This window comes from Brugia malayi, assembly GCF_000002995.4.
Source record: "Brugia malayi strain FR3 genome assembly, contig: Bm_v4_ChrX_scaffold_001, whole genome shotgun sequence".
Taxonomy (NCBI): domain Eukaryota; kingdom Metazoa; phylum Nematoda; class Chromadorea; order Rhabditida; family Onchocercidae; genus Brugia; species Brugia malayi.
In genome coordinates this window covers 20,917,778-21,050,838 of record NW_025062479.1, presented here as the reverse complement: position 1 = coordinate 21,050,838, position 133,061 = coordinate 20,917,778, and the positions used below count along the sequence as shown (strand labels likewise).

Sequence of the window (133,061 nt, the reverse complement as noted above, 5' to 3'; positions counted from 1 at the left end):
ATATTAGCATAGCTGCCAATCCGATAATCAAAATATTGCAGTTTTCTGCCTTTTAATAGAAACGATAAGTTTAAAAAAAAATTTTAATAAACTTCTCTAATCAATTAGAAAAAATAGTTTTTATGCTAAATATCAAAATTAATCTGAGGAACTAAAAATTAAATTGAATTAAAAATTAGTGGTAGTAGTGAGTATAAGTATAAAATACAATCGTTATCACAATTAGAAACAGCTGTATTCAAGTAAATTAGTAAAAACAAGTGAAGTTTAGCTGCTGTTAAGTTCACAATTACTTCAAATTAAACTCAAAAAATTAAAGGGAAAATTAGAAATAATGAAAAAAAAAAGTGAAATTTTTAAAATTTTTTACAAATTATATGAAAACTGCTAAGTTTCAGATCTTTGTTAATGCATACTTTTTTTTTTGTTTCATAAATAGTAAATTAATAATCAAAAGTAAAAATAATTAAAGTGATTAAAAGTAAGCTATTAACGACGGATATATAACGATGTTAAGAACTTTTAACTTCATCGACAATAAATATGTTACAAACTTAATGGAATAATGGGAATATGCATAACAGTTCATAATTGCAAATTTACGACACAATCCCTGCTCCTTGATGAAGTATAAACCTGTGTCGTGATTTTGAAGTACCTGTTGATGAACAAAATGTTGATCGGTATAGGTACTTTGATGTTTGTTTGTTCTTTTTTAGACCAAACTCTTTCTTTTTCTCTCCTTCTCTTCCTTTCTCCCTCTCTCTCTTTCTGTCTCCCTCACTTTTTTTTTTTTTGTAAACACCTGAATACATTAGATCAGTATTAAGAAGTACTTACCCAGATGTTACCTGTAACCTTTGGTTATACCGACTTAATTCATTTCGATATGATTCAATTCTAACATACAATTAACCATTTTCTATAATAATATTCACTGATACTATCAAAAACAAAAAATCATATTATCATATCAGTGAAAAAATGGCAATGAAAATATTTTAATAAATGTTAAATTATTTCAAATTAGTATTTTATAATAATAATAATAACGAATCGGAATAATTTGATTTTAAATACAATTAAGCTATGTACAAAGTAAAATGTATTAAGGCCAAAAAGTATACGCCAGATGGATGACAACAGCAGGAGCAGAAGTAGGAGTACTGGTTCTGGCCTATATTATGCAGCTGTTAGTCTTCCAACAACGAAAGCTTTGGATTGAATTGGGGTCTGCTTATCATCATCTGCTCTATCCAACAAATAATGCAAACGGTACCTCATTTAAAATAAGTTAAATACATGGGATTTCATCGCTATCACTGCTCATTCTTTCAATAATTCCATTTTTCTATTTGATAAATTTAAAATATGTGCCATAAATGAATTAAGGCTAAAAAGAGATGAAAGCGATGCAGCTGATAAATATGATAATGATAACAACTTCTTCTTTCTAAGATTAATATTTCTTCAAACTATTTGAAAATATTTTTTGGATTGTAAATCAGCGCAAAACTATGCATCTAATTAATTACTTAGCAAAATATAATTTTCAATAAATTTTGCGAAAAAGAAAAGATGAATATTTTTAATTTAGCTTTTCATGGCTTACAATTAATTTGCTATGTCTGCAAAAAAAAAAAAAAAAAAAGCAAATAATATCAATTTGTTAATTTATTATTATCGTATTATTTAAGTGAATGAATAAAGCTAAGGGAATTCTATTTAAATTCAAAAATAAAATATTTTTGTGATATAATTTAGATGCAAAAACTGCATTTGTATTAATTGATTTGTTACATAAAAGTAATACTTTGATAAGAAATATTTCATTACTAAAATAGTTGCTAAATTCGATATTGATTAATTGATTTTATAAGGTATTTTTGTCAACATATGCCAGGAATATTTCAAGATATTTCTTTTATACAATGCTAAATTACAATTTTTTTAAAAAAATTCAAACAATGTAAAATCATAAGATTACTAATATATTATTATGCTTCCCTTTAATATTTTGCATGTCATCAAATGATTGCCAGTTCATTAAATGATTTTAAAAATTTTCAATAAATTAAAGTAAAAGAGAAAGGGGGCAAAAAAAAAAAAAGAATTAACAGTTAATTAAAAATTAACTGTTAAACCTTTAATTCATTTATGCAATCTTTTAATTGGATGCGGATGCAAATAAAAGTATCAAATAGTATTTATTAAATCAGCTGCTCTTCCTTTTCTGCTTTTTTCTCCTTTGCATGCTCGTTTCCGCACTATAACATACAAACATGTAAAAGTGGCTTTGTGGGTGTTATAATTAGCGCAGGTGTCCGATTAGGTTTTGATTTAAGAGAAAGGATTTCTTGTTTTCCAGGATGACGTCTTTTTGCGGCTTTCATTCAAATTGGACACCCATAAATGGCCAGGTGCTATCTGTCTAGTGCTTAATGCCTTAAGCATACTACTACAATATAAATGCGTATCACTTTGAGACCAGCTGTACCAGTTTGCGCATGCTTACAATGGCTTACACATTTTTACAATTTAGCAATTAAATTAGACAATAAAATAATAAACCTTTCAGAGAAATAAAATAAAGAAATAAATAGAAGGAAAGAAAACACTGTGATAATTGTGACAATATTAGCTTAAATTAACATGAATGTGACAATATTTTGTATATTTAATCAAAAAAAAAAAAAATTTTTTCTTTAAAATTTTCTCTGTTTTCTTTCTCTTACTATAAACCGTTGCAAGTTTAATAAATCTAATTGTTTACTTTTTTTCATCATTAACCAAAATTTTTGTCAATAAAAAGCTTATTAACGCATAAACAGCACTATTTTTATCAGTACAAATTAATAGGTACACAGGATGTATTTTCTTTTTCCTTTCTAATTTGACAATTTTTTAATTCCTAATTTGACGCCACTATTTATTTCATCTCTTCTATTGTGTACAGTTATTTAAAAGATAGTAGTAGCATATTAATGGATAATAGATAATAATGCAGTAATGACCGCCCGGCTTCTTTGTCATTTTTTGCTAACTGGTAAATCCACGTGAGATCTTTTGTGTTGATATACACTTTGTTGTCACACAATTATCAATATAATCTATGATTAACAACAGAAATGGATTAACCTTTTATTTATCTCTCTCTCTTTCTCTCTCTACTTCATATCCATCCCATTTTAGGTTTATTAATCATAGTTCCCTATTTAATATAGGTGTATTCAAAAGCCGCCTTTCCAATTTGGCTATATTCAAGGCCAACTTTAATATTCTATGTGACAATTAAACATATAATTAATAAATTAGAATTAGAAAAACTGAAAGCTTATATTGCTTCTTTTTTTTAACTTTCAAGTTGAAAAATGATTAATAATAATGAAAAAGTAAAATTTGGAAATTAAAGTTATATTTCATTGAGACCAAAAAAAGAAAGATTTCATTCACTTTTTCTTCTTATCCATTAAAAATGAAAATATATCTTATTTGAATGGTAACTGCTTCAGTTACCCGTAACAAATTAATTTTTTTTTTTTTTTTCAAATAATTCGTGAGCTAATTAAAATGAGACTATAATGATTCCGAAAAAGATAACCTTGGAATCTTTTTTGATTAAATTTGGTTTGATGCGGTACTCTTTTCCTTCTTACGGTATTGATAGAATTAAAATCGGAATATTTTTGAGGTATGTTGTTGAACCGGTTTCTTTGCGGGTACAACGGAGAAAGTATCACATCGTATGATCATTTTGTGTGTCCTTGAGTAATAGGCACATTTGTCTATCGGAATATACATATAAATGTTTATAATTAAAAGAGAAATAGATGATTATTTAATAGATTTAGAATAATTTCTTAAATATTTTAAACATAATGGCAATCGTCGATGTATTACAGTAAGTCTTTCATTCCTAATTCTGCTCAACGCGATTTTTTCAATACCTTTTTTTTAATAGATTAAAAAATAAAGTTAAGGAAGTATTTATGAAGTAACATTATTATTTTATTAAATTATTATTCATTACTGCTTCCCAAAAAGTAATAAACATTATTGACCAAATAGATTGTCCAGTGGATAATTAATTTGCAAGCATTTTTTACGAAAAATAAAATAATTTATACATTCATTAGGTATAACTTCAATCCGTTGCAAATTTAATATTTATCAATTAAATAATTTAATAATTGACCGTTAGATTATATTTCCACATGCATTAACTGATTCTAACGATTAAATTTAGAAAAAAAAGAAAAAGTTGTGACTTATAGAATCGTTTCAAGTTTGTTTCATCACATCAATGGCATTACAAATACTTTTATTAACCAATGTTAATTTTACTATATTATTAAAAGGTATGTCCCAAAGGGTGCAGAACACCTCCAATCAGCAGGTCTTGGCCGGGTTCGAACCGGCGACCTTCTGCGTGTGAAGCAGACGTGATAGCCACTACACCACAAGACCACGCACACAACTCTTTTACAAATTAGTTTAAAAAATTTCGATTAGTAATTTTGATTTCGTTGACCTTAATTGGAAAATATCAGAAAAAAGAAAACGGCTTTAAGCAAGGTCATTTACTGGCCGTAATAAATTATATGAGAAGAAGAATTGTCACACGTTATTCATCTTCACCTTGAACTTTTCCATTATTTTATTATGCAAATTTCTTTTTTTTCCTTATCTCATCAAAAAAAAGAGAAGAAAAAATTCTCAGATTTGTTTGCCTATACATTGCCTCATTTTTCACATACAACTATTATTGTGAGGGGTTCAATTGTTACAAATTTTATAAAATAACAGAAAATTTTTGAGAATGCAAACTGAATGAAAAAAATATTGCAAATGAATGTTTTTCGTTCAATTTGCGTTTTCATTAATTTTATTCACGCATTTCCGATTTTTGTTTTTTTTTATTTAATTGTGCAATATTGAAGAAAATTTAATTTTGACGGTACGAGAAAAGGAAAAGAATTCATTGTATGATAATAAATGATCAGAAAAGAAAAGTCAAATAATACTACTTGGTCGATATAGCGCACATATATGTGAATAATATGCTCAGTTCTGCTTTTATTCTAGATAAATAAAGAAGAAGAATCATAGTAATTAATAGTAATATTAATAATAGTAATATTGATAATAATAATAGTAACAGTAATAATATTGATAATAATAATAGTAACAATAACAGTAATAATAATGATAATAATAATAATAATAATAATAATAATAATAATAATAATAATAATAATAATAATAATAATAATAATAATAATAATAATAATAATAATAATAATAAATAAATAAATAAATAAATAATAAATAATGATAATGATAATGATGATTTGTTATAATAATAAAATAATAATAATAAAATAATCATTACAGAAATGATCATGGTGATGCAGAATAGAAGAAATAACGTATGGCCCAAAAAAGTGACAGATGCTATAGCAACTGAATAGCTTAAGTCCTCTTTACTTTACCGCACGCTCAAAACCGCCACCTATTAAAAAGTATTTTTTTTTTCTTTTGAAGTTACCTCGTTTATTCAAGAAAGATCCATGCAAAAACTACCAATTTCAGGTCACATTTACATTTATACTTCAAAAAGTATCTATCAAACATATAAATTATGCAGAAATTATACAAAATGAAAGGAAAGTCGCTGCGGTAAAGATGAAAAAAAAATAAAGAACATTTACTGTATCACATCCTTAATTTAAATTAACATTGGTGACATTTTTGGAGTAGTAAACTTCAAGTTTTAGAAAATGCATATGTGTTATACCACTTTATTATGATAATTTTTTTTTTTTTTTCAAAAATGACTTGAATTTTTTAAGTTAAAACGCAAATAAATGGAAATATTTGAAAACAATTTTTCCAGTACTTTCTTCTAGCAATTTTTTGTGTGAAACCGATGTAACTTAAAATTATCCTGAAATTTAACTATAAGATTCAAAATTAGATGAATCGTAATGGTTGTTGGTTTAGAACTTCTTTTTATGGCTCATTTATTTTCGCATGCAAATCAGAGTTGCTATAAGTAACAAAATCTTTATCAACACGATAAGCCGCACTTTTATTCCGTCCTTTCCAACATTCCGTTTCTTAAGAAACCGTTTTCCGCCTTTAATTTGTGTTATCTCAAATGCAATAAATGCATGCAATCCTCTTTGTGAATGAACCTCCGATGCCTTCCATAATTGTCCTAACTCGTTAATAGTTTACTGATCCGTTATCTCAAGCAAACATTTCCCTTTATCACTTCCATCCAGTTCCCACTTTCATCCCAAATATTTTATAATTTACAGTATTCTTTCAATCAAACATTTTCATTTGTAAAAATTAAAATAATGATAGTAATTAAGTAATTGATAATCTCTTGTATTACTTTAAAATATTCCTATCATAGTCCTCTTAATTAATTTAAGCAATTTATTGCAATTACTACTAATATTTATTTATTTGTAAGCCATTTGGAATTACTCAAATCCGTTTTTGTTGTTATATGAATTTGTACTTAAATCTGCTTTAAACATTTAAATGTGAGCAATTAAATTTGGATATGAATTTGTATTAGAATTCTAAAGTTTCTAATGCATATGTATGTTGAAAAATGAATGCTTCCAGAATATTTCCATTGGATTATTACTACATAGTTTCTGGGCCCTCTTTTGAAAAGCTTTCTATCCTGGACCTCTGATTAACTCTTGGCTTTTCCCGATACAACAACATTAGCAGTGTGTAACAACAGCAGGCTTCACGGATCTGGTGTCAGATGTATGTGTAGGCAAGAGGACATCTGGTTCTGCTTCAAAATCAATGGCCATATGAAATATATAAAGCCTACGACAGCTGCTCTTCCTTTTTGCTTCATCATATAGCTAACGAATTGACCCTCTTGGATATATACATTATATTGCATAGGCACTAGTTTTAGCCTAGTTACTAAAGGCCACAAATCAATTGCTATTTTAGGGTTAAATTAATTTAAATAGGGATAGGAATTTATGTAAGAGTTTAGAAAATTTAAATAATAATTGGTAATATTTGCCTTATTTGCAAAGCTTCTATAAAAACTATTTCAAATGAAATTCTCAATTATGAAATGATGAAAAAAAAAATTTTTTTTTGTTCCATTCACTGGGGAAATGGAATGCGCTAAAAGATTGAGGAAATCTAAAATTTGCATAAAAATTGTCTTAGCACATCAATTTATTTAACAGACATTTCGACCAAACATCGATGATAGAATTAATATTATTTTTATCAGTGCTATATTTCAGTCACAATAATGGTAAATTAAGTCTCCTCTAATTCTCCTCCTCTAATTGAATTCATGATAAGCAGAATCATTCCGGATAGTAATAATAGACAAGCAAATAATTCTTTTTATATCTTAACTGAAAAATTTCTTCAAATTCTAATTTTTTTAAATAAACTTTGCTAGTAATAGTAAGAATTGGTTTGAGAAATTCATAGCTTTATAATATTTTTCAAATTTTAGCATAAAACTATTCAGAAATATGCTTCAAATTCGATTTTTATAATTTTTCCTTTTTTTTTTTTGCTCTTTAAATTAAATTTGCATGCAATTAAGTAGGAAATCATTAAGTTAAGAACACTTCAAATATATCAATTCATGAATTGCTTAGAGCTTTACATCAGATGTCCAGCAGGTGTACACCAGGTGTCAATTCAATAGCATCATGCTAATTCACCAAATTTTCGCTTCCTTTTTTTTTGAAAACAATACATTCTGTTTTGTGTCATGATGAAAAAAATTAAAATGAAAAATTAAATTTATTAGGAAAATGAAGAAACAAAAAAAAAAAAACCCGCAAACAACAGCTTTTCAAGAATTCACAAATAACATTTCTCTGGCTTTTCAAGGTTTTGAGAAGAAAACAACAATTTACAAGCTTCTCATGAATCAAAAAGTGCGTACAATTAATTGTAAAGTTTTTAAGGCTTTAAGTTTTTTAAGGAATAGGGAAGTTTTAGTAATTTGAGAAATTTGAAACAAAAACGGAGGAAGTTGTTCAGTTTTTTTCCCACAGAAAAGGGAAAAACAAAAAAGAATTCGCACTAATTTAGAAGAAAAATTATTGTATCATTTATTTTCACAGCATTTAATTGTAATTTTTGAATTAAGATTTCATCTTAGCTTTGAATTAGGCGGAAATTACAACAAAGTTAAATTACGCATTTTATGAAAAGAAAAAATAATAAAAAAATATACACACAGTTACAATATAATGGACCAAAACTTTCTTAAAGTATTCACGTAAATAATTATCAACACTTCACGTACGTATGTTGCAAGAAATAAAACAGAGAGAAATTCATTTTGATATTAACTAGTTCAAATTATCAAATTAATAGAATTTTTCTTCCTCATTCATCATTCTTATTTTATTGCATGAAATGAAAGTAAAATTCAAAAAACATTTCGCCGTTAATTTCATACAATTTTACTGTGATCAATCAATTGATCGACCGATTGATCAAGAATATGACATAGGTAGTAGCATCAGAGGCGAATGTTAAATTTTTCATTATTTTTTACTGCAAAATCAGAATCATAAATTTAGGATTTTAAATGTGTGAAATATTTTACTGTTGATGAAATTCATGTCTGGTAGAATATTTCATTGAACTGATAGATGTGGTATTGATTGTAGTATTAATCTTGGAGAATAAAAGCGATAAATCAGTGATTGTTGGATTTTGCTTGAATGACATAGCAGCAGTTGATATCGCTCTATTATCAATACCACTATCATCATTATCATTAACATTATCATCATCGTTATCATTCACGATTTGCTGCAAATAAATAAAAATTTTGATATATATATATATATTTATTTATTTTAACAGCTTAACATGACAATACTTTGACAAGTCAACATATATGTAAAGTACAGACAGTATAATATGTAAAGTATTTAATTTATTATAACAATATATAACTTACTGATATAAATAAAAGCATATTTATAAACATCTCACATATTTAATTTTCATAATAAATTTTCTTCTCATCCTTTAATACCTCATTTCAATTTGCGGAATATTAAAATTTTGAGAGAGAGAATTCTTTCATTTCTCATTAATTTCCCTTCCTTTTTTTTCCACCTTATCATCTCTATATTCCCATTTTATTGTTAGAAAGTAAAAAATTTACAGAATGAATGGGTAAATGCAAATTGTTAACCTGTAAATCGGTAATATAGTCGATGATATACTGCAACAATTCAAGTTGTGTAGTAGCACTCCGAGCATTAGGTACCATTGTTCGTAGTCTCTTCATCAGCTGATATCGTTGACGCTGTTCATACGATGCCTTCTTAATTCGTCCAATACGAATTTGTCCACTGCTATCGGATTCGGAACCGGATGAAGCACTTGATGAGGATGCTGATATGAGTAGCCGCATTTTCGGTTAGTAATGCCGGAAGACTGAAGATGCACTCTGATCAAACAGAACTTGAAATGAAAGTTGGCGCCTGCTAGACTCTCTGAAAGTATTGTCGTCGATTAGGCATCTCATTGTGAGGAAGTGAACACACCCCTTCTACCCGGGAACCCTACCCGAATGCTAGGGTTAGGGCCACACCCGATGAACAGCTGGCATTGCGCCGCAGCACCTGCTTGCTTCGTTACTTCGTTTCGGTCATCGCTCTGGGAAAATAGTTGCTCAACACATGGACGAAGAACTTTTCCCAGGCTCAAATGCGCTATATGCAAATGCGCTCATATTATAGAGACAATTATGTGACACCTACCTATTCCATCCAAACAAAGTATCACACTAAACAACGGAACTAGTTTCCTTTCATGTTATATTTATTTAAAGCAAAAATAAATAAATAAAATAGGACGTGAGAAATGTCGTTTATAAAATGAAATGTCACATTGTGAACATGCATAATAACCGATGACCAGTAGTGACCTATTGTAGCCACTTATTCTTCTTCCTCTCAAATATTACGTATAATATTTTATTGTCAGGAAAGTTTTTTGATTTTTTTTTTTTTGAAATTTATCATAAACTATGCTTACTCTATGAATGAAAAGTTTATAATTGTAATCATTAATTACAGTAAAGATTTTCTTTCCCTGTCATTTTAACTCCGTAAGTTTTATTGTTAAAAGTTCAAATTAAAAATTTTTTAATTGTGATCAAAAAAATATACAATTACAAAATATCTTTGATCTATTTATCTATTATTCCTCTCATACTGCACTGCAATGTTTAGTAATAATATCAAGTTTTCATCTTCCGGATTTCAAATTTCTGATTTCTTTCAAGAGTTATACCTTTATTATCGGATATCATCATTTCTTATTCGTTGTTATTGAAATACTAAATATAGTTTATTCCGGATTAGCACGCTTAACAGCTGCTATATTCCAAAAAAGAGGACAACTGGGTAAAGGAAATTTTCTTTTTTTTTTTTTTTTTCTTTTTTGTCGGTATGTTAGGATTAAATGGGTAGTGAAACATTTTTTGACGTGGACAGATGTTATTCTCTTCTTCTTCTTCATCATCTCTTGGCTCCCAATGCGACATTATCGCATAACGGTGCACAAACAACACAGCTGTTACAATAATATACTTTTGCAAATGGTTGGTTGTGCCCAACTGTCGAAACACGTATCCTCCATAATACAATACATTCCATCTGTTTTTCATTTTTTTTTCCGGATCTATTGCTAAGTGAAGTGATTAAAGAGAGAGAGAGAGAGAGAGAGAGAGATTTCCCGAGTTGCTATTATTTTAAAGAGAAAAAACAAAAAGAAGGACAATGGATTGGTCAACTTGTTGATAGTAAAAATTAGTGATATCATATTCTTGTTTTTCCTTCACTTAATCCGATAAAGTTATCAGAACTTCTGTTGAAAATCCCTGAATTATTGTTAATAATAAAAATTAATAAATAATCTCGTATTATATTCTTGTTTTTGAAATATATGAAATGAACAGTTAGTTACATATATCAGTAATGCAATAATATATGAAACATATGGATGGAATGAAGAAAATAATCCGTAAGACTTGTTTTCGACAATATATATATTATCGTTAACCTTTAACCTGATACCTGATACAGAAGCAAAAAAATAATTTAAATTATAAATGTTCTGTTGATTACTTCTGTTAATCAAATATCTTTAATCTTATTAATTTATTATTGAAAATTAAGTATTTCTCGGAATTTTTTAAATATATCATTTTAATTTCCCGAAAAAAATGAAATAATAATAAAACCGCAAGTCCGTAATATTACGTAGCAGCAAATATGTTCTGTAATAAATGTAAGTAATAAATGATTAATAAACATTTCTGCTTACGATAAAATTAACAACAAATTTTTTTTTACGATTAATTTTCAGGAAAATATTCACTTGATGCATATTTGTATGTTTATTAAAAAGTTTTTGAGGTTTTTTTTTTTTTTGCAAAATTTATGAAAGTGTTAAAAAAAATTATCAGAATGGTCATATTGTAAGTAACAACAATAATAACAATAACAGCAACAACAATAACAACAAGAACAATAACTATGACAGCAGTATCATTAAGATGAAAGATGAGGCTTAGACATGTCACCTGAGAAGTTAGTCTCTCCTTTTTTTAACACCTGTTGTAGGTGAAACTACTTCAGGATCTACTTACTTCAGTGATTGTATTTCATGGAATAAAAATGAAAGAATGAAGAAAACCCCCTGCTGTTCATTCAAAATCACTTCTATGTATTTTATGTTTGATCATTATCAGGCTAAACACTTTAAGTATTTCATTTCCGTACAACAATAATTCCATATTGATTACGCCTATTCCGGACAGCCTTTTAATGAAGAATTAACGAATTTCTTTTATTAAAAAAGATTATATTTGAGTATTCAAAGCATGTAAGAAGAAAAAAAGTAGAGGTATTATTGCTAGGTACTATTTTTTTACTTTTATAACATAGTTAAAATTTTATGCTTGCAGAGTTTTAATTAATTGTTATAATGTAATTAAAGTTCATTTCATGTTTGCATGTAATAGCTAAACATATAAATTTGTAGCTAATAATTACTTAAATTAGCTTAATTATTACTGTTACTAATCAGACAATTACAAGCTCATACGTTCTATAGTAAATGATAATTTCCCGAATAACTAGTAAACCAGAATTGTAGACCATTCATTCTATCATTGAGAAAATAAATTTTCACTCAAACAAATATGAAATAGTTTAACACAATTTTCTTTAGTTTTAAAAAATTAAAAATGCTTAAATGTCATGCAACGAAGAGCTAATAAGCCAGGTGCAAGAAGAAAAAAAAAAAAATTTTTTTTTTTTGGCGCACTATACTGAAATCCTTGTAGAAGCATGCCAATAAGCTTCCTGAACATCACAAAGAGTGACCCTTTGTTCCGGGCGGTATGTATCTTTTAAGTTGAATTGAAAAAAGAAAAAAAAAGGATAAGCCGACAATAACAATAATAATAACAGTAATAACAAACGTAGCATACCGGCTCATGTATTCTGGATGATGTAACCTCGATGTTTGCGCCCCAAGGGAACTGCACTGTTACCCTTTGCCGCTTCTTCAATCATTGTTTACCAATTATCATTAATTTAAGCAGATGTTTTCATTCTTTTAATCCATCATTTTCCAAATGTTATTTGACAGAGAATATCTAACTTTTGAGTTATACATTATTTGAAGTATTTCTTAACATTTCTCTTATTTCTGTTGGATGAAGAAGTCATTGAAAGATGAATAAATAATTTTGATGCAGTCTAATATTGCTATCAAAAAAAGAAATTTCATTGTAATTTCCTTTCAAAACAAAACTTTTCAATAGTCTTAATTTTCCCTTCTCAATTATTCTTCATAATTTAGCAATGATATATGCTATTCTAGCTTACATTGATTAATTTAAAAAAAAAGAAATTAGATCTGTAATTAACAGTTATTTCTGATAAATTCCAAAGATGTATTTGTACCTTATCAGTCTATCAATATCATATCACATGATATGTTGTTGAAAGATAGAGCGAAATATTCATACCTTCATAATATACCAATTTGTCTCAGAAATTAACGTTAACTGTTGCTTTCTGATTGATAGCTTTGATCGCAGAGTACAGTTTTATGAGACGAAGAATTCATTTCATATTTTGTTTTCAATAATTTAAAATATTAAATTAATGAGAGAGAAAATATGTAAATAGAACTAGATGAATTGTTAAGGTAATAAATTAATAAATATCACTGTTAATTTAAATTTGTTTCATTTTAGCAATGGGCTAACAAAACTTTTGACTATTAGGCAATCTTGCTAACTTTCTTTTCGTTGCTAAACAATCTTTGCTAATAGCTTCCCAATTTAACAGTAATATATGCTATGGGAAAGTTCTTTCTAACTTATATTACATTCCTGGAATATTTATTTAACTAATTTAAAATAATTTTAATCTATAATTAGCAATCATTTCTGATAAATATTACCTGATCTTGGTAAAATAAGTAAGGATTAGATTAATTTAAAATTAAAATTTTCGCAGTGTTTTCTCTTTATTTTATTTTACTCATGTTTCAGTTATATTAACTTAAAGTTTCGGTATTATAATAAAGAATTATGTAGTCTTTACTGTATTTTACAATCGCTTGGTTGAATTAAGTAAGTAAGTAAGTTTACAATGTTATCGTATACTTACATCAAGCTTTGGCTATTAAATCAGTCATATATTTCCGCATTTCAGTTCTTACTAGTATTACCTTATGCTAAAACTGGAAGTAAAACATCAAAGGTAAGGCATTGAAAGAGAAACAAGAAAATAAAATAATTAATTTGAATGCTTATGGGATGTGTCTATAAAATAATAATAAGTACAACTAATGAATGAGCTACTACTTTTTGCAAGATTTTCTCTAAAATTAAAATAATAAATGTATGAATTTGAATAAAAAAATTCGATTAAACATTTGCTAATCATTAGAAATGAAAATATGAAAGGGAACATCAATTTTTAACTAATAACTTTAACTTTTCGTCATTTTTGATTCTTCAATAACAATTACATTTAATTGTTGGTTCATCGATATTTCAATATACATGAAATCAATATTTTGAGAATTTTATATCATTAATTCTGCATGATTAAAATATCGAACTAAGTTTAAAATTGAAAAGTAATGAAAATAAAATAAAATTTATCAAAATTGATTTAATCATACTATTTAATTAATCACTTCCAATATTGTTTTGCTATCTTATCAGCTTATCTTGCAATGACATTTGCTTTTTTTTCCATTTTGTAAACAAAAATTATTTGAAGTCATTGTAATTGATCACAGATTGACTTTTCAAACAATCTCTTTGTTTTCATCAGAAAAATTTCAATTTCTCCCACAGTTTTTTTTTTTTTTTTTTTTAACAATCTTTTAAAATCTTTCCGTCTATAATTTCTATAGCACTTCTTTTTTGCATTTAAAAATTAAGCAAACGTTTTCATTCGAAAGTAAATAACAAAGATGTGTATGGAACAATAACAGTTTACATCTTTTACATTTGTGAATATTTGCACCTCACAGATTGACTATAATTTACGTATATTTTTAGCTTTTCTTAGAAGCACACTCAATGAATTTCTCTTAATCATTTAAAATTTTATTTGAAAATTTTTTTAGAATTCTTAAAAGAAAATGAAATTTCATTTCACTTTTTTTTTTCTTCATTTGTTTGTTTGTTTCTTTTTTTTTAATTTCTATATAAAATTACTGTCATAGATAGCGATAATTAAACAGCGCTTTATCATGCATTTTTCCATTTTGTCTAAAATGCCGGTAGATCACCTGTTAGATGACAGCTGATATAAATATATACGACAAATGAAAACATCTGTCACACTTTCATTGTTAACATACTTCAACTTCGTCACTTCATTTAGCTTAAGCTTTCAGTCATATTTTTCTTTAAAAATTTCGACATTCGATTATCATTTAAAATTTTTAGCTATTTAGTTGTTGTTGTTGTTGAATGATTCAACTATTAATAATAATGATATCTTACTGATAAAGTAGTAGTAATCCTAAGAAGTGAAAACATTCAAAATAGTTAAAACTTTTAAGTAGCTGATTAACTTGAATTAATACGAAGTGTCATTTTGCAGCTGATAATAATGATTGTAAAAACCAAAAAAAGACGATGCAAAACATTGTTGTTGAAGTGATAATAATAACTGATAAGATTTGCAGCGAATGTTAAGAAGAATACTTTAATACTGTAAGAAGCGTTCAAAAAAGAAAAAAAGTGGAAAAAGCAATTTGAAGCTACAAATTACGTTAATATTTCTAAGAAAATAAATGCTAAAGTGACGGATAACACGTAAAATCACGTTTTGACTTAATATCCACTAATCACTTCACGGACTGATTTTTTTATCAATGTACAGGTCTTTAATCTAATTTATGAAGAAATTCATGCTATAATTTTGAAAGAAAATTGCTTAGTTATAGCTTTACCTGAATTATCATTATAAAGTTCATCACAGATATCATCAAACAATACATTGTTATCACTGACATCAGATATGACTACTTGTTTTAAAAATTATGGCTTAGTTTAAACATTTTTTGAGATAAACATATCACTGTTTTTTTTTTTCGAATTCAATTATAAGATATAATTAATAATTTTAATCTCTGATATTATCATCCTATAAATGTTATTGGGAACATATTATTGACAAATTTAGTAGTTAATTTTTTTTAACAGTCACAATATTGTTTGAGAATTTTTGTTTAAAACAAATGCTAGGATGATAATCATAAATAAGAAATTTTATTAGTAGTTAAGATAATTTCAGTAAAAAATTTTTTTTCCTATCAGTTTGATTTTTCTTTCGCATTTTCTATACTTGAAATTTTCTATTGTAAATTACAAATTATAGAAAAAAATAAAATTGTAGAAAGTAATAAAATGTGACAAATTTCCATCATTTGCTATCGTTTTCAGAAAATATTAATCTAAACTGATAAATAATTAATGCATATTTTTTCATTAATACAAAAATAATATATATTTAGTTATTTGCAAGCAAATGGAAACGTTTGATTTGTCAAAAGGAATTAATTAAATAAGTATTAAAATAGATTGAGCGAATACTCAACAAATTTGCCAACAAATTCAATTTATATACTTTTTTTAAAATCTAATTTAATTTCAACAATTTAACCCATTAACAAAAATCTCCTTTCACAGCTACTACAACAATATCATTGATAAGAAAACAAAAAATTAAGTGGATTAACTATTTCAAGGTTTGTATTAATTTTTTTATGGTACTTAAAATATAAAATAATAATTTCATTATATAATATTTATTAATATATTTAATTTATATTTTAAAATAGAATAAGGTTAAAATTTTTATCCTTTTGCAATAATTGAAATATTTATGCATACAATAAATAAAATTTTTTTTTAAACTTGAAAAATATCATGCATTTGAGATATTTGCATTGAAAAATAAAAGAACACCGATATGATTGACAAGGTAGAGGAGCTTAATGACCGGTTAATTGCTGATCACTTGATATTTTACCATTACGATTACTACTCCTTCCATTTGATCAGTGTTCTCTTTTACTTCTTTGCTGTCATATTATCTCATCTATTTACTCTTCATGTTGACAATATTTTTTGCTTCTAAATTTAATTTAGATGAAATTTTTTACATTTTGAATGGTCATTCAATTCTTTTCTTTTAATTTTTAATTTTAAATTTTAAAATTTTTTTTTCTTTGACTGTATTTATTGGAGTAAATTATTGTATGGAAATTGCAAAATTTTGTAAAAAATCAAAATTAAACGAACTATCTAATTAAATTTGACTGTATTATAAACTTTACTTATAGTGGTACTGTAATGATTAAAGTTATTACAGTTTGATTTAAAACTTGTCAATTATTAGACTGTCTGTGTAATTTTGTGAACAAATAAGTATTCAATTATCGATATAATCAAAATTTCATTACTAAATTTCAATTTTAAGTTTTGATTAAAAACCATAACAATCCTATATAATAATAAAGTCTCTTACGACTATAATAGTAAAATATTAAAGTATAAAAATCAAAGTTGGATTAATCGTTTGATAGATTCCCATTTCTGATGACGTAACAGCAATTAGTTGGAGGTCAATGAATGTGAATTATCGTTTGACTTGCTGCAAAATTGGCGGCAATTGTAATGTATAGGTAAGTTTAACTCATTGCCGCTTCATTTATCCAATGCATGCATTACATCATCCATGCATGCACATGCATGCATCTTGAAATATAATTAACTTTCATAAATTAGTGAAGTTTTTATCTGATGGATTTATTTTTGCAGATTAGATATCCGTCCAGCATGACAGGTAATAATAGATTTATATTATTAGATAAATAAACATATAAGTAAAGAATTTGAATTAAAAAAAAAGTTGAATAAATTAATTATAAATAGATAAATAAATAATAAATAAAATAATTAAGAGAAATATTTTCAAAAAAAAAAAGGACAATAATAGAATCGTTTAAATGGCCGAATTTTTTTCTTTTTTTTGATTTTTTAAAATTCATATTCTTTTATTTGTAATTTTGCAGAAATATTGCTGTAATCTATTTCGAATACTACTTTTTTTTTTTGAATAACCGCAATGATTTATTTTAAAATGAATCAAGCATTCTTGAACTATTATCTATTGCTTTACCTTAATATCTTTCTCTCCTTTCTCTCTTTTTTTTTTTTTTCTTTCAAAGAGAAACAGTTTAAATAATGCCTATGAAAATAATTTTCATTTCATTTTTCATTTTGAAAATTTCTGCAAGCAACAATTCTTGATTTGCTCATGTGATCGTAATATTGAAATAAGTGTAAATGATGAAAAAGAAAAGAAAGTGAAGAATAAAGATGTGAAAATGATAGTTGGTTGACCTGATATTTTATGTCTCATAAGTTTTGCTTTTTCTCATCTATAGATCAGTTCATCCTCATTTACGCGCTATTTCCGTAACACCTGCGAGTATGGGTAACGTCTGGTGAAACATTTGTTGAACAGTGGTGAGCGTTTTAGTTTTTAGCTTCCTCAACAGTTGCTTTCATTATCATTAGATCATCATTTGTGCATAAGATTTCAAAATTTTATAGACATATTGTATTCTTCTTTCTTTTCTGGAAGGTTTTTTTTTCCTTTTTTGAAAAGCATTTAATCATTTCAAAATGAAAAAGGAACATTTGCATATCATAAATTAAGCAAATAGTTTATATTTTTGTTTTGTAATTTTCAAAAATTCAATAATGCTGCATTTGACCTAATTTTCAAATTATTTTTTGCATTATTATTATTTCACTGTTAGTTTTAAATTAGCATTTGCTACTACAATTTATCAGTTGTGAAATGTGAAAAATTTTTTAAATTTAAGCATTCTGTTTTACTTTAATTATTATTACTTTAAAGTCATTCTTAATTCAGTAACAATTCAAATGTAATTGCATGCAGCATGCACTTAGCACTTAATTGAAGCATTTCAGCTATTGTGCAAAATTATGAGGTTATGCGTTCATAGATACATATCAAACTACAAAATATCCAACCTTCTTCACACCTTATCCATCCATTTAATTGTTGCTAATAATATAGTACGTTGCTTGTTTAAGGATCCAATTTCCAACTTGTTACATACATATGACACCCTACTGAGACATTTGCACATACTGAACTATTGCGCCAACAGTTCTTATAAATAAATCCAAGAACATCAAAATGCTACACGATAGTAATCATTAAATCACATTTTTTTCTTTCTTTTGTTTAAACACTTGCATTGAGGGTAAATTTTTAACAATAAATATAAATTAAGAAGAAAAGATCAAAGAAGCATTATCTTAATAATTACAAAAAATTAATCTCAATACATTAACTGTTTATTTATTTATTCCTTTTTTAAATGAAAAAGCAAAAAAAAAAAAAGAAAAAACGGGACAAATATTTTCAGAAAAATTTCCTTTTTTTCTTTTGAGTACAGTAAATTCATTGATCTTTTCTTTATCTTAATTTTTATTTAATTATTCATCTTGGAAATTTGTTACTCAAACAATATATTTAAAAAAAAAAAAAAAAAAAGTTCATCAGCTGCTTTAATGATAAATCAACAGTAACTTTATAGGGACAGCTGTGGCAAATTCAATCATAGTTATTTCAAATGTATGTGTATGTGTGTATTTATATGTATGTATGTGTATGTGGGTATATGAGTATATCAGCAACGGGTACACAAACATGTTTCTATTTTAATTTAAATTATTTTGAAACAGATGTGCATGTATATGAGTATGTACCTGTGCATGTATGTGTACGTGTACGCACAAATGTGTGTACACGTGTACGTACGTGTCTTTATCTGTGTTATTGAAAATTTTAAGGAAATATCTGATAATAATTTAAAGTTTTGACCATTTACAGATGTTTTCAAATAAATGTTTTTTGTTAAATTTTTCCTTTTTGTGATAAATAATTTTACTTTCGTTAATTTTTTATTTGTGTAATTTTATTATATATTTACAATATTAATGACAAAAAAGAATGAGAAAAAAATGGTAAATATACACTTATGAAATTTATAGAAATCAATATTTTGCGCCTTATTTAAATTCAAATATGATTTTTTGTTTTTGCTTCTTTTTTTTGATGGATATTTAAAAATATTCCAAATTTTAATCTAAAAAAAAAGTTATTTTTTATTTTTGCTTTGATCTTTTTTTAGCCTTTCTTTTTATTTAAATAAAATTCAAAAACGACTAACAAATAGATATTTCATGAAAAAAATAGAAAGTTCAGATCATAAAAGATGGATATTTAATCCAAGATTTGATTATATGATTAAGATTAAATTAAATTAAAATTCATTCTCTATAATTTTAATTAATTTTCTTCTTTATAATTTTTATGCCAGTTTCTTTTTTAAGTATTTAATTTATATGCAAAATATGGGAAATAATAAATCTGAAAAAGATGAAACATAAAAATCCATTTATTTCATAATGATATTATAATAGTTGGATGAAACTTTTATAAAACTAATACATTAAATTAATATATGATTTTGCATCTATTAAAAATTCATTTATTTCATACAATATTATCAAATTTTTTAAAGAAATATCCATGTAAAACTATTTCACTGATATATTGTGATGATTACGATGATAAGTAGTAATAATGATAATAATGATAGTGATAATAATAGTAATAATAATATTTTTGTTAAAGTTGCATCTGTTATGCAGATTGCGCACATCGTAAAATATTATTAGAATTCTTATAGGACGGATTATTCCTTCTGTCTTTTTGATAAATAAGGCACACATCTGTGATACAGATACAGATTTTAACTAGGTTTTTTTTTTTCTTTTTTTCCATCGAGCAATTTCTAGGACGAAAGTGGAACAGCTGAGGGTAAAACAGCTGTCATCAAATCTCTTTTCTAGTTTGTCCCTTAAGCCTTATATCTTTTATCCTTATCCTTAAAGTATCATTTCTGCTTTTGTACAATTAAAAAACTTTATAAATCTAGCATGAAAATTAAGATTTGCTATTTTTACAAAAAAAAAAGAAAAAGAAAGAAATTATCAGGCATTCATCTATCATTGATAAAAAATAAGTTTGATTTCATCTTTTAACACTTATCATTTCTATCAAGAATTATCAATAAAGTAGCGAAATTGTTTGTATAATTGAAATATCATAAGTTAGCTAATCTAAAAAAATCTAAGATTTTCAGATTAAAATGGTATTTAACTTCATTTATCCAACAATTGAAACGTTTCTTATTTATCTTTGAGATGTATTAAATGACAAAAGCGCAAAGGTTAAGAAGCTAACTGGACAGAATCATCTATACAATTCATATTATGCTTTTGAATACCAACTTTCTTAAGCTCATTTTTAAATTTAATTCTTATCTATTTATTTAATTTAGTGTAAAAGTACAGTTTTACTTTAGCAAGTCTGGTTGATCCAATTACTAATTAGATTTCATTAAGCAATTTATAATTATATAAATTGAAAGGGAAACTTTAATTCAATTGATACTAAAAATTAAATACATCAGTTACTTAAATAAAAATGAGCAAAATAAGAAATATTTGACCTTATGGATTCTTGTCCAATAAACTGGGTAATTCTACAAGCTTGATGCCTCAGAAAATAACCAAAATAATAAAGTTAATTCTTTGTAGCATTTGAATCATTGCATTTTGGCCTTCAAATCGATCATTGTTATATTATATTACACAATGAAATAAATTCTTTTTTCCTTTTATTTATGAGAGAATGTTTCAGCTGAAAGAGATAATACATTTTTGATTATCAAGCAATTATTTTGGTCACTTTAAATTAGCCAATATTTTTGGGCAAAGAAAATTCTTGCGCTGCTATCATCTATAAAACTTTTTTTGAATTACGGTATGTTTCAAGTGTGAAAGTTGACAATTGTTTAAACTGCACATAAAATTTTGTCTAAATTTGAAATTTCAATTTAAATCTTTTTATTATTAGAAAATCCATTAATAGAAATGAAGCACTATTATTATTATAGAAAAGGTTACAAATGTCACAATCTCGATAACAACTCTTACATTAGTAGCATCGGTATATTGATTTCAATAAACAATTTATCAAATAAATAATGGCAACAACAACAACAATTCAAACAGTTCGTTCGAGAGCTACAAAATCTGCTAGGTGCTCAAAAAAACGACGTGAACGAAAGCAAGTCCTCGAAATGCTTCGTAGAATGGTACCATTCGTTAATGAACATACACCGTTACTTGAATTACTACAAAAAGTTATTGATTACATTACCGAACTTCAGGTAATTTTTTTTTAGCTTACTATAAACATATTTAGTTTATTTATGAAAAATTTTTAATAAATTATTGAAATTATTTATGATTGATTATTCAGGAATAATTCTAACTTTTTAATATAAAATTTTAAAATAAGCAATTAAATTATAAATGTAACAGTGAGCAAGAAAGTAATACGAAATTTATAAAATAAAGTCTTCTTCTTTTCTAATCATTTATTTTCTCTTTTTTTTTCAGAGAATATTTCTGTAAATCTATAAGGATAAAGTGTAACAAAATTTTGAAATATTTTTTGTTTCTATTTTATTTTTTTTTTTATTTTTATTTTTTACAAAATAATAACTAAATAAATATATGAAAATTGATAATTTTTAAGTTTTCTCAACTTTCCTTCTTTTTTTTTCCAGGAACTTCTCAATAATCCGTCAACGAATGCAATCGAAAGTAAAGAAAATATATTACCACGGAGGTTAAATGAATCAGGTCACAAAATATATACCTATCATTGTACCTATCGCTCATCATCATTCGCTAAATCGTCTATTTAAATTAACAAAATTGTGCATCATCCATCTGCTTAGTGTATTGTTTTATGAAAAAATGACTGATGTTTTGGTTTATGAAAAAATTTTTTAATTTTAAATTCACTCATCTGTTTGTACCATATAATTATGGCCTAAGGTCTTGTTTCTTTCTTTCTTCATACTATGAGATTAAATTAATAAAGCAATTTTTCATTATCAATTGTAAAAAGAAAAAAATCAATAAAGATCGAGAAAACATTTGAAATAAATTTAAAAATAACTTTTAGCTAATTTAAATCCAAATATTTTAGGTTTTTTGGCAATTAAATTTCTGTTTTACTAAGACAAAATTAATGATTTAATGAATTTTTTAAAATCCATTCAATAATACTTTCATTATTTAATTAATTCTTCTTTTCTTTTTTCAAACAGATATTTTTGGTTTGTTCTAAAGTGTTGCAACTTTTTTATTTTCTTTTCATTCTTGATTTTGTACTTTTCTTTCATCGAATTTATACCTTATAGTTCAGATTTGAAGAAATCAGTCTATCTCGTTTCCTTTTGAACAAATATTTCTCAATGTTAAAGCAAATATCTCTTTCAGTGGTGGATAAATTAACGTATCTCATTTCAAATAACAACAAAAAAAAAAATTTAGAATTTTAGAATTAATCCAAACTTTTAAGAAAACATTTTCTTACATTATTTCCTTGCGCTTTTACATAAATTATAAATATTGTTGCAACAAATAATAAATATTCGCAATAGATTTTCACATCAAATAATTTTATTCCTTAAAAAAAAAAAAAACTTTCTCTAATGAAATTTGTCATTTAAGTGCAATTGAAGGGTAAAAAACAATTAAAATAAATAAATAAATAAACAAACAAACAAACAAACAAAAGGAAACTAAATAAATCTGCCAATAATCAAATTTTATCATCGCAATATAATGCAGAAAACATATGTCATCATTCTGATCCATAATTTGCTACAGTTACAATCCTAAAACAGATGTCCATCTATAAACGTGATTTTTTTTTTCAAAAAAAAAAATTTTATTGATAAAATTATTTTCAAATGTGATTAAAATTAGCCCAGTACATTTGCGCATTAAATATGACAACATATTAGCATAGCATATTGTAATATGAATTTTTTTTTTTTTTTTTTTTTGTTGTTAGAATTGACTTACGGATTAATTAAGTGCAAAATATTGGCTAAATATTTAAAGTTTTGATTGAATAATTTCACATATGCAAAAATTTTAAATAAACAACTTTTTATGCTTTGTAATTTATAAATGTATTTGCATCGATGTAAATTATTTTTATTGAAAAACTATTTCAACTTTTAATCATTTAAAATTAATTAGAGATTAATAGTATCGATTTTTTGAATGTAGTTTTTTAATTTCAAATGTTTCAAGTGTAATTAATTAATCAACTATCAAATATTAATCACTTAATTGATTTTTAAACACAAATTAATTAACATAAATCAGTAAGGGAAATTCATCAAAATACTAACACTTAAATTAAATTAATTGAATAAACACCAATTGAAGTAACAGTGAAAAATAATCTCTAACCTATGCTTTACAAACTAAATAACTTCTGATATCTGTTGGATAAACCAAATAACCTCTGACCTATGTTATGTTTGCTAACAATCTGGGAAGAATTGTGAAACGATGGAATTGTCAATAAATGGCGCCAACGAGGATAAATAAATTCCTTAAGTCAATATGAATAAACAAAAACTATCACATTTGGATCACTTCATGCTAACAGTGCTTGTGTATTTTTCCGGATCCGGAAAGATACACAAACATGCATATACAAATAACAAACATTGGTGGGATAAGAATGATTGAAAAATGATCAGTGAGGATAATAAATTAGGAAAATAAATTAAATTTTAAAAATTTTTTATTAAAAGTTTAAAATGAAATAATATTTCTTTTTAGCGAAAAGTATTATTCAAAGAAATTTCAACAAAAAAATTATGAATGGATTGACTGAATAAAATACATTGAATTATTTTATTTTTCTGATTTATTTTAAGAAAAAAAAATTAAAATTAACAATTCAATTGGAAGAATGAATTGTTTAGTTTTATTTTGTACTGTTAAAAAGTTTTATCATTTTCTCTGCAAAATAAGAATTATTGTTTCATTTGATTTGTATTATTAAGAAGTTTTAGCATTTTTTTTTTCTAAAAAATAAGAATTATTTTAAAAAATTTTCTCTTATTTTAGTTGTTTCGTAGTAATTATTATTATATTCATTTGATTTTTCGTTTTGCTTTTTGGTGGTATGAAAAATTTTAGAATTTTTTCACACTCTTTGTTTTTAGAAAAGAAAAATGGTAAAATTTTGAATTTGAACTAAAAATTTTTTGATATCGAACTGGAATTCAAATTACTGTAAATATATAACTTTCATTTAATCACTGCAAAAATAAACGAAAACAAAAGTAAATGGAATGAGAATAATCAATGAATAAATGAAATAAAAAAATTTGATGTAAAAAGTTGAAAGAAGAATTTGAAAAAGACAAAATAAAACAAAAAACAAAAAAAAAAAAAAGAGTAAATGAAAGAAAAGTTAAATTAGAGATATAAATAGGGAATAAGTTCAAAGGTTATGAATAATCATAACTTCGATTAATTCCACTTTTTTTTTCCTTTCTCTTTCTTTTTTTAACTTCATTATGATGTTTACTTCAATAATAACTTTAAATTGAAAGCGAATGCCACACGTAACCAAATTACGTACGCATCTGTTCTCATTATTTCAAATTTTAGTGTAAGCCATATGGTTAAATGACATTTGAATTACACGTCCAATTGATTTCATTGATATACCTGTTGAACACGTGTTCAGTACTTTCAACAAAACAACAAAGCTCATTTTCCTCCTTTTCCTTCTCTTCCTTTCTCCCTCTTCCTCTCCCTTTCTTCTTCTCCTTTCTCATACTGAAATGGAATTGATAATTTTTTCAAATGTTACCTTACTTTAAATAAAAATATTTCTCATTGATCGAAATTCAAACTAAAACTGAATATCACTTATTTTATTTACTTATTTATAGACTTTGAACATTAGCGTATTGTGTGCATTGTATTTCAAATCTTTGCAATGATAAGTTTGCATCAAATTTTTGAAACAAAAAAAAAAAAAAAAAAGAGAGAGAGAGAGAACAAAAAGTTGCTAAAATAAATATATTTTTCATATTAGAAATAAAAAAGAAAAAAAAAATTCTGCACATTTATAGATATGACTAATTCATAAAACACATATTGAAGTGAAAAAGTTAACACTATAAAAAATAAATTTATAAAGTATCAAAGACTGTCCTGGTTTTTCTCATTTTTAAAGATTATAACAAACAGATGAATCATTAAAAGTTTTTTTTTTTCCTTCTTTTTTTTTGTTATAATAATCATAGAAAAATGAGCTTTCTTTTGCTGCATTATTCATTTAAAAAGCTGATAGTGGAAATAATTAATAATATCATGAAAGAGTGTTAAAATCATTTCAATCATCTTATAAGCATAAAATACTACTTAAAAGGTAATGTCATCAAAAATGATGTCTCATAATAATTTTCGATAATATTTTAATGAGACATTGGTTAAATTAAGATTTTTTTAATATTGAAGAACTGAAATTTTACATATGTTTCATCTCAATTACATTTCTATTGAATTTCACATCATTATTTCGTTGCAAAATATTTGTTACACAAAAATTAGCATAATAAAGTTTATTCTAACAACGCCTTTTTACCTTTTTAAAATTAATAACTCAAAATATAGAATGATCAAATTCATTCTAATAGCAAATATAATATATTATAGCATAATAAAATGCTGAATTTTTGAGTATTTATTTCTGTTTTACTTGAGTAATCCCACCAATTACTCATTATTGAATAGAGTAACATATGAGAAATGAAGAACTTTGAGAAAAAAATCCGAAAAATTTATGATTTTAACAACGAAGATATATGCTTCAGTTTTCTTTTTAAATTTATTTACTAATTTTCGTAATATTTTCAATTTCATTTTGCTATTTCAGTCTATCAAATAGTAAAAAGAAAGGAATAAGAAATAGTAAAAAAAAATTGATAATTTCTCAAATCATTGAAATAAAATATACGACAATTTCGCATATCGATGTATTTCTTCCATTTTATTTCTCATATTCAATACAAAATGATTCTATAAATTAGGCCTAAGAATTTTATAAGGATAATAGACCTAAAATTGAGTGTAAAATTTGTTATTTGAATACCTTATTGTTAAGATATATGGAAGGACAAATCATTATTGCATTTTATCTATAAGAATTACGATGTCTCATTGAACCTTAAATTTGGATATTTGTAAGGAAAAATATATTTTGAATGAAAATTTTTTTGAATATAAAATAAGAAATGAAAATATTTCATATTCTCTTCTTTGATATTTTTCACTAAATTCAGTTTGTTGTGGTACTTCGGAAAAATGTTTGTTTACTTCTGATCGTACAGTACGAGAAATTGCAAAAATAGCAGCAATTGCGTTCTACTGTAATCAGTGTTAATTATATCAATGATAGTAGTAAGAAAATGGTTTAAGTTTAATTTTGAAAAAACAGAAGAAACAAAATAAATTGTATGATAAATAAAATTTTTGAGAAAAAAAAATTTTTTTTAATTACAATAAAAATATATTTAATTAACAAACTGTTGCAAATTATGTTTGCGTAATTATATCTTAACTTGATTATATCATAATTTTCATTTCTTCATTTAATATTGCAGCAAATAGATTTAAATTTTATTAACCAAAATATACGATATAATCAGCATTTTTTATTAATTAAGAATAAAAAGATGTCATTTTAATTGTTGCTTTTTTTAAATATTTGTTAGTTTTTTTTTTTTTTGTTTTACGGGCTTTCCTTTACCTACCTTTGCTATATCATTTAGAAATTTTCTGAAGCGGAAATGACGTGATAAGTGATAAATTCTGATCAAATTAATTACTGATACATTTGCACGAGGAAGAATCGTTTGTGATTTTTACGTGCTAAAAAGGATTAACTTTTCTTTTTGCGCAATGATTAATAGCACTTGAACGTCAAAAATAAAATTATCCACGTTGATTTTATTTATATTCAAATTATCTCTCTGTTAATGTGAAAGTTAATAAAATAATTTATAAAAGTTATATTCATTTTATATTTCTTTTTGGCGAAAAATGAACATTGATTACTATCAAAATTTTTGAAAATTTGCTTAATTTTCAATATCAATTAATGTAACCTAGAGATTTTGCAAAATTTTAATAAATATTATGCAAAGAAAAAATACAACAAATAATATTTGTCAATTAAAATTTGGTGATAAATTTGATCAATATGATCAATGAATTATTCTTCTCTAAAACATCTATGAATTTGTAAAAATAGAGTGTTAACAAATATCTCTTGCAGTATCACAGTCTGAAACATTAAATATTATCAGTATAATCAATGGATTATTCCTCTCCAAACTTTTTTTTCTTTTTTTTTTTTTTTTTAAGAAGTAGAATGATAACAAAATTCATATGCTTTTCAAACCATTCAAGTTATATTTGACGAGTAAAATTTGCGCCATAATTACTTAAATGGAACTTTTTGAAATGAAATAAATTTTAATAAGAAATCTTGCGTTTTAAAAATTAATATTATTTAGTTTTGATGGAATTTGATAACTTGATATGATAAAAAAATGATTACATCTCACAAGTTAAATCTTATTCATACTTGAAATTATTTTCCAATTATCACACTAATGTTTTTTTTTTTTCCTTTTTACAATATATAATCTCTATTTAAGAATGCGATTTAAATAAATTTTGACAAAAAAATAAAACGAAATCGTTTAGCATAAAAATTCAAATATCATTAAGCCAAATAATACAGATAGAAGTGTACAGTATCGGATTGTTGTTGCTTCATTGGGACACTGATCATTGCAGAGATCACCTTTACAGCAACATCCTAAACCATGCATACATCCTGCATCCTGCAATTGTACAAAGTAATTAAATATAAAATTAAAAAATTTAATTTAAAATGAATTAAATTTTCCATGTCTTTTATTAAAAAAATAAAACAAGGATTTTCCAATATTTTCCATTTCAAATAAATTTTTCAAATAAAATCTAGTTGTCTTTTTTTTTTTTTTTTTAATTTAGCAAACAATAAAGATGGAAATGAAGTGCATACAGAACAATTTAAGCTAAATTCATATGAGCCATAGTGAATAATTTCATAGGAGCATCCTCTGATACAAATTCCATCAGCTGCAATAACAATAAATTTGTACAGATTTTTTCTTTAAAAGAAAAAGAAACTGAAGAAAATAAAACAGAAAAGGTGTGTAAACATTTTTCAAAAATCGTTATCAAAAAATTGAGAAGCACTGAAAGTCAAATAATTCAGAAATTTAGAATTGATTCAAACTTCAACAAAACTTGAATGAATAAAACTTATTCAATTTATCGATTTATTACATATTATAAATTTGCATAAATGCTGAAAAGGAAAATTCATTAAAATTTATTTTATTTTTGAAAAAGTAATATATCTGTTAGCAGACCAAAGCTTTCTTTATGCTAATTGCAATGCGCAGAAATATTAATTGTAATTAATGAGAATTAATTACAAATAGAAATACCTCCAAATTTAGTCGCAAAACACATTTCATGCTTCTCTTGTTTTGGTGAACAAACTTTACGTGACACAGTTTTTCCAACACTTTCGTAGCATTGAAGACATTGTATAAAATGAAATAAATTAGCAAAAATAAGTGAATATGAAATGATTTGAAATTTCATTCTGAAATGAGCACAAAAATAGAATGTTACTTTATAAAAGTAATCTATTGATAGAAAGCAAGCATTGGGAGAATTTTGATTTAACTAACGATAAAATAAAGAGAAAAAAAAAACTACGAAATTTTTTCTTATTTTAATTCATCGATGAAATTTAATAATTAATGAAGCAAATTAATCTAGCATGAGTAATTCCTGTTTTCCGGGCTGTTTATTCCGGAAAGCATAGATTCTCATGCTATTCATTTCAATGTTTCTTTTCGTTTTTTAAAAACAAAACATTACTATAACTGACGATGATCATTGTGGTGTGTTTGTACCTGGCATGTTTGTATCAAAAGCTGAAAAATATTCCATTTTTAAACCATTCATAATCAACATGATTGTGAATCATCAAAACAAACAACACCTATACAGATTAAAGTAAAGAGAGAGAGGAAGAGAGAGGGAGACCTGGTGATATGGGATGTAACTGATACCAGTGTAGGAGTCATTTAGGTCTAGCATAGGAAATAAAATGAATTTAGTATCATTGTAAAAGTTATTGAGGCTTGGTAGAGGATATGAAATGTCAATTTGGCATTTACTGTAAAAGATTAGTTACAAATTTTTAGCAAGATATGCAAAGCAAATGCCTTAATAAATTAGGCTCTTTTTGATTTTCAATTGTTTACTTTTGTCAGATAAGGCTTTCCATTTACTTTTTTTTTTCTTTTAAATACAAATCACGTAGATAAAATCAAATTCTTAGCAAAGGTCATGAAAATGAATGAATTTTACTCAAATTTATCGGAATTACAAAGTTTTAAAATAACTGATAAAGAATGCTACCTCCTCGTAACTATAGCAACGGTAATTGGAATATGATTTATCCATTTGCTAGTTGTATCAAATAAAGCAATTATAAAAATTGATGATAAATTTTCGACCACCTATTATATATGTATGTGAACAACGATTCCAATTAATTTATTCCATTATTTAATTTCCACTTCCATTGCATATAAATTAAAGAATTTATCATTTATAAGAATAATATCTACATTGAAAATACGAGAAATTCTCACTTAATCAATGCAAAAATTCTTTAATTTAACAAAAAGTAAAAGAAAAAAAAAAAAAAAAAAAAAGAATTTTACGTTCAAGAATTTAAGATGTGAAAAATCAGAAAACAAAATAAATAAATAACATCAATTAATTTAAATATGTGGAAAAAATGTAAAACAAATCAGCTTTTAAGTTATTTCATGAAGAACTTTTTCCATTGATATTTGCTTTCTCCTTTTTTTCACTTTTTTTCACGTAAAACACATATTAAGATGAATGAGAGAGTGATACTTCACTTTATGGCTGCATCAATGAGCCCAATAATCTGTGGATAAAAGAAACCTTTTGGCTTGAATGATTGAATGTACACGTCACTTAGATGAAAGTTACACGTCACGTGCCGACAACTTTTATGAATACAACTAACTCACTTTGCATTTATCTCCGTGATTTATCTTCCGAGGCATATGGTATTTCACGGTCTATAACTACTTGGCCTTCATAGTGCCAAAATCATTGTATTTAATCTGTGGATGTGGACGTGGTGTTTACGTGTCATAGGAGCAGTGTTGGTTTAATAATTTACATGTTTATTTTCAATATGATAATAATTCTTCTTACGACAAATGAGTAATTGAGGTTTAATATGAAAACATTAACATTTTTATCAATTTTCAAAGACATCGATGTTATGGTGATGTAAAGTGACATTTATCTTATCATTTCAGGATAAAATATCAGTTCATTCAAAAAAATGATGCAGTTAACTGAAGTGATTTCAAATCTAACAAAAAGAAGAACTACAGGAAGTGATGACAGTACCACTGCTAATAATAATGGTTTGTGATTTATTTTCTTTTCATTTTTTTTTTTTTTTCATAAATATTATTTTTACTTTACATGCTTGAGACAGTTATTAAAATGTGTCGAAATCTTGTTGTTTTTTAATGTGTATTAACTATGTTTCAAATAAAACTCCTTTTATTTGATAGTTCATTTCATTTCAAATAAGATTTGCAAAAATGGTGTCATTTAATTCGTATAGTAATAGTGGTTAGTAGGGTTGTTGAAATGTATTATTAATATTAGATAAGATATAAGAATTATTTCATATCAGATATTATGTCGTTATTTTTTCAATTTACTTCGCATCATTCAAGTGGAAATTATATGTAATTAAATTAGAAACAAAACTAGAATGTTTTGAATATTTCAAGCTTTGCCCAAAAACAGAGTATGAAAGGATGTTTATCGAATTTATAATATATCAGTTTTCTTCTTCTGAACTGTATTTTGTAGCCTATACAATCTTTTTCTCCGGAAAGGAAACTTGAGTCATTTTCCTTTTTTTTTGTTCTTTTGTTAATCGGACAATTAATCGGACAGAACAAGAAGATATGGATGAATTTGTGGATGCAGTAGATGTGTTTTACGAAGAAAGCGAAAGTGATATCTATGATGATAATGTTCAGTGTATTGTTGCTGAAAATGATGATATGATCGAGAAGGATGAGATATTACATGAACTTGGATTGATGCTCAATTCTACATTAGCAAGCGATTATGATGGAGCTAATGTTGCACGTTTAAATGCTCATTTCTTGTGAGTGAATAATTTATTTTATTTTTTTACTTGGGTGCTATATTTTAATTATTATTATTTTTTTTGTAATTGAAAATGTTGGAAATTAATACATATCATTCCAAAATTACAAATTACATTACGGGAAGTATAGGTGAAAGGCATTCTATTGAATGAAAATTGGTAATGTAGTGATGGTTTCAGGTTTTTAAGTCGCTTGAATGTTCATTACATCACTTAATTTTCACTCTTTTTATATGAGTTTCTTCTCTATTGCTAGTCAACAACTCTACCATCGAATCGTTTTTATTTTAACCTTATGTGCTTGCATCTTTTCCACTTTAACCCTTTCTTTCCTTCATTTTAAATGAATTTTATCAAATATTTATCCTTCAAATGTATCTTTCTACGATTCTCTTGTTAGAACTAACATAATGTACAGCATCTCACTTTTTTAACTTATAGTAATGATTGGAAAATTTTGCTGGAAAGACAGGCAATTGAACTTGGTTTCCCTGGTCTTGAAGAACTACTCAAATCAGAATACATGAGAGATTACGTGGAACAAATATCGTCAGTTAATGGTGTTGCTATTTACGGAGCTGTCTCTAAACCTTCCAATGAACATATTCTTCGGAGAGTTGCTGATTGCAAATTAAGCGAGGCTCAGAGGTAAATTTTTACTATATTATAAAAGGTGTTCATTATGATGCTTCAGTTTATTGCTATTATATTGAAAATGAGGAATAATATTCAGTAAGATGTTCTTTTTGTTAAATCTAATATTTTTTTAACATTTGATAGTAATGCTTCAGAAGTCATAAGAAGATGGGTAGCACATTAAAAGGTTTTTTTATATTAATCAAGTAAGTAGTAATTGTCGAATTTTTCCTTTGAAATTTTCAGGGCTGAAAAACGACGAATACAGAGATTGCTGGAGCTGAAAAACCCTGAAAATTCACGAAATTTTCTAGAGGTTTATGCACATTTTATGTTGTACTTAGAGAAGTTTATAAGCTCGGTTTTTTCTTTTATGAATTGACAAGAGTCTAAAAAAAAAAAAAATGATGTGTTAAATTTTATCTGATATTTCTGTTCTGTATGATTCACTGCTAAAAGCAACAAGTAAATTTTTTATTACTACAAAATTGAACTTGATAAACTAGAGGTAAGTTTTCAAGTTTTTTACACAAATTTTTCTTTCTAAAAATTTGCATTATACTTTCATTTCTCATACATTTAGGGTAAACGTCGAATTCTGCAAATTTTGCTGGATTTGAAGGCATATGAAATGGAATTTGATTATCAAACTATCCGGGACGAATATATGAAACGTTACAGTACTAGTTTGAATGCTGCGGTTAATATTTGTTACATTTTTATTAAGTAGTGAATTTATTATACTTTTTTTCAGTTCCTTTATTACTGTTCTTCTTTAGGTATTCATTTCGAACAAACCTTATTTTAGGAGCACCAACGATTATTCATGAATAAATCGGCGTTGAAAAACTTTTTGAGAGTTTTTTATCGAGAAGTTATTTTAATTAATGACAGTCCCATTCGAATAAGACTCAGAAGTCCGGATATAAAAAGTAGGTATCTTCACTGCACTTCAGTAAATAATAATGAGTTATTTGTTATTTCTTGTACTTGTTTATCTAATTTATTGGTTAGTTTCTGCTTAGCTTCTAAGCATATGCCTGAAAAATTGCTCAAGAGCTATTCCGTTTTCTACTGTTGGCATTGAGAAAGTGATTAATAATGAATGCAAATGTCATCTATAATTGATATTTAATTATTTTATTTTGGCTCTACGACATTTTAAATTAAATTTAGCATTCCCATTTTTAGTACCGGAAGAAATAACAGAAGATCTTCGTTTGTTAGCAATTCCGTTTGTTAGCAATTTGGATCGATCATCTATATTGAACATTGTAGACAAAGGTTTATGCTTAATTTTTCCCTTTTCAAGTTTTTTGATACAGTCTGCTCAACTTTCTCCTTCTTCTGCTACTTGTTCGATGAAGTTTTTGCCATCATTAATCAACTGCACAAAGCTACCAGTCGAAGTAAAGACAGATAGCCAAAATGATGTAGCGATTTAAGCACTGTGATTCATGAACAGAAACCATATCTAGGTAAATTCAGGTTATTGTTTGTGAAGTAAGAAATAAAATAGTTTTGCATTAAATTCTGATATGATTCATTTACTTACGAAAGTTTTAATATTATGGATTTATTATGGAAATTGGCTTAAAATTATCCATCTTTGTAATAGTACAATGAAATTCCACACAACTTCTGTTAGTGAACTTACACTTAACCTTATTTAGGAACAGTAAAATATTCAGAAGATGTTATCGCCTCTGGTGAAAGTATTTCGAAGGTAATGAATCATTATTTAATTTTAAGCAGTTCAGTGGTCACCAGTTTTAATTTTTGCTGTTGATATGATTTTTTTTTTCTTTTTTAAAGTGTCTAGTCTGGTTTCGGATTTTATATACGCTTATGAATGTGTGATATGGTTTTTTTTTTTTTTTTTGATTGATGGATAGTTTTTTTTTTTTTTTCTTTTTATTATACATTAATTAGAAGATTCATTTCAAAAAGAGAGGTATTTTTACCGAATAATATATGCAAATTTTGATAGATCATGTAAGATACAAATGTTTTGAAATCTGCAACTTGTAAACGGATATCCGATATTCAAGATAATTTTTCGGCATAGTTTAATGCAGTAGAAAAGTCTTTTTTTTTCAAAAAAAAAGAAAAAGAAAAAAGAAGGGTGAACTCGAAATTGGACTATTAAATTGAAAACTATCTTGCACTTTTCTTTTATGCCTTTTTTTTTTGCTTATTTCATAAAATGAAATTTAACAAAGTATAGATAACCAAAATGTTTCTTTTGATAATGGAAATAAATTTAAATAAAAAAGCCTGCTGTTAAATGATGAATTATGGTTCTATTGAAATCATTCTAATTGTCTTTCTATTCGAATAATTAGAAAAGTGCAAGAAGTCTATTTGATCGTTTAGTTAAACTAAGATGTACACTATAATGTATATACTTTGTCGTGCATTATGTATCAGAATTTCTTTTTTTTAACTTCAGAAACAAACAATGGATAAAGAAACGAACAGTGAAGATAGACAAGTAAACAGTGCGAGGCATAATGGGAATGCTGATGAGATTAATAACGTGATGCTTCATCATATACCTAAAACGTGTATGCCAGCTGATACGAGTAAAATAATAAGTATTCAAAAAAATGATCATGATAAAACACATCGAAAATCATTGGTAAAATTTCACTTCAGAAATTTTTATTCTAATTTTCAGTCGCTCAAATGAAAAGTGCTGAGAATTTTATTTGTATATCTTTACAGTGATGCGAGCATAGCAAATGTTGATCACTAAAACTATTTTTTTTTTTTTTTCTTTCGATTTACCATCTGATTATACTAATATATTATTGATGCTAAAATCGTATACTTTATTGTTCTATTCTTATTTTAGCTACCCAATAAGTGATGTATTATTTTCTTTAAGCAAGCTTTCATGTTTTCGTATTTTCTAAGTAGTTTTATGCTGTCGATCAAAAAATTATGACAATATGTTTTTTGCACTTTGGATTATGATTTTAGAGATTTTTCCACTTGATTAATTGTGGTAATAAATTGAAAAGATTAGAGATTATTATATTTAGCTTATCTATGAAGGATTTTTTATAGGAATCAGTCAATTTGAGTGAGGATAAATATACGGGTGATGAAGAATCTCCTGATAGTAGTGATTCGGAAGTAAAAAGTTCTAAAAAGTACCAAAGAAAGAAATCTAGAAGGAACTTAAATACATTCAATATGCCTTCAATATCTTCAAAGGTGAATGAATCTTTGGCAAGGAGTTTTTATTTGTTTCAGTAAAACTCATTTGTCTATTAAATCCGTTTTAGTGATTAACAGCAATTATTACCGATTATTTACAAAATAATATGTGCTGAGTTTGTGCCATTACAAGTGTTTTCTCCCTTCAATTTTTTGCTTAATATAGCAAAAGAATATTATAACATTAAACTACTCGAAAATGAAGTCGTAGTCAAAGTTTTTAACATCATTTTGCTCCCCGCTGTTAACAAAGTTGTGTAAAAAATATTGTAATTATAACAGCAGAGAATGCAATAAACAGTAAATAAAATTGACGTTAAATTCCACATTAGCTTGCTTTAAATTTTTTTTTTTTTTTTTTTTTTGGTAAATAGCATATATAGATGGAGCTAAGGGTTGCTTAAGTTACTTAGAGAAAAATACTAATTGCTTGAAGAACAGTTTATGGGATTGATGGATAGTGGAGGAAACAAGATTAGTGTTAGTTTTCTTTTTTTTATTTATTTTATTTTAAACAGCATATTAATCTATAGCATGATAGAAATTAATCCAAATAAATGAAATTTTGCGTTCGGGTGCAACTGTTATATTCAAGGGCCCTTATTTGTGGATGAGATAGCTTTTCCAGCAAATTTCCTGAAAATTTTCAAGATTTTTTGAAACTATTATATACGGATTATTTAGTAGTCGTTATTTTTCGTTTACTTCTTGCAAAAAATGCTTTTTTTAATATTTTTTTAATGGTATTTTATTCTTTTTATTTTTGTTTTCATCAGCCAGTGCCTACTTAATTTTATTCTTTAATGAGTGATATAAATGAGTTTGATATTATGCAAAATTTTTCACTTATTTAAACTAAAAGTTCAGGATCTGATTTTGTTTCTGATCAATAAGACACATCTTTTCCTAAAACTAGTTCTCGGTTTTTCAGCAGTCAGTAAAACGTCTGCCGATTGGTGAACGTTCCTTGCATCAATCACTCAATTATTCCCATCTTCCAGAGCGTAATCCGTTCTCATCATCGTCTATTAGTTTTAGCAATAAAAGTTCAGCAGGATTGATTCAGGTCAGTTACATTGTTATTTTTTGGATAGTAGCAGAACAGAAACAAAAACATTCCCATATCAATCACTACATTCTTTTTTTATTACTTTAATAGTTCTTTCCAGTCAGATTTTATCATCAACTTAAGGGTTATTTACTGAAAACACCTGAGTGACTTACGTTCAGTCATTACCTTGCAAGAATATCGTCTAAATTCTGTTGCAAAATAGCTATTTTATGTATAGTTATTTTATTGCAGTCGTCCATTTCTGGGATTTAAATTTTACATTTGCAAATTATCACTGCAATATGTAGTAAATCTATCACATGGGATTCAGTTTTCACAAGGAAGGTTAAAACTTACTAAGCATGTTGCTTTTTGTTTAGATATGAGATAGGATAAAATATTTTAGAGGCAGTATTCTTCGCAGTTAGTTGCTAATAACAAACAATATAGTGAAGAATATCATGGAACACAGTCATCTGGATATCATGATTTTGTTCAATTTGATCGTACCCAAGAGGTAATTATTCAATTTCTTAATACATCTTTTGTTAAAAGCGGTTTAAATAAGGAATAAAATGGGCGATTGTATTCTTGTTTCACAGTCTTAAAGTATATATATTATTAGTATATATATATTATAAATATTATTAGCGAGTTTGTAAATTTTTAGTTGATAATTAAAAAAAATACGGTGAAGTTGCAGTGTGTTAGTGTAGATAGGGTAATGTTAAAATTTAGGATATTTTTAATTTATAAAATATAACTACAGTACTAGGTCTGTTAAAAAAAAAAAAAAACTAAGATCTCATATGAAAACATAAAATTAAGATCTATAAGCTTTTGAATTACAAAAGCGATTTTAGTCAGTCATTAGAATGACAATTTCATTTGATCATTCATTGATTTTGTTCCCTTAAACTTCTGTCACTTTTTTTTTCTCAATTGTCAAGAAGGATTCACTACTGATAATCCTTTGTGATGTATTAACAACCCGATGGTCTAATATTGAAACATTAATCACTGCTACAGTTCATACTAATTTCTACTGGTAAAATCATGAATTGGGATAAGAAAAAATCATGGGATAAGGAATAATTTTATAAGGTAACATGGAAAGGAGCAGTCGCATTCCAATTAAGCTTGTGAATTGGCGGAGTTTTACCATCTTGCACTGTTGTTCTGTCTATCTTCAAATGAATGAATCACTGCACACATTTCTGATTGGATAAGAGAGAGAGAGCGAGAGATGTGAGACGTTCTAATGTTCATTTATGCACGTGCAGTGATAACGTGGGAGGCGAGAGATGTTCTAATATTCATTTATGCACGTGTAGTGATAACGTGGGAGGCGAGAGATGTTCTAATATTCATTTATGCACGTGTAGTGATAACGTGGGAGGCGAGAGATGTTCTAATATTCATTTATGCACGTGTAGTGATAACGTGGGAGGCGAGAGATGTTCTAATATTCATTTATGCACGTGTAGTGATAACGTGGGAGGCGAGAGATGTTCTAATATTCATTTATGCACGTGTAGTGATAACGTGGGAGGCGAGAGATGTTCTAATATTCATTTATGCACGTGTAGTGATAACGTGGGAGGCGAGAGATGTTCTAATATTCATTTATGCACGTGTAGTGATAACGTGGGAGGCGAGAGATGTTCTAATATTCATTTATGCACGTGTAGTGATAACGTGGGAGGCGAGAGATGTTCTAATATTCATTTATGCACGTGTAGTGATAACGTGGGAGGCGAGAGATGTTCTAATATTCATTTATGCACGTGTAGTGATAACGTGGGAGGCGAGAGATGTTCTAATATTCATTTATGCACGTGCTCATTTTAATATCGCTAACGTTGGGGATAACAATTCACTGAGATACTCTTTTCCTGTAGGTGGGAAATACGTTCTTTTTGCAATGTATACTGACTTTTGTTTAGAAACGAAATCAAATCAATATTTTTGTGTTAAGGAAATTATTTAATGATTACAAATGATTCAACAGAATTATCAACATGGAACTAACATTTTTATTTATTTCTTTTGATACTTGGGTGCAAATTTCATTTGTAATCAATTTGTTTGTTTGTTTTTTTTTTTTTTCTTTCATGGACAAATTTTTCAGGAACATTTCCGTCATGATTTACTTTTTTGAACCAAAAATATTTTAACATAATCGATATAAATCACCATGATATTGACAAAAAAATATGGTTGTGCAAATAAATAAATGAATTAATTATATACATTAGCATGCATACTGAGAAAAAAATGTAAATTTTATAGATTCTGTAGAATTTATCATAAATTAACAAGATTTTCATATTATTAGAAGATGAGTGGGATGATTGTTGTTATAATGCAATTGCATCATTAATGCGTGTAGTTTGTGAGAAAACGTTACGTTTAAATTTATGTTTATATATTAGTTTCATAAATTTCAGAGTTGCATACCTGTAACTAGTATATATTTTATTCGCTCATCATGAGCAATCGCTTCTTTTCGTCTAATTTATGTCGAGTATGTGCAATCTTCACATTTCATAATTACATTCTATTTTAGTAAACCTATTTCTCTTCTTTCACTTCCTCAGTTTACTGCCCTTCCTTTATTAGTTTAAATTGGGATTTATTAAATTGAGTGATTATGACATATATAATTGTAACAGTATTTGAAGTTTATGTTGGCTGATAATTTAGAGGAGAGCGTTTCAATAGAATTTGTCATCTATACAAGTTTCATTGGAATACTGATGATTTTTTCCATGCTAAAGCATAGCATTTGATAATCAAAGAATAATCTGATAAAACCTTAGGTTTTCAATATTTTTTTCTGACATAAATTGTATAGGTATTCTAAAATTGATATATTATATTGTAGGAGGTGAGTAAACTACCGTATGGGTCATACAGTGTTCCTGATTCTACCAGTAGTCAATGCATTTCACGTCAAGGTAAATTTTTATTTTTTACAGAGCTTGCGAATAGAACTTTAATTTGGTTTGATTGTGATTGTGGTTTGTATTCATCAGTCAACTTTGCGTAATATGATTTAAATTTGACTCTTATTTAAGGCAGAAGTAATTTAAGTCTATGATTTACTTAATTTTGTCCAGTAATCCTTTAATAAAATTAATGGTGATGACCAAATTTTATGATTTTTAGTTTTTTTTTTTTCAAATATTCTTTTGATGTTCTGTTTATGATAACGATAGGAAGTACCGCTAGGAAAAAAGTGGTTGCACAAAAGTAGTCAGTAGTAAACTAGTAGATTACCAGTTAGTAACTGTCCTGGTGCAAACAAATTGCACCAAATTGAATAGCGTATTTTAATATTTCAGTAAATGACATTGGCAATCATCGCAATTCGAATGAGAATTTTGAAAAGCCATCTGCAAGTGAGTTTCCTGCAACAGTTTTATTTTTCGTCCTCATGGATTATATTCCGTTATTGGCTGCTATTATTTTTTACAATTTTTGCGGAAAAAAATGATCAAATGTCTCAAAGAATTTATGCAACTTTAAGACAGATTCGCTGATTAATCAGCGAATCTGTTTTATGGATATGGATTTGAAAAAATAATTGATTCTGAAAAAAAAAAAAAGTTTTCTATTCTTTCTACTATCTCTCTACTATTTGTGATATCCTTAGTTTGATTTATAGAAATAAATATGAGAGCCATAATGTTTCGTTTTATTTTAATCTTTATTAGAAGTTTTGTCTTTCGTTAGAAGTATTAATCATAAGTTTAATTATAAAACAGATCATTCGGACCAAAATAGTTGGACAACATCTGTGCAACAAATGCAGCCTCATACACAGAGTCGATTTCAGGAGTATGTTGTTTCATGTTTATTAAATATAAATTTAGCAAGAAAAGTGCATTCCAGATCATGCTCTAACTAATGGTTTAAAATATGATTTTTGGATGTGTTGATCTTTTAGCATGTTTTAAATTAAATTTGTATTTTTAGATATAATCGGGGTTATCCTGACGATTGTACAGTGTTGAGAAGCATTCCATCGAACAAGTTTTTTTCTCATCTTCCTAATAAAGAAGTTTCACAGGTCCACTTATTAACATGAACTTTTTTTTTCGTCCTGCTATAAATTAGTTACAAATTATTACTTAAATTATGCTTATTGATATCGTTCACCTCATCGGGATTAATTTCTAAATCTTCTTATTTTTATATTTAATTTCAGTTTCGTGATAAATCCTCAGATTATAATAAATCCCCTGTAATTTGCTAATTGATAATCAAATTGTTGTAGTTGTCAAAACAAACACAAACTGATGAAGACTGGTTGGAAAACTTATTTGATGAATTGGGATGCTATAATTCGGTAATAATTATTTCAACTTGTAGTTTATAAACTAAATCAATTAGAATTTGGCTTAGTATAATGTTTTCATTTTTGAAATAGATCTAGAACTGTTTAAGATTCTCAAAACTGTATTTTGAAGTTCAAAGTAATCTAATTACTGCGACCGCATAAATATATTTGCATGCAAACTTCACACAATTTTAAGGATGTTAGGCAGATTCATAAATTAATTTAGTGCTTTAACTCATTTATTATATACCAAAACATGGAATGGTCTTTTTTTTTTCTGACTCTAATGGATTTCCTTATTTTATTTCAATAATTTTTCTAACCGATTTGCAACTTCTTAATTTTTAATACTTTTCAGAGCAGGAACCCACTACAAAAACTAGTGAAAGTGATAAAATTACTGTTGGATATACGATCTCCAAATCCAGTTTTGGTTCGATTTTTTGTAATTTCTATAATCTTATTTTCTTTTAGTTGGTTGTACTTAATTGTTTCGAGTTTACAGAATTTCTAAGGGTTTTTTCTTTTTTTTTTTAAAGTTAAGTACATTAGTGCTGCGCTGTGTAAATTATTTTTATTATAGACTTTTTATTATAAAATTATTTTCATTATAACCTGTTTAACTTCTGAAGTTGTCTTATTACAAATCACAACGCTAGTGTTTAAATGTTTTGAGTGCTCGAAATATTGTATGATTGTGTAGGATGTAGAAAGGAAAAGAAAAAGAGAAGCTCTCACGTGTACTTCAGCTCTCAGCATTACCGCAGCTTGTTGGCTCATTTTACGGTACTCCGCTAAATCCAGCAGAAGATCAGAATTATCGGAAGACATGGCGAGAAATTGTGAGAGATTATTGTAGTGCAGAAATACTTATTGCACCGTTACCGAATGGTGAGGTTAGTAAAAGCACTAAAATATTAATTATACATGTGAAAAGATTGGTAATACTGAAACTTCCATACTAAAATAAAATATTTCATATTGTTAAACAAAGTTCTGAAAAGCACATTTGATAAATGACATTTATAAATTTTCTCTGATCTAATGTTTTGGACTTCTAAAGTTTTTGCAGTAATTTTTTTTTTTTTTTTTTTTAATCTTTATCTTAGAATAATCTCGAAATCATTTACAGGAAATATTGATTAAGAAATAATGTTATTGCTGATTGGTAAGAAATTTCATGGGATTTCAACTAAAGAATATATTAATTTTGCAAGTGCCCAGTGGTTCCAATATTCCCGAACCTTATTTTTGTGATATGTATTTGTTTTTAATTCTCGTCCAATGTTGTATTTTTAGGTTGTTAGTTGTGTCCAAAAAACCAACTAATAACTAAATGCTGTAAGTCGAAAAGCCTTTGCTTCCAATTATTTATTCCTAGGATAAATGTATGAGGTGTGAAGTATGAGTTTTCTTTTTTCCCTGAACCATTTTTTTTTTCAGTTTATAGGTGAAGATTTACGGTTATGGCTGAAAACAATAAAAGTTTTGAAAATTACTGTGTTTTCTCACTGTTGTATTGATATTTATTCGAAAAAATATAGTAATAAAACTTCTCGAAAGTGTGCTTTTAGAACTTTTTGTGTTTTTTCCCTATTTAAAAATTTTAATATGATTGAAAAAAGATGTTTATTTTTGCAAAAATATAAGCAGAATCTTGTAATGCTTCCCGTTCTTTATGTTCTTTTTTGCAACTTGTATTTTAATTTGGATTCTTTTTGGTAATTACGATGGGGTGTAAGTTTTTTTTCATTGGATTTAAATAAAAAGTATTACAATCATATGGTTTTCGAATAAAGCTCCCCAAAAAAAAAGAAAGACGGCATGTGGTGCGTTTTTATTTTACGTGACATATCTGGGTGACATAATTTATCAATAAAAATAGATATTAAAAGTTAATTTAACATCGAATGTTGACAGTAATGGCAAGTTGGGGAAAAGTTTTGTGTTTTAAAGAATGACTGGTATGTTTCTGTTGATCTTTGCATGTATATATATATATATATATTATATATATATGTGTGTTATGTATGTGTGTATATCTGTCACATTAGCATTACTCAAACCTGTCAAATCAAAAAAACTGTTAATTAGCTATAAACTCGGACTGATTTTGTTACACTAGGCAATTGTAAACTTAATTTCCCATTTTTATTATTATTTTTTTTTTAATACCAACGTTTGTTCCTTTTGTTAACACAAAAATAAACTTAAAAATGAACTTTTGTATTCATTGTATCTTCTACAAATTATTTTTTTTCGAAAATATCTTCGAACAGATTTTACTTCTGTTCCATAAATTGCATTTAAATCTGGATAAGAGAATTATGTTGAGTTTAAATGAACTGTTATGAATAAACAATTACAATGGAGCGAAGACATTTCGTAAGATTGTGACAGTTATCATTTTAATTCTTCCACCTTAAGAATATGACTGAAATTTTAACCGAAATATATAAGTAAAATTTGTAACTAAGATTTCCAGCAAACTATACTAGCTGAGAAAGTTGTTAAATTTCAAATAAATTTCAGTGATAAGTTGAGATGGTAAGATTTAAGCTTAAATGTTCAGCGCATAAGTTTAAGTGAATTACCTGTGAATAAAAGATGCATATTTATCATTGTTAAATAATTGATAATACTGATAAATATGCATATATGCTGTATTCCGATGATTGTTGAGTGTTTTTTTGTTTTTGAGTGGATTTACATTATCAAATAATCAATGGAATTGCATAACGAAAGAATCATTTAAAAATTATTTAAACAATTGGAGTAGTCTAAACTCAAAGAATTAATTTTTCTTTGCTTTTTAAAATTGTTTTAAATTCATTTTGTTGTTTTAGTTCAAATTTATACGCCCAGAAGTTTGTTTTGTTTTATTTTTTTGATATGAAGTAGAAAAATAATGTTTCGCACGGAATGAAAGTTTCTGCCAAAACAAAACAAAAAAACAAAAAAACGACAATTCATTTATGAAAAGAGAAATTGAGAAAGAAAATGGAAAAGAAAACATGATAAGAGAAATGAAAATAAAAAGAGAAATTTTAATGATTAATTGAAACTTTTTAAAATTTTTTTGATGATTAATTGAAATTTATAGCAATTAAACGATAAAGTTAAAAAACATTCTGCTGTTTCTATCATTTATTTTTACAATTAAATACTAAGGTTCCAGAAATAAAACAAAACAAAAAGAAGTGATATGATGTATTTTTTTAAAGAAAAAGACTTTTTAACTTTTTTTATGATTAAGTAATTTTCTGGTACATACGTATAGCTGCAAAAGTATTTCATTTAAATAAAAAGTTAAACTTTCGTTTTGCCTTCATTTTATCCCAAACAATTTGTGATTAATGAAATGAATGTTACGGTGGAACAAAAAAATTTTAAAAAAGTGAAGAAAAACAACTTTTTTTCATTTCAAATTTTTCATCTAAAATGAATTTAATACATAACTTTGTATACTGTTCATCACAAATATATAATGTTAATTAATTAATTAAATAATTAAGATATTAAGTTATATTTCAGGTGATTCTGCAGCTACACGTATGTACTAGAAATTATTTATTAAAAAAATCAAAAACTCTTTTTTTTAAACCTTTCAAAGAAACACTAAAATATTCCTTCTGTTTTTTTTTTTCATTTGATTACCTTATGGAATACCGGTATGAAATGAAAATTTTTTTTTTTATGCCTCTTTCTTCTTTCCTTTTATTGCACGAAATTTAATTTCCTCAACATAAATAGAAGATTTACCGAAGAATTAGCATTGGTATTTTACATTCCTAATAAAGTATCATTTGCGTGGTACTTTTTTTTTTCTATAATAATACTTCTTTCATACTTTTAAGTGATAATTAATTAATGAATAATAATAATATCATTTACTTATTAATAATTTATGATAACAATTTGATAATTGGTTGAAATGATTTCAATTCATTTCTTTTTCAATTCACATTTAGTTAGACAGAAAATTGAATATTTTTGAAACAACTCCTCGGAAAATAAATTTATTAAAGTGAAGTATGACAACTTTTTTCCTGTTCTTCACTCAATCAAATTTAATTTCCGAATTGAATTTGATTGACGTTTTTTCTTTTTCAAAAATATCGAAATAATGTATGCATTTAAATTTAATAAAATTGGACCTGAAATGAATTAAATTCAATCAATTTAATTTCCATTTCCGTTTCCATTAGTGATGCTTGTTTCATTGAGTATCATTATTGTTTTCAAAATAAAATAAGCACTAATAATTTAAAATATATTAGCTGATTAAAATTTGTATCAGTTGTTATATTATTTTATTACTTTTAAGTTTTTCCTTTTCTTTTGCATTCCGTAACATAATTGGGATTAAACTTTCAGCAAGCAAATTCCAAATTTCAACTTCAACTGCTTAACAACATATTTAAGAAAAAATGGCATGCAAATGCTAAAAATGCTTTAATTTTTTTTTCTTTTGTTTCTTTTTTTTAACTTCAATTTTTGTTATGTTAGGATAATTTTCCTGCAAAATGCCAAAAGATGCATCTTTTTAAATAGATAACAAACATGTAACAATATTTAGTGATAAATGTAGTTTCATTCGTTGATAAAAATATCAGCAAATTATCAGTTACTGTTTGGAATGGAAATATTAATAAATCATTAGTTACTTTTTGGAATAAAAATAATAATTTGTATGTCTGTCTAAAATACTTTCCTTACGTACTTGATATTTTTGAAATTTGTAATCAGTAAACATGATTGCAAAACAAGTGATGCAGTAACAAATGAAGTTAATAATACTTCCTTATCATAATTGAGATGAAAAAATCATTTATAAAATGAAAAATTAAGTAGTAATAAAGCAAAAGAGAGAGAAAAAGAAAGAGAGAAAAAAAGAAAGAAACGAGTTGTTGTTATCTATTATGTTTGCTTGTTCTTACCGTCAATTTTAATTAAAATTTGCAAATAAAAATTGCTTTTAAAAAGTTGAATTTGAAAAACTTTCAAAAGTTTTGCTCATTTTATTTTCCATTTTTTCGTTTTTTTTTTTTTTTTTTGTTGCTCTAATGATTATTATTATTTCTTTGTTCTGTTCAGAAAAAAAAAGAAAACGAAAAAAAGAATTAACTGTGTATAATTATTAAATTTATCTAATGCAGTAGAGAAAAACACAAAAAAGCAAAAAAAAAAAAAAAAAAAAAGAAAGAAATGCTTATTTAAAAGAGAAATTGAATTAGTTATTATTTGCGCATCATTTTTATCTTTGGTTTTGTTTTTCAGAAGCATTCATTAAAAGAAATGATGCTACTTTTGCGCTTCAGCAAACTTTCATGGCGCTATCAGCAACTGCTTCTTGCACTTCTTTTAGCAGTAGCAATATGTTATGCTACTCCAATGAAATATAAATATGATCCATTTGTGATGGATGTTAATACATTCCTTCATGCAAAACGAGAATCCGGTCTTCTTTCCGCTGACGCATTAATGAATGATGATGATGAGACTAGCATCAGGAATATTACCGCTTTAGTCCGTTCTAAACGGAGCTGTTGCGGTTGTTGTTGCTGTTGTTGTTGCTGGCATGTTTCATATTTAATTTTCATTAAATTTGATGAATGGAAATTTGCTTGAGAATCAATTTGACAATAATATCAAAAAGTACAATTTTTGAAAGTACAGAGAAGTCGTCAAAAGTCAACCTGGATTACAAATATATACTTTCAAAATTCATATATTCCAGGTTTAAACTTAATATCATCTTATCAATTAAATCATAAATTAAAAGTTAAGAATGATTGAGTTATTGCTACTAATCCTACTACTATTATTATCATTATTGCTAGTTATTATCATAGCTACTACTACTAATAATATAAAAATCTCAACCATACATATTAATAACGGAAAAATGTATGAACCAAAAAAAATTTTTTAATATTTTAACTTCTAATTATTGCTTATCCAAAGTTTTAATATTAAAATTCTTTCAAGTAAGTGGTATAAGAAAAAAATTGGAACGTATTTAATAAAATTTCAAAAAATTAATTAATATCAGTTATCTTAAGCTGCTGCTGTTGTGGTAAAAAGAGAAAGCGATCAGTTAATGGAACAGAAATAGGTCAAGGATCATTGTCAAGACGTCGTCGTGCACTTCATGATCTGGAAAGATGGAACTATATGCAAAATACGAAACAGAATATTCGTAGTGCTCTTCTGGAATTGATTTAAATATCAGAAAATTAATTGTAACTGTTGCAATTATGAGTGAAACTTACTTTAAAATATTCTTTTGATAAAAAACTAAATGTAACTTTGATATAATTTTATTTCAAATTATGATTTTAGTTCTTCAATTGAAGTACGAAAAAAAAAAAAAAAATCCTATAAAATTTGTCTTATACAACTTATCTTATTCACTAATATTATTTAAATCTCATTAAAGTTTTCCTATCAGTACTGTTCATTTCATAGAAACTTACCTGCCAATATTATCTTGTGATAATAATTATTAGTCATTTGATAATGAAATTAAAGATAATGAATTTGTCCAGTAAGTATTGTTTATTTTACAAAAACTTGAATGCTAACATTGTCTGCCTTATAAAAACTTACCTGCCAATATTTTAGGTTTTATGAAAACTTATCTGCCAATATTTTCTGCTTTATAAAAACTTATCTGCCAATATTTTCTGCTTTATAAAAACTTATCTGCCAATATTTTCTGTTTTATAAAAACTTATCTGCCAATATTATCCTGTGATGATAATTATTAATCATTTGATAATGAAGTCAAAGATAATGAATGTATTCAATACTTCATGATGTTATGATATGCAAAATTCAATTCAACATATATTGTATTCCCATTTAGCTTTTTTTTTAAATATAAATTTTTCCTATCCAATATGTCTTCTTGTCTTAAAAACATAATTCATGAATTTAATTTTTGAAAAGGTAAAATACTCTATAAAGGTCAGCAAACTGTAAATAAAGGTCAAGAGAAAAATAACGTATGAACAAACCTAACAAAATAGCTCGTTAATTTCAATTAATTAGTAAAGAGAAATTCTATGAGTGAAATTTAACTAAATGATTTTATATTACATATTTTTAAGCTTTTCGAATTGAAACTAAGCACTCTCTCTCCGAAACAATGTTAAATAAATGTTTGTTTTATAGTTTATTATTTAGCGAAAGAAATAGGATAAAAAATCGAATGAAGTTTTAATCGAATCTTTTGCATCTAAACTTTTGCTATTTTTGAAAATGATTTACTTATATATAATATTCTTTTTTATGAAATGCATATAAATTTTATATTTTTTAGTTCGAATTTCTGAAAAACTTCTATCGATTATATTTTATTGCTGAGGAAAAGAAATTCAATTATTTTTTTTGTCAGTTGAAATTTGAGCTAAATTTGAATCAATTTTATTATTGTAAAACAAATCTTATTTGCTTACTTATCAAGAAATAAATATAACTTACTAATCGCAATAGCATCAAATCTCTTTTACTAAGTTTTAAATTTTGGATACAAACTGAAACAAACGCATTTTTGGTTTTAAAATCAAACCATTAATGCAAAAGAATATAATAAAATGCATTAAAAAAAATTTCTCTTTTTTCATTAATTAAACTTTAGATTAATTTTAATTAACTAAAAACTACAATTAGTTCTGATTAACTTTAATCTAATTATTCCGTTACTTTATAATGATATTAATATAAAGTATAAAACCTTCAACAGAAGTTACTTCTTGCATATGGGTACTATTTTAATCTAAAAAACCACTAGTTAATTCTAATCTTCTAAAGCTGCTAATATATTTGATATTTGAAAAAATTTCAGCAACTTGAATCCTTTTAACAGGTAAAAATAGTGTAAAAAAGGAATTATAACAGATAATCAAAGAAAATTTCTTCACTCTTCTATTTTTAAAGGATTTACAATTATTTTTTCAGTATTTGAATTTTGTTTTAAAACTTTGATTTAAAAATAAACTGCATTTATTAATTATACATTAGTAATATTCTGAAATTAAAACATTTGAGAATAGATGAAAGAAAGAAATGTATTTAGTTAATGGACCATTGCCTTAATAATTGCATAATTCAATTTTATGAACTTGTTTATTTGTTTGTTTGTTTGTTGTTTGACTTACATATTTATTCATTTACTTATTCATTCATTTTTCCTCTTTTAATGATTAACATAACCTCTTCATCATTTATTCACCTCATTTGTAAAATAAATATTAAACAACCATAACAAAAATAACAAATGATAGGTAGGAAAGAATAACAATAATAATTAGCAATAATAACAATAATAATAATAATAACAACAACAACGACAATGACAATGATGAATACCAAATCCAGATTGGGATATTAACGATTATAGCATCGTTGATGCTTAAGTGTATGATAATTGAAAAGGTAAATGTAAAATTTTAAGACTGGCTTATTTCATCAAAACAACATTAAAATTGATAATGGTGAGAAGATGAAATAAGCTTCCATTATAATTAAAACATTCCATATAAAAGGAACCAACAAAAATTAGTGGAAGTCATTCAAGTTAATTGCAACTTTTATCCATCCACAAATCTTTCATATTTACTTCTTATTTTCCTACCTTTCAATTTTATTTAGAAATAATTTTACACATAAAAAAGTAAAGAAAAGCCCACTGATTACTAATTTTCAGAAAAAAAACAGCTGATAGAAGAATAAGTTCTGTTGTCCAGGATGCGGAATTGGTTTATCATTTTCCTGATCTTAAGTATTTCCATCAACACACATCTAACAAGAGCTAAAACGACAACTGCACCTAGACTGAAGAATGATCGCGCAATTGCTCCAAATCTAGAAATCGATGGTGAATTTGCAACTGTTCTAGATGATGCCATCAGATTAGCAGATGTGGAAACTGAAATTCAACGTGATTCTCTAATTCCAACTTCTGATTCGAAAATAAAACATGAGCTGGGGCATAATGCAGATGAAAGTGGACGAACAAGGCGCAGTTGCGGTGGTGGTGGAGCAGGTTGTGGTGGTAGTTGTGGGTGCGGATGCGGATGCGGATGTGGATGTGGTTGCTGCCAGCGATCATGTTGTAACTCATGTACCACTTGTACCACAGTTACAACGTTTGTTTTCTACCAGAATTACTAATAACAGTTTCTTTAATCTTTTTTATTATATAAAAACATAAAAACATATGTTTATAAGTATGACGAGAACCAATCAATCCAATTTGCAAAGTTTACGCAAATTCAAATAGCTAAGAATGTCTTACTCACAAAATGTCATTCCGTACTTTGATATTACTCCACTGTTTCAACATGTTATTTCTCGTTATTCTCCTGAAATTATTAAAGATATTATAAAGAGCTCATAATAAAAGTTAAGCATGAAAATCGCAAGGAAACATTTTTTTTTTTAGTTGTTGCAAAACATGTTGTCAACAGTGTAATCAATCGTGTTGCGGATGTGGTGGATGTGGCGGAGGAAGTTGCGGTAACGACGGATGCGGTAGTGGTCATAGGCGTAAAAAGCGAAATATCATGGAGCTTCTAGGAGGACATTTGCTACGTGACAAACGCTCACCGGTATGTATCACAAAAATAAATACGACAATAAATAATTCTATGTATATTTAGCATTGTATTTAATTACTTTTTAATAGCACTTTCAATAATTCCATAATTAATCAAAATTTTTTTCTTTTTGAAAATTTGATTTAGCATAAAGTGCAACAGTTTCAGAAGAATAACCGTAGGCGTGCTAATGATGGTGTACCAATCAAGAAAACATTTAAGGTATTAATTAATAGATATAATTAACTTTCGATAGCACTAAAATTTTATTTTCAAGATATTCCATAAAAAAAGAAAAAAAAACCATATAAAATCATTATTGATGCTTGTCTGAAACATTAGTATTATTTTGATTGGCTATTAGTATTATTTTGATTAGTATGTTATTCATTTACGGTTATACTTAAACACATCAAATCCAGGTACTTAAATTATTTTATATCGAATTTTACTAAAATTTACCATCATAAGTTATCAGATTGTATTGAAAAATTTAAAACTCGAATGCATTAATAATAATTTTATTTTAGCACTAATCTTTAATAACTAACTTGTAGAATTCAAATTACTACCAGATAATGCATTTTAGGATTGCTGTTGCTAAACTCAGGTTCACAGTCAATTATAATCAGTAGCAGAAGTCAACATTCGGAAAAAAAAATTATGATTCAGGAAATTTCTGATATAAATAGTGGAAAATGTTAAAATTGAAATTTCAGAATTTCAGCTTGACTTAATGCGTTTCAAGTATTACTATAAAAAAAGAAAAAAAGTGAAGTTCCAGTAAATTTATATTACAATTATTTAAAATATTAATAATTTGTAAAGAATAAATCATGCATGTTTCATTATTCATAACAAATTTTGCCATAAATTTTATAACCTGTCCATGATGTTTGAATAACGACCAAATAAACAAATCTGGTTTTAATTAAAATCAAACATAATGTCGGGCAAACTGTTCAGAAGAATAAATTACAATTAAAACTTATTAAGAGATTATTCAGTCAAATCGTTAACAGTATAACTGTACTGTCCCAATGATTTCAGTTCATTTTTTGTTTAAAACAAAAATGAAAACAGCATCTTGATCTTCTGAGAAAAATAGTTCTCTAAATAAAATCGCAAAAAAAGATTCATATAGAATACACTAAGTTAAAATGAGGTTAAGTTTAACATTAAAAACTAAAAACAGTGTACAGTATCCCGAAAGTACGCTAATTAATTTGCATTTCTTCAAATGTTCAAAATTTGTTTACAATTGTTCTGCGACAACTACAATTTTTTTTTTTTTCTTTATTAATGAAAGTAGAATCACATTTTACTAAATCAAACATTCATCCAGATGACAAGGAAAAAAAAGCGGAAGAAAAAATCGAATAATTCATCAATAAACTGGGCAGTAATTAGTCATCCATTTAAAGAGTTGGAGTGACGGCGCTAAGAGTCATTCATGAATCCACAACCAAGTACAAATACACTTTCCTTGCGGTTTCGTTATTAGGTAATCAACAAATCAGTGCGACTAAGAATTAGTGTAATAAAGAAACAGGAAAAAAAAGGGAAGAAATGTCTTAACAATTTTGTAAAAAGTAGCAACATATTTTAAAACCAGTATAGGTAAAGAAATAGATAAAGGTTTAAAACCTGTACAATCATCATGAATCATTAAAAGCATACCAATCAATTCAAAAGAGAAAATTGAAATATTTCATACTTTGCTCTGAACATTTTTTTTCTTAAAATTCTTATTATTTAATTTAAATCAAATTTCTGCATGAATTTATCGGAAAATAGACTTTAGTGGATAACAAAATTACAACTTACTGCCATTTATTTAAACTTGAGATAACAAATAGATATTCATACATCAGAATTGGCATTTATGATTAGAAAATCTGGATATTTTTATGAAATATATGTCGAATTCAATTGAAACCGATCCATATTATTAAATATTAACACTTTCCAAGAAAGAAATATATCTATATGTGTATAACATAAGCATACAAAAACCCACACTTAAACAAATTTCAAAAACATGCAACACAATTATTGAACATATCACCATTTCCATTAAAAAAATTTTATCCTAATCTTAGATTGGACTCGCAGGAGAATCAGTAGCAACTGATCGAACGCTCTCAGTTGGTTTTGTGGACGGTAGTGGATCTTCAGGGGGTGACCTACGCTGATCCGCATTTGTCACTGATTCCATGCCCTTCAGAGTCTCCATGTCACATTGTCGTTCTGTTGTAAGATGATGTTCCTGCAACTGTGGTTTGATATCAGTCAGTTGATTTTCAACACAGATAACATGCTGGTCATTTCGTTCTCGATCATCTCCTCTCAACCGTCTTTCGAAATGTTCCTCTTGCTCGCATTCATGCATTACACGTGGACTACCACGCCTACGACGATCAGGTGAATATGGTCGTCTTTCGAACGGACTCGCTGACCTTGACCTGAAAAAAAAAAAACCAACATTCGATAATCAGATATATATATATACAAATATTTTTTTCTAACACTTTGATTCTTTTAACAAATCTCAAGAAAGCATAATAGCAACACAAGGATTATCAACCTTGATCGACTTCTGCTTCTTGATCTCGACGAACTTCTCCTCCGTCTCCTTCCATAGCGATCATGTACACGACGATCATAGTCATATTCCCGTTCCCTGTCACGATCTCTTTCTCTGTCGCGATCATAAAATCCCCTACGACCCAATGAAGGTCCACCACGTCCACGTCTGAAACCGAGCCATATTAACCGATTTTTCTTAGCTCATCGTAACTTATATAATTGTTAAATAAGGCTTAAACAATTCGTTAGACAGCTTGTTCAGAAATGAAGCAATTGCTGTTAAGTTCTGCTAATTACTTTTAAACTTTGAAAATATTTTCCTTCTCATACAACTTATGACTATTTGAATACTTCAGTAATATACAATGTATGTCATACCTATATCCACCATCTGCTCCACCTCGACGTGAACCACCTCTAAACGGCTGACCACCGCGTCTAAAACTTCGTCCTCGTTCATCACTGTAACCGTACCCTTGGGTACCCACAGTTGGTTCATCACCATGCGCAAACCTGCATCTCGTACCGTAACTACACGTACCCGATTGATAAAATGTGCACTGTTTGACTGCTGTAAAAAAATGCTTATTAAAAACAACAACAATATACCTTAGTAATCTTTACAGTTCTGATTTTTCCTTCCACTGCTGCACAGTGTTGACGTCAATAATTGGAAGGATTCAGAAATTTCAAAAATACAAATAGGAAGCTTACCAGTACGGCCGTAAGCACCATAAGATGGTGCTTCAGATGTAGATGGACCACTTTGAGTAGTCAAATCTACACCTATTGTTGGTGTAACGCCAGCCGGAACTGGACCATTCAGAAGAGGTTGCTGTTGCTGAACCGGAAGTATATATTGACCTGCTGATAAAACAGGTGGCATTGGAAGTCTAAAAAGTACTAAAATGTTAGGTCAAAATTTTTGATAGTTTAAAATGGAATTTCAAAATGAACTATGTACATGAACTCCTAAAGAAAATATTTTTATAAATAATGAAACTTAAAAAAAAAAAATCTAATACCCATGAGCAAAACGAGGTGGCGGTAAAGACATATTCAGAATATTTGGAACGGCGGAATGTGTTGTTAACTGAGCATACGTTGGAGTTGTGGTCACAGGGAGTTGTGATGCAGAAGGAACTGATGTTGCTATTGTACCAGTAACAGCAGAAGTAGTTGAAGATACTTTATTAAGTATGCTTGTTAAATCTGAACTTGAACCAACAAGGCCCATCTTTTTTAGTTCAGTCATTAATTTCTGCAAAAATTTCATTGCTTTCATTTATATATGCTTTTAATAGATAAGAATTAAATATTAATTCAAGAACAGCTATCCTTAAAACTTTTGAAATTAAAATAAACATGTAACGAATTTAACAAAATTGATCACTTACTTGGACATCTATTTCTTTTCCTTCACTCTGATTATGACTTGCTGAACCTCCAGCAGTGGTAGCAGCATCCTAAAAAATATCAAATATTTAATACGCAACAAAAATACTGAGACCTTCATGATTTGAAATTATGTAACAATAAATTAAGTTCAGAAAATTACCTGATTAAGATCTTCATCATCGGCTTCAGATTCCAAAGGTATTTCGGTTGGTGGTAATATAGCACCAGTTAACAACTCTGGTTCAGCATCCGCCAATTCGGCTGGTCTAAAAATTATCATTTTCAACTTTCAAACAACGACCGCAAAAAACAGAAGCAATATTTTGTCCGTACCTCCCCACGTTTTACATAGTAACAAAGTAAAACTTACAACGAGGGATCATAAAATGGCATCATAATAGTCTTTTGCCGCTCTTCCTCAATTTTTTTCGCTTCACTCTGCGAACCTCGACGTTCAAAAAATATAGCATCCGTAAGCGGTATCAATTTCCACTGAAAATTTTTTTAAAAAATCAGCTACAAAAAAGTTGATCTTATTCATCACAACACTGATTAATTTCTGAGAAGTTGAAGTCCCACATAATATCAAAGGTCTTGAATTGTAAACTTTATCAGCCTACCTACCTACCTACCACACTAACATGAAAGGACCAATCTAATAGATGTTGCAAATAAATGTAGAACTCTACAAGTTCCACAATTCCAAAGTTCACTGATTATTAAGATTTTAAACAACATTTGAAAGTATTGGAAATCCCAATAATCTTTAAACATTCCTCAATATTTAAATCACATTTGAAAATTAAAAAAACAAAAAACATTAGCTATACTGGAATATGAGTGATTCCTTCCGAACGACCAGTATTGAAGCCAAATTCAGTTATATGTAGGCTGCGTTGTTCTTTCATAAATGTTCGTTCACGTTGCATTTCGAGGTGCTTCATGTCTTCAGACGACAATTTGCTAACATTTACTGAAATTTGAACTTTAAAACTGCTATTCGATCTGATGGATCATATAAGAATCAGCTAAGTGAATTTAAACCAACATTAAGAACAAATATATTAATGAAACAAAAGTAATTACAAGTTGAAATTCTGTTTCTAAATTAGGGAATGAACTTACTAATCATTTTATTAGTCATGAAAATTGTGAAAATTATATTTTTCTCATATAATTAATCCTACTCCCAGATTTAAAATACAGCAATTATAAAAAAAAAAAAAAAAAACTAACATCTTTCACCCTCTTCTACTTCAAAATACCGAACTTCAACAAGCTCCTGTCCATTTTCATCAGCGAAACGTATCTTTCGATTACCAATTGGTACAATGTTTGGTTCTTCCACTACCAATTCTTTTTTTTCCTCTACCGATCCCTCGTCCTGTTTTTCTTTATTAAGCGATTTTGAGGTATCACTATATAGTCCCTCCTAAGAAGAATTGTTAAATGATTTTTCAAAATAAAAAAAAAAAAAACCTAAAAATCAAAATTAGTCTTCGAACATAATCACAAATTATGACTATGACTGCGTAAAATTGGAATGACGACTTCTCTTCTATAAAGATGTAGGAGTTTTAAAAAAGAATTATTTTGTAAGCTAGCAATGCATGATATTCAATCATAACTTCCACTAATTTAATATTTCATACAGCTGTAAATTAGCCCAATATTAACAAAATTTAATACAATCATTACTGACTCTATTACAACCGAACTAGTTGATTTAAAAATTTTGTTTAACAACACAAACCACTAAATACACCATACCTAAACTTAAAATTCAAAAATCTTAATGTATGAAAGAACAAACCATAACACTCGGTATAACGGATATCGATGGTTTCAAATTCAACGTCGACCGCTTTTTAGCTTGCTTTGGAGGAGGTTTCTTATGTCCTGGATCCATCAGAGCATCCATAAATGTATTGCTCATCATGACTCCTATAAATCACTAAGATTAGATTAAGTAAGAATTAATATTAACAGTACATTAACAATGTGAAAAAATATGCAAATGATGAATACTTACTTTTTTTAGTTGAGAAGTAAAGTTAATGAGGATTTGTTGTATCAAGAACAAAATATTAAAAATGTATGACTTACTTGCAGGAGTGTGTGAAACAGGTTTTTTATCAACGAACGGTGCAGATGAGACAGGAAGTGAAGCATTAATTGCTGATACTTTTGACACACTTGTTGGAACAGCTATAATGATAAAAATTTTAAATAGTTTAGCTATAAAAATAGTACACACCGAATCGTTGGCATCTAATAGTGCTTTATAATGACAAAAAGGTTAGAAATCACCACAGCATAAATGAAGCAAAACTACAGTCCACTCGCAGCTTATTCCTCTACAAATAACAATTTGAAATATAATAACTGAGTAGAAAAAGTCGCAACTATAAAAAAATGGACATACCAGCGCGTTTTTTGGCATCTAATAATGCCTTACTAGGCAAACTGCCTTTCTTTTTGGATGTTACCATTGTGCTAGCACTACTCTTGCTTGTCGTACCTTCATCATCACCTTCTAATCCTAAAATCAGCAAAAATAAAACATCTTCAGTAATCAGCAGGTTATTAAATTGGGATCATTCGATGATTGTACAAGCCTGCTGCAAACAATCGCATACACTATGTGCATTCACGACACACACCAGAGTTGGGGACAAGGTGATGTCACATCTGAGTTTCCGTTGAAGAATTAGCACAGTTCATTGATTTATAAAATTATGTGAAATAGTGATGCGCAACTAGACGACCCATATTTTCCGTGTAACAGTGATGAATTATCATAGTCTCATTTGCATTGTAAGCCTTAACATTGACATTTGTGACGGCTTAACCATGCCACAACCAATTGCAATATAGTACCATTACCAAATATGGCAAAAAAAAATGCAAATTGATCCACCACTTTTTCTATCTTTCAGAGTTAGCATTGTCAATTTTATACTATTTAGGTCTCGTTCAAGCAGGCGTTATTACTTTTCTCCAGTTCTGTCCTGCACAGAATTTCTAATTCATATTTCCTTCCATGCCTGTTTTGAAATTATTAAAGTTTTCATTTTTATTTGATTTTGCTTCCTGATGCATCTTTCTGGATTATTCAATTCAATGCCAATTCATTTTGTCGGTATTTCTAACAACGTTGGCTAGGGGAAAAGCACAGTTTGTTTTCATATATAACATTGTATATATGATATGAAAAAAAAAAAAAAAAAAAAAAAAAGCACTGTTTTCATGAAAATAGTTATCCGAAATGCTTGAAAAAAGAACAGTTTTATGGGAAAAAAAATGCACAACAAAATTAGCAGTTAGCAGTAGCACGGCTCGTACAATCACCGAACACCTGTTGCATGGAATGATGATGAAGGAGAATCCTGAAATTCATCAACATTATCATGCAAGCTAGTATAACCGATATTAAATCTAATTCTAAAATACTTGACTTCCAAATAAGATAAGAAATATTGAAGTTGTATGTTAAAAAATATATATAATGCAATACGCCTTTTGATGACAAGATAATCATGAAACAAATCAGAATTTTAGTTAAATGATTACTGATTGAAGAAAATCATGATCCCTTCAAAAAATTATTTTTCACTTCCAAATTGTGAAATCACGTAAAACTCCGATAATCAAAAAAACTGAAAAATTAAAATGGCAGAATATACTACAAGTGTTACCAAAAGCGCCTCTATTTCCCATCCCAAAATTTATTCATCTAATATATTTCATGTATATCATTCTAATATATTTCATCAAACAACTCCCACTGTTAATATTACATTACACAACATCGATTCGTGTGCAGTACCCCCTTCTTCGAATTTAGGAATTAAATGCCAACATCACTTAGTAGAGGAGTCATTTAGCTAGTATTATCTGTTTCACAGTTGAAGCTGAAATATTTGAGATAGTTTGAGAAAATTTTTCCTGCATAAAATGGTTATGATATTGCAATATTAGCATAAAAACAGAATTTAAAACATAAAAAACACCTATTGCAAGTTCCAACTATTCACATTTTTCTGAAGAAAAATCTTGCACCTGACTAAACGATGGCTAAAAGGAATGAGAAATAATACTTGACCAGTACAGTACCTGTTGAACGGAATTTTGAAGTATAGGTCTTGGCTGTTTTTGGGCGTCGTTTCTTTTCTTTTCTCTCCTCACCCAATTTCTCGAACATATTGAATTCATTAAGTTTATTCGACACAGCTTTCGCTGACTCATTTAATTTCTCTGCTTTCTCTACTTTAGTTTTAGAAGATGAAGCCTTCATAGACTTTTCGGCTTTGACAGATGAAGCGTCTAATTTTTCAGGATATTCGATGCTTGGAGACTTCTTACTAGATTCCACTTTATTTCCAGAAATGTCCTTTTGCTTGCTTCCATCCACTTCTTTTTCAGCAGTTTTCGTAGTTTCCAAATTATCTTTCTTCACCTTTGCTTTGCTCGCACCTCCAGATGCCGGATGAGGTGTTTTACGTTTTGCAGAACCAACTTTTTTCAATTCTTCAGGTACTTGCTGAGGTGGTGCGGATACTAAACGTTTCCATCGTATCACTAAATCACCAGATATTTTGCGTACGTCTGAAAAAACCAAAAATATTTGTAACTTGTGCAAAATATAAAGTAAAACACAGTGAAAGAAAAAAAAAAAAAAAAAAAAGCAAAAACCAATAATCTACGAATTGCTTTTTCCCACATAGCATAATTTGAAACAAACCTTGATCAGGACAAGTCTTCGATAATTTACGCACAAATTTCGGAGTATCGTTTGATTGCAACAATTCCAGGGTTAGATTTGCCTTAAATGAATCAGTTAAATAAAGCTGAAAAGTAGTCGAAAATTAGCCTCTACATAACTGAAATAGCTATTTGGTTTGAAATATGACCAAAAAAGCCGAGAAAATCGGGAACTCATGACAAAATGAACAAACTGTAAATAGCAATTGCATCTACTTACCACAGTTCGATCCTAATAAATTCTAGAGTGGAATGCAAGATTTTACAAGATTATAATGCATGACATAATCATGATGAGTTATTAGAAGCAATCGTGAAAGCTATGCATACCATTTAATAAGACCAAAAACCGAAAACTCCATTGAAACAATCCATCAATTTCAGTTTATACCCAAATTAAGTAATTAAGACGGCTGTAATCGATTTACAATTGAGAATGAAAGTAAATCTGTAGACACATGAAATAACTTACCTGCGAACATTGGCTTAATAGTAATTTCAAACGACTCCAATCTTCGTTCGCCTCAGCAGTTTTTAACCATGATCCCATCTGCTTCCAGCCAAGTGGCGTACTAAAACGCTGAATCGCAGCAACTTGTGCAGCCACTGTCGAACCACTAAAAAAAGACAGCTCTAAACTTATGGAATAAATAAAATCCATCGAACTTGTGTGTTTTCTTTTCGCTAAATCTCCAGCTCCGATACTACGTTATAAACTAATGAACAAACACCATTCCTTATTTTTACAATCTTCATTTAAATTCAAAAATAAAACAAGAAATTTTAAAATCAAGAACATTTCCAAGGGTGTAAACTTATTTCTTAAACAGTCACGACTTGTAATTGTGATTTACCTTATTTTCTCACTCTCTCCGTCATCTGGTGCAACTAATTTCTTTTTTGGCTTCCCAGCAGTACCACTGATACCTGAAGAAGACGGTTGCGATTCCTGTGAAAATTGCTGTTTTTGACGCTGAAATATATTAGTTAATATTAATCGCTAAATGTAATATTAGTATAATGAAAAGAATAATGAAATGAAAAGAAGAAGCAAGAGCAAGTGAAAAGAAGCAAGAGAATATGGAAGTCGGAGAATCAATAATTAACCTTATCTTCGAGGGCTTTCGCAACAATTTCACGTGCTACAGCACGATAATTTTCATTGGGTGAATTAATATCATCTCTTTGCGGTCGACGAGCAGGTCCAACTTGCTGGCGTAAAAACACATAGCGAGGTTGAGCACTACTCTCCATCACACGATACAGCTAAAAAGTGATCCTTTTCATACATTTTACAATTACCTATTTCGAATTCCTAATTTCATGAATGTTTCTCTAACCTTTATCTACAAATGTAAGTACTAATGAAGTTGGCCACAGTCATAGGTAATTGTGAAAATATGACAGCAGGACTACTTAAAATATAGCTGTCCCCATCCAGTAATGATACTACAGATAGGTAATTATGATAATTGTCAATCACTTATATCAGTACACATCAACACCAACATGGTAACAACATTCTGCCAACTTCTGCTACATCTTTTAAGAAGGCAACTTATTATGGACATCTTTAAATCTCCACAATATTTAAATAACCATGTAATTTTAAGTTCAGGAATAAAGGAAAATAAAAGATGTAATAAATAAAAATATGCCTAAATACACACCGAACCCTGATGTAATCTTGGACGATCCTGCGTTCTCACAGACTGCAGCGCATAGATCGGTTGACCTTCTACCGTGTGCCCAACAACAGTGTACTGAAAAAATCCAAAAACGTTCACCAAAATCTTATTAAATTTATGTACTTATTTTTGAAGTTATCGTCCACCCAACCTTAAGCTTACTCTTAGTCACTTATTGTTTGTTCTCTTTGCATTGAGTCATTTAGTTGCCTAAATAAATCTCGATTAATTTGAAGCCCAATTTTGTAAGAAAAGGTTATGTAATCAAGTGTAATTGAGGTAGAAGCAAAATTGAAAGTAGATGCGATGATGGAATATATGTGATGTCGCAAAACATAAAATGTATGTGGAAATCCGACGAATTAACATGAGTATTGAAGACTGGGAAATTTCTCATATCACCACCATCCAGCAAAAAAGAGGCATGAAAGACGATTTCCGTTCATAGTAATGTGAATGCCCACATAAGCGGATTCTTCAGATTAACCAACTCCAAATGATCCCATATTGCTAAGCATAAAAATCAGATTACTATTATTAGTTTTAGAGTTGGAGACTCAGCTATCAAACATCGAACGTGAGAGTAAATAGTCGAAACTTTGAGTCATAAAAAGTGGATCTTCTATATATGAATCTGTTGATCCAATTCTACAAATTTTATTAGATTTGCTGATCGTCTCTGAGCTGTATAAGCAGTCCCATTTGCAGCACTTTCTACTGCAACAAATCACGCAACAGCGCAATGTGCTAGCACTAGTACAGCTCCATAATTCCTTTGACAACACAATTTTACCAGTCGTAAATGAAAGTGAGAAAGATTAAGCAATGATCCATTGAAGTTGAGCGATTTACACCTTTTAACTCCAGGTTTAATAATGGTCTTTATACAGCAAAACTTTAACTTAGCTAAGAGAGAAGTTGTGGGTCCATCAAATCTAGCTTTCCCGACAAAGCCCCACCAAAAATTGTATGAAGCAACAAACATGCTTCTATTTTACATTACTGAACTATTTGGTGAATTCTCAGAGTTTAAGGAAATCAATATTCCAACACTACACCACGTGGTTCGAAATTATTAGGGGTGTTTATTTTGCAGGTGAAGCTGCACAATTTGTTAATAGACCAGATCTGATTTGTTAAAATAGAAAAATCCATTTAACTGGTGGTGCGGTAAGTGATAAAGAAAAAGCTAATAATACATTCTTTAAAATTATTTGCTACATCTTCGTGAATGTTCGAACTGTGACCAGACAATAAACTAGAACCGAACTTCTTTAGACATGGAATGTTAACAGTACTTTTCTAGATAACATGAGGATGGCAGCACACAAACATTTCATAAGTTCAGATGAACATTGACTACCCGAAAGCAGTACATTTTTCCTTCTTACATAGCCCAAGCTTGATACTCGGACATTTTGTTCCACTTCAAATACCCGTTTAAATTTATACAAAATATGAGTAAAATTTCGACTACCGACCCTATTGCTTTCATTTGAAATAACTTTTGGTTCTTGCAATCTTTGCTGAGGTTCACAGAAAACTGTGTTTCCTTGTTCACTAGTATGGCTTCCATATCCTAATCCACCGGAACGCATCGCTGTTGATGCCCCTCTTGAAATAAAATATTCAGGTATCCCAGCTGAATCACCAGATGTTGGGGAATATGAATGCGTCGGCGAATCTGTTATTGAGTACTCGTGATAACTAGGTATCAATTGATGTGGATCATCGAATACCTGAAATGATAAAATGTGGGGTATCGTCATCAGTGTGTAACCTTTCTGTACGTACATCTCACACAAACTTATACAAATTAATCGAAGGTTTGGTAAAGTTATACATAAATGAAATCGTACTGCATCTAGAAGTCAAATTCAACTGCTCCATTATATATTAATATAACATGTAAACATTTTAATGTATATGCATTTTGCTGTGATGTAATTAGCTAGTTCAATAAAGGGAACATCTTCTACAGTTCTGTAATGAACAACAATCATCACACATGTTGATAAACTGAAAAGTAAAGGGATTTCACTGGAGCAATATTTTGAAAATTTGCAGTACAGGCTCATATAACCAAAGAATGAAATGGATGAACCGCAGCATTAGACCCGCTATCTACCATTGTTAATGGCTCCAAAAGTTTACCAGTTCATACTTCATAATATAAGCCCGATTTCAAGAAACACGAAATAGGGCTTAGCACAATCAGAAATCACATCTCCTTATTCACCTTCTTAAAAAAGTTTATTTCAAAAAAAGCCTTCAAGTTAAATAACGTAGAATAGCACAGAAAAGAAAAACAGAAATTACGGAAAGATAACAAGATTTTGCGGCAGACCTGTTCGGTTCAATAGTTTTGCATCAAATAACTGAGCTCGCACAAAAACGGCATTTTAATAACCGTTGCATTTCATTACGTACGAGAGAATGAATGTATTCAAATAAATTTGTAAAACATACTTCTTGATAATCGTATGAGTTTTGGGAACAGTCGTCATTCTTTGGAATATGACGACCTATAAAGTTGCGCAACGTTTGTCCTGAAGACATATCATCTGCAACGCCATGATTTTGGCCATAATTCTGCAAATTGACGAAATAAAATTAATTTGTAAAGTAATTATAGATGCACATTAAACGGAAGACAAACTACATATTTTGAGCCAAAGAGAAGTTAGTACCGTTGTATTCAAAGAACAGATACCTAAGAAACTTTAAGAATAGATCTGCAGAGTTACTAAAACAAACCTAGATTTCTTATATTTGATTAAGCAATATGCTAAATCTACATTACTTCTTAATTTCTATAGCTCTATGGGGCAAAGAGTGCTTGCAGTAGCCTTCACAAACATTCAAAAAGTAAAAAAGTAAGTTTTATAGCTACTAAAAAACTTCCGTATAGAAAAAAGGTGAGGAAGAAAAACAAAAATGGAAATGGTCAAAAAAAAAAAAAGTGAGAACAAAGTGTAATATGTCTACTAGTACAAGTGAAAGACGCACCAAACTTCGCTGGGAGATCCCATAAAATGTACTGGATGAGATCGCTCTTCCTGAAGAAAACGGTTGCAGATGGTGATCCTGGGTCGAAGTTAAAGCCGAACGCGCACCAGGGTGTTGAAAATGAGCCAAGGGTTGATTGTACTCCGCATTTTGTTCATCGTCATCTTCGTCAGTATCACTTGGTTCTTCTTCTTGGAGAAACTGGGTCGGTAAGGGCACGAACCGACGAATCGGTTCATTTTCTGGCATTTTGACCCGTCAAAATCCTGAAGGACATTAATAATCTTAACAATTTCAAATGGTAGGTTAATGGCATCATACCCAATCATTTCAAAGACAGAAAAGTATATTATAAAAATAAAATTAGTAGTAATAATATGGTAGGATAAGATTACGATGGTTATGTGGACATATTTATATACTATCATGAAAGAAATAAAGACGACATCCTAGAAATTCAGGAACAAACTTTGACAATAATATTAAGACAAAATATTTACTCGGTCGGTAATTACCTCACAAAAAAATAAAGCTTTATACCAAAAAAATGTTCTCACTTTACAGTGAGACGTCCACTTCACAATTTGCTTTATCTAAGACAAATTACATATACATTTAAATTAATGACTGTACTACTAATTTTTTCTTCATCATAAAATGCGTTATGAATCTAATCAGTCACATATATGTATTATGTAAATGCTGTATTTCGACAAACAAAGCGGAAACGACGACTTTATTAAAATGCCTATCTTTCAAATCATTATTCTCAAGCACAGATTACAAGCTTTTGCGCCATCAAAACTCTGTTCAACAAATTACTCAATCCTATGCACAGATACTCAAGAAGTAATCAGAAGAAACTCCCGAAGTAATCAATAAATGGGAAGTTTAATTCATAATACTCACACAGACATACATGTGCACCTTCTTCATTGGACGATATGAGAATGACAGAAAGGAACAAAACTGCCTTGTTGAAATGAGGGCACGATGGAAGGAGAGAAGGATGTGTGCCACGTTGAAAACGCTGACGACAAAACATGAAATCAATCAATTGATGGGGTGCAATGCCTTTTCTTCTCTCCTCCTCCTCCTCTTCCCTTCTTTGCAAGTAAGCGATTGCTTCGTCGAAATCATTTCACAACACGAAAACCTGACATGCTCAGTACCGAAATTCGTTTTTTTCCTCTCGAGAATACTGTCCTTTCGTATTATTTCAATCGATCAGTAACCATTAGCATTGCTACTGCATTCAATTTAACAATCAAACTGGTAGCACAAGCAGATGAAGCTGATTGTAGCACAAGCAGATGAAGCGCACAACACAACCAACGTCTGTGCAGTGCTAACCTTATGGATCACAAATGCTAACCCTACCGGTCAAGACCGCCCCGCTCTCTCTCTATCCTCACACATTAGTACAACATTTACGCACTACTTGCTGTCCTATTCCGCACATTCAGCCATATAAAATTCGATCATTCGCCGGTCAAATTAATCAGCGTACATAAAAATTGATATGCATCGTTACGCAACTCTCTTATTTCCCATACTGTTATTTGAATTAGGGTTAATGTGTTATTCCGCTTTCGTCATTGCTGCTCCACCATAATACTGTTTGCGGGATGCCAGTGCGGAGCCATTTATGCATTATACTCAGGAAGACAGACAATACTACCACTTACGAAATGTCAAAATGCATGCTATTATGATGCAGAAATAGTTATTGCAAAATGCCAGTTGCGGAATATCGGATTACTTTCCTTGATATAACTACCTTTTGTCCAGCAATTATAACGACCTGTATCAACAAAACGGAAGAATAAGATTATAAAATTCCGCGATCCTTTCTTCTTCCAACACATTAAACCTGATTGATCTTTTTCTAGCCAGAAAGTTGCAGATAATGTGAGAATATTCATCTTTCAAAGAAATTATACGATATATGAAAGAAATAATAATTATCAGGAAATATGAAAACTATATTACTTCTAAAGAAGAGAAAAGAAGAAGATTTATAAGAATCATTTTATTTAGATTAGAATCCATGAGTGGAAAATGCTTATTTCAATGTTAACAATTACTAGTGCCTACAATGATACCTACAAATATATGGGAGGTAATTCAAATATCTGTTAATTATTGCAATCAATAAATTTAAAAGCAAGATTAAATATTTTAAAATATTAGTCTTATGAAGCACTACATGCAATATGCAAGAGATTCTCGATTAAATCTTATGTCTCATCTGTATTTCGATAACTGCAACGCATAGATCCAATGTGTTGCAAAATTCTACAAAACTTCAATTTTACTTTTTTCAAAAATAAAAGAAAAAAAGGAAAGAAAAACAAATGGTGATTTAAGAAAGCCAAGTATTTTACTCAGTTCAAAGCATTAAATGTTTTTAAATTTTCGCGGAATTTTTTCAGACTACCTCGTTCTTTCTTCAAACTGTTGAGAACATTCTTAAAACTAAATCATGGCCGACAGTAATACACATCTCTCTCTCTCTCTCTCTCTCTCTGTCACAAATCTCTCTTCTCAATAGGATTATACTTTGATCAGCATTAAACAAAAGAATAAAAACATGATTAATAAATACATTCCAGATCAAAAAAACTACTTTCTACTTCTTGCTGTCTCTATTAAAACAGATTTATTTTACGAAACTATTAATTAACGTAGAATTCTGGACCAAATCCTTCCGATAGTTTAAAATTTGTAAAAACTTCAAATTCTATTTAATTGAATTAAAACAAAATCCGATTTTGTTATGCGCACTAAAGTAAAAATTGAAAAATTAAGCAATTTCGAGACATTTAATTTTTTTTTTTCTTTTTAAAATGTTATTAATGAAAAACCTAAAATAATCTAAAATATTCGTATATTTCACAATGAAGAAAACGTAAAATAATCTACACTACTTGTACATTACATTAAATCTTACAATTTGAATAAGTGAAATAATAAAATAAAAACAAAACTCTCGCAAACAATTGTTTGTACATTAAAGAAATTTTATTTAAAACATCCAGCAATCAAATTTCAAATTTCCAGTGAAACAAATTAATTTGAAATTTGTATGTGTAGCAGTTCAGTGATAGATAATATGAACGAACCATTCCAAAATCTATAAACAAAACAATTATGTGTCATTCATTATTAAAGTGACATATCATTGTACTGAATGATAATTGTATCGTTATAGTATAAAACAGTGATTTTATCAATTTACTCTCTTATCTTGTTTCATTTCTTTCTTTCTTTTAAATCTCATTATATCTCCCCTTGTTTTATCCAATTTGCTTTAATTTAATTGCATATACTTTGCAATAACATATAATTTCACATTGAATCCTTATAAATTAACTAATGATACCATGCATTTTTTATTTTCTCCTTTTTTTTTAAAAAAAAAAAAAAAGAACGATTAGTTTTTCAAGATGTGACAACATAATCAGAAATAAATCTGATAGCTTTAAGCTTTATAAGATTGATAATATACTTCATTAAATCAACAATTATAGTATAAAATATTTAAATGAGACAACATAATCAAAAGGAACAATAAATTTTTTCTAAAAAAAAAAAAAATTATATAATCGCATTTTGAAATTTCCATGTTTAGAAAATGCGAAATTTTAAGGAAAATATGTGTAATACAAAAAATTTTTCTCAAAATAAATAAAAATTGATATGTTTAATTGCAAAATTTAAATATCACTCACAAATTCACAGTTACATTTCTAATAAATATCATTATTTTTTTTTGTAGTTAATGAATTAACGAAAAGCCTACAAAATAATCAGCGGAAACAAAAAAGTTTTCAGTTTATTTGCCAATTTTTAAATGCTTTAAAAACCTTCATACATTATTTGTTTTTTTCAGTCATTTCTTAACTTTCATACAAAATTTTTTTAGCTTTTTTCATAAATTTTCAGACTTTTTGAAATGAAATTTGAAATTTAAAGAGGATATTTTCAGGTAGACAAAAATTAACAAAAAACAAATTATCATTGTGATATAAAGCATGAAAATATTTTCTTTAAATTTACCTTATTTCGTTGTTGCCTCTAATGATCGCTCATTTATCTGCTATAAAATGTCTAAACCTTATTATAAACTATAAAAAAAAGCAGATCCTGTAAGGTAATAAAATTTTCAAATTAAAATAACCAACATATATTTTTCCATTTTCTAAAAATGCTTGTATTAAAATTCTATTTCCTGGATACAGCATCGAAAAGTTTTTAATCTACTATATATTTATTTATAGGCATGCATTTGCGCGCATTATGCATTACTGCATGTGCACTGCTCTCCCCAGCGCTTTACAAGCGGTGTTTTCAGGTTTTTTCTGTTTTTTTTTTTTTTTTTTTTTTGTTATGCAGTAAATTCATCTTCCCAAGAGAAAATTTTATATTTTTATTTCATTTTATTTTTTTGTTGCTGCTGCATTATAGCCTTTATCTAATAGCTTATTCAGTTTTCCATCTTAATTTTTCGAAACTTATTACATGATTATATTTGCATACGATTGATTAGTAGTTTCAGTTTAAATTTCCTTTAATTTAATGCGCAATTTCATCAACTTATACTCTTTATTTATATTCATTTCTACAGAGAGAGAAAGAGAGAAAGGCAGAGAAAGGGAGAGGGAGAGACAACTGAAATCCTACGACTAATTTCAAGCTAATACAGAACTTATTTCCTTCTTTATTCAATAATTAAGATTTAAGAAGTTACTTTGAAAAACATTTGGATAAGAATAATACCTATTAAAAATTGATCTTCTATCTTCCTCCTAATAATTTGGTGCATTAGCATTATGATAGCAAGTCACTGACAGGTTAGAAATTTAATGAAAATTAAATTTGAAGAGTTTGTAATAATCATCAAAAGAATATATTTTAAATAACCTTTAAATATTAACTAATATATCATTTAACTCAAAAGATTGCTATTAATACTCCTTATCTTTCGGAGATATTCATTCAATATTACCGCTATTTACCTTCCTTAACTTATCAGCTTTTTTTTTATCCTTGCTATACCGATATTCTCTGCACACTCAGACATTCGTATCAGTTTTTCGTCTTTTCTTTTTTTTTTTCCTATAATATCCTTCATTAGATAGAAATTCTTGGAAATTTTCTTGTCTGGTCTGTCTTTTTTTTTTGATATAATTTTGCTCAACTTCAAATTTAATATGAAAATATGATTGAATTGAATCGACCTCATACATTTGTAACTGTAGATGAAAATAAATGGAAAAAGAGCCTATATGTTTGATTAGTGCATGATTATCGCTTCAATACTGCTCTTTTCTTTATTATTTATTTATTTTTTCTTATTTTTTCTCTTTGAAGGGGCGGTTACTAAAATGAATTCCATAAAAAATTTAGCAAACCAAAGATTTCAATAATTTTCACTTTACTATAACTAACAGCTCTCGAACTAACAAACAACCGTTGATTGGCGTATTACTAGTTCTATCCATTACTAACTTAGCTAGCTAGCTAACTAACTAGCTACCTTCAATGTTCTTTTTGCTTATTTTAAAGTCTGCGCAGGACATATATATGACATATAATATATTAAGATCATTTTACTCAAAAGCTATTACCATTTTTGCAAAAATTTCAATAAAATGTTGATATTTTTCATCAAACCTTCTTTATAATATAAAATTGATATGTTTAACTGACGGCAATCCAAAAATATGCATACGAAATGAAAATTAGATCAATAATAAGTGGTGATTGAAGAAGAGAAAGCTTTTGCCACCTGGGAAATAAGCTACACCCAAATATTCATTTAAGGCAATTTTAGCATCGAAATGCTAGCTGTCAACTACAGTGGCTGTCAAAAAGATATGTATGTTTGTATGTGTGTGTGTATGTATGTGTATGTGTTTGTATATGTATGTGTAGAATATTACACTTCATTTCCTCATTGACAACAAATTTCATGGTCCAGTAGAGCGCACGATAGGATGAGTGAAAGGGTATCAGACTAGATTAGTGTCTCTAGTCTGTAATTTCTATCTATCTTCAAGCATTATCTAATTTTAAGTGGCTATGTCCCAACTGAATTAATCATAGTTTGTTTTAAATACTCAATCTTATCCATTTTCTCATTCATTCTTCCATTTATTTATCATTAATAATTAATGAAATTAAAAGTTAGTTGATGTAATCGAACTTTAACAACAGATAACATTATTTTCTTTTCTTTTTAAATGTTAAGTTGTAGTGAAATTAATTATATTCAATTATAAGTAAAGAGAAAAAATTCCTTGGATCCAAATAACATTACTTAAATTTAAAAATATTTGCATATCGGTTCATGCAATTTAAACATTAATCTTCCTGTAATTTTTCTAACGATAACTCCATCTAGTGAAATTTGAAGCCTTAAATTTGAAATACAGACAACATGAGAATGATCTGGCATTTAACTATAAGTTAAAATTGCTTTAGGAACAAGTTGCAAACCGTAAATGTCCTCTTGCTGATAAATCTTTGAAATAATTCTGTTCGTTTTTTTGGAATATTTGCTGCTTTTACTGTGATATACATGTACAATTTCTATTTCCATAAAACTGCTTATCAATCATTAATTCAATTGCTGAAATGAAGTAAGCAGAAAATTTTTGTTGCTAAAATTCCCCTAAAAAAAAAAAAAATTAGAAAAAACAAAAAACAAATTTGCACTTATTCAATGCTAGAAAGTTGATTTTCCTTTTGAAAAATATAACAAGTGAAATGATAAAACTGATCAAAAGAAGATACCATTAATACTTTTTCTACATAGAAGGAATTTTAAAGATTTGCAAATCAAAAAAAAAAAAAAAAAAGAAAAACCATACACCGCTTAATGCCGGAAGGTTTAGAACACAGGAAATAAGGGCCAGAAATGATGAAATGGTTAGATTGATAGAATTACATCAACAAATTAGAGCTATTTCGAGCAAATAGCCAAGCAACGATCATATTAAATACTATCACCTTTTTTTTTTTAAATAAATACGAATTGTTCAATAGACCAAAAAAAAATTTCTCGAAATGAGCTAGTTATATGATAAAATATGGTTTATTGTTTATTTACCAATAAAAATTAATAGTCAATAGTATTTCAAAAAGAAAAAAAAAAGAAAGAAAAGGAGAAAAATAAAGGTGTAAATCTATGTGATCTTTTAGTAACAGAATTTTTTTAATTTTTTTTTTAAACTTATGAATCAAGTTCTCTATTCTTATTTATTCTTTCTCTAATAAAATATTAAATGTTGGAAATAAAGAATAAATCAATAGCGATTTCATAGAAGAGATTTATCATATTATTCATCTATTTCATAATCAAATGATGTAAATTGAGAGCTACGACCAAATTTACTTTTATTTAATCGTTATCGAATTATCCGATTAGTACAATGCAGTCGCTTCCTTTTCTAAAGTTTTAATAAAAAATTAGCTGAAAAAAAAGTGAAAACTTCCTAGAATTACCGCCAGCTATACTGCAGCTATTCAATTCTACTGTGATTATTGAAATCTGATACTACTTATAAACACGAACTATTATTACTGTTAATTAAGACATTTTACTAACATCTTTAATGATTGTTCCATATCTTGCCCGTATCGTGCTACTTTTACCCGAATTATCACCTATCCAAACGGATCATCTAGCAGATATCATTGAAGAGCAGAAATTGCATGGTGAATGTTTCATTTATTACATTTGATTTCATTTACTGTTCATGAAATTTTCTTTTTTGCTTTTGTTCCATTTATCGAGCTTTGGAGCTTTGCCCTAACAACATAAAAAAGTGCAGATTATTTTAAATTTACTTTGTAGATAATCAAACTTCACACCTATTTATAGGTTTTAATAAACCAAAGTTTACGCTAATGTCAAAGTGAAGTGAATTATGAAATAGTTTAATCGATAGTTTTTCTTCTACCTAAATATATTTCCTTAAAAGTTGTGAATAAACAGAATATATTATAAGCTTATGAATGCGGGATGAATATTATTCAAGGAACTCCTAAAAGCAAAGTTAATCATTTTCGTCAACATCAATCAATAATAAATAGTTAAGTGTTTTATTCATGTAACGGAAATTTTATTTTAGGTAAAGGAAGTGAACGAAATCAAATTCTCGATAAACATAAATCATGTGTTCCAGTGAATGGAGAGTTACGAAAAGAACTCATACAGGTAACCATTTCATATTCCTTTTCCATTTTTTCCTACTTAGTGATGAATAAAGAAAAAAAATAATAATAATAATTGGTGTATAATCGAATACATAGTTTGTGAAGGACCATTGCTAAATGTTCGTATAATTATGACACCTTGACAATTAATTCATTTACAAATTGTGTGTTTAATCAATAATAGAAAGGTGCAAATATGCTCTTATCCAAATCATTATTATCTTATTCTTATGATTCCAAAAAAAAAAGATATAAATTCTCTTCTCCTCTCTCGCTTTTTCATTAAAAACGATTAATTTCATTTACGAAATTAAAGTTTGCCCTAAAAATGTAGAAAATATGTCGTAAATGGCACCGAAAATGAAATTTTTTTTTTTTTTTTGTTTGCTCTAACACATTTTCATATCTTATGAAACTAAAGATTTCAAGTCTGACTAGTTCATAAATTTTATTTATACCTTTATTTCAAATAACTGCTTTATGTAGAAAAACTTTTTTACAGTCTTTAACATAATAACCATATTCTTTTGGGCTATAAAAGATTGCAAAATTCTCTATCCTATACAATTAAGGATTAAAGAAAGTGATATCATTTAAAGTAAAAAAATTTGCGAAATTTCATAATTTGAAGAAGCTGAAACTCATTTGAGTCCAAAAAATGGAAAAACTTATGCTAGGTAATATATATTTCTTACTTTCCATATTCTTTTCTGAATATATTAAACCAAACGGATAAAACGAAAACAAATCATATTAGATATTATAATTTTCAATTAAAAAAATCAAAATCTACGTCAACCTTCTTCTTTTTTTTTAGTGAGGAAAAGGTAAAGATTTGAATATTGTAATAAACTTTAAAACATACGAGAAATGTGCAAAAAAGTGAAAGAGAAAAGAATTGTACGAAAACAACTGCTTACTGTTTACCATTTATCACTAATTCATCGCCAACAGTTTAAATTACTTTAAAAAAAAAGAAAAACACAGTTTGCACGTCGAATAAATGTGAACGAACCGATAAAAACTCTCACCTTCATTTATCATAGGCCTAAAATATTTTAATGCACTGCTAAAATACATCTAGTGAGAGAAACAAAATTACGGAGAGCCTTGATATGTAATCTCTACCATAAAATTCCTCAAACATTCTCACTAACTTAACTTCCGATTTCAATCAGTTATTTTCAAATAATGGTAATCAATAATAATTAACAATCAATAACAGTAATTTTAATAACAATAATAACAGTAAATAATAATAATTTTATTACTAACAACTTAGTTGTTTTTCCTCAAAAGGAAAAACGGAATATGTCTTTGAACAGTAATAGAAATTTCAAATTAATAATTGATAACCGACAACAGATAAGTTAATCGTTGAATAAAAAAAATACTTAAATACGCACAGGAGATTAATCAGAAATGAACAGATTTGTAGTTAAACTTTAAATATACAATTCCATTCATGTTATATCGAACTATCAGTTAACTTTCTTGTTACCTACTTTCAACTATTCACATATCAAAATTATTATTCCCATACAGCACATAATCATACTGGATGTAATAATCATTTATCATAAATATCAAATGTGCAACTATTATAGATTATTATGACGTTATCACAAATTTCTTCCATTTCTAGTGCAAATTAACATTTTCATTCACATTTTCACTCTTTATCTTAGCAAACTTCTTTATTCCATTTTTTTCTTCCTCAGTTAGGAAAGAAATATATTGATAATCAAATCGGATTTCACCACATATTTGAAAAGTCTTTGTGTCGTAAGATACAATGATGCATGTGGAGATATGATATTGCGCAATCAGTACAACATTATTTAATGTACGAGATTAAAAGAATAATTTATTTGCAAATAAGAATAAAAAAGAAAAAAAAAAGGAGCATTCCACAGTATATAATTGATAATTTATAAATAAAAATGATAAAATTGATTTAGGATACATTGATAAGCCACAAGAGGGATAGTGATTTAAAAAACAAAAGCAGTCAAAAAATCCCTATTTGAAGAATAAATATGTAAAAGAAAAATTCAGTAGGATGAATCTGCAATTTTTATGAAAAAAATTAATTGAAGTTGTAATACCTAGCCAGGTAATGTTTTCAATTATCTCGTTCTTTTATATTACAAATAACAAAAATATATTTTATTATATCAAGGTAATTTTAAATTAAAATTAACATGATAGGGTTTATTCGATGAGCAAACATATGATAAGAATATATTACCAACGGACAATTCAATAGAAGTAATTGTGGAAGTGACAGTACAGAGTATAACAGAGATCAGTGAAATAACAAGCAGCTTTAAAGCAGATATATGGTTCAGTCAAATATGGCATGATCAACGACTCGATTTTAGGGTAACTTTTAAAAATTATCAATATTATTAGAGTAACATTGGTAGATTCTATGTACTTTCTAGTCTTTTCAATATATAAATCAATAATACATATCTTCAAATGTGCTACGTTATGATAAGATCACATCATACTTATTGCTCAAAAAAAAAAAAAAAAAAAAATATTGTCCTTTCCAGCATTTAAATTACTGTTTGACGAATTTATCATTGGCAGCTCATAAGTTACCCAATTTATGGACACCAAATGTTTGTGTTGTTAATAGTAAAAAAGTAACAGTACATACATCACCATCACAGAATATTCTTCTATTAGTATTTCCTAATGGAACTGTATGGCTTAACTACAGGTATATTTATTTATTTATGAAACAATCAACAATTAATGGAAAAATATATTTCTAATTTGCAAGAATCATTTTTATTTCTCATGCTACTTAGTATTCAATAAATTTGAATTTTTCATCTATATTTGGAAAATTGAAAAAAAAATAAAGAAGCACTAAACAATTTTTTTTAATCCCCATAAGCTTTTTTTTCGTTCTTTTAAATATTTTCAACAGCGTTATTTTTCGGCTAAATCCCACAAATTTTTTATTTGAATTTGCATGGGAAATAACACCTTCGCATACAAAAAACTAATTTATATTCACAACAAAACAAAAATAACCTCAATTTTTTAAATGCAATTCTTCCTAGTTATCAAGCATTAAATTTGTTTCGGAGTTAGGAAGAAGACCAAATGTAGCCATTTTTCGATTTGTCAAATCTTAACTCGAAACAAGATTTCACATCGATATCTTAGAATATTTCGTAAATGATCCAAATTGTGCTTTTTAGTTCTAATTAGAGAATGACAAATTTCAGGATTAGTTTGCAAGGACCATGTCAACTTGATTTAACTAATTTTCCCATGGATACACAACAATGTAATCTTATCTTTGAGGTGGTATTATTTAACAGAAATATTAAACATTGTTTAACCTACAGCCTGACTACTTATGAATTCATTACGGCTATTTTAATATTTGGTATGACTGAAGACAATTTCTGGATTAATTTAGATACAAATTTATGAATGTATGAATGCTTTTAGCCTAACATGGAATTTAATAAGTCACATTATGAACATAAAAATTAAAAAAGTTTAATGAATTGTAAGATTTTCTGGTTTAGTAAAATTGCCATTGAACTGACAATTCTTAAACGCTTAAATGTGAACAGTTCCAACAAATTGAATATGAAAAAAAAAAAGAACGGATCAACAATCAAAAATGTTCTGTTTACAGAGTTATTCATATAATACAGCGGAAGTGAGAATAGTATGGCGTGATTGGGAACCTATATCAATTCCCGACCAGAGTAGTAAAAATTTGCCAGACTTTGTACTTACACATACTGAAAATAAGAACACAACACTTTTTTACACAGCTGGCCAATGGGACCAACTGGAAGCTGTTTTCATTTTTCGCCGTCTTTACGGATATTACGTTTTACAGGTAATTGATGTTTCACGTAGCGATAAAATCAATCGTCTATTATTATCATATAAGCATAATATTCAGAGAGAGAGAGAGAGAGAGAGAGAGAAAGAGAGAGAAAGAAAGACTAGAAAATTACTCTAATGAATAAATAATGAACTTCGATCATTAAGTGTTTCCATTTAATTTCTTTCCTCAAAATTAAATTAAGGGTATATTATTTAGCATCTTTTTTCTTTTTCAGGCTTACATGCCTACATATTTATCAGTATTCATATCATGGATAGCATTCTGGATTGATACAAAAGCATTACCAGCACGCATAACGCTCGGTGTAAGCTCACTGATGGCATTAACATTTCAATTCGGTAATATTGTCAAAAATTTGCCACGTGTGTCGTACGTAAAGGTAAGATAAGCAGACATTTTCATATTATACTAATTTTTTCCATATATCTTCAAAGTTATTTTAATTTCCAACTTATTTTTAGCAAACTAACTTAATATTTATAATTTAAAGTATGATGCTCACAAGCGATGATTTAACAGAATTTATATTGCCTACTTCTTAATTACAATGATAAACAAATGAATAAGTTGAACTGCAAAATTCTCACTTTGTAAGTTAACAATTATTAAACATATAAACTTGCTTCAAGTTATAATACGAAATGAAAAGAAAAATAATTGAGTATGGAGCAAAATAAACATTTTGATTTAGATTCATTATTCAGGCACTGGATATATGGATGTTTGGGTGTGTTGGCTTTATCTTCTTATCCCTTGTCGAGGTAAACGAACCAACATAATAACAACAATATAATTATAATGCCTTTTTGTCCTCATCCTAATTGTCCAAAAGAAAATTAAAGAAAGCATAATCGAGCCCAAATTGCTAATTAAAAGATAACTACCTTCATGGCAATGTAAAAATATCATCTGATTTGATGGATCTATGCTAGCATCCAGATCAAGCTCTTAATCTTACCCGTAATAAGTGCAATCTATATTAGCAACGAAATGAAGAACTGTTGATATCATTCGTTATTATTCTTTTGCAGTTGGCAATTGTTGGTTATGTAGATAAGTTAGATTTGAGAAGACGACGTGTACGGGTTCGAGAGTCTAACTTTCATACCCAAACTGAACCATGGAATATGAAACTGACGAAAAATGATTCACGTACAAATTCTAGACTTCCATTATCAAATATAAGTAAGTCTATTACTGAGTACATAATATGCAGATTTCTGAGAAATGGAATAATACCAGGAGTTTTGAAATATATTTCAGATAGTCCAGTGAAAGCTTTGCAACAAAATGGGTCATTTCTCTACTTGAATTCAGATAATCGGAATATGCATGACAATAGCAGTTTGGCAACACTCTGGTCATCCGATTATCCACCCAGACGGATGAAGCGAGAAAGCTTTTTTCGGCGTATTTCAACTGCTGAAGATCCACGAAAAACGGACGGAGAAAAAATTGACGAGGTAATGGCTTTTTCCTTCAAATACTTATGAATTTTTACTTTTCAAAACTTCTGTAAGTTGCACTTTAACTATATGCAACCATCGAAGATTTAACTAAGCAATGAATTGAACTGGATAATTTACTTGATTTTATCAAAGTTAAGATGTGAAGGAAATTCACGAATAGTAACGTACGACAAATTTTTTAGTATTAAGAAAAGAATTAAGCACATTTAAGACCAAAACTTAAGGTTTTAAGGTTAAGAAAGAAAACAAATTAATTTAACAGTTGTCTGTCAAAAGATAATTTCAGATTTCTGGCAAAACCTTTCCATTGCTATTTATCGCTTTCAATATGTTTTACTGGTTTTACTATATTGGTTTATGCAGAAGATTCACAAAATAAACTTGTATATTTGTTACAAGATGACAGAGCAATTCACTCCTTGCGCAAAAACATCTATATACAATAATGAAAGAGAAAAAAGCTGAAATGGATAAAATCTTATTAAATGAAAATGAATGAATCATCCTAAAATCTCATCAGAAGTAACACTTCTCCTACATACTAAATAAAATCAACAAATTTAAATAAAAAGAAAAAAAAAGAAAGAAAAGCAAACAAAGAAAAGAACCAAATGATGGGATGAAAAGGTTTATTTTTGCACTTAAATTGAAAAAAAAAAAGTTAAATTTTAAGGTGAAAGAAAATAGGATTAAATATTGCAGTGGTGTCACGACTCTGAGACTGTAACACTGTAGATAGAAAAATAGTATATCATTCCTTACCACAAGCTAACTATATGCTAAGTAGTGGAAAAATATAATTTCTCAATGTAATAAATGTAGCAAAGGAAAATGGTACGCACAATAAAGCAATGATTTATTGGTACTATTGAGAATTTCACTGATGATATATGATTCAGTCTGCACCTAATTACTTGCATGAACAAAACCGCAACAACACTAACCCACGCCACTTTGCGCCAACTTCATCAATATAGCCAGTTGACTTGGCCCTACTCCAACAATGAAATACAACGCGGTCCATTATCACATCCCACAATGAAACATTTTCTCTCCCATGACAATATGATAAAGAATCGATGGATGTTCTAATCGCTTCACAGACGATCTGGTCGCTTTCGTTTTCCGGGCGTCACTGTCACAATAGCATTAGTATTAAGGTAGTGTGAAAGAATTTCTCGAATACGTCTTCTGAATACACTCAAAATCTTCTGAATACCTGCAAAAAATTTAGGAGAAATTAGTTTAGTTAGAGTAATTATCGAATATCTCAAATATTACACTTCTACCAGCCAATCTTTTATTAAGCATACAAATAATGAACGAATAAATAGGAAAAAAAAGCACAAACATTTTGTTTAGTTTAAAAGAATGAATGGCATTTACAATTAGTTACTAAATGAGTCATTTTAACTTTAATGAATTAATACATTTAACAGTAGTTCAAACCTTCACTACCACTAGAGTATGATAAGCCTTATTTTGCATCTGTACTTCTATAAAGTGTGATAGGCCTTACTCTGCACTTAGCACCTCAAACTTTTATTCCAGTAAAGTATAGCAAGCCTTACTTTGTACTTAACAACGGCTAGAATCTTCACTCTTACAAAATGAACGAATAAATAGGAAAAAAAAGCACAAGTACAAAGTATGATAGGTCATACTTTATCATTGCCTTAAACAGTATAAGTAATCAGTGAAAAATGAGATTTTTCAAAGATTCGTTTCAAAATTAAATGAAAAGTGATGCAAAGGTAAGAAGTGAATGAATTTGTAGGTAATTTGTTAAAGGTGACAAGAATGAATGAAATTAAACACAACTGATACATCTTTTCATCCTTCATTCTTCATCCATTAACTCTCTAACATTCACTGATTATTAGAAATTTGACAGGTAATGAGTGGTCTACAAAGGCGGTGAAATTTTTGGGGGATGTTTAAATTATTGAAAAAAAAAAAAATAACATAATCATCTAATTTCAATTATAATTGAAAAATATAAATTTGGAATTAGCAAGCATCCTTCATTATTATTTATTTATATCAGAGATTTTATGCTTTAATTGGTTGATATTATATTTGAAAATAACTAAATGAAATTCTACTGATGATAAAATCTCATCAATATTAATCGTACGAAAAGGATAAGTAATTGATTTTTACAGTTTTTGTAAAATAAAAAAGAATTAACTGTGACACAAATTATTTTGTACAAAAGTTAGTTATTTCATTCATATTATGCGATATTTTTATTTCAACTGATATTATTCTAACTAATTTTCCATTTTTTTAAGCAACTGAAAATTTATGAATTTCATGCAAAAATTCAGTTTTTAAGGAAACTTCTTTTTTTTTCCTCCTTTTAAAATAGACAATTTCATTTTAAACAATTTAAAAAGGCGAAAATAATCGATAATATTCCGAAATAGTTTTTTTTACGTTTTAAAAAATAAGAATATAGAATTGACACTCATCATTTCAGATTATTTAGCTAATTATTCAAGTTTCTGGCTCTGAATATTGTGTAAGCATGCAGAATTTTTTTTTTACATCAAATAATTGTTTCGACTAACAATATTGTATGTTTGAAATGTTTCCTCTAATTGATAATAATTTCTGATATTTCCTATATGATTAATGATAATTTCTTTTCTGATCTTTTAGAAACAAACCGTTGTTAAAGATTAGTTGGAATTTTTCACAGTTATCACTGATTTCATTTGAAATACAATTTTTCTCTATCATAACATTCTCTAAAACTATAAAATGAAGAAAAATAAAAAAAAAAAAAAGGAAAAAATGGTCATTTCATGGTTGCAAGTGGAATTATATTTCATTAATGTAAATTAATTGATAATGGCGCAATTTGATTGTCATAATTTTTATCATCTTCTTTTCAAAATGTACAAAAGTTAATTGTTTAAGAGGAAATAATTTTAGCAGAATTAAGAGCTTTTCTTTGATCAAAGAACGGACGATCAGAAAAATTAAGCGCTCTATTTGAGCGCAAATATATCTCTTCCTTCTTTTATTCTTACACTGTATGATTGGTTTGCGGCCAGTTTTTTTTTTTTTTTTTTTCTTGTTTTAATTTAGGTAAGAAACTTCACAGTAGGTAAATTTTAATATCATTTAATGAAAGTGAGGAAATTATTGAAGTGTTGTTAAAATTTTCATGAACAGTAGTAATATTATATCATACAAATTTTTAAAATAAAAGGAAAAGAATGATAATTTTGTTTTAATTCGGTAACTCATCAATTTTTTGTCAGTTCCTTTAGGAGAAGGCTAAATTTGTGTTAATTTATTTTCAGTAAAAATATGGCCCGCAAGAAGGGTAAAGCTTGGAGAGCAAAACGTAGGAAAATTTCTCGAAAAAATTCAGCCCGTAAAAGCAATGAACCATCCAGTTCAAAAACATCCGGCCAAAGATCATCCGGTCCAAGACCATCCAATCCAAAACGATCCGATCCACAACCATCCGATCAAGAATCATCCGAGACAGAATCAACCGAAACAGAATCATCCGATCCAGAATCATCAGATTCAGAACAACCAGAACCATCAGATCCAGAAATAGCCGGTCCAGAAGCATCAGATCCCGATCCAAGGCCACCTGAACCAGGACCATCTACCAGTACAGTGGCAACAGATTCAGACAATAAACCACCCGAGAAAAGTCCAGAGGAACAGAGGCGTGAAATTACACGAAAATTTTGTGAAGTGCTAATGTCAACTTTAAGCATATTCAACTTCGGAGAGAAAAATAATATACCAACTGAAGTTCTAATGCTAATTTTCATAGTAAGATATGCTTGTTTTATATAACATTAATTACACTAATGAAATAATTGTTGCAGTTTAGTTTTGTATTCTCGAATCACTTTGCGCCTTAGAAGCTATCTTGGAAATAGTCAATCTATTTTAGACTAATGCGATGATGTCATTTAAAAGATCGCCAGCAGAACAATGACTGTTTGGTTTGCTAATTTTAGCCAAATTTGCTGCTAACTTACTTTTCTAAATTTCATCTTCGTTCTGATCAAATTCTTATCAATATATTTTTTGTGCTCATATTCGATCATATATCGTTTCCAATTTTCGCAATTCCTCTCGATCATTTTGTTATATTTATTTTATAACTCAATATGTGTGCACATATTATGCAAAAGTGCATGCTTAAATTAAAAGTTTAAAGAATTTAAATTTATGTCTTATCTTTTTAATATTGCATTTAGTATTTTTTAATTTATTATTTGCGAAGACAAATTTCCGATGTAGTATTCTCAAAAAAAAAAAAAATTATTTCAGAAGGGTAGATGGAGAAAAAATCCAGAAATACTACTACCAAGCTGGGTTAAACATTATAATAAATTCGGTAGAATAGATGGACCAGGATTTAATTATATGCGAAGAGATTTTCGTATCATAAGAATTGAAGTATCAGCTAATATTAAAAGATTAATTAAAAAATTTCCATTTGGATGCGAAGAAGAAAATGAAATTACCTCAGAGAATAAAGAGACTGAGAAAAATGGTTCAAATCAAGAAAACGATGAAAAAACCGAAGAGACTAATGCAAAAGAAGAAGTAATAATTGAACATTCTACCTTAATGGAGAATGTGACAAGTGAAGAGAATGTGACAAGCGAAGTGAATGTGACAAGTGAAGAGAATGTGACAAGCGAAGTGAATGTGACAAGCGAAGAATCTAGTTCAGAGGAGAATGTGACAAACGAAGAATCAAATGAGGATGAAGAAAATGAAGAATCTGGATCAGAAACGGATGAGGAAGATGAGGACGAAGAGGATAATAAGGTATCTAGTGATGAAGACGATGATAGCTGTAATATGCCAGCAACCTTATTAACCGAATTACGACAAGATTATGTCAAAAAATCCGGTAAATTAGATACCTATGTTTTAATTCATTTAATAGTAATTAATGTTTACTAATGTTATTACATTCATTTATGATAAAGTATTTAAATTACTACCGAACAATTTGTCATATCTAAGTTTAACAGTAGTTAGAAATATTAGCAATCAGATCATGCGTGCTTTATCAGGTTATCACTGAATAACTAGGAGTTATCATTGTTTTGCTAGATGATCACTACTTGCATTTACTTTGCTAAGTTATTAGTTACTTGCTTAAAAATTATTATCACTTAGTTAAATTTGTCAATTGTTGAACTAATCTTTATTTTATCCTAATTCTTTCTCATTTATACTATAAAATTTATTCAAACAGAACATATATGTATACGTGTAAAATCATTTTAATTTGGAGAAAAAAGGAAAGAAAATTGAGAAAATAATAAATTTACAAAATTTTTTTTTTTTTTTTTTTTTTAAAGAGTTTATAAGAATAAATTTAATGAAAAGACTTTTTAATAAATTCAAATCTAAATTTTGAATGAATGAAAATATTGTTAAAATTAGCAATTTAAATTGTTTTGCAAAATTTTCAGTATATTTCAGGAAATAATCCTTCTACTTTTAATCATTTCATACTTTTAACAACTTAAGGAGCTGTGAAGTTTTCTGCTTAATACTTTAAAATATTTCAGCTGCGGCTAATATTGCTCTCGAAATAATTTGCATGTCTAAAACACTAATACGTTTGTTTATTTTTGAAAAGCATCAGGTTAGCATTTTGTTATCTAAGAAAAAAGCAAAGTCAAGAATAATTCCATCTTATTTTTTACTTATCAAAAATCTTTATCATTAATTTTATCAAAATCTTACCACAAATATGCTGGGACATCTAAGATGAAAGATATATACTTATGCTAGGAAATATTTTAAGCATATTTAAATATAATTTTGATTTTAGATGGTAACTGAATGGGAAATGGCTAAGGAAGCATACCTTTTACGAACCTTAGATTGGAGATTAGCACCAGGAATGAAAATTCTTTGTGATGAAATAGCCAAGGAAATGATTGAGATTGATAAGGCTCTCGAAGCTATTTTATGTTTGGTACGATATGAAATGGCATCAAATTTGATGGAAAAACTTGAGGTTAGTGAATATATCACTGTGAAAATCTTCCTGAATGATTTAAAAAAGTTTTCATACCTACAAGAATATTTATTGAGTTTAATTAATTTCATTTTAATTTATTATACTTATTGATTAGTTTTCTAGTTGTTTCAATAATTTTTTTATTTACTGTAAATCGAATGTTTAATGTAAAAATCATGTACAAATTGATTTATTATTATTATTATTTTTATTTACAATTATCATCGTTATTGTTTATTTATTATTATTATTATCATTGTTATTTGTTACTATTAGCATTATGTATTACAATTTATTATTATTATTATTCATGTTAATTATTACTTTTAATTATTAGTTTTTTTGTAAAATCCTTTTACAAATTATTTGAATCAAACTTTTTAAATTTGAAATTCCAAGTTGAACATATGAATAAATTCATTCCACTAATATGGTTGAATTCTTTTGCATCGTTTCTCTTTGATAATTCTTTCAAACATAAAAGAAATTTTATTTTATTTTGTTTTTTCTTTTAAAACACTATTCTCTCTGTTTTGCTACATGAAATAACAAGATTATTCGAGTATAAAATATTTTTTAATTTAATTAGTGACAACAATTTTAGGAATGCTTCGGAACTGAACTGCAGAAACGTGTTCCACGTAAGAAAGGTCACGCAGAAGAGGAAAAAGACGGTAATGATAAAAGGGAAGAAGAAAAAGGTGAGGAAGCAGAAGGAAGAGAAATTTTGGCGCATTCTTCAACAGAGTCGAAAAATATTGGTCAGATGGAAAAAAGTGAACAATCTGAGGATGATAATGATGATGATGATGACGATGATGATGATGATGACGATGATGATGATGACGATGATGACGATGATGGTGATAATATGATCGATAATGAGAGGAAAACGGAAGAAATTGTTAATAAAAAAGAAATGAAGAGAGTGAAACAACATTTGGTGAAAACTTTTTTCGATTTATTGAGAGTAACCGAATTCTTTGCCGGAATACGTGGAAATGACGAAAATGAAAGAGATTATCGTTATTATTTAAACTATAAATATTATCGGATGTTATGTTCTTTCTCTGAAATTTATTAATATGTCATTTCATTGTGTCTGATAAAAAATCATTGCTTTATCTTTTTCCTTTAATAAATCAATTTTTAAATAAACTAAAATATTTCATTTTTAACAAATGTGGAAATTCTTTTTTTTTTTTGTTGCTATTTTAAATCAAATTTTACCTATTCGTATTAAATATTCCCAAATAAATTTTATTATCAATTTCCAAATTAATTTCTCCAAATTTTTTATAATTTTGCCTTGTGTTTTTTTTTTCTTTTTGTGGGTTTATAACATTCTGAATCAAATCAAACTTACTATACTTACTGTCATATAATTATTTCAACCTTTGATTATTGTTTATTTTTATAATGATAATTGGTACTTTGACATAAGAAAGTTTGTTGCAATCATTGCGTGGATTATGATTTTGATAAAAGTTTTGATTATGGTTTTAAAGAAAGCGTTAGAATGTGACTTTGATAAAAGCATTTGATTATGATATTGATAAGGTAAAAATTCCCTGGAAGTATTTCTCCCGCAAAATCGATTATAAGAAATTTTAGCTCCTCAGTTTTTTTTTAATGAAAATTTTCTAAACTTGAATTTTAAATGTTGAAGAATTAGAGGGATTATAAGTGAAGTTAGGTTGTAAGGCCCTATCAAAATGTTATCCATCTGATATAGCTAAGTGATAATACTATTTTGATTAGTTCTCAAAAAGTTTTTTTTTATGAAAATATAAGGAAAATTTTTGCATTTGCCAATTACTCTTATTTTTTCATTCAAAAGTTTTTCAATGATTATATAAATTTTTTATATTTTTCTTCACAATTATACCATTCATTCAGTTTGTTTTGTACGAGGTCAAATTGTTGGGAAGAAGAAATCAAGAGAGAGTGACCAATGATCACTAAGCAGTAAGATTACTTGTGGTAGTCTGTTCGTCGAGATCAGTTAGATTTTGGCAATTAAATTTCTGTTCTTGAGTTAAACTAATTAATTCATCATTATCATAGCCGTCAGTTCAAACTATAAATTTAGAATCCAAACACGGGAAATGGCTGACTTATATTCATATTGCTAAAGATTAAGCAGTGCTTTTAATGTGTAACACCAGAGGTCATAGAAGTCAGAAGTAAATGCTAAGCTGTAGAAACATAAATAATTTCGAATAAATGATTTGGAATTTAATTGACTAATCCACCATCTATTTTTATTGTGAAATGCAGCATATAAGATTTAATTATAAGAGTTTTAATTATTACAGTATAAAAAATATGAATAAAATTTGTTTATAAAATGATAGTTTGAAAAAGAAAAAAAAAAATTACTGCTACTAGCAGTGTACAAGAAAATTCAGTGAAACCGAAGAGAGTAGTACTTTTCAGATGTTAGCAAAAGAGTTGATGAATTGTTTTATGATTCTATGAACTTGATGAATAAAACATAAAACATTTAGTTGAAGACGAAACTTAATGCATCAGAATTAAATACTTTTAAACTGAGCATTTTTTGGGTATAAAAAAATATCTTTAAAAAATTATCAAAAATTATTTCAAATAAAAAATACATTTAGCATTCGATATGATGTCAAGAATGAATATGACATCAGAATTGTGAATGGTATCACTGATAACAATAGTTATAATACTGTTGAATTTATGGATTTCTTTCTTTTTAAGAATTCTTTATTTCAGATTGAAAATTTTGAAAGGACGAAATGAAAAGTGAATGATGAATGATTTCTTATAGCAGTTATCACAAATTTATTTGCATAATTAAATATTGATTTTAAAAATATATATTGATTATCGAAATGATTGTTAAAACATTTATTGATTATTTGAATATATATTGAAATAAAATATATTGATTATTTAAATTAAATATTAATTTAGTTCAAATATGACGTACGATCAAAAAACGAAATTTTCTTAAATGGTTTCATGAATATTTGTCACTAAAATTTGTTGTCTAATAAACAAAACAATTTTTGCGAACACCTTTTTAACAACAAATTTTTTTTTCGCTAAACTTTTTGAAATTTTATGACTTCCTTGTAAATAAATTTGTGTTTATTAGTTTCGATTTTTTCATTTTGTTTTTGCTTCAGTTTGTTTATTTCCATAGCAAAAATTTCCAAGCAATTTAAAAATGACATTTTTTCAAAAAAAAAAAAAAGAATATATATACAGTAAGGATTGGAAATTTTTTTTTTTCCTTTTTAATGGAATTTTATAAACATTTGAGAAAGAATTTAAATAGCTATCAAACTGTTGTATAGTGGCGGTAAATGTTTGGGTAATATTTCGAGCGGAAAGTGAAAATGATGGATAAGGCGCCGAGATTGATAGACTGTGAAAAATTGGATTTTTGAAACATTTAAATGCTAATAATTTATTGAATTAAATTATGCGCATTGCGATAAATGTTGCAAACGATTAAAAACGAAATAGAAAGCATATAGCATTTTCAATAGCGAAAATTTTCATTTGAAAGTTATTTCGAGATAGTTTGTAAATTTCGAATTACTTTTTCGAGAATGTTTAGTAAAAAAAAAAAATGATTCTGGTAAATTCTTTAGCCTTCTAACGGATTTTTGGTGACAAAATATAAAGCAGAACAAAAAAAAAAAAGTGTTCCCGCCATACTTAAACTTTCTTCTTATCTATTTATGTGGTAGTAAAATCGATATCAAGGATTCTTTTGGTTAGATTTCTTGATGGATATTACAGATATTTGGTGTTTAATATTTTCATTTAATTAGTTTTATCATAATTATTTTTAATTAATTACGATAGAAATTTTGAATTCAAATTTGATGTTTCTTTTTCATTAATTTCAAAAAGTGAATTAGAATGGCAAAGAGAATAAATTAAATTATATAACATGTATACTGGAAGTATTTTCTATTTAATACTTTCAAAACAATGTATTTTCTAAAGATGCATTTAGCATTTTTTTTTTTTTTTGATATCTATGAATTGTTGATTATTTTATCGATTGATTTATCATTTCTTGCTTATGCGTTTGATGATTACATTTTTTTAATTTTATATTTCTATTTTAAATATATTTCAAAATTGTTATTATTTATTACTTAATTCAATGTTTAGTTCGCGATGGCATCTGATGACAAGCATTCTGATCAACAAAAAAAGAGTAAAAAACAACGTGATAAAAAACCAACTGATAATAAGGAAGAAATGGAATCTTTTATGTCAAGGGTCAATAATTCAATGTTATCAATGATCGTTAAATCCATCTTATCAAATGAGCAAAATTTGGAATAACATAAAAGCATTATAAATTGAACTAATGCTAGCTCCTTAGTCTATAATAGTTGTTCACAAAGGATCAGTGCAATGAAATGATAATTTCATAGTGTAACAATTGCTGATAATTGCTGATAATGAAATTTAGTTGAGAACAATAATTGCTAGTGAGTGTATTATTTGAACGAAATTAATCACTTCATTTGCTAATCTTTAATGAATTATTATTTATCAGTTGAAACATTTCAAAATATTTTCATATAATTTTGCAGTGATTTTTTCTTTTGTTTTGCTTTGTTTTTTGTGTTTTTCATTTCATTAGAACTATTAAAATATATTTAGATTTGTTCCCGTTTTGAAAGATTACATCTATTGTCACGCCTGTTAGAAGAACCAGAAGAACAGAAACAACAAAATCCTACCGAATCACGGCGAAAATCAAAAAAGTCTCAAAAAATCTCAAAAAATGTTTATGAATATTTTTGTGATCAACCATCAACAAGTAAACAATCAGATCCAAAATCTCCATCAAAAAAGAAACAATCCAAATTGAAGCCTTCATGTAGCAGTGATATGGAAGCTAATGAAGAAACGGAAATGTTTTCAGCTGAGAAATTTGATAATGCTGACTTGAGTGAAGAAACTGAAGATAATACCGCTATTGATTCATCACAATCAACACATTTACCAATATTTGATGAACAACCATACATTGAAAATCCTGAAGAGCCATCAACTTCGACCGGATTTCGAACAGTTCGATATGATGATGAGATTTTAGCAAAAGTTTTAGGACCACCAAATTTTGATGAGGAAGGAACCGAGCAAAGTGGTATGGGAATGACACAAAAGCCAAAAATATCCACTTTATATGCAATTCAAAAGATACCTCAAGTGATGAAGCATTCTGATAATGAATCGTTATCTCAGATGAGTGCAAGTTCAAAGCAAGCGGTAATAGTTTTATATTTGTATGATAAACTTAAAATGATAATTTCTCTTATTTTTTTTTTTAAAGTTAATAATTTATCAAATATAATGTAACCAAATAACTATTAAACAATGCTTCAACTGATCTTCTGATCATATCTTATCATGTCGTCGTATCATGTCTCATCATGTTCTGATATATCACATATCATGATAATTTTCCATCGTTTCTTTTGTATATTTTATTATCAAGCGAGAGATAATCAGTCAAATCTGTCTGATTACTAATGTTTGGTAGATAAACTAAGTTAGATAGCAATAATTTTAACCAAAAATTTTTCTCAATGATATAAGAAAAGATCAAATGCAAGTAATAGTAATATATCTTTTTAGCTTATATTTAGATTATTTCAAAAGTTAAATTTTCATTTAATTATTATCGAATTTTAGATGAAACAAGCAAAAGATGAGAAAACAGCAAGTGCAATTAGTGCAGATGAAAAAGTGGATTTAAAAAATGTAAAAGCTGAAGATATTCGTGGTCGTATAATTTTTAAAATAAATGAATATCCAACAAATAAGCCAATTACGGGTGAAATGAACTCAAAAAGTGAGAGTGAACGTGCGCAACAAGCACGCAGACGACTTCGAAAGAAACTTGAAGAAGGACGGAAGTCATCAGATAAGACAAAAAAGTAGTTTTGGTGGTGGTGGTGGTGGGGAGATAAGTTGAATGAAATTTGATAAACAATGGTGTCACATTGTCAACGATACATTTAAAGATGAGGAAAGAACAAAAGTATGGCAAATTTCATAGTTAAAAAAGCTATGAGACAAAAGGATTAATTTGATTAATTAGCAAAAATTCTTCGCAGTTAATTAAAATGAAATTTGCATTTGATTTTTGAGGAATTTTTGCACTTTTTTAATAATATTTAAATTGATCGTTTTTGTTTTTCTCTTTTGCTATTATTTGAATATTATCATTTCCTAACATTTTCTTTCTATTTCCCTCAAATGAATAACTGTTTTTTTTTTTTTTTTTTTTGAAAAAAATTTGAATAAATCTTATTATGATAAAATTTTATCATTTTTCCTCCTGCAATATCTCTATTTCTTCCATAATATGCATTATTAATTTATTTAATTTCTCTTTTTTTGTTTGTCTTTTTTTTTTGATGCAAATTATAATTTGAGAAAAGTAATTAGCAATTTTCAAGTCTTGAACAATTAAAAAATTGCTAATTAAAAGCAAAAAAGCATTTCAAAATTGGTAATTAATTTAAAAAAAAAAAAACCTTTTGTTTGTTACTTATTTTAGTTTATTACTTAAGATTTTTTTTTCTGGACTTATCAGTTAAGATTTCAGTTCTCGAACGTGTGCAAAATTAAATAAAATAGCAATTTAAGTTACTTTTAGTAATATGCTTTCTTGCTACTGAATAATTTTCAAATGACACTTCACTTAATTATTTATTTCATCTACAAATTCCTGCTTCTAATCATTTTATCATATCAATCTGGATTGTAAATTTTTGATTATAACCATTTTATCGTATCAATCCGAATGCAACCATTTTGTTACTTTGTTATTTTTTATGCAATTTTCAAATTTGTATAATTATTCGTTCTGTATTTCGTTTCCTTTTTTTTTTTTTTTTTTTTTTTTTTTTCCAATTTTTTTCATAAATGTGAAAGATTTGTTTTTCTACTTCACTGATTTGAAAATTTGTAGATTTTTTGATTTATCACAAAGTTGAAAGAATTGATTTGAAACCTTTATTTCAAATTATGTTTTTGTTGCAATTTGTTATTATTGCCTCTTTTCATGATATTATAGTACTTTGTTACTTCAATTGTTTTATTATTTAAATATCTTTTGTATTTGTGTTCTGCCTTCTGTTTTCTTTTATATCATTCTGATTTTTTCTGAACTGATATAAAATTGATGAATGTGATAAAATTTTATTCATATAAAAGCACAAAATCTAAAGTAACTTTTCGTAAAATTTATTGCTAAGACTTTAAGAGAATTAACGTTTTGTAAAATTTAATGACATAAAGAAAATGACTTTTTGTAAAGTTTAAAAAAGGTTTTTAAAATTCTGCTTTGAAACATTTCCATTATACTTGTAAGGAAGTAGTCTTGGCAAATAATACTTGTCCTTTCTTTCTTATCACTTTTAGTTTAAAAAGGTTTAAAATTTAAATTGGAAAAGTTTGAAGATTAAAAAATGTAGCTGCAAAATAACAAGAAATATGAATAGAGTAGATCCACGAAAAGGTTGAAATAGCAGGATGGAGGATATTTGGAAAGTTCTAGCAAAGTGAATCAGAAATTTTGACCTTTTCCCTCTGTTCAGATCAAAATTTGAGATCGTTTATTCGGGTGGTATAAATCTTTAACCTTAAATCAATCAACTCTAATCACTTTATTATCTAATAATATTTTATGGTAGAAAAGAAGGTTCAGTTATATTGTTCTACTGCTTGGTGCTAATCTTTTCAATTTCTTGTGATGTCGACAAGATTTATGATTTCAATTTGAGCTAATTTATGAAAACATCTTAGCATAATTTCAAGAACTTAATTAGCTTTTCAAAACTCTATTTTTTTGATATTTTAATTTTAGTTCAAATATTTATGAGGAATAAAAGTTTTAAATTAATCAATTTCAGGAATCAATTAACTTTACTAACAAAAGATGCCTTACAAAAAAAATGATAAGAAAGTTAGGAAAAATAGGAAAGGACGAAAAAAGAAGTTGAGGGATATAAATTATGATATTATGGCACAAGTAAAAGTTTTAAATTTTAAAATATTGTGATCCTTCCCCAAAAAAAAAAAAAAACATTTTTGAATTATAATTTTAGAAATTTTTCAATCCTGTAAATACTTCTTTTCTTCAGAAAAAGAAAAAAAGAACTTTTTATTTTAGCTATCCGTTGAGGAAAATGCAACTGAACGTTTGTCAAGTGATTCAAGTGGTTATTCAATGGAATCCAAATCGATTTCTAAATTATCACAACCATCGACGAAGTTAGGATCTAAAACAGCAAAGTTTATTTTAGAAGAAATGATAATTAATGCTAGCTCCTCTCATTCCAAGGAGAATTTAACGCCTCAACTCGGTGACAAATCCGCCAGCGGAAATGTTTCACATAAAACTCACAATGCCACTACTACCATTACTACCATTGATAGTGTCGATAATACATAATTCAGAGGTAAATTAAAAAGGAATGTTTAAATGAATGGTTCAAAATTAAAACGAATTTATTTAATAAAATTTGCATGAAATCATTATCGCAGCATTGTTATAGCTATATAGCTGATAAAGTGAATTGATAACTTTTCATCAATAAGAAATTAATAAATCGTTGATTAGAACTATATGCCTAAATTTTTTGGACGTCAAATATTGTAATTAAAATTGTTGTCATAGCATTGTTACAGGTATTTAAAATAAAAAAATTCAAAATTTAAAGATATTAAATGTTTTTTTTTTGAAAAGCGTTTTGTCAAGCTTTTTAATATAATTTATGAAATTTAATAGTCTATTGAAAATTATAAATATGTGTAATTTTAAGTCGTCGCTGAATTTTACACTGTCAATGTTATCAGTGCCGGCGATGTATACAAAATTCAAAGAAGGTCAAAAACAACCAAATAATAATTCATTAAATGATAAGAAGGTAATGTTTAGAAGTCTTTTTGGTTAATTACATTTTTGATAAGTAATTAATATTCTCAAAAATATGGATAGAAGGATGATAGAAAGAATGAAATGTGAGAGATATTTAAGAATAAAGAGAAAATGAAATTTTTTCATATTATTTCAGTAATCTTTCTAACATTTCATTGTATTATAAATGGACAAAAGCGCCATTTTGCAAACAAAAAACCAACTGCAATTTTCTTAAAAAGTTTGTTTATTTAAAGTAATAATAATATAAAAGACGCCTTATTCAGAAAAAATTCTCTATTAGCATGAAATTCAACAAAACAAAATTAAATATATAAAAAAATTTATAATTAATTTTTGCAGGTCAATTAATATGTTCAGCTAATTATGCGACATCAATATATCATATTTGATAAAAAGTTGTACTTTTTGAATTTATAATAAATAACGTTGTTATCCCAAATGTAAAAATTGTCTAAAGCATCAGTTTTGTCTCTTATAATTTAATTATTTTATTATTTGGTCGCACATTAACTTAGACTTAAGTCTGTGAAGTTTACTTACGTTTTCATATGCTGGAAAAATTAAAATCTTTTTCATAACATAAGCAAATTTTGGTTATTTAAAAAGAAAAAATTCAATTTACAGGCATCATGAAATTTTTATGAGTTTAGAGTTATCACTATGAGTGCATTTTAAGAACGACAGAAATGATAAAGCATATGTGTCAACGTAGTGAAATTATTTAATTTAATGTAATTTTAATGATTTGTACATCCGTGAATTCTTGTTGAAATTTATTAACAGCTCAAATGCAATCAATTCTTTTCAACACAAAACATATTTATATTATATTCATTTTATCATTCATTAATGGCCACATTTATATTCAACAGTCTTATCATTAATTAAAAAATGTCCTATCATTTAAATATTTTAAATAAAATTTACCTTGTTGTTATATTGGTTAGATGTTATTGCCTTTTTTTTTTTTTCAAAGTTGTTCAAGCACGAAATAAATTTTAGGTGCAACTTTGAACAAATTTTTATTTACTCTTTTTTTCACATAGTATCAATGAAAAGGGAAAAAAAAGTAGAAAAATAAAAAGGAAAGGAGTAAATAAACATATTCGTGCATTACCGCTTAAGACAATTGCGCCAATAAACAGTGCAAAAGATTAGCGATGTTACACCAGTAATATCAAAAGAACAATAATATGTAAGATAGGAAAAGAAATTTTACACTTTTATTTAAAGATGATCCAAAGATGATGCAAAAATTGTGTGAAATAATTTCAGGAGATTTAAATTTGATAACTGTATGTATTTAAAGGCAATTTGTAAAGTAAATTTCACGTATTAATATAAGTGAATGGTATAACGGTAGCAATAAGAAGGTTAATAGAGATGATATGATATAATGATAGTCGATGAATACTCACATCATTAATATTATCATTTAGCAAATTTTATTTGAGAGATAAAAAATGTTCCAGAATTTTTGAGAATTAGTTTTTGGCTCTATTAATCAACAATTTTTTTTTTCCTAAAATAATTGCTTTGATCTTACTTACAAATGCGCGCCCTTTGTTTCGTTGTTTTTTTTTCCTTGGACAAATAAAGCTCAGTTGGATGCTTGAGAATTGGTAATCATCACGATAAAATGAGTGGTCCATTGTCATCGAGTAATTCATTCTTCTATTTATGTGGCGATTGGCTTGAGGTATGTAAGTCATTATCAATTTCCAGTCAATTTATTCTACTTAATTCAAACTTTAAAATTTCAAAATAATTACTTGAATTATTAAGAAATTCATTTTTCAGTCTAAAATGATATTGATGCATATTTATATGAAATAAGAAGTATGTTAGGGTTTTTTTTTTCTGACAACTATTTAACTTAATTTAATTTTTAGGAAATAAACGATCGAGGATTAGTATTGCAAATGAAAAATGAACTTAATAATTTCACTTCAACAATCATTTTTCATCCTTATTATTACTACGCTTCCGATTTCTTTTTCGACTCAAGCGTAATAACTAATGAGATAAAATGTTTGGATTTGACATATTTAATGGAACAACGATTTCGATATACACATATTCGAGATGACTTAGAATTACCGCATCTTGCAAGTAAACTTCGACGAAAATGTGGAAATTGTTTGAGGAAAATGAAAGGAGATTCAGAAGACGAAGCAAAAAATGATAATGCTGTTCAAACTGAAACTCAGGTGGAAGGGAATAATACATCACAAATGGTAGAAACAGAAAACAGAGATGGCACTCAAATTGAAACTCAGACAGAACCTAATAATGTAACAGAAACGGTAGCTTCGGGTGAAGATACGGTTACTGGAACTGAAACTCGAATGGAATATGGTAGAACGTCACAAACGATAGCTTCAGGTGAAGGTACGAAGAGTAGAGATGTTACTGGAACTGAAGCTCAAGGTATGTCACAAACGATAGCTTCAGGTAGAGGTACGAAGAGTAGAGATGTTACTGGAACTGAAGCTCAAGGTATGTCACAAACGATAGCTTCAGGTAGAGGTACGAATAGCAGAGGTGTTACCGGAACTGAAGCTCAAGGTATGTCACAAACGATAACTTCAGGTAGAGGTACGAAGAGTAGAGATGTTACTGGAACTGAAGCTCAAGGTATGTCACAAACGATAACTTCAGGTAGAGGTACGAAGAGTAGAGATGTTACTGGAACTGAAGCTCAAGGTATGTCACAAACGATAGCTTCAGGTAGAGGTACGAAGAGTAGAGATGTTACTGGAACTGAAGCTCAAGGTATGTCACAAACGATAACTTCAGGTAGAGGTACGAAGAGTAGAGATGTTACTGGAACTGAAGCTCAAGGTATGTCACAAACGATAACTTCAGGTAGAGGTACAAAGAGTAGAGATGTTACTGGAACTGAAGCTCAAGGTATGTCACAAACGATAGCTTCAGGTAGAGGTACGAAGAGTAGAGATGTTACTGGAACTGAAGCTCAAGGTATGTCACAAACGATAGCTTCAGGTAGAGGTACGAAGAGTAGAGATGTTACTGGAACTGAAGCTCAAGGTATGTCACAAACGATAACTTCAGGTAGAGGTACAAAGAGTAGAGATGTTACTGGAACTGAAGCTCAAGGTATGTCACAAACGATAGCTTCAGGTAGAGGTACGAAGAGTAGAGATGTTACTGGAACTGAAGCTCAAGGTATGTCACAAACGATAGCTTCAGGTAGAGGTACGAAGAGTAGAGATGTTACTGGAACTGAAGCTCAAGGTATGTCACAAACGATAACTTCAGGTAGAGGTACGAAGAGTAGAGATGTTACTGGAACTGAAGCTCAAGGTATGTCACAAACGATAACTTCAGGTAGAGGTACGAAGAGTAGAGATGTTACTGGAACTGAAGCTCAAGGTATGTCACAAACGACAGATTCAAGTGAAGATACGGGTACTGAAACTGAAGTTCAGGAAAAGTTCAATGATGCATCGCAAATAGCTGATTCTGAAAGACCTGAACAGGAAACATCTGAGAGCCAAGAAGAGAAAAAAGAGCCAAAAAAGAAGAAGAAATGTAAAAATTTGCAAGTGTTGAAGCGCTGTTGGTTCAGACGTGATCAAAGTCCGCCACCAAAAGATGAAATGGAAGAACATTTGAATGAAATACGAATGCGAACACGGAAAGAAATACACACATTATTATATCTTAACAGTGCTGTGGTATGTTTTGCAAAATCATTTTGCGCTTTTATCAATTGTTTATAGTTTTTTTTTTTTTTTTTTTCTTTTCGATGATTTAAAACATTATGCTTATATTGTTTTTGTATTATTCATATAAATAAAATTAATTTTTGCGCAGCTTTTTTTTTTAAAAAAAAAATTATCTATTATATAACTTATGATGATTAGCTCAATTATTTATATTTCATCTAAGTTAAAATGATTTATTACAAAAAACAATTGGTCTGTAAATCTTTTTCATAATTGATCCATCTCGATAACTTCAATTTATTTGTTTTAATTTGACATTTCTTCATATCTTGATGCATGATCACAACGAAATATGAGTAATTGTAATTGAGGAGTGAAAGGAACGAGTTTAAATAAGTCTGAAAACAAATAGAACAATTGTCTTAAATCAGTAAAAGTTGTATGTATATAAAAAATTCAGTTTATTTCTTATAAAATTTAATTTTTTATTTGAATTTTTTTTTTAGCAAGAAAGAAAGATTAAATTAATGAGAAGGTATGCAGCAATGTTAGATGAGAAATCTCAGGAAAAATGGAACAAATTTATAAATATGATTGATACTGAATATGCAGGTATAATGAATCAACCAACAGAATATAATGCTAATAACGTAAATCTTTCTTTCCTAATTTTTTTCTTGATTACTTTTGAAAAGAATTTCTGATTCAAATTTATGATCATTGACAAATCAAATTCGATTGAAACAAATTACATACAATTATTTTAATCATTTATTCCATTTTTCATCCTTTAAACTTGCGAAACATTAAGTATTTAATGAATGATTAATGTATTTTTTTTTTCCATAATTTCAGTTTTCTTCCTTTCATTTGTAATTTTTTTTTTTTTTTTTTTTTTTTTGCAGTTATTGGAACGCTTGAGAGAAAATCCAGAATTAATGGAAGCTATAGATAAAATTAAACCTGACAAAATTACACTTACGACAATTAGGGAAGAATCCTTTGAAATTGCTACAAGAATTGAAAGACAATTCTTCAGTCTCATACCGGGAGTTCCTGGTTTGACTGCTTACAGAAATGCAATGATTTGTGAAATAGCAAAAGATGAATCAGTTACAATTACTGTATAGTAATTACTAAAATTTGATAGCCAATTTATCTGATCATTTCTTCATTATCATACAATGATTGCAATGAATCCAAAAATTTCATACCCAATACTACGATCATTTTCGATTACTGTATAATTTTTGATGCCCAATACTACGATCATTTTCGATTACTGTATAATTTTTGATGCCCAATACTACGATCATTTTCGATTACTGTATAATTTTTGATACCCAATACTACGATCATTTTTCGGTTTCCGTATAACATGAACTAAGATTTGATTAATTGATTTTATATGATCGTTTTCGTTTTTAATTTATCAGAGTAAAAAATTTGTCATAATTCTATGCTTAGAACTTTAATCTTACTGAAAAGTTAATTTTCACTCCTAATATCCATCTATCACTATTTACAATTAGCTATACTGTTTATTTTTTCATTCTCATTAAGTTTCTTCACTTTACTTTGATCACTGTATGTGATGATCGCAGTTTAACTATCATCAAGCTAAAATCATCTAATTGGTCTGTTCTTCGTTGTTGTTGCATTCTTTATTTTAAGTATACTTTTTATTTCACTGGGATTGTTATTTGATTCTTGTTATTTCTCATTGTTCAAGCTCGTTTACTTATCATTCAATTCTATCCTATTTTGATTCATTTGTCTTATTTTTCCTCACATTCTCATATAGCTAAATAATGTTATCACTTACATTCTGCAACAAAATTGTTTTATCATTTCTTCAAATGGTGTAGAAAGTTTCAGGCTTTTAAATTTAGTATTTTAATATACATTGATAACAACTGAAGTACGATATAAGTCCATTTCTTTCTTTTTCGCCATATGATAATAAGAAAATTTCTTAAAACATTCATATTTTAATTTCGAATTTATATCTATTCGATATTATTTAAATAAAAATTAAATCAAAAATGTTTCATTACCTATTCAAGTTTCTGTGTTCTTTAAATTATTATATTTTTATTACGTACTGTCATTATCATTCTTTATTGAGTAGTTTAATAACTAATTGATTTTACTAATTAAGAAATTACAACAGAACTTTTATATATTTTAATTTTGCTTTGTTCAGGACCGATTTTTTTTTTGCGTATTTTTTTTTTTTTTTTTTTTGCGGTTGCGTAATTTAAGAAAAACTGATTAGTTAATTTTAGATTTCTCGAAAATGAGTAGGAAACAATCGAAAAAAAGTAGCAGAGAAGAGACCGATGAAACATTAGAGACCTCTTCTTCATTTGAACCTTTCTTTGAGGCTGGACCAGAAATTGGTTCCGTGGATCCGTCAAGTTCCGCCACACCGAGCACTTCCTCTATCTCATTCATATCAGATGAATCATCAAATCCTATTTCCACTGCTCCAAGTGGTTCAACTATCTCATCTGCACCGGATGAATCATCAAATATAAGTGAAAAGGTCCTCGAAAATTTAACGGTACCAGAGCTCTGGGCACAATATGTAAAATGCTTAATGATGGCAGTACCATCTAATGTAGGACGAGTTGATATTGAACGAACTGCTGGAATACATGCGGAAAAATATTTGGAACAAATTTTAAAGCTATCACCAGGTTATTCAATTATTTCATATTGCTCTTTGTTTTCATTTCTTTTTTTTTTTTTTTGTTTCAATTTTTTTCATAATAAAAAACAAACAAAGGAGCATAGCTTAGCTTTGTATACATCAATTAAGGCAAATTGCTCTGGAAAGAAAGAATAAAAAAGTTTACATTCTATATTTGCTCTGTTTGATCTTTAAATTGTTTGCATTGCAATACCATAATTAATGCAAGGAAAAAAAAAAAAAAAACTTTCATTTGTCAATAACACATCCGAATTATCCCGGGAATAATTACTTATTATCCAATATTTATTAATTATAAAAAAAAAAATATTGCAACATTTTCTACAGAATTTTACAAATTAAATTAGCTTTTATTGATCATAATTTTTTTTTTATTGATTATAAATCTCGTAATTTATAATGATTAGAATAGATAATGAGCTCTCAAATTTATTTGTTACAGTAGCATCAACAGCAAGTGGAGAACCCTTACAGGTACCATGTTTTAATCCCTCAGATCAGAGAGAAATTAGTGAAGATGAAAAATATAAAGTTGAAATATTGAAAGCAACTAAAGCAGATAGCGAACTGATATGGAATACTGCTGCACAGGTAATTTATATTTTCTTGCAGTAAGGTTACAATTAATGCATATTGTAACCTATTGTATTTCTCAATCAAAAAGCATTTTTATCTTTTTTTTTTCTTTTTTGAAATTTAAATCTAATAATCTCAATAATGTAATATACTAAAAAAAAAATGAAATAGGACATTTGTATTTATTATATGTTACACAGATTTAATAACATTTAGCGATTCAATTCTAACTCTTATTTATTCCTCAATTTAATTCCTTCTTCATTCCTTAAATCTCTATTATCAATTACACTATTTCTCCATCTACTAAATTGATAAGACTGAATTAACTACATGGATAAACATCAGTTAAGCTTGTCAAGCAATATTAATTAGATAAAGCAGATCATTTAATAACTAAGGAATAAATTTTTTTTTTTTTTTTTTTTTTTTTGAGTTTTCTTTAAAATTCCTTTTAGTTACAAGCATTAATTCTCATTAGGAGAGGAAAAGGACCAGCAATAGGATTGGATGAGCTTAGAAAATTTAATACTGCAATGCAAGAAGCAGCAGATATCTATCGTGAAGCTATTGCTTCCAGTCAAGTAAGTCAAAACTAATTTGTAGTATCACAATTCTTTCACAGTAAATATTTTCAAAGATTTAATTTTTCAATTTCTGCATGTTCCGTAAATTTATCATCTGCAATTGGCCTGAAATTACATTCTAAATTCTATTCAAATGATAGCTTTCAAAAAAATTTGTTGCGAAAAATTTCATTCTAAAAGTAATGAATAAGTGAATAAAAAGATGTGAATGTTCACATTTTCTTGTATTTTATTTTACTTTCTGTTCTCAATTAAACTCTTACTTTCAGTTTTCTTTTTTTTTTTTTTTGTTAGCTAACAAATGGATTCAAAAAATCGAATCATACATAATTTATTATTAAAAGCGCTAAATGTTAGGTACGAGGAAAAAAAAAATGTAACTAATAATTGAATATAACATTGTAGGAAAGATCAGTTAGCCGCGTTGGAAATTTTCAGTATCGCGTAAGTTACGCTGGTAGAACTGAAGCTTATCATGTAGATGTAATGCGAAATTTAATTTTGAATCAATTACCGCCAACAGTTCGCTTTTTTACGGAACAAACAAAAAGTGAAAAATTGAAAAGTGTACTGCATGGTTTGAAAAAAAAGCGTACACGTAAACACTGATTTTAACTTCTAAATTTATTTGGCATATTTTTTACATAATTCAAACATTTTATTTGGTATTTCTATTAGACCAAGTGATTTTTTCTTTTTTTTGCTTCTCAAGATTTTAAAATGCAAAAATTTTTGTCAATTACAATCATTTTGAAAAAATCCTAGCAATTTTTTAATCATCTATGGCTAAATGTCTTTTTTTCTTCATCGTTTTTCTAAAGTTTCTTCAAAGCGACTAATTCAGGTGGAAAACTCTCAACTGCCATTTTTAGCACTGTAAATATCATTTTCAAAAATTTTAAATTTTAAAATATTGATTGTATAATACTGTTTCCTTTTGTTTGTTATCAATAAACTATTTTAACATCTGCATAATTTATATAAAACTTATCCATCCCTGTATTCATTTATTCCATCAATGTATCCTTTGTATCTATTTCTTCTGTAATATACTTTTGTGATTTAAAATCAAGAAAGTATAATTGATGAAGGAAAGAATGGCATTTTAAAAAGTTTAAGAAAAACTCTGATCGACCTTTTAACCGGGAAATCACAGGGAAAAAGAAAGAATAATTGTTGACATAATTACAAAAAGATTTTTCTTTTCAAAGAAAAGAAAAAAATTAGTTCATTAGAAAATTTTAAAACTATAAAACGAACAATTCGCTTTGAACTTCTTTTGAATTAGTTAGTAGTTCAAAGTTAGTAACATTCTATCTCATACTATCGTTTATTTTAAAAGAAAAAAAAAAGACTTAACCATTTCAATTTTCCTTATATATACATATATATATATATATATATATATATATATATATATATATATATATATATATGTTTGAATTTTACTTTGGAAATTAAAATTCAACAGCAGTAAATAGTTTGTAACTCATCAAATTATCCTACAGTTCTGCATATATTTTTAACTTTTATTTTTATATTTTTAATTTCGTGTGTATTTTTCATGTATTGTATGCTCTGATTCAAATATGATAAAATAAAGTTGAAGCAATGGAATGTTTAGAAATAAATTTGAAAAGTTTTTTCAATTGAACCAATCAATAATTTAAAATCATTCATATAGTGAAAAATTATAACAACAAAATGCATTGAAGTGATAAAGTTACTTTTTCACGTGAAATTCTCTTACATATTCGATCATTTGGTCATATTGTATGTTCGATTATGAATTTTTCATTTTTCATAATGATGAAATTAATTTTACATCAATCTTTCGTTTTTATTACCTTTTGCATCAATCTTTGTTTTTTATTATTTATACTTTTTATATATGTTTTTTTGTATTACCAATTAGTTTTCAGATGTGCTATTTTGCTATGCAGATGTTAAAATAGTTAACCATGTTAGCCTAATTTATATTTGAAATCTATTCATTACTGTTTCTGAAATACAATCTTGAATGATTGGAAACAAAATTGCATGATTGTTCTGCGTTAAATGGAGTTTCTACATATGCATATATGCACATAACGCTCGGGAAGATTTGCATTTGTTGGACTTGGGTTTTGCTTGGGGGGCTGAAATATGTGATGTGGTAATTTGGGTTGAATTATTTTTGAAAGACAGCTAGTGATGAATTCGTTCATATTATTACTCATTAAAAGTGTTAGCCTATGAATAGAATTTGAAAAAATAATTTAAAATTATTTGGATTAATGCAATGGGAATGCAGTATGATATTATTGAATATGCAGACATTTTCCTGCAACGTTATGATTTCTTTTTTAGCTTGCAACATGATAATATGTGAAATTTTGGCTAGCAGAGTGTAATTGATGATTTTATCATATGGTTTGCCCGACCCATTATTATTTTTTGTTTGATGAATATTTTATTATCAAATTTTATGATATTTTGTGTCAAGACAAGCAATATGATTTTTAGTTCTTTACTTTTTTTTTTCGCCTTCAAAAACTTGGAAGGGTTTCTCTTTGTTTTTATGCTTTGATTTTTATAAATGACGGTGAGAGAGCATGGATGAAACATTTTGGATTTTAGATCCTTTTGTATTTATGTTTTATAACATAACGATGTATGGTGTAAAAATCTTCTCATATTAAGGAGTTGTTATACCGTTATTCTAGATTGGAAAATGCTGATACAGCATGTATTTATAATTAACCGAGCTGGAAGCTTGATTTACGATTGGGATGGCAAAGTTGATTCTACAGGTGTTGAGAAGACATTTAGTTACCCGCTGGATATTGTCCTTGATATTATTGATCAGAAAGTAACCGTTGTGTTTGGTGAACGAGATGGAATTGGTCTTAGGTTTATTCTTCGTTTTCTTTTTTTTTTTTTCCTTTTTGGATTTCGGAAAGTTGGTCAGTTTTGAACATTTTTTAATAACAAGAGTCGTCTGGAATTTGATATGGCAACTAACATTGTAAAACTTCAATTTGTTAATAAAGTTCTTTCAAAATAAATTCATTTGAAATTTATTGACGCTAGTTTACTTCATTTACTGCTCTTTTAAATTGAATATTGTATAGTTTTAGTATAACAAATTAGTTTAGATACACGGTGTCCGCAATAAATGGCATCCCAGTACAAGCATGCAAAGTGATTTTCGGTGGTGTAGAGAAGATGGTTCTGGATGTTATCCAAGAAGAAGCAAGCTATCCTCTTAGCATACGTTTTCAGGCACCAACAATCACAACAAATGAAAAGATCATCCTTTCAAGTACATTCCATTCACTTTACACAATCGCTGCTCAACTGAGTCCTGCCCTGAAAAGTTCTGGCATTGAAGTTCTAACTACTAATCACTTCAAGTGAGTATATTTGATTTTTTTTTTTCTTTTTTTGTTTTGTTTTATATGGATAGCTTTTAGCATAAGGCTTATATCATGGAGTTCGTAACGTTTCATTTATTGTTATTGTTATTTGGTCTTTATTTTTGCTACTCACACTTTAATTTATTTCAGCTTTCATAAGATATACAATATCTGGATTTTAAGGTGGATTTGCAAAATTCATACTAAGTATGTAGTTGACAAATATGAAATAGTTATTTTAAACATGTTGTAGAAATATTTTGAACAAACGGCGTAACGGTTTAATGCATGTCCAAAATTTCAGGACTTGTCATCACGGCAGTAGTTTTTTCCCGTAATGTTAGCGATGTTGATCAAAATGTTAAGCATAATTTACTATTTTATCAGCATCATGACATGCTTTTCGATTTTCTCTTTTCTGTAATTAGAACAACTCATTGCTATTCTAATGAAATGTAGTTTGTTTGAATTTACGATGTGTTGAAACTTCAGTAAAGTCTGATTCAGAAGCTTCAGTATTAATGCGAAATTATAGGCTTTACTGCTACCAGTCGACGACAGGTGTAAAATTTGTCGTGGTTGGCTCGTTATCACTGAGCAGTGGTGTCGATGGACTATTGCGACGGATTTATGAGCTTTATGCCGATTTTGCTCTAAAAAATCCTTTTTATTCGATCGATATGCCAATAAGATGTCAGAGGTTTGATGACGCAATCCGATGCCTCATAGAAAGGCAAGATAAATTTAGTATGTTGACAATTTGAACTTATATAGATTGAAGTTTGTTTAGTTAGAAATTTTATATATTTGTCAGTTGTTATAATTTGGATGTAGTTATATTTTTCAAGAAGTTTGGGCAGAAGCTGATAAATAATATGTTTTTCACTTTTTTTTTTTTTTTATCGAGAACTTCTTTTATCAAAAGCTGGTTGAAATTGAAGATGTTCTTACTAACACTGAAGACATAGTAAATTATAAGCACAATCTTACATCTATTTCATAAAGTTTGCGAAATAACTGATAAAAGCCAGTTTTGCAGATCTCGTATTTCTTGTTATCGAGAATTTTAAACTTTTTTTTACTCTACTAATCTTTTTTTAAGAGATATCCTTTTTTTTTTTTTTTTTTTTTTTTTTTTTTTTCAAGACTCTACTATTCTTTTTTTCAAGAGATTGTTGTAAAACCCATCCTTCTTTTAATTATTTTACTCATCAGTTAAGTTCGTGTTTGTAAGGATTCATATGAAAGGGGATATATTTTATTTGGTGGAAAACTGTACTTTGATAAACATGTTTTAGAATCTGTGAGAGACGAGAAATTATTCCTATAAATATGATGTGATGATATAGTATTAGATAATTCTGCGAGCGGGTTATATTCGTTATTTATACTTTTTCTACTAAATTTTATGTGGATTCCTTTATAATTTGTAAGTTGTACATTATTTATTGCTTGTAAAAGTTTGTTTTCAAATTCTGTGTTACTGTTTCAATGGAAGCAAAAGCCATCTGTTATATATTGTTTCCAAAATTTTTAATGAAGTTTGCGAAGTGCATTCGTATCAATGATATGCGTATTTCTTTCATATTATTTAAATAATTTAGATTAACTTAATGGAATCTAAAACGATCTCATTCTTTGAATGAGTTGACTAGCATGACATTCAACATTTTGAAGTACAATGTTCAATGCACTTTAGATAGATGATGATATAAGGAAGCAATTTTATGAAGTTTATAACCCATTTTTCCCATAGAAGTATATATTAGAAAGTTAAGTACGTGTCGGAACTTCGAAAACAGTTCGCAAGAAATTGAGTGCAATTGTTCATACATTTAGTTAACTAGCTTTGACGAGAATAAGGTCAGTCTGAGAAGCGTATGCTGTGATTTGTTGAACTTTTAGTTGCAAAAGTTAATTGTGTAGAAGTGTTGTAAATTTTCTGAAAAGACTGTTTGGAACTGGTACAAAACATGTTCAAGTGGATGCGTTGACTAACATAACTTTTTCCAGGAAATCTAAGAGGTGAACTTATGTATTTACGCACTGACGATCTGGACCACAGATGGATGTTACCTTTTCATTTCTAAACTATATTCCAGGTCTAAAAGGGTTCATTGTGCTTTCAAATGGCTCAGTCATCAAGGTTTCATTTTTTGGATTACATTTTATCAGTTGGTATTTAAGATTCTACTTTAGTTTAGGTAGCCTTTTCCTGCTCAAAAAAAAAAATCAAAGGAAACGATTGGACAGCTGCTTTAAACGAAATGCTTAAGTAAATAGCATCTTTGATTTTCTTCTTATTTTCACTAATCTTCATTTGGTATAAAATTTCCTTCCTTATACCAAAAAATTGAAAAAGCATTATTTACAATGAGCATATAATGGGTTTACAAAAAGGTATATTAAATTCTGTAATGTGATTCATTTGGTCATTTATGGATTGAAAATTGTCAGATGGACCAAGTCTTTAAAATTTGAAATGGCTGTTCTCGAAATTATTGAGACCAATATCTTGTTCTGTTGACCTATATGTTTAAGGTTGTTTATCATAAAAAAAATGTTAATGTATGGGTTAGATAGTGCATTGTGATCTGACCATTTATTATCAATATATCAATCTGATACTGACCAAAAAACGGAGTGTCTTCTCCCTATTTCGGCTAATTTTCAGTTTGCTTGCATTTCTTGTAGAGACGGAAGGCAGAAAAGATAAAATTTTAGAAGAGCTTTTCATCAGTATAATTTTTGTCTCTTCAACCACAGTCTGTCCCATTACTTCTCCAAATTCCAGCAATCGTTTTCAAGGCAATGAGATGTATATTAAAACGATTAAAGAGAATTACAAGCTTAAAAGATATTGGATTTCACTTGTAATGTATTTTTAAATGAAATAAAGATTAAAGCTAATAATGGAAATAGTTGCTTCAAAGTAAATTTAGATAGGGAAAAGGTTGAGATTAGATGCGGAGCCAGTGAAATAGCATTGCTAAATTATTTAAAAATTTTTGTGCATCTTCCCTTGCATATTCATATCTGAATTAGGTGAAAATTTTTCTTTAAGTTTTCAAAAGTGACAATGTTTCAGTCGGATGGAGAGCTAGAAAATGACGAATTATTGGCAGTGAATGTCAAGAAAATGTTATCTATTGGCGAACCTCTTGTTCATGTCGTAGGAAAAATCGAAAAGATGACCATAGCATATCCAGAGCATAATCTTGAAATTGTTCGAAGTGGCAAATATATATTTATTGTGAAGAAAAAAACAAATAACTAGTAGGAATACTTTACATGTCTCTATTTCTAAAACATTTTATGAAGTAAAATTATCTTTGGCAAAATATCGTATATCATACAAAATTGCTAAAATATATGAAAAATTTTCTGAATCATTTCTCATATATGTTGTTACTTCTTTTCGTATCCTAAAACCCGTAAAGTAGCTGTAATATTCCTTTGATATGATTTCAGTAACATTTACAGTTTCCTAGAATATATTGTATGCCGAGAAAATTCTTAGGTTTTTAATCGGAGGTCTCCTCCTATTGTCATTTATCAATGAATTCTGTCAAATTTTGTAAAACAGTTGGAATGTTTCACACAACTAGATTTCCAATGAAATCTGCTTTTGTGTTCTGTTCTGCAATTTAGCATGTGTCGTGTAGTACTTTCAACTTATTCAGATTTGATAGTAATTCTATTGAAATGTATGGCTCAGGTTTGTTTCAGCTGTGGTTATGTAATAAATAATGCACTACTTTCTTAATTGAACTCTTTCAGTACAGAGCATCTTAATGAAGAAAATTTCCACATTTCCATCCACATTCATAAGACTTTCAGATCTAAGTAGGTATCGCTTAGTAAAGCAATAATTCTTCTGGCTATCAATTTCTTGAGATAGTCTCCAGTCATCTTGCAAACATTTGCTTACCATTGCATCGTGCATCAAACTAAGTCACAGAATGCAGCAGCCCATTTATTTGAAACATTTAGACAGGAATAATGAATAATATGTATAGTGAACAGAGCATAAATAAAGGTAATAGTACTGTTCTTCAAAGAAAAAACGCGCGAGAAAAAAGATTTTCTCAGAAATAAGAAAATCTAGTATTAGTAGTGGTGACTAATAATAATAATAACAATAATAATAGTAATAATTATAATATAATAATAATAGTGGTGATGATAATGGTGTAATATAATATAATAATAAAAGTAATAATAGTACTAATAATAATAATCAAAGATAATAGTAATAAAAATATACTTCCTTTTTTCCATCAAAAACACAGAAAACAATGAAAGTAAAAATAAATTAATTAAGAGCACAGATGGACAGACATAGCAGTAGTTGGTCGGATGAGAAGACAAAAGAAATGAAGAGTTTAAAAAAAAAAAAACACTGGCCATTTATGAACCCTCAAAAAAAGGAAAAGTGCTAGTAGAGGAGGAAAGAACTTATGTGTGAAATTTCATATTTTCAAGAAATTAAAAAATAATTCTTCGCAATGTACCAAATATAAATTATCTAATCCATGGAAAAAAGATGTAACAAAGAAAAGGAATAATAACAAAAGATGAAGCATGAAAGGACTGAAGATGAAGGAGCATTATAGCAGTGTCAATAACCACTGCATAGATTACCGGTTACACTGCACTAAAGAATAAAATGAACCAATCAGATGATATGCATCAAATTTTTGAAAGGAAAGTAAAATGGACGTGAAAAAAAAAGGATAATATACGTCTTCAAATTAAGAGATTTTTTTTTTTTTTTTTGTTTTTTGTAAAAAAATACAAATTCTTTTGGGAAAAGGGACAAATTTATTAGCACTTTAAATGAATACATAATGTGCATATTGATGCATGCATGCATCAATATGCACATTACGATGTTATTTACGCTTATTATATACAAAAATAATATACAGCTGAATGAAGCGAACTTGATAACTGACTGAATGACTCATTCATTGAATGAACGATCGAATGAGAAAAACAGCAATAAAATACCACAAATTGTTTTGGCACTTCCGAGCTGCATGAATTAAATGAACAAAATTACCATTCAAATGTTGTAAGCATGAGAAAAATATGTGTGGACGAATGCAAGAGAAGTTTGAAGAGAACAAGATAATATAATGATATCGTAATAAAAATGGAATCGATGCATGCAATAAAAATTTCATTTAAAATTAGGCAGAAAGTTCTAAATGATAGTGAATATATATTTGCTGAATCTAAATAACGTTATTTTACTACCAATTGAATTTTGGCATATTTTATCTTAAACTAATAATATTTCATTTAGATAATTGGAAAATTTGGAAAAATTACATTAACTTAACTGCAATCAAGATTGATAAAAGATTAAACTGATAATGATACCAGTCATTACGTATCAATAAAAAGCATGCTATTTTTAAAAGCAGATAAGAAAAAATAACCGAGAACAAATGCAAATACTTTTGCGTAATTTATTATTAACTGCTCTCCAAAAAATTCCCAAAGATTAATTTATGAAATTGCTGTTTCAAACATTTAAAAAAAAGAAAAACAGCAAAATGGAAAAAATAAATTAAAAAAATCAGAACAAGACGGAAATTCTGTGCACAAAAAAACAAAAAAAAAAAAAAAAAGAAGATAAAGGGAAAATATATACATTGTCCATCTAGGTTTTCTGTTTGCCCTTCTGTAAACTGTCATAATTAAAATAGGATAAACCATAAACGGAACAGCTTGTGAGACGAGGAAAACAAAATGACAAAAGAGGAGAAAAAATTTCAACAAAAAGGAGATAAATCACAATACATTATTTATCGCAGCAGACGTAAAGAAATGCATCCTGTATGGGAAATAAAAATATATAATTGGAGTGAAAAAGGACGAAATGATTTGGTATTCATATAGGAAACAAGAAAAAGAAAGTTCCGACTTTTCTTTATAGCTTTTCTCGGGAAAAGATGAATGAACTTTTGCAATGATCATATGATATTGTACCAGTTGCGCCTCTTCGAAAACATGTAATATCCACCAAATTACGATTGTTCAAATAACAATGCATCCAGTATCAGTGCTACTCCAAATGCGATACCGGCAAAAAGCAACTGAAAATGGAAAGCATGAAAAATGTGGCTTTCAAATTCAAGTAGAGATATATCGTTTAATATTTAAAAATTTTATTAACCAATTTTTACGACTAGTATACAAAATGTGATCTTCTTTAAATCCTTTGTAGAAATAACAATTTCAACTTCATATTAAACATGAGAGATTCAAATGAGAAATTAAAAGCAACCAGGATGACAAATGCGTAATGTTTATCGGATAAAATGTGATACTGGATCCATTGCACGTTGCTAATATCTTGCGCTCGAATGGCAAGCATCTCTTGCTCAGTCACTTCAAGGGTCTTTTTACGAGGTATTACAGCAAGTGATGGAGTTGCAAATTGTATAGCTGACGGTGCTGAAACGCTTTCAATTCCATCTCTGATCCGTACACATTGAACACGAAGCTGAACACTTTCAGATGTCGAAAGTGAGTATGACGTAGACATACCTTCGTATGCCTGCAAGAAAATTTTTCACAATCATTCTTAAAAATAATTTTAGCAATATAAACAAATAATTCGATGCTTACTCATTAGCAAATTTATTCTCACTTATTACTATAGCACTTTCAAGTATATTTTTTAACAAAGTTATGACTGATTAATAGCAACAATGCAAATGAATTTTTTATTTCAGCAATTCTATTCACTAATAAAAGCAGAAAGTGTTAGTACTCTTTCTTAAATATCTGAAACAAAGATTACTGTTTTCCAGATATTGTTCGACCGTTCAACAGAACTTCGAGATGCAACCTGAAGGCGATACAGCAAAGATTCTTTACTATTCGCTGATGATATACGAACCGGTGACCATTCTACCTTAAAATAAGAATGCTATTAAATAAAAGCCAAATATGGTATGATATTATCTGAAATACTCATTATAAGTATTTGGAACTGCGAAGAACAAAAATTTTCTGTGCTTCAAAAACCCACTGAGTTTTAAATAATGAATTCAGAATGTTCCTTAATTCATTCGCACTATTTTGTTATATTAATTTCATTATGCATCATTATTTATATTACAAATGTGATAATAAGCTATTTGAAAATTTTCATATAGAATCAGTTAAAATGCATTTTTAAGTGTTTTTTTTTTTTTTTTTTCTTTTCGATGTCTCTGGCAAAAACGGAGAATAGATAGTTTTACTAAAAAAAATTAGAGCAACCTGGAAAGAGCCTGATGCAACTTCCGTTACCGTCGGCGCAGATCGTATTGTCGGAGGTGGCAATTGCTCGGTTGAAAATTCGAATGGTGAAGACCAAGGACCAGCACCCGACACTCGTGACGAGCAACGAATACGGAAACGGTATTTTGTGCTTTCATTTAAGTTACGCACTTTTGCATAACGATTATCGCCTTCATAAATCTACAGAGTGATAAAGTTAGACAATTCCAAATTAAATAAAAGTTGTGAAAATTTATAAAAATAGATAATTAGTAAAAAACTGTGATGCAATTGCAATCATAACATACACTTTATTTTTGCCTTAAAAGAATTTTAAACTACTGCATTATAAAATTTAATTTTAATTGTAATTTATTAACCGGTGAAAATTTTCCGTTATCATTCTCTTTCTCCAAATAATAATAATACTGCGTCGTGGTTAGTGCCGATGAATTTCCATTTGGTTTCCATTTCAGCTTCAAATAATTCGGACCTGCTTCAGAACAGAGCAGACTAGGAGGCTGTGGGGGAGGTGCAAGTGTTGTAGCTGTTGTCCACGATGGATCACCTATTCCAATGGCATTTACGCCATAGACTGACAACCTAAAATCGCTATTTGAGAAAAGAAAGTAAAAAAAAAAAAGCATTTTAAACTTAGTTATAATGTCGCATAAACAAGACAAACAAATTTCTAAATGATAAAATAAATGGAATACTCCCACAGGAAGAATCGAACTTTTTTTATCACAAATAAACATCAGACAACTTGGAACTTAACTTAAAAAATTCTAAGTGTGGCAAAAAAAAAGCGAAAAGTAACAACAGAAATCAAAATTAACCTATATGTGTGACCAGCTTCGAGTGAATCGATGACACATTCGCATACAGATGCTTCTTGCTGTATCATTCGAACCTCATTACCAGAGGAATCATCAAGCACACAAATATTATATTCGAAAATTTCACTTCCATTACAGCAAGGTGCACGCCATGATGCTTGCAGTTGCCTACAACCTAAAACTAATTTGATCTATTATACCGTAATCAGCAACTAATTGACGCTAATTTTTTCATTTCGAATATATGCTAACCAATCTTATAAGTACACAAAAACATTCCATATCCCTCTGTATTCTATCATAATTTTATATTCTAACTGTACATAACAACAGTATACTTTAAAAAACAAAAAACTTTTTAAAATTGATAAAACATACCTTGTGGAAGTGCATGAAAATTCAATGGTGCAGCTGGTGAGCGGGGAGGAATAGAAACATAGATGCACTCACTGGGAACACTTGTACCGCCACTATTCACTGCTGACACACTAAGTTGATACTTACAGCCAGGTTGTCCATCAGCTACACTAATACTCAGCACCTCGGCGCTTTCACGTTTCACTGTCCAACCACAATTTGCACTAGTCGTTTGATCATTGTCACCCTTAGATTTTGATCTAAAATTTTCGACAAATAATTGCTAAATTGGTGCCATATTAGCCGTATTATTTTCGCAAAATCCTACTTAAAATTTGTAAAAAATTATTAAAAAAAGAATGCATTAAAATTCATTTAAGCAAACAATAATATAAGTGATTTATATTTTTTAAGAAACTCAATTCATGCAAGACAAATGTAAGCCTTAAAGCGTAATGTGTGCTTTAAATTACAAAATACAAAATAAATACAAGAAAAAAGAAAGATGTGTGCTTTCAAAAATAACTATTTTGTGTAATAAAAGAGACTATAATTAGCAAGATGCACTATGTGCAATGAAGTCTTTTAATCCGCACTGTAAAATAAAATTTCTAAAACTGACGTGGATGAAGAGAGGACAAGAATTCTTTCGACAATATATTCCAGAATTGGTGCTCCATTGGTACTATTTGGCGGTGACCAATGAAGCACATTATCGGCATCAACATGAATATCAATTGGCGGTGATGGCGGCTGTGCGGCGGTTCTTCCAACAGCTACTCGACTCCACTCGCCTTCCAAACGTTTCCCATCGAAAGAAATAGAAACAGCACGCACCTGCACTTCCATCTCTTCACCCGGAGCACAATTTGAGAGGTCAAACATTGTCGCTTCACCTATAGGAATTGTTACTATTATAGTGTACAGGAACCATAATGCTATTAAACACACATATTACCTTCATCTTTTAAGTCATATAATGCATTGACTCTACACAGTCATTATAGAGATTTAAAAACAAAAATGACGGAGAAATTTGGATAAACTAAATTATAGTAATTCGTATTTGCTGTTGCTTTTTGCTGTTTCTTACAAAAATGCTTTTTTCAGTTTATGCCCTAAAACATTCGTGTGTAGCGTGAACTTTCTAAGATGAATAACTTTTCAATACTAAAGCTTTTGACATTTAATTTGTTTTGTTTTATTAGCTATTTGTTTTAAAATTCTGAATTTGAAGATGAATGATGGTATTCAGACAATTCCTTGAAGATTTTTTTATCGTACAAAACTGCCTCACCATTATAAATAGATACCTTGATAAATAATACTGGAAGGTTGCAAATTGACACGATGGAGTTGATAAATTATCGAGGACATCACACTGTCCGGTGGATTCCACTGCACACGCAGGCAACCTTTTGAGATTTCAGTGATTGTAGGTGCTGCACATTGTCCCGGAACCGTAACGAGACGTTGTTTTTCCTCACGTCGAACACGCAACGTGTCACTCCATCCACTCTTCAGAATGCAAAACCATAAGATCAAGAACTCATCGATTGTGAATAATAGCAAATAAAATTTTCGGTTCATTGTTTTTATTCTTTAACTTATTATTGTTGTAATAAATTAATTCAATATAATAGTCACTTCGTTTTAAGAAGCATTGCTATACTAATTACCTGCAATTGTTTTTTCAATGAAGCCACTCGGAAGGCTCGCATTTCAGGATTATGAATTTGTGTACTTATTGCAGTACCTTTGTATATCATAGTCCAAGATTTCTCATCTGAGCTACCTTCCAACACAAAGGCAAGATCTTTCTCATTTAAACGTCCTGTTTTCCAACCAATTTCAAGACATGCTTCATTGTTTGAAATGACGTGTGGTCGTGAAGGCGTCGGGGGAGGCGAACCGGACGGTGAAGATGGAGTACGAACAGTAAGTGCTTCAGATGGCTCGCTGTCACCGGCATCATTATGAGCGATCAAACGGAATTGGTACTGATGGTTACTGTAAAAAAAAAAAAAAAAAAAAGATTATGTTATTATGGAAAAAGATTATGGAAATCTAATTATAAATGATTATTAAAAGATTACAGAATAATGCAAAAAATATTTTCGAGAAAATTATGACAAACGAACAAAGCTTACAAAATTATGACAAATCAACCTACTTTATAATGTCACTGACACTAAATGAAGATAGCTGAGAACGTTCGCAAACAACCGAATACTCATTTGTTCGAGTATCACACATTTCCAACTAAAATAGAATTTTAGAGAAATTAGTAAAAACATATTGTTATAGTGACAGCCTCATCATTAGGCCTATCAGATTTCTTGTGATTTTCGTATGGTTATTTATGATTCCTTTTATTTTGACCCCTTGAAATAGCAGTTGACAGATTTATCATATGAAATATGTTTCAAAAGGATTATATTTCAAGGTTAATGATTTCATTTAAAAAGAAATACAATATTAAATAAACAGTCAAACAGTCGAATTACTTTTAACTCATCTAAGTTTGAAGAAATCCAGACAGTTAGCTAAAAAATTAAAAACAAACCGTGTAATAATGTTGAGGTTGAGTATTCCAAGAAAGTTTAATACATTTAGCTGATAAAGAAACAAGCTGAGGACAATGTGGTTGCTTCGGTGGATGGGAAAGTGCTGATGTACAAACGATAATTGCAGCTGATGGTTGAGAATCTCCATCACTATTCGTAGCGGTCAGACGGACTCGATATCGTGTTGACGGTGCCAAACCTTTAATTTTGAACTGTTCTGCTAAGCCTTCATACACTGTTTCGTAATTCTCCTCCTCTCGTTGTCCACTCTGAGAAGTAATGAACGATATACTCATTAAGCATTGTTTTATAGAAAACCAAATTATAAACTGCATTCTCATTGCTCAAAATCAGTATGCCATGAATGACTACTGCTCTAAAGCAATTAAACATTATAAAAAAGAAAAAAAAAATTAAAAAGCTCGGAAAACAAAAAAAAACAAAATTTAGCAACCTATTACGAATAGCATTGGAAGAGAATAAAATAAAATTGGTTAGTGTGCCAAAAATGGAGAAATTTGTTTGGAGAATGATTCGGATTATACAAATGTCAAAATGCAAGTGACATCATCTTTATCCTTTATCCTCTAAGACAGTTATGAAGATATGAGCAGAAAGCTTACCTACATGTCATAAAAATATCCCACAATTCATTTTTGTCAATACTTAATAAAGCTTATTACTTATTTTCTTTTTTTACTATTCTACAAATACTACTACTACGGTACACTTACAGATGCCAATTCCAAACGATAGCATGTAATCGGTGAACCGTTATCAATAGCAGAACGCCACGAAACAATAACTGAATTATGCGTGCGTGAAACCAGACGAGGAGGATGCGGAGATTCTGGTACCGTTGTAAGTGTTCGGAATTTTACAGCAGTTGATGGATTACCCTGCAAACCACGTTCCTCCAGCGAAGCCCTCAGCTGCACATAATATTCGGTATTTGGTCGAAGGCGACATAAGCGTACTCGGTTACCCGAATCAGGCTCACATCTACAAGTTAGTTCTTGCAAAAAATTATAAAACAACTACAGCCAAAATATAAACGTTAACGAGTGGCATTTCTTGATCATTCTTATCATTTCTAAACTTTCGCATAATTTTTCAAAAGTAACTTTTAAGAGAAAAAAATAGCCTTAAAAAAATTCAAATAATTTTTGAAGACAGAAAAAAAAGGGTCAACATGGATAAGGAAGTTTATCTTGAGGAAAAAAAAAGTGAATATTTTCATTATTTTTAGTATTTCCAATGCCAATAATCAATAAAGAATGAGAATTTCATTCATTTATAGAAAAATAGTGGCATGAAATTAACCTATAACTGCTAACAATCCGTCCAACACTTTCGAAAAGGACAATATCGTAAGTAAATTCGGATGCGTCAATTTGTGGAAATGGTCCACCAGGAGCAGATGCTTCGGATGTATCTAATTCTTGCCATGCAATATCAGCTTCCTTTGCTGCTACTCGAAGAATCTGAAAGTTGAGCAAAATTTGAAACTTGGAAGTTTTAGAACTTACCAAGTCGATCGAACGATGAAGAATCAAAAACAATATAAGTAAATTGACACGTTTCAATTCTTCTACCTGAGGTGACTGCATTCGTGAGAGCATTTCGGTGAGCCGCTCCCATTCTTCCTCTTCATTTGCTGAAGCTCCTGACTGACTTTGTTCCTGAATATTAAATTCAAATGCATTATTTTGAAATTTTGTTATTTCTACCGTAGAATAGCCGACATGTTAGTCATCGTTTTCAATTCATCACAGATTTTGCGAATACAACAATATAATTTCTGAATTATCTGGATAACCATTACTTACTGTCCACAAGCAAGTAAAACGGTGCAATGTCTAATCCTGTGTACAAACGAAAACCACTTTATCACCAAATTTCTTTCAAAACAATCATTCGCCAAGAAGTGGAAAATCTACGGCTAAATCTATTGTAATCGCTTCTCTAACATCCCCGTACTATAAATAGTTGGGAAGAGCTAGAATAAGTTAAAGGTTAAAGCAAATTCATAATTATTAAAACTATTCTCAGAGTATCTCATAAACATTACCAAACAGTAATTCAAGAACATTCTTGAGAAAAATTTTATGAAAAGCAAATGTGTAAAAAGATAAGTTCCATCTGCAACACATAAACAGTAAATAGATAAGAAAATGAATAGAATAATTAACTTGCATTTTTGTCTTAATGATCTGCATGCACCGTTACCTACTACCTCTAATGGACTACTAAGATGTATACTTACATGATCGTCAGCATTATTGGTTGGTACTTGTACTACATGTGGTCCGTCGAACTTCTTTCCATGTGGTATCCAGGTCTTTCGAAGATTATCTGAAAAATAGCAAAAATTTACGCAAAATTTATACTTTTAACTTTTTTTTAGACATCAGTTTATTCTTCATTTATTCATATTCAAAACTTAAATAAGTCTGAACTATTCCAGTTTAAAGCAAAGTTCTTGAATTTCTGCATACAACATAAAATAAAAGAATAAGGTACTTGTAACAGAAATGAACTGCAAAAAATGAAAAATTTCTAGAAAAGCATATTTACCTTCACTAAAATCAGTATTGTTATGAAGAGGGTAGGGCACAGTTGGAGGTGGATATGGAGGCACGATAGGTGGTGACGGTGAATTATGCGCAAACGGTTTCAGTGGTGCATTCGAATTATGAAGTGGTGTATTTGCGGTGATCGTCGCTGGTGGCGGAACGGTCTGAAAATCATAAAACTATGCTAAAATTATTACACTGTAACTATTTTTATCTAACTGTGATGATTATTCGTGTGTCATAGAATATCTTATCCTACTTTATTTTTGCTGATGAAAAGATTAAAAGTAAAGTCTTAGAGATTTTAAATACAAATAATAGGGAAGAAAAAGCATTGTCATTTTCACTCGAACAGGGAGTGCTCTAAAAAGCACAAAAAGAAAGAAAATTTGTCGATAGGACTATATCAAACTATGTATATTCCTTGCTTTTTTATTCTCTTGCAATTACTAAAAAAAAAAAAAAAAAAAAATTGCAGAAGATAATTTTTCTGAATTATTTCCGTTAAAATTGGAATTTTTCAACTCAAAGTTAGCATATTTTAAGCAAACCAACCATCCACATAAATCATTCTTTTCAGAATGAATGATCGCTTATCAAAAAAAAACTCGAAACACTCAACTAGAAGTCTGGTGAAAAGTGATAAGGAATGAAATTTTATATCTTATCTGTTCTGAAGTATGTAGAGGCCAAAATATTTCATGTATTCATATACTCATATAAATATATATTTATCTTTGTAATGATTTCGTTTCTATAGACCAAAGCATGCTAAAGAAAGAAGGCTAATTCATAAACACAACACTTTCATGTCCTGTCCAGTAATTTCTTGTCTCTGACAGAGCCAAAGTATACCATCAATATATCTTAAAGAAATGCTGTTTTCAATAAATTATCCGATGGCAATTAATGAATTTAAAGTACTAGAGAAAAAGAAGATATGACAGTTTGCAGTTCTATCTCAGCTATCCTCCGAACTATATATTTGCCTGATATAAAAGCTACCATTAACTGCAGCATCATCTAATTTCTTGATCGAGAAAAATTTATAATTTATTATCCCTTCACATAAAAATTCCTCCAAAATTATTGGAATTTTTCTTTGGGCAATGAAATCCGTCAAAAGAGCAAGTTTGTTCTTTTCTCAAATTAAAAATTGAAGACACAATTTTTAAGAAAAAATGAAGCAAACCGGTATCAAGCGCGATCCAGGAGTAGCTTCTGGTGATAAAATCAAATGACGCAAGACGCCCTATAATTTTCCATCAGTTACGGCACAAGAAATCATCGATAAAGCTTAAATAATGTGATTTATGATTAAGATATGACTTTCCAAGCCATTCCGCTAACATGATTATAGAAATGTAAATTACCGATTATTCTACCACGTCTATAGGCTAATTAGGCCTGCCATGCCTTAGCCTCAGGCCGCAGCATTAAACGATATTATACAGAAAATAAAAAAAAAACACGAAACTTCATGGGCTCATCAATCGCCTCCCAATATTAACCCCCAGCTCGGCATTTCTAGTCTTCGAATAAAGAAAAGAACAATAAAAAAACCTTTAAGACCTTTATCAGCGTTTCACAAAAAGGCAATGTAATGCAACTAGAATTTTGATCTTAAAAATATTTGAGAAGGCGCAGATTAGTTTTTAGTCTAGAAAAACCTTAGGAATGATTTAAACTATGCTCCAACATTGTTGAAAAAATACCTGTTCATCAACCATTTGCTGAACCATATGTCCGGGTGGAACATGCAGTGGAAGAGCAGATGGTGACATACCTGCCTGATTTACCATACGCACCGTTGCTGGGCCTTAAAACATTTCACTTCAATTTATGCCAATTTTAAAAGTAAGAATTTATATTTCGAACTGAAAACATTCTTGACCATAAAAAAACATAAAAATTGGGTGAAGCAAACCTGAGATATGTTGAACGTCGTTCCCTATAACGATCGAGAGGGTCTCGCCGGTTTGCACATGTACAAAAAGGTCATTACTACCAATGGAGGTTGGCGCACGTTGTGTCACATTGATGTTGCCTCGTACTGAAATGTGAAACACGTTTTGGATATCCATTTTCGAAGATTTTAAAACTGAAATTTGAACTTTTAAGTAATACTAAATTTAAACGTGATCCTTCTAAAATGGAACAGCATAATATTTCCGAATCTATATTTATACATTCAAAAGATACCTTGAAATGGATCTGAAATGTAACAAAGGTTATCATGATTAATAAATCAAATGTTTATGATATTTTATCGGTAGATAGATATGATGTTAATGAATATTTTGCTATTCTACGTTCGTTCTATCTTCGCAATTGAAATAGCTTTTTTTTCTTTTTTTTGATATTAATGCAGAATTTTCGACTTAGCTTTAAAAATGAGAGAAGGCCTAATAAATTACCTTACTGATCCTTGCAGTGAAAAAAAGATGAAGGTAACTAGGTTATCTTAAACTATTCAAAAAAAAAAATCTTTGCTTACAATCTACTTTCCAGTGCATTTGTAGAGATTGCAAAACAACCGCACAGAAAAACAAAAGTAGTTGCATTTGAAATATTATGCAAAATTATGCATATATATTTCATGGCAAAAGATAAGAATTAGAACCTTGCAGTTTGATTGTTTTTATTAATTTTTTGAAGTATGGTTATTATATATATACATATAATTTCTATACCTATTGTAACACATGTATAGTGTTCTTTTCCGATAAAAGTAACGTCAAAACGATATGTTCTCACTAAATCCTTCAAACAATTTTAATTTTTTTATTACGATAAAAGAAATTTGAAATTTCAGTGGCCACCAATTAAAAAAAAATTTCAACCCAAATTTTGTACAAACCTGAATTTCGCCAAAAAAAAAAAAAAAAAAGAATTAAAGTTTATGAGCAATGTAACTGAATGAAGCAGCATTTTAAATATCAAGAAAATGATATATAAAGAGATGATTAAATGTTAGTGCGATTAGCGCGTAGCAAACTGTCAGCTCCCCAGCTGGTATAACATTCAAACATTTTTTTTTTTTTTTTTTTTCAATCAAAAGAATGGTACATGATAGGTGGGAGAAGTGATGAAACCAGGACTTAAGAAATGATGATATACACCGATAACTGCCTCTTCTACTTCTACATATCACTTCTCCTATACGACTTTACGCTTTTCAGCAAAAAGGGTACAAATTTTAATAGTGAATTGCATCCATGCTGAATTTGAAATGTATATGATTTTTCCCCTTTTTCATATAGAAAATTCTACAAAACAATGTTGTGGATTTTTTTTTTTTTGGAATGAACCATTGCCCATTTCCTATTCTTTTACTGTATCATACAATAGTGCATGGTTAATAGATGCAATGCAAATGCTACTTATCAATCATTGAATACAATTGAAAAATGTGATAAATTAAACAGACTTATCCGTTTTTTTTTTTTTTTCAAAATCATGGAAATATCTATATCTGTGCAAATTTTTGACTATATGATAATGCAAAATAAAATCAAAAGAACAGAAATTAGCTATGATAGATCCTGGATCAAGTATGTAGCTTTTAAATAATAAATGGAGCTAATAGCGCAGTGACAATCTCGAAGGTCAGCAAAATACGAAGTATGATGTCATTTCCAGTATATCACTTTTCGATTGATCTCAAAAGCAATAAATTAGACGTAGTGGAGGTGACACATCCTACTAGAGAATGCAGGACAGAAAGCCTAAGACAGTTGTGTTGACTTGCTTAGCATCCTAAATAACACTGCGAGAAAAAGCCTATATCTGATCATCACTTTCTGATAAAAATTTAATTACAATAACATTAACATTAGAAAGTCGATTCTCCAGACACAGTAAACTAGGACCATTGCTTTCTTAATGCAATCTGCTCCGGAGAAGAAACATTTACAGATCGACATTCTTTCACCACGAAGAGAAAATTATGCAAATGTTAACATCAAACCAATAGAGAAGCATTATATAATATAATGAAAAGTGCAATGTGGATGAGAAAAGTAAGAAATAAACGTTGATAAAGAAATGGGCGTTGTTTTCTCGAGAGGTATTACATAAGAAGTCGAACTAAGTAAGACTTTTTAACCAATATCAGACACAATAAAAGGTTATTCTTCAAATAGATTAGTATCTTTTTCATATTACGAACTATAGTTAGATGCGGTTGGTAATTATTATTATTAATTAGCCAAGACGACAACAGTTCAGTTCATTAAAACGTATTTTCGATCGAGATGCAGCGCCGAGAAACCAAATGGAGAGAGCAGAAAAATAACCTTAAAGATTCCCGACATGATCGTGAAATCAACGAAACAAGAAAAAATGTCATCTAATTAAGGTTAAAACAGGATGGAGAAGGATGACTGTTTCACATTCTTCAAATATTCATAGAAAGAAATAACCACGGAAAAACTTACGTCAGTAGAGGAAGAACGGGAAAGAACGTCAGACAAAAAATTTTATTTTGGGATATCATTTCTAACTCGTAATTGCTCACAAAAACTTTGTTCATCTATCTTATCACTTCATTAATTTACAAATTAAATGATTCCTGTAAGTGTTCTAAGTTATGAAAACATTAATCTACATGTACGACTTATACTTTTATTACTCCTAAAGACAAAACCAACAAACTCTTTTAGGTTCATTTCATCTTCAACAAGTTTTATTGGTAAAGACAAAGTGCATTAATAAAAGAAACACGAGGTATTTGACAAGATAACATTATCCAAAAATAACATATAAATAAATATTTTCAAAGAAATAAGTCATGTACATTGCAGAATAGTCAAAACAAACTTTTCAGTTTTCTAGTGGGTTATTTACTAATTTACTTAAATAAACCTACGAAAAAAAAAAAAAAATATCTTTTATTAAATGATTTTATTGTGAGCTGAAAATTTGTGCAAAATTTGCATCGGAAACAACAAAATTAAAAAAAGTTAAGATGGTAGTGTCTTCGAACATTTCCTACTGAAATTTTTATATTTCTTGAAGACTGAATCATGACACAATGCAATGGTTAATTAGCCATAAACTTTGATTTTGATTTTTTTCTAAATCAACAGTAATGTAAATGAACTTACCGTGATCAAAAAACATAGGAGTTGGCGAGGTGGAAGACGTCGGAACAGTATTGCAGGACATGAACATTGATGATACGGTGTTATTCAGAAGCACCGGATGAGGTATCACCCAAGCGTTCCTTACTCCCACCGGTGCGTCACTACAAATAAATATATTAATAAATTCAATTAATAAGTGAAATGGGTGAAGGACAGTTATTTTATTCACTATCCTCTACTCAAACGCCAAAATGGATTGGAATTTTTGATTTAGAAATTTAATAAACTATATTACAATAAAAAAGTTTTAATTTTAACGAACCATATCTAATTCAAATACAAAATTTTGATTATTTTTAATGAAAGGAGCCTCGTATAGCTCAGCAAATTTGGTAGCATGAAACAATAAAGGAAAAGTGACACTGCAAGTGCTTCTCAGTTTAAAACTGCCACAATTGTGATATTAAAAACATTTAACTTGAGGTATCAAATTAAAATATTTGCCTGAAGTGATTTAAAAGCAATGGAAATTATTATGAAAGCAAAATATTTTTACGTTCAAGTTCAATGTTCAAATTCTACAATTCATAAGTTTTAATCTTTCACTCAGTTTTCCAAAGCCTTCTCAACAGATAGCAACGGTGATAGAGGAAAGGAAATACTGAGCTAAAATATATGAATTTCAATTAAACAACAGCAAATTTAGATGTCAAAAATTCTATATGCTTAAAATTGCTCTTTCTAATAGAAATGTTTGGAAAATTTAGTGCCTAGTGATAAATCCAAGTACCAATACATCAAGGCTTCTATTGATTTTCTTTTTCAAATCATCTCTCTTTTCTGTCCAAGATTTTAATAGTAGGAGTTAAAAAGGAGATTAATTCAGTGATGTTCCAATGATATGAGGAACATGAGATATCGAAATATCAACAATTTTCATAGAACAGGTTCGATGCAATTTGTCGTAAATTGTTATTTTTAATGATATGTGGCTTTTTCAAGACATAGGTCCATTATCCTGTCCCCTCCCTGTCTCCCAATGATGTATCGAAAATGCAAAAATAACGATACTTTTTTGATTACATTAATCATTTCCGTGACTGTCAACCTTATTTTAATGAGCAGAAATATGAAGAAAAAAAAAAAAACTTACGCTCAGTTATTCCTAACATACTATTAATTATTAAGGAGAAAGAAAGGGAAAAAGGGTAGAAAATTAAAAAGGAAAAATGACAACAACGAATGAAAAAATGATTAACGATAATTTTTGAAATGCTTCCAAGAAATTTTCTTTTTCTTTAAATTGCTAATCCTTTTTAATAGGTTTTGTTAAGGAAATTGCATACAGCAAACAAAATATTTGTTTGCTGTATGCAAAGTAAACAGCGATTGTGGAATTATAACACTTTTTTTTTTCTTTATTACGACTACCCGGTAAAAAAAATTCCAAAAATTAAAACTTTTTTCAGTAATCATCATGGTCCATGGTCCAGGATCTAACAGAATCACTGTCAGATTCAGGATTCTGATTTTCGTTCATCAGATATTAGAGCTAAGTACCAATATTAAGATCATCTTCCTTTTCTCTCTCTTCTTGTCACTTTCTTATACTATTACAACCAAAAATTGAATTTACAAAATATTCATTCACAAATTATATTCTTTAATTTGTATTTAATTTCTTCTACCTCTTCCACTTCTTTTGGTGGAAGTTTTTATTTTAGTTTTAATGATATCGTTAACTTTCTTTACTTGTCAATAAAATTAAATTCATAAATTGGTAAATAAAAACAAGACTGCAGATTGCAAATATGCAGAATCTAATATTTCATTTCAATTTGAATTTCTAATCATTTTCTCTTTTAAATTAAAAAAAAAAAAATCCTGATTTTGAACAACTAATCTTGTTAATCTTGTTAGCAGAAATATTTTTGTGTATGACTCCAAAATTATAACTCAAATTTATACTGGTTTCTTCTACTATGCCCTCCTCATCCCCGATTACATCACAGACATTTCTTTCACAATTAATTATCTAATACTTGACTGCTTCGTAATGTTCACATAGTTTAGAATCCGGGAGGCAAATATCACACAATTAATTATCAAAAAAAAAAAAAAAATATTTGTAATGTGATCAGCAGTAAATAAGACAAGAAGGCGGTAAGTGATGTGACTAATATCCAGAAAATTGCATACATCACACTTTTCGAGAATACATTTTTTGCCAAATATATAACATTTTTTTTAAATGACGAATATATCAAATATATTTCTGCAGCTGCAACCGCAGTTAAATATTGGCATTCCATAGTAATTACAATAAACATTCCTCTAAGCTGCCCACTTCACTTACTGCCGCAGTTAAAACTTTTAACCTGTATTTTTATTCAAACAAATCAGAAAGTACTGGTTTAAGAGATAAGTTAAAGTGAGCTTCTGAAAAAGTACACTTTACTGCATTCAATGCTTATCTCGCTGATAAGGTCATTTGCTGAGGAAGTGCAAATAAAGTGATTGAAATGTAAAAAAAAAATTTACTCCTTGTTGTAGTTTTGCAATTTACTAAGAGAAAAAAAGCACACATGCAACTGCACAAATATAAAATGATGACAATGTAATAGGTCAATGCTGAAAACAAGACTAAACTTTTTAAAGATGTAATATTTTCGTATTTTGAAAAAGCTTTAAACATTAAATGTAAAAAATAAACATTAGCAAAAATTACTATAAATGCATGTGAGTCCCAGCAAAAGTGAAGTAAAAATTTGAAAAATATAATAAAAGCAAAGAGTTTCTATTACTTTCCTATATCATTTGTGTTTCCATTGCTAATGCTAGCAAAAACTGCTCGACATATCGTGGGTCCTTTTTATTACTCATATTCTTCTTAAGACAAAATATGTCAAACGTTTTGCAAATTCCAAAGATCTGCTGATGATAATCAGAAAAAAAAAAAAAAACATTTTTACATTCTTTTTAAATGTGGTTCTTCCTGACATTTCTTCAATTATTTTAAACTGTAAATAATTTATATTAAAAAACTCAGCTAAGTAATAAATATGAGTAATAAATTCCGATATCAAATCAAATCTTTTTTCTAACATTTTTCCATTCAGTATAACAATATATCACTCAATTTAAAGTTATTTAAGTTAATACAACTTACTTGCTTAATACAACTTTTCTTCTCTTCCATTCTTTTTAAATGTAGTTTTCTTTCAATATTTCTCCAAAACACTGATAAATTAGCAGGTAATAACTGTGTGACAAGGAGGACGAAAATGAAGAAAAAAGTAAAAGAATTGACACAAAACTTTCATGTAATAAGACAGAATTACATCACCCATCAAATCTTTATGAACCTTATACAAAATTTAATAGAATGTGAATCTAAAAATATAAACAATTTAACTAATTTTTCCATGTTTAAAATGATCAAATAATCCACAGAAACAACCATTCTGTCCATTAACTTGACAAGTAAAATATTTAAACTATGGACCCAGTTAAATAATCCTATAATCAATAGGTGTGCAAAATACCAAAACAGTACAATTATGATTTCCTGCAATAATAACTACAGAAACATAAATGTTCAAACACCAAAATATTGCTGAAGCATTAATTTTCAACCAATTTGCATTTTTCCTTTCAATATTTTAAAAAGAAAGAGAATTAGAAAAATTAATGAAAAAAAATAACAAATTTTATCAATATTATGTCTACAGGTTCAGCAGTTGTAAATTCATCTGTTTTTGTAAGCCATAATGCCTACAACAAAAAAAAAAAAAAAAAAGACTGTTTGACTCAATTAAATCATTCAAATTTTTACATTATGAACTCATTTATAAATGCTATATGCTATTAACTATCCATCCATAAAGACTTAGTGTCTATACCAAATTATGCCTGATATTTTGTTTCAAATGATTGCTTAATCAAATTGCTACTGAAGTTGCTCCCTGTTCCTATCTTCAACATCTGCTTAACCTCATCTATTCGTATCAATGGAATAATTGGACTAGATATTGCCGCAAAATTTCTACGAATCCTTTTGAGAGTTAATGAAGCTTCAATAATGGAATTTATTGAGTGATTAATAAAATCTGTTGTGTACAGTAAAACGGCGTGATATGGCACTCAAGTCGCAGTAATTTAATCTGCTTAGTTGAAAACTCCTTTAAAAGAGAAAACACAGGTCTCTTTTAAATAAAAAGAAACTTCACATCCATTTCGATGCGACAATCGTTCACGCTGACCGACAAAAAGTGCAACAATTTGACATGGGTTGAACGGCATTTTAGTACAAAAAGTGAGTCACAATACTTCCGTATACCTTCCATGAATTCCATCTAGTTCAACGGAGTATCGTAAATTAGAAAAAATATCAAAATAATGTAAACTTTTTTACACCTCCATTTCTCAACCAGCCATCTAGAACTTTCAGGTAATTTTAGAATTTATTTAATCGAAGTTATCATGAGAAAGAAATTCCATTCACATCTTCTAGAATAAATCAAAAAGAAAAAAAAAAAAAAATAAAAAGGAAAAAAACAAAACATTCATTAGTTTTAAATGACAATTTTTGGCTGACATTCAGTACCCAATTCGAAGGTTGATGCAAAGATATATATCTTTTTTTGCGAAACACGATAATATTAAAAAAGTAGAATTTTGTGTTCACCAAGCTAATGCTCACCGTGGCGTATAGATGATTTTGCTCTGTTTTAAGCAGATAATTTACTATTAATGATTCATTAAATGCTAGATTAAATCCTTGATTTATTTGCAGTTTTTTGATAAAAATGAAAAAAAGAACTGTTTAACATCTGGATTAAATACAACTTTCCACTTTAAAATCCACTAGAAGCTTAGAAAAAAAAATCCTTAACATTTTCTTTGTAATTTTCTTTTCATTTTTATCTTGATAAAGGCTAATTCTACTACTAATAATATCAGGAAATATGCGAATGAACAGATGGAGTTTGGAAGAGTTCATAACAGCACAGAGATACCCGCTTACTTTACTGAACAGGTAACGATCAGATTTTGTTAGCAGTTTGTCGAGAATTAAATTTTTGAGCAGGGAAGATGAAAGAGAAAGAACCTGGCCAGTGATGATTCGTCCGATGATATGATATCGGTTTTGGTCATACCACCAAGACCAGATGATGAACCACCGCAGTCTGATGATGATGGCCTACAAATTGTACCGTTCAGAGCAGCGATAGCAGGATTCGGAGCAGCAAAAGTGTCGAACGGAGGTGCTGGTGGTGGGATAATGCCGATAGCAGCAGGTGGAGTTGCGGTTGTAGCAGTACCGTCAATACCGTTAACAATACGTTGCAAAGATGAGGGTGATATAATCGTGGTAGCAGTGCGGAAAGAATCGAGGGATGGCGTCTGGTGACGTCGTTGTTGGTGGTGCGGTGAGTGGGAGTGGTGATGATGAGACAGAAGTCCCCTTGATGCGGTTGCTCCCGGAGGATGTACTGAGTAAGTTGTTGTCATAATTGTGTTCGCGCTGCTAACATCCCTTTATGCTGCAGAAGGAAGCAATGCCAACCTGGAAATGATACCTATATGCTAGTCCTATTATAATTATTTAGCAATATAGAAGTTACGCAATATTTCAAAATCACGCAAATTATTTTAAATGCATTTACAAAAGCAACCAATGAAATTCACATACATATAAATTTACATAAATATACACAAATACTTTGAATACGTCACAGAGCTAACTAATGAAAAGATTAATTCCTACGATTAAAACTGTAACAAATAATAAAAGCATATATAATTAAAATGACAAAAATACACGCAATAAATTATAAATTACACGTATCAGTTTTCACGATTCAAAATTAAACTAAATGTAGAAATTTCAATTAAATTTAACGCCGTAAACTACAAACTATAAACAAACGAGAAAGTAAATAACAAACAAATAAACAAACAAACAAAGCCGTATGGACACATAATTCACTCAAAAATTTATCGCAAGGAGCCTATTTTTAACAAGTGGCGCATGGTCCGTAAAAATAGATATAGAATGATATGATGCTAGTTTACGAGAGTACGAGAGAGAGAGAGGGAGGGAGAGAGAGAGGATAGATTAGACAAGAAGTGTCGTAGTAGTATAAGTTTGAAGAAGATTAGGATAGAAGGAGAGAGGGAGAGAGAGAAAATGAGAGAAGAGACGAGGTGAAAAGGAGAAAAAGAGAAAGGGAAATTGTAGATGTAAATAAGTAAATAAATAAATAAGTGAGTGGTACTTATGATATGCAAGTATTGTATAACTTATTATTGTTATCAGCAAAGATAATTTTCTTGAAGTTTGATTCTTCTTGAAATTTAAATGTCTTAAAAACTATTATGAAATTGTTGATAGCATATATGATAACATTAAGTTATACCCATCACGTAATGATTGTATGTTTACTAATAACATTTTTAGTGAATTCAACTGAAAGATTAATATTTCATTTAAATCCGCATTATTTGTTATTCATTGTTGACTGAAATCTTTTAGCTTTAATCAATATGATTAAAACTTCTCAACTTGCATGAATTTTCATTCTTCGGCTTTTATGTTTGTTTGTTCTGATAACATTTCATCAAAACTTTTAGCAAATTTCATCCAACTTATTAGACTAAAGCGAATGTAAATGCTAGGAATAGCTAATTTATGTTATATCTTCAAGACTTAGCTTTTTTCTAACATTGAAATCCTTTGAGAATGATGATAATAATATGGATTAAGAAAGTGAAAGATACCATATCATATCATTATGTCATATCGTGATGAAGATAAATGAACAAGTTAATAAATGAGCAAGGCATAATCCTTCTATTTGAACTGATATCTTATCTTTTTCTTAATTATCACTTAAAGTTGTAGAAGAAAAAGAATGTAACTATGTGTATAAATTTAAAAAAATCATGATAAAATAGGATGAGTACTCCTGGATTCAAAAAAAAAAAAGAAGGAAAGAAAAATGCTACGATTATGCCAAGTTCTATTTTGTAATTTATATGACAAGTTAAAATATTATTAACTTTCTATGAAAAATCTGATTTTAAATTTGATACAAAGTTTGACTTGAAAGTTAAAAATAGATGAAGAAATGATAAGTGACTTGGAATGTTTCATTTGGAATGATATGATGATGTAGAAATGATTTTTAAAGTTTTCTTAATGATAATGATGTTAATTTAGAAATAATTATTGGAGTTTTAATTAGAAGTTTAGCAAATTTATCACTAACTTCGACAAAAAAAAAGAAAGAAATAGAAAAGGATCGCTAAATATTATTTCTTAATCTATCGGAATAAAACAATATTTAATGTGACATCTCAATCTTATCCTCATTTCAATATGTCCCATGGCCTAAAATTATCATGAATTCGATATTTCGCTCATGATTAACATTTTTAAGAAAAAAAAAAAACCAAACGGACAATTCCGCTCATGTGGTGTTAGTTAATTGTTACACAAAGAGAGCAGAAGAAATTTGCTAGCAGTTTATTAATGATTCTCAGAATTTGTCTACTTGAATTTCGGGCATTTCTTTTCCAACTTCCAATAGGTGAGAAATCATAGAATAAGCCATAAGAGTTAATTATAAACACTATTATAGCTTTTGCAAAAGAAAAAAAAAAAAAGAAAGACCGCCTGCAAATAGGAAAGTAAGTGCGCAGTTGTTTCACACATTATCTGTCAGGAAATAAACAATCAAACATTTCACATTTAGACTTTTTGTAAACTATCTGAGAATGACTCATCGTCTCATTTTAACGACGAGGAATCAAAATCAAATCAAACATTCATTACAAATCTGCTGATTAATTTTAAAGTAAACAAACAAAACAGTACTTAATAATTACAAAGAAATAAAAAAAAAGAAGTATGAAAAGAATTTTCTTTTAAATGATTCGATAATAAAATGTGAAAATATTTTATTAATTTGCTATATTAATGCACTTCAATTAAAACAAATAGCATTTCATTTAAAATATGTATGTATAAAGTGCATGAGCGCAAATGACATGCAACAATATTCCGCCAAATTAATAACAAAAATGAGGAAAAGTTTACAGCAAGAAAGTTAAATAAATAAAAGGAACATATAAACAAAAATAAGAGACGGAAGATTTTAAGGATGAAACATACGTGTATTGTAATTGAATGACAATAATGATAATAATGACGATGGTGATGAAAATAATTATGATGATGATGAATGAAAGTAATGGTAATAGTGATGACGATGATGATTGATAATAATGATGATGACGGTAGTGATAACGATATTAAAAATTGATACGAGTTGATTTATAATATTGAGAATAAAAAAGCGGAGAAAAAAAAGGGATCGTTTCACAAAACGAAATGAACACTTTAAAAAATGTTTTCTTTTGTTTTTTTTTTTTTTTGAAAAGAATTTTTGAACAAATATGAGAGTTTAAAGCAAAAAGCGAAAAAACTTGTTTTTGTCAAATGATGAAAATGGGAAAAGAAGAAAAAAGAAAACAAATATTTCATTTTTATCATATCAATTAGTTTCTTTCAATATGGAAAGTTTTTTCTTTTTTCGTAAATTATTCAACAATTTTTGCTAATTAATTAATGAATTAAATTTTTATGAATGAAATAAAGAAAAAAAAAAAAGCATATTTATTTTAATGAGAAACATTCGTTTGCACTTTAAATCTCTTTATTTCTTCTCATATTTGGCTTATTTCCGGTGAAGTTGAATCACATGATGAAATGAAATTTCCTTATTTATTTCCTTTTAAGATTAATTCTAAATTGTCCCAAATGAAAAGATATAATAAACAGACTTGGATAATTTAAAATTGTTGAAAATAGTACGAAAAAGTTTATTATTTTTGATTGTTCAATTTTTACAAGCATTGTCGGGTTATTTAAAATGTTTTACTTATTAATGTAAGATTAATAATTCAGTTAAATGAATTTAAATGGGTATAAATTAAAGAAAAAAATATGGATGGATATTTGGTTTACTTATACATAAACATAAAAAGTTTAAATTGAACAAACTGGATCGAATTATTTCATTTTATTCTCCATTTCTTTGCTGACTACCATAAATTTTAGATATTTTGAGTTGATATTTCGATTTCAAAAAAACATTTTTAGGAATGTTGAAAATACATGGCTAAGTTTCATATTTGATAACAACTTAAGACTATTTAACTATAAACTGGGATCATTTAAATTTAGTTAACTTCACAAAAATCGAAGTAGAAGAAAAATAATTCACTAATATTTTTTTAGCCAAGAAGGAAAGAAAATGAACAAAAAAGAAAAAAGAAAGCGAAGCATACTTTAGACAGTTAATTCAGATTTACATTTCTCTCTCTCTCTCTCTCCCTCTCCCTTTCTCTCCTTTTTTTCTCTTCCCCTCTCTCTCTTCTTTCATTTGTTTCTTTTAATCGTTTATATGAAACATTGAACATATTGTCAATTACAGTATCACTTTTATTGTTGTGCCAAAAACACTTTATTTCATTGGTTAGCAAAAAATTAAACCAAAATTGTTGTATTGTCATTGATTGCATATACATGAATGAACTGAAATACTCAAAGATGCGCATTTGTCCCCATCCTATCACCGCCATTTTGCACCCTTATACATTTAGTTGTTTGTAAATATGGTGACATTAATCAACTTTCCAATCTCTTCTCCGGTAAAATTAATCATTGCCTAACCTTTCCTAAATGAATTTGTTTGTACGAATGTGTACACACCCGTGTATGTGTCTGTCTGTGTATATATTTCATTTTGTCCTCTATATACTATGGGTGGTATATATCTGTCATCTACTGTCACCCTACACTCGTTTTATTCCAATGTTGATAAAATGATGGATTTTCAACGACAAGTTACAACAAATTCTCTCTTTCCTAACCTTTTCTTCAGCAAAACAAATTTTAAACATTAATTGAAATTTAATTTTAAGATGAAATCGTTCTGCTCCATTTCAGTAAACTTTTGCATTTCCTAATTTATTTATATTTCTATCAATTTAAATTTAAATAATAAAAAAAAAAATTCGCATTCCATTTGGATATTTCTTCGTATTTTGTTTGTATTTCAATGATTTGTTCCGCTTTGCGTTAAATATTGCTTTTCTAATGGTTGATTTTTTTCAATAATACATTTCTCAACTTTTTACTTCACGAATAATTTAAGAGATACAGAGAGAGAGAGAGAGAGAGAAAAAAAAAAAAAAAAACGGAATTGACATATATAAGAGTTAGTAATTTATACAAAAATGTTCAAATGCAATAAGAGGAAAATTTTAACTTTATGAAAGCATACCTTATATGATCTTTAAAAGAGTAATAATAAATTTTAGAAAAAGAAAAAAAGGGAAAAAAGACTTTTTTGAGATCAAAATTTATAAATACCTTATAAGAAAGGCACTTCAAGCGCAAATATACCAAATAGTACTTGAAATTAATTACTTGCATATG

At 28.3% G+C, this 133,061-nt stretch overlaps 17 protein-coding genes and 1 non-coding gene across 22 annotated transcripts; 13 read left to right on the top strand and 5 right to left on the bottom strand.

The window, feature by feature from the left end:
• Positions 1–4,394: 4,394 nt before the first annotated feature.
• Positions 4,395–4,467, bottom strand: Bm14579. Its single transcript has one exon. It is a non-coding gene; the product is annotated as a tRNA-Val (tRNA).
• A 4,161-nt stretch (positions 4,468–8,628) lies between these two features.
• Bm9420 (id3 protein, putative) lies at positions 8,629–9,454 on the bottom strand (the record flags this gene model as incomplete). The annotated part of the gene is made up of 2 exons (XM_001897771.1): positions 8,629–8,841; positions 9,233–9,454. 2 exons carry the CDS (start codon positions 9,452–9,454, stop codon positions 8,629–8,631), a joined length of 435 nt encoding a protein of 144 aa, XP_001897806.1.
• A 12,299-nt stretch (positions 9,455–21,753) lies between these two features.
• On the top strand, positions 21,754–22,482 carry Bm10209 (Uncharacterized protein; the record flags this gene model as incomplete). Its single annotated transcript, XM_001895249.1, has 2 exons — positions 21,754–21,939; positions 22,342–22,482. 2 exons carry the CDS (start codon positions 21,754–21,756, stop codon positions 22,480–22,482), a joined length of 327 nt encoding a protein of 108 aa, XP_001895284.1.
• Positions 22,483–28,374: 5,892 nt separating this feature from the next.
• Positions 28,375–29,332, bottom strand: Bm13388 (Uncharacterized protein; the record flags this gene model as incomplete). 2 transcript variants are annotated; one of them, XM_043075608.1, is made up of 3 exons in its annotated part: positions 28,375–28,518; positions 28,722–28,798; positions 29,173–29,332. In XM_043075608.1, the coding sequence occupies 3 exons, from the start codon at positions 29,330–29,332 to the stop codon at positions 28,375–28,377; spliced, it is 381 nt and encodes a 126-aa protein (XP_042931542.1). The 2 variants fall into 2 exon arrangements, with proteins under 2 accessions (XP_042931542.1, XP_042931543.1); XM_043075609.1 differs by having other exon boundaries at positions 29,173–29,197.
• Positions 29,333–31,130: 1,798 nt separating this feature from the next.
• Positions 31,131–42,392, top strand: Bm8967 (Uncharacterized protein; the record flags this gene model as incomplete). Its single annotated transcript, XM_043075607.1, has 20 exons — positions 31,131–31,215; positions 31,763–31,979; positions 32,424–32,630; positions 32,865–32,934; positions 33,202–33,318; positions 33,427–33,550; positions 33,810–33,902; positions 34,292–34,344; positions 35,071–35,259; positions 35,691–35,840; positions 36,775–36,909; positions 37,301–37,411; positions 39,782–39,854; positions 40,242–40,298; positions 40,665–40,737; positions 40,876–40,969; positions 41,177–41,248; positions 41,598–41,672; positions 41,989–42,135; positions 42,372–42,392. 20 exons carry the CDS (start codon positions 31,131–31,133, stop codon positions 42,390–42,392), a joined length of 2,163 nt encoding a protein of 720 aa, XP_042931541.1.
• Positions 42,393–46,537: 4,145 nt separating this feature from the next.
• On the top strand, positions 46,538–47,467 carry Bm269 (Uncharacterized protein; the record flags this gene model as incomplete). 3 transcript variants are annotated; one of them, XM_001893038.2, is made up of 2 exons in its annotated part: positions 46,538–46,818; positions 47,305–47,467. In XM_001893038.2, 2 exons carry the CDS (start codon positions 46,538–46,540, stop codon positions 47,465–47,467), a joined length of 444 nt encoding a protein of 147 aa, XP_001893073.1. The 3 variants fall into 3 exon arrangements, with proteins under 3 accessions (XP_001893073.1, XP_042931539.1, XP_042931540.1); XM_043075605.1 differs by having other exon boundaries at positions 46,634–46,818; XM_043075606.1 differs by lacking the exon at positions 46,538–46,818 and adding an exon at positions 46,855–46,979.
• A 2,526-nt stretch (positions 47,468–49,993) lies between these two features.
• On the top strand, positions 49,994–51,090 carry Bm8966 (uncharacterized protein; the record flags this gene model as incomplete). Its single annotated transcript, XM_043075604.1, has 3 exons — positions 49,994–50,394; positions 50,691–50,856; positions 51,013–51,090. The coding sequence occupies 3 exons, from the start codon at positions 49,994–49,996 to the stop codon at positions 51,088–51,090; spliced, it is 645 nt and encodes a 214-aa protein (XP_042931538.1).
• Positions 51,091–52,942: 1,852 nt separating this feature from the next.
• On the bottom strand, positions 52,943–64,541 carry Bm10212 (conserved hypothetical protein,hypothetical protein; the record flags this gene model as incomplete). The annotated part of the gene is made up of 22 exons (XM_001893036.2): positions 52,943–53,309; positions 53,432–53,599; positions 53,812–54,004; positions 54,148–54,326; positions 54,459–54,694; positions 54,831–54,899; positions 54,992–55,097; positions 55,202–55,323; positions 55,662–55,804; positions 56,068–56,263; positions 56,645–56,775; positions 56,938–57,039; positions 57,257–57,373; positions 58,948–59,439; positions 59,576–59,657; positions 60,068–60,212; positions 60,450–60,568; positions 60,703–60,861; positions 61,266–61,358; positions 62,765–63,022; positions 63,753–63,875; positions 64,293–64,541. The coding sequence occupies 22 exons, from the start codon at positions 64,539–64,541 to the stop codon at positions 52,943–52,945; spliced, it is 3,849 nt and encodes a 1,282-aa protein (XP_001893071.2).
• Positions 64,542–71,914: 7,373 nt separating this feature from the next.
• Bma-lgc-53 lies at positions 71,915–78,258 on the top strand (the record flags this gene model as incomplete). Of its 2 annotated transcripts, none has more annotated exons than XM_043075603.1 (11): positions 71,915–72,017; positions 72,434–72,519; positions 74,730–74,903; positions 75,080–75,249; positions 75,767–75,845; positions 76,189–76,398; positions 76,625–76,789; positions 77,115–77,171; positions 77,442–77,595; positions 77,728–77,873; positions 78,166–78,258. In XM_043075603.1, 11 exons carry the CDS (start codon positions 71,915–71,917, stop codon positions 78,256–78,258), a joined length of 1,437 nt encoding a protein of 478 aa, XP_042931537.1. The 2 variants fall into 2 exon arrangements, with proteins under 2 accessions (XP_042931537.1, XP_042931536.1); XM_043075602.1 differs by having other exon boundaries at positions 77,674–77,873.
• Positions 78,259–81,200: 2,942 nt separating this feature from the next.
• On the top strand, positions 81,201–84,994 carry Bm10213 (uncharacterized protein; the record flags this gene model as incomplete). Its single annotated transcript, XM_043075601.1, has 5 exons — positions 81,201–81,683; positions 82,191–82,782; positions 83,453–83,529; positions 83,719–83,907; positions 84,515–84,994. The coding sequence occupies 5 exons, from the start codon at positions 81,201–81,203 to the stop codon at positions 84,992–84,994; spliced, it is 1,821 nt and encodes a 606-aa protein (XP_042931535.1).
• A 3,089-nt stretch (positions 84,995–88,083) lies between these two features.
• On the top strand, positions 88,084–89,865 carry Bm10214 (Uncharacterized protein; the record flags this gene model as incomplete). Its single annotated transcript, XM_001893031.2, has 3 exons — positions 88,084–88,188; positions 88,579–89,190; positions 89,617–89,865. The coding sequence occupies 3 exons, from the start codon at positions 88,084–88,086 to the stop codon at positions 89,863–89,865; spliced, it is 966 nt and encodes a 321-aa protein (XP_001893066.2).
• Positions 89,866–92,339: 2,474 nt separating this feature from the next.
• Positions 92,340–93,264, top strand: Bm18054 (Uncharacterized protein; the record flags this gene model as incomplete). The annotated part of the gene is made up of 3 exons (XM_043075600.1): positions 92,340–92,393; positions 92,757–92,883; positions 93,215–93,264. The coding sequence occupies 3 exons, from the start codon at positions 92,340–92,342 to the stop codon at positions 93,262–93,264; spliced, it is 231 nt and encodes a 76-aa protein (XP_042931534.1).
• A 1,250-nt stretch (positions 93,265–94,514) lies between these two features.
• On the top strand, positions 94,515–97,697 carry Bm10215 (gene cp2.2, putative; the record flags this gene model as incomplete). The annotated part of the gene is made up of 4 exons (XM_001893030.1): positions 94,515–94,574; positions 94,768–96,576; positions 97,074–97,217; positions 97,473–97,697. 4 exons carry the CDS (start codon positions 94,515–94,517, stop codon positions 97,695–97,697), a joined length of 2,238 nt encoding a protein of 745 aa, XP_001893065.1.
• A 1,169-nt stretch (positions 97,698–98,866) lies between these two features.
• On the top strand, positions 98,867–101,055 carry Bm10216 (Uncharacterized protein; the record flags this gene model as incomplete). Its single annotated transcript, XM_001893029.1, has 4 exons — positions 98,867–99,269; positions 99,726–99,874; positions 100,318–100,443; positions 100,852–101,055. 4 exons carry the CDS (start codon positions 98,867–98,869, stop codon positions 101,053–101,055), a joined length of 882 nt encoding a protein of 293 aa, XP_001893064.1.
• A 2,104-nt stretch (positions 101,056–103,159) lies between these two features.
• Positions 103,160–104,608, top strand: Bma-trpp-4 (trafficking protein particle complex subunit 4, putative; the record flags this gene model as incomplete). Its single annotated transcript, XM_001893028.1, has 3 exons — positions 103,160–103,338; positions 103,584–103,841; positions 104,380–104,608. The coding sequence occupies 3 exons, from the start codon at positions 103,160–103,162 to the stop codon at positions 104,606–104,608; spliced, it is 666 nt and encodes a 221-aa protein (XP_001893063.1).
• A 1,301-nt stretch (positions 104,609–105,909) lies between these two features.
• Bm10217 (Uncharacterized protein) lies at positions 105,910–107,121 on the top strand (the record flags this gene model as incomplete). Its single annotated transcript, XM_043075599.1, has 2 exons — positions 105,910–105,990; positions 106,933–107,121. 2 exons carry the CDS (start codon positions 105,910–105,912, stop codon positions 107,119–107,121), a joined length of 270 nt encoding a protein of 89 aa, XP_042931533.1.
• Positions 107,122–109,882: 2,761 nt separating this feature from the next.
• Bm2589 (Fibronectin type III domain containing protein) lies at positions 109,883–128,065 on the bottom strand (the record flags this gene model as incomplete). The annotated part of the gene is made up of 22 exons (XM_043075597.1): positions 109,883–109,951; positions 110,143–110,415; positions 110,662–110,775; positions 111,126–111,326; positions 111,506–111,728; positions 111,965–112,139; positions 112,343–112,581; positions 112,944–113,217; positions 113,635–113,839; positions 114,001–114,331; positions 114,495–114,583; positions 114,888–115,157; positions 115,623–115,890; positions 116,212–116,372; positions 116,484–116,570; positions 117,155–117,243; positions 117,466–117,628; positions 118,657–118,716; positions 119,180–119,283; positions 119,392–119,517; positions 122,573–122,712; positions 127,662–128,065. The coding sequence occupies 22 exons, from the start codon at positions 128,063–128,065 to the stop codon at positions 109,883–109,885; spliced, it is 4,065 nt and encodes a 1,354-aa protein (XP_042931531.1).
• On the top strand, positions 127,689–127,964 carry Bm10218 (Uncharacterized protein; the record flags this gene model as incomplete). Its single annotated transcript, XM_043075598.1, has 1 exon — positions 127,689–127,964. One exon carries the CDS (start codon positions 127,689–127,691, stop codon positions 127,962–127,964), a length of 276 nt encoding a protein of 91 aa, XP_042931532.1.
• Positions 128,066–133,061: the final 4,996 nt, after the last annotated feature.